At 43.1% G+C, this 144,179-nt stretch overlaps 2 protein-coding genes across 2 annotated transcripts; one reads left to right on the top strand and one right to left on the bottom strand.

The window, feature by feature from the left end:
* The first annotated feature begins 47,406 nt into the window (after positions 1-47,406).
* Positions 47,407-49,172, top strand: foxl2l (forkhead box L2-like). Its single transcript, XM_071347123.1, has one exon. It carries the CDS (start codon positions 47,693-47,695, stop codon positions 48,581-48,583), a length of 891 nt encoding a protein of 296 aa, XP_071203224.1. The 5' UTR covers positions 47,407-47,692; the 3' UTR covers positions 48,584-49,172.
* A 6,814-nt stretch (positions 49,173-55,986) lies between these two features.
* Positions 55,987-134,577, bottom strand: LOC139542092 (multiple epidermal growth factor-like domains protein 6). The gene is made up of 34 exons (XM_071347124.1): positions 134,136-134,577; positions 121,570-121,692; positions 106,487-106,612; positions 101,526-101,648; positions 101,314-101,436; positions 100,871-101,008; positions 100,589-100,711; positions 100,012-100,134; positions 99,580-99,753; positions 99,224-99,355; positions 97,361-97,489; positions 97,039-97,167; positions 96,507-96,641; positions 96,220-96,354; positions 88,007-88,132; positions 85,027-85,158; positions 81,272-81,400; positions 77,659-77,790; positions 72,729-72,857; positions 72,444-72,572; positions 70,124-70,252; positions 67,852-67,980; positions 64,336-64,464; positions 61,026-61,154; positions 60,671-60,799; positions 60,153-60,284; positions 59,788-59,916; positions 59,476-59,604; positions 59,188-59,316; positions 58,702-58,830; positions 58,249-58,377; positions 57,963-58,091; positions 57,587-57,715; positions 55,987-57,007 (listed from the first exon to the last, which is right to left on the bottom strand). The coding sequence occupies exons 1-34, from the start codon at positions 134,302-134,304 to the stop codon at positions 56,934-56,936; spliced, it is 4,413 nt and encodes a 1,470-aa protein (XP_071203225.1). The 5' UTR covers positions 134,305-134,577; the 3' UTR covers positions 55,987-56,933.
* Positions 134,578-144,179: the final 9,602 nt, after the last annotated feature.

Here is a 144,179-nt window from a genome sequence, read left to right as displayed (position 1 = left end):
GCTTAAGCAGGGGGACACGTCTGGCACTGCAGGATTTGAGTCCCTGGCGGCGTAGTGTGTTACTGATGGTAGGCTTTGTTACTTTGGTCCCAGCTCTCTGCAGGTCATTCACTAGGTCCCCCCGTGTGGTTCTGGGATTTTTGCTCACCGTTCTTGTGATCATTTTGACCCCACGGGGTGAGATCTTGCGTGGAGCCCCAGATCGAGGGAGATTATCAGTGGTCTTGTATGTCTTCCATTTCCTAATAATTGCTCCCACAGTTGATTTCTTCAAACCAAGCTGCTTACCTATGGCAGATTCAGTCTTCCCAGCCTGGTGCAGGTCTAGAATTTTGTTTCTGGTGTCCTTTGACAGCTCTTTGGTCTTGGCAATAGTGGAGTTTGGAGTGTGACTGTTTGAGGTTGTGGACAGGTGTCTTTTATACTGATAACAAGTTCAAACAGGTGCCATTAATACAGGTAACGAGTGGAGGACAGAGGAGCCTCTTAAAGAAGAAGTTACAGGTCTGTGAGAGCCAGAAATCTTGCTTGTTTGTAGGTGACCAAATACTTATTTTCCACCATAATTTGCAAATAAATTCATAAAAAATCCTACAATGTGATTTTCTGGATTTTTTTTCCTCATTTTGTCTGTCATAGTTGAAGTGTACCTATGATGAAAATTACAGGCCTCTCTCATATTTTTAAGTGGGAGAACTTGCACAATTGGTGGCTGACTAAATACTTTTTTGCCCCACTGTATATCATGTCCCAGGAAATCTGCTAGCTGGTCCATGTCAGTGTCATTTAAGTTGAGCACTGTGTACATCGTGGTGATGTGTTTACGCAACTTGGTGGATGAGAGGGATTCATTTGGCCCCACACTTCTTGGCAAAGAGACGCAGGCAGTCTGATCTGCAGAATGATGTTGGACAGCCTAGAATGGCGAACATGTAGATATGTTCTCCTTCAGAACGCCACAACGTTCGCACCTCTCCACAAGCACCTCCATTGATGTGATCATTGTCGGTGCTAGAAGCACTGCAACATTTCACGGTCGCTTTCCATGTATTTTATGCGTCTAAAATGTCAGCATAGTGTCCGTTCAACATCTGAGAGTGAGTTCCCGACATCATGGTGTAAATCAGTTTTGTCTCGAGACATGAATGAGGCCACTGTCGTCAGGGAGGCTTCACCTTGTCTTTTGTCGGTTAAAGACCACACCGTGACTTTAGCCAGCTGTGCCCACGTCTTCCTGTTCGGTTCTTTGGAAAGTTGTCTGTAGCGTGTTTTCAGTTTTTGTTGAAGGTGGATATGCAGTTTCTTGACATCTTCAGCAAATGTCAACATCAGTGGAGCATTGTACTTATTCTTCTTCCAGTGTTTTGTGTGCATGAGATGCGCTCTTCCCAGCATGTCTTATAGATATGTCTGAAGTCCTCCACCTTCTGAGCTGTTTTCTTGTTACTGGAGACTCGAGCCTCACAACTAATTACATCTGTGACCTTCTGAAGGTTATGGCCAAGTTTTAAGGCTGGCGAAGGTGTCTTTAGTGTATTCTTATCAACGTCAAAGCCACAATCTGCTTCCACTGCACTGATTGTGTGGCTGGAAGTTGGATGGATCAGTACATTCCTCCAATCTCGAAAGATGTGACAGCTGCATTTTCTGCCGTATCAATTCATATTTGGCACGTCTGTCCCATGATGTTGTAATGTTCCTGCCCAAACTGGATGAGACATTTGTCTCCCTTTATGACATCTACCACCTCATCTTATCCCATCTGTCACAGGTTGTGCATGGGAACAAATAGCCTGCAGGTTTCAGTCGTACACCACTCAGTCTGCACCTTTTCATGTGTTTCCATAGGGATTGTCTTTGAAAGAGTCCTTGGCAGTTTGCACAGTGCAATAGATCTTTTGGGTTTCCATTTGGGGAACTGGTTTGTTTACAGGGAACTGTAACACCTTTGCCTTCTCTTATGACTTGCATGTTGTGTGCTCTGTCCCCTGTGTTTTCTCAGTATGGTCAGTTGGAGCTTTTGCTCTTTGGAGTTCTTCGGGAAAGAAAGGGCTTTTGCGACTTCAGCTTCACCTTGATGAATCATTTCCAGATGCCGGGCAATTTTTGATTGTGGTTTCTCACAAAAGAGACAGTAATGGTTTTTTTGTGTATATTCTTGAGCCATCTTTGGTCTTTGTAATGTGTATGACTTCAAGTGAACTTGTGGATTCTTGCACAGAGGTGTCAAACTCAGTATTTCTAGGTATCTATAGGTATTGTTTGGGCCATCTTTAGGAGCAGATCTTGCTTTGGTGGGGCCTGTGTTCTTCAATACAGTGCAGCGCTTTTTATTATTATTTTTTTTTATTTCACCTTTATTTAACCAGGTAGGCTAGTTGAGAACAAGTTCTCATTTACAACTGCGACCTGGCCAAGATAAAGCAAAGCAGTGCGACACAAACAACAACACAGAGTTACACATGGAATAAACAAACATACAGTTAATCAAACAATAGAGAAAGTCTATATACAGTGCGTGCAAATGAGGTAGGATAAGGGGGGTGAGGCAATAAATAGGCCATAGTGGCGAAATTATTACAGTATGGCAAATTAAACACTGGGGTGATATATGTGCAGAAGATGAGTGTGCAAGTAGCGGTACTGAGGTGCAAAGGTGCAAAATAAAATAAATAACAATATGGTGATGAGGTAGTTGGATGGGCTATTTACAGATTGGCTATGTACAGGTGCAGTAATCTGTGAGCTGCTCTGACATCTGGTGCTTAAAGTTAGTGAGGGAGATATGAGTCTCCAGCTTCAGTGATTTTTGCAATTCGTTCCAGTCATTGGCAGCAGAGAACTGGAAGGAAAGGCGGCCGAAGGAGGAATTGGCTTTGGGGATAACCAGTGAAATATACCTGCTGGAGCTCGTGCTGCAGGCGTGTGCTGCTATGGTGACCAGTGAGCTGAGATAAGGTGGGGCTTTACCTAGCAACGACTTATAGATGACCTGGAGCCAGTGGGTTTGGCGACGGATATGTAGCAAGGACCAGCCAACAAGAGCATACAGGTCGCAGTGGTAGGTAGTATATGGGGCTTTGGTAACAAAATGAATGGCACTGTTTAGACTGCGTCCAATTTGCCGAGTAGAGTGTTGGAGGCTATTTTGTAAATGACATCGCCGAAGTCAAGGATCGGTAGGATACTCAGTTTTACTAGGGTATGTTTGGCAGCATGAGTGAAGGATAATTTGTTGCGAAATAGGATTTTCTAGATTTAATTTTGGATTGGAGATGCTTAATGTGAGTATGGAAGGAGAGTTTACAGTCTAACCAGACACCTAGGTATTTATAGTTGTCCACATATTCTAAGTCAGAACCTTCCAGAGTAGTGATGCTGGACAGGTGGGTAGGTGTGGGCAGCAATCGGTTGAATAGCATGCATTTAGTTTTGCTTGCATTTAAGAGCATTTGGAGGTCACGGAAGGAGAGTTGTAGCATTGAAGCTCGTCTGGAGGTTAGTTAACACAGTGTCCAAAGAAGGGCCAGAAGTATACAGAATGGTGTTGTCTGCGTAGAGGTGGATCAGAGAATCACCAGCAGCAAGAGCGACATCATTGATGTATACAGAGAAAAAAGTCGGCCCGAGGATTGGACCCTGTGGCACTCCCATAGAGACTGCCAGAGGTCCGGACAACAGGCCCTCTGATTTGACACACTGAACTCTGTCAGAGAAGTAGTTGGTGAACCAGGCTAGGCAGACATTTGAGAAACCAAGACTGCTGAGTCTGCCGATAAGAATATGGTGATTGACAGAGTCGAAAGCCTTGGCCAGGTCGATGAATACAGCTGCACAGTATTGTCTCTTATTGATGGTGGTTATGACATCGTTTAGGACCTTGAGCGTGGCTGAGGTGCACCCGTGACCAGCTCGGAAACCAGATTGCATAGCGGAGAAAGTACAGTGGGATTCGAAATGGTTGGTGATCTGTTTGTTAACTTGGCTTTCGAAGACCTTAGAAAGGCAGGGTAGGATATATATAGGTCCGTAGCAGTTTGCGTCTAGTGTCTCCCCCTTTGAAGAGGGGGAGACACAAGCCCTGATCTAGGTTAATACACTAGGGCTATAATAACAGGGGGTTGGGCTGATGGACAATTTAAAGGGGGATCAACGATGGACTGTGGCCATCATTCAAGTTCACTTATAGTGGGTTTGGGGCTGGAAGACACAGGCACTGTCTTTGCACTTTCTTTCAAGCTGGAATCTGATCCATCCATGTCCATGGCGTTCTGAAAGGGTTTGGAGTTTTCACTCTGCAAAACTTCAATGAGCTGAAATCTGTCAAACAAGACAAACAAAATAAACATAAGGAGGCACAGAAATAATTATACTAGTTTCTACTAGAAATACTTATACTACTAGTAAAAAATGTACAATCCAACAGAAATGACCATAAAACACATTAAGTAACCAAACACTGACACACTAATCGCCAAAAACATTCACACATTTTAAATGCAACAATACACAAACAGTACAACTAAATAATAATGTGTGTGTAGAGTGTGTGTGTGTGTGTGTGTGCACATGTTTTGTGTGTGTGTGTGTGTGAGTGCGTGCATGCGTGGCATATGGTGACACAAACTAAAGTTTGGTGAATGAATGTGAAAACGGCTACGTGTGTGAGTGAGACAGAGTGTGTGACATGCTTCTTATTGTAAAAAAGGCAAACAACTTCCTGTAACTTGCATGTTGATCATTTGCATAGGGAAATGTATTTCCCATTTGTGGCAGTTTGTATTGTCTTTAGGACACCGGTTCACCATCATATGTCTCACATACAAATACATAGGTATGGAAAAATACATAGAATTTGTCACAAACAATTGGAGATCATTTGCAAGTCAAAAGTCATGTCTTAAAGACATGAGCAAAGTTGTGGCCCTTTCCTGCAGTCAATGACCAAAAGCGCCCTCTTTGGCCTCGTGTGGAATGTTATTAATATTTTTCATAATGAATAAAGATCATAATTTTTTTACCGACCATGGTGTTTCCGGTGTTTCTGTGTCAAACAATTTTGTTTTATTTCAGTCTTCTGTGACGTATAAAAAGTGTAATATTGGGATGCAAACTCAAAATTGAATACATTTCAACTCTATATCTGACATGGTACAAGTATTTACTTTTTTTTAAGCCCATAACCATGTATGTGAGGTGTGTACTTTTGTTTCAAAAATTGTAAAATTAAGACTACAAAGAATCACTCTGTGTGACCCTGATTTAGACCACTGCAGGTTAAGATGCACTGTGTTGGGCGTTTCTATAAGTAAATGTTTTATTCCCTTCCCAGTACTCTGTTGTCTTAAAGAGACAATCTGGGATTTAAAAAACAACAAAGCACCACTCCACCACTTGTTTTGGTAAATAGCTTAGGGATGGGGCTTGAGAAATGTAACTACTCACAAATTCATATCAGAGTCGTGTGTGCAAGTACCTACACCTTTAGGAAAAAAGGTGCTATCTAGAACCTAAAAGGGTTCTTCGGCTGTCCCCATAAGCGAGCCCTTTGAATAACCCTTTTGGTTCAAGGTAGAACCTTTTTGCGTTCCATGTAAAATCTTTTCCACAGAGGGTTCTACTTGGAACAAAAAAGATTCTACCTGGAACCAATAAGGGTTCTCTTATGGGGACAACCTTTTGGAACCTTGTTTTCTAAAAGTGTACTGAAAATGTAGTCAAACAATATGGGGTAAAAGACTAAGCCCATGAGTAGGGTTGCAAAGGGTCAGAAACTTTCCAGGAAATTTCCGGAATTTTTCTGGAAATCTTCTATGGGAAGTTAAGCCCGGGAATTTGGGGAATTTTGCTTAAATTCATCAAAAAGTTAGCTTATAACAGTGAACCTTTTTTGTGGGATGCACATAAGGCAATTCTAGGTATTGTGGCTTATTTTGGTTAAACTATCCCCAATTCAATGGAATTGCAACCCTCTGCATGCACAGTGCATTCTTCCATCACATGTACAGCTGATTCTCAAGATCTTGCACACTAATGAGATGCTATTGAGCCCACGGTACTACACTGTCTGAGCCAAGGACTACATGCTTTCTGGTAAGTTTTGATTACAACACTGGGTGGGGTGAATATATTTTATATGACATACATGATTTTTTGTTAACTAGTAAATAGTAGCCTACAGCAAAGTGTGTTTAAATGATTTCTAACTTGTTAACAATTTCTGCTAGTTAGCTACCATGTGGGCTTTAGCTTGTTTCATTTTAAAACATTTATCTTACGAAGGAGTTGTTTAATCTAACTGCTTAACTATTTATCTGTACATGGAATTGTATTGTTGTTGTTTTTTTAAACAATTTTTAAAATAATATTTACAGGAAAATGCCACAGGCACAATCTGATGTGTGAAGAAATTTCACTGCAGCTAATGTAGAAGGAAGAGCTGTGTACATTTGCAAATACTGTGCCAAATCATATGTGAAGAATGCAACAAAGATGCAGAATCATCTGGCCAAGTGCATAAAGTTCCCTCAGCACTCACAACAAGCAATCTCTGACAAAAGTCCCTCTACTTCTAATCGAGGTGAAAATGATGAATCAGACACCTTATTGATAACAACAGCTCATGGTCCTCCTAGAATCAGAAGTTTTTTTGACTCAATGAAGGAATGTAGTCAGAGAAATGCTGATGAATGTCTTGCTCGAGCTGTGCATGCACCTGGTTCACCTCTGATGCTCACAGGCAATGTGTATTGGAAGAGATTTCTGAATGTTTTTCGCACAGCATACACCCCTCCAACCAGACATGCTTCATCTACTCATTTGCTGGATGCAGAGTTCTACAGAGTTCCAGTGAAGGTCAAGAAAATCATAGAGAAAGCAGACTGTATTGCAATCATCTCTGAGTGGTCAAATGTTCGTCAGCAAGGAATAATTAACTACATCATCTCAACCCCTCAACCAGTATTCTACAAGAGCACAGACACAAGGGACAACAGACACACCGGTCTCTACATTTCAGATGAGCTGAATGCAGTCATCAATGACCTTGAATCACAGAAGGTATTTGTACTGGTGACAGACAATGCTGCGAACATGAAGGCTGCTTGGTCTAAAGTGGAGGAGTCCTGCCCTCACATCACAACCATTGGCTGTGATGCTCATGCATTGAATCTGCTCCTCAAGGACATCATGGCACTGAAAACAATGGATACACTCTACAAGAGAGCCAAGGAAATGTTTAGGTATGTGAAGGGTCATCAAGTTATAGCAACAATCTACCTCACCAAGCAAAGTGAGAAGAATAAGAGCACCACATTGAAGCTGCCCAGCAACATCTGTTGGGGTGGTGTTGTCATCATGTTTGACAGTCTCCTGGAGGGGAAGGAGTCAACAAGAAATGGCCATTTCACAGTCTGCCGATATGGACAGCCCCATCAAGAGGATCCTCCTGGATGATGTATTTTGGGAAAGAGTGGTAAGCAGCCTGAAACTCCTGAAACCTATAGCAGTAGCCATTGCACTGATTGAGGGAGATAATGCCATCCTGTCTGATGTTCAGACTCTGCTTGCAGATGTAAGAGAAGAAATCCGTACTGCCCTGCCCACTTCACTGTTGCTCCAAGCAGAGGAAAATGCAATTCTGAAATACATCAAAAGCATGAAGACTTCTGCCTGAAGCCCATACACGCCACAGCGTACATGTTAGACCTCAAGTATATAGGCAAGAGCATCATGTCTGGTGCAGAGATCAACAAGGCCTATGGTGTCATCACTACTATGTCTCTCCACCTTGGCCTGGATGAGGGCAAGGTTCTTGGCAGTCTGGCAAAGTACACTTCCAAGCAAGGGCTTTGGGATGGAGATGCAATATGGCAGTCGTGCCAACATATCTCATCAGCCACCTGGTAGAAGGGACTTTGTGAATCTGAGGCTCTTTCCCCGTTGCCTCCATCCTTCAAATCCCACCAACATCAGACGCCTCAGAGCACAACTGGTCCTTGTTTGGGAACACACACACCATAGCATGCAACAGGCTGACCAATACAAGGGTTGAAAAATTGGTGGCCATCTGGGCAAATTTGAGGCTTTTTGAGCCTGACAACGAGCCATCCTCAACAAGGTTGGAAAGTGACAGTGAAGATGAGGCCTCAGAGTCTGATGTTTAAGAGGTGGACATTGAGGAGGTCCAGGGAGAAGACATGGAGGCCTGGGAGGAAGACAACCAAAGCTTTAGTTTCTAGACTATCATTTTACAGATGTATGTTGAAAACATTTTTGGCAGATGCGATGGATCATTGGGGGTCATTCAATATTCCCTTTCTTTTGTTGTTCAGTGAAATCATCCCATGTGAAGAGTCAACTCACAGGTTAATTAAAGTTCAATTCGTAACTAAATGATGTATATATTTTTTCTATTGGAAGGATTTAAACATGTGCAATTATGTCTACTTATGATTAGGTAAAAGGTTTATGTTTCTGTCTCCATATGATATGGTAAATATATCCAATGAAAAAACATCTACATTTAAATGGTATTAATATTAATTTGCATATATTTCCGTAAATTCCCACATATTCCCGTTAATTCCCACGGAAAGTTTCCACCTCTGAATATTCACCAAAATGTGCAACCCTACCCAGGAAGCTTTTATAAGTTATATTTCTGTCACACCCTGATCAGTTTTACCTGTCCACGTTATTGTCTCCACCCCCTCCAGGTGTCGCTTGTTTTTCCCAGTGTATTTATCCCTGTTTCCTGTCTCTCTGTGCTCGTTCGTCTTGTATGTTTCCAAGTCAACCAGCTGTTTTCCGTTCTCCTGCATTCTCCTTTTTCTAGTCCTCCCGGTTTTAACCCTTGCCTGTTTCTGGACTTTGTACCCGCCTGCCTGACCTTTCTGCCTGCCTTGACCACGAGCCTGTCTGCCACTCTGTACCTCCTGGACTCTGATCTGGTTTTGACCCTTTTGCCTGTCCACGACCATTCTCTTGCCTACCCCTTTGGATTAATAAACATTGTAAGACTCCAACCTTCTGCCTCTGTAAGGGCTGTTGTCCTCCTCCTCCTCAGATGAGGAGAGGAGAGAAGGATCAGTGGACCAATACGCAGCAGTAGGGAAATAAGCCATCTCTTTATTTGAATACGACGGCAACACGAAAACAAAACACTTACAAAATTACAAAACAAGAAAACGACGTAGACGAAACCTGAACATGAACTTACATAACTAAACGTAGAACTCACGGACAGGAACAGACTATATCAAAACGAACGAACAGCCAAACAGTCCCGTATGGTACAGACATGGACGAAACAGGAGACAATCACCCACAAACAAACAGTGAGAACACCCTACCTAAATATGACTCTCAATTAGAGGAAAACGCAAAACACCTGCCTCTAATTAAGAGCCATACCAGGCAACCCAAAACCAACATAGAAACAGAAAACATAGACTGCCCACCCAAAACTCACGCCCTGACCATCATACACATACAAAAACAACAGAAAACAGGTCAGGAACGTGACAGAACCCCCCCCTCAAGGTGAGAACGCCGGGCGCACCAGCACAAAGTCCAGGGGAGGGTTTGGGTGGGCAGTTGACCACGGTGGTGGCTCAGGCTCCGGACGCTGTCCCCACACCACCATAGTCACTCCCCGCTTCTGTATACCCCTCCCAATGACCACCCTCCAACTAAAACCCCCTAAATGAACGGCCAGCACCGGGAGAAGGGGCAGCACCGGGACAAGGGGCAGCACCGGGACAAGGGGCAGCACCGGGACAAGGGGCAGCACCGGGACAAGGGGCAGCACCGGGACAAGGGGCAGCACCGGGACAAGGGGCAGCACCGGGATAAGGGGCAGCACCGGGATAAGGGGCAGCACCGGGATAAGGGGCAGCACCGGGACAAGGGGCAGCACCGGGATAAGGGGCGGCAGATCCCGGCTGAGGGACTCTGGCAGGTCCCGGCTGAGGGACTCTGGCAGGTCCCGGCTGAGGGACTCTGGCAGGTCCCGGCTGAGGGACTCTGGCAGGTCCCGGCTGAGGGACTCTGGCAGGTCCCGGCTGAGGGACTCTGGCAGGTCCCGGCTGAGGGACTCTGGCAGGTCCCGGCTGAGGGACTCTGGCAGGTCCTGGCTGGACGGCTCTGGCAGGTCCTGGCTGGACGGCTCTGGCAGGTCCTGGCTGGACGGCTCTGGCAGGTCCTGGCTGGACGGCTCTGGCAGGTCCTGGCTGGACGGCTCTGGCAGGTCATGGCAGGACGGCTCTGGCTGGTCATGGCAGGACGGCTCTGGCTGGTCATGGCAGGACGGCTCTGGCTGGTCATGGCAGGACGGCTCTGGCTGGTCATGGCAGGACGGCTCTGTAGGGAGGAGACGGAGAGACAGCCTGGTGCGTGGTATAGGCACTGGCTGCGCTGGAGAGGAGGAAACAGCTGGAGAGAGAACCCGGAGAGACAGCCTGGTACGGGGGGCTGCCACCGGAGGACTGGTACATGGGTGGCACCGGGTATACCGGGCCGTGAAGGAGGACACGTGCTCTTGAGCACCGAGCCTGCCCAACCTTACCAGGTTGAATGGTGCCCGTAGCCCTGCCAGTGCGGCGAGGTGGAATAGCCCGCACTGGGCTATACTGGCAAACCGGGGACACCATTCGTAAGGCTGGTGCCATGTATGCCGGCCCGAGGAGACGCACTGGTGGCCAGATGCGTTGGGCCGGCTTCATGACATCCAGCTCGATGCCCAACTTAGCCCTCCCAGTGCGGCAAGGTGGAATAGCCCGCACTGGGCTAAGCACGCGTACTGGGGACACCGTGCGCTTTACCGCATAACACGGTGTCTTACCAGTACGACGCCTTCTACCTCCACGGTAAGCACGGGGAGTTGGCTCAGGTATCCTACCCGGCTTTGCCACACTCCTCGTGTGCCTCCCCCCAAGAAATTTTTGGGTCTGACTCACGGGCTCCCAACCGCGTCGCCGCGCTGCCTCCTCATACCAGCGCCTCTCTGCCTTCGCTGCTTCCAACTCCGCCTTGGGACGGCGATATTCCCCTGGCTGAGCCCAGGGTCCTTTACCGTCCAGGATCTCCTCCCAAGTCCAGGAGTCCTGGTTGCTCTGTTGAGCTTTCCCTTGCCGCTTGGTCCTAGTTTGGTGGGTGATTCTGTAAGGGCTGTTGTCCTCCTCCTCCTCAGATGAGGAGAGGAGAGAAGGATCAGTGGACCAATACGCAGCAGTAGGGAAATAAGCCATCTCTTTATTTGAATACGACGGCAACACGAAAACAAAACACTTACAAAATTACAAAACAAGAAAACGACGTAGACGAAACCTGAACATGAACTTACATAACTAAACGTAGAACTCACGGACAGGAACAGACTACATCAAAACGAACGAACAGCCAAACAGTCCCGTATGGTACAGACATGGACGAAACAGGAGACAATCACCCACAAACAAACAGTGAGAACACCCTACCTAAATATGACTCTCAATTAGAGGAAAACGCAAAACACCTGCCTCTAATTAAGAGCCATACCAGGCAAACCAAAACCAACATAGAAACAGAAAACATAGACTGCCCACCCAAAACTCACGCCCTGACCATCATACACATACAAAAACAACAGAAAACAGGTCAGGAACGTGACAGCCTCCTGTGTCTGCATTTGGGTATCGCCTTGATAATTTCAGGATCAATGGCTATGTATCAGAGGATGGATGTTTTGACAATTGAGAAAGAGCCCTGGCCTGGTACTCATATGGGGGGGAATTCTGACGCGAGTTAAGCGTAAATGGAACATAATTCCCTTTTAAAGCACTTTTCTCTACCCGTATTCTGACCTTGAATTTAAGCATGAGAATAGCATGCTATTCACCCTATTTTTGGGGGGTGTAGATCAAAGAAAGGAAGGTGTGGCAGAGGTGTATTCTGACCTTCACCGTATTCTGACCTTCACTTAATTCCCTCATAATTTCACCACCTTTACGCTCAATGATAGTATTAATAAGGTTTAGCAACGTGTTGGTTCCAAGTGGAACAACATCTTTCTTTTTCCGATAGAAATAAAACCATTCTCCATGCACTGTAATATTTATTTTCAGAAGAGCTATTCATAAGAGCTAGTTAAATGAGCAAGCCGTTTGCATAGAATGTTTCAATTATATGCCCAGACTTTTTCCTGTTTATATTTTTTATTACAATTTGTATTGTGTTAATTATTACCCACTATTTCACTCACGTACATTTAAAACTGTCAGTGACTTCAGTGTTAGTTTCCTTACATTTTGCATCATACCATTAAATCGTTAGTTTCCCTTTCTTTCCTCTGTCACGTTCGTGTGGTTGTTCCTGCGGATCCCTAGAAATAGTGTATCATATTAGGCTAACGTATTACAAGTTGTGCAATAACTTGGGACAGGTAGCCTATTTGAATCATGATGGAACGCAGACCACACATAGCAGTTTAAACCTGGAGCCTGGCACACGGTTCACGACGTCTGGACCGTTATCACAGTTCCATGATTAGTGAACATTATTATGGTAGATTGATAGGACTACTGTTCTATTATACACTTTTCTCACATTCCTATATTTCATGGTTTGAACAATTGAATATGGCAACTTCCGGGTTGAATCAAACCACTGTATTTTCGATTCACCAATATATTTCGTGCGTAAAGGCTCTCCAAACCTGTTTTTGTGTCATTCATAAATTCTTTACTGACCGTAAAAACGGACAAGATCAGAGTATTTTAAAATCTACGAACTGAAAAGGAGACGAATATGTATGTATTTACATGGCTTTCTTTCATTGATCCCTAATATTCTGAACCGTTCTCCCCATAATATTTGAGTCTGTCAAGAACATTCTAACTAAAGGTACACCAAATTTAAAGGGATGGCTTTAGATAAATGTACTGAAAACCCTATTGAATGAAAAATGGCCAGCAAGTGGGAGGGTTTTCAGCAGTTGAATTACATTTATTCAGCACGCACAAGGGAACCATGCCTGCAAAGCTCGTTACCGACCTGCATAAGGTAAGTCTGAAAACCAACTACTGAGAAGTGCGTAGGAAAGGCGTACACTTCCTTAGTCTGAATCGGGCACAAAGACACTGCCATCTAGGGGTAAATTCTGGTGCTGCTATAACTTTCCTGATGAGAAATAGTTTCAATCTATTTAAACTATGCTAGCTATACCAGTTTACAACTTAAGGGAAACACTGGAGTTACTATTAGTAGTACAGCATTTAATCACATTTTATAGATTTATTTAATAAGTACAATGAACACATGGGATACAGTACACAACAGAATGGAAGCAGAAATAGAAAACTGCTGTCATTTAAAATGTATTATTTAACTGTAAAAACGTAAATGAAACTTAAAGGAAAACAGTATGACTTGTAAGTGATCTCCAATTGTTTGTTAACAAATATAGATATTTAGTGAGCCTATTACACCACAGTTCCACTCCCTGGGCCTGATGAACGGTGGACAAACTGTAGTCTCTTCAGACATCAACTACATACACTGAGTGTACAAAACATTAAGAACACTTTCCTAATATTGAGTTGCACCGCCTTTTGCCTTCAGAAGGGCTTAAATTCATTTGGGCCATGGACTCTACAAGGTGTCGAAAGCGTTGCACAGGAATGCTGGCCCATGTTAACTCCAGTGCTTCCCACAGTTGTGTCAAGTTGGCTGGATGTCCTTTGGGTGGTTTACCATTCTTGACACAAACTGTTGAGTGTGGGAAAAAAACTGCAGTGTTGCAGTTTTTGACACAAACCGGTGTGCCTGGCACCTACTACCATACCCTGTTCAAAGGCACTTAAATATTTTTGTCTGGCCCATTCACCCTCTGAATGGCACACGTACACAATCCATGTCTCAATGTCTCAAGGCTTAACAATCTTTATTTAACCTGTCTCCTACCCTTCATCTACACTGATTTGAAGTGGATTTAACAAGTGACATCAATAAGGGATCATAGCTTTCACCTGGATTCACCTGGTCAGTCTATGTCATGGAAAGAGGAGGCGTTATTGTTTTGTACACACAGTGTATTTAATACACACAGTGTATTTAATAGATTTACAAATAGAAACAAAAACAGCTTAAGCACAGGAATAACCAGGTAAACTCCACAAGTTAGGGACTTACAGAGTAGATATTATATTCAGTGGTGTAAAGTACTTAAGTAAAAATACTTTAAAGTACTACTTAAGTAGTTTTTTGGGGTGTCTGTACTTTACTTTACTATTTATATTTTTGACTACTTTTACTTTTACTTCACTACATTCCTAAAGAAAAGTATGTACTTTTTACTCCATACTTTTCCCTGACATCCAAAAGAGTAGTTACAATTTGAATGCTTAGCAGTACAGGAAAAATGTCAAATTCACACACTTATCAAGAGAACATCCCGGGTCATCCCTACTGCCTTTGATCTGGTGGACCAACTAAACATAAATGCACTATCACTCCTAGCTACGTGACACAAGTATGACAATTTTGTACTTTCTCCCTCACTGTACTTAAGTACATTTAAAATCTTATACTTTTAGACTTTTACTCAAGTAGTATTTTACTGGATTACTTTCACTTTGACTTGAGTCACTTTATATTAAGGTATCTCCACCTCTAGACGAGACAAAAAATTGTGTCATAGGAGAGACCAAAAAATGCCACCACCCCAAAACTAGAATAGTCCCAGTAAGCAAAATGACTTTGAAAAGACGCTCAAATAGTGTTAAATTCAGGTTCTGAATGAAAGGTGAAAATGTATTTTCTATATATTTAAAATACATATTTTCCAGAACGTTAAAAAGGCATCTTTTCTGGAGTTAAAAAAATATGTATTTTATGTATGCTCATTTATGTGGTAGGCCCACCGTTTGTAAAACAGGCCATTACATTGGCTTTATTAGTCCTGATTCCTGTGACTAATCAATTTGGCTATGTAAGCTCTAAATATCAGCTACCCAACTTTATCAGGAGTTATCTTTTTCACTATGAAAAAATAAGTATTTTCTTTTTCACTATGATCAACTTGTCAAAAATGTATGGATGCCAAATTGAAACCACTGATCATGACAATGGGGTGAAACTCCTCGACAACTGTTGTGATTGTCCATTCCATAATGTCAATTTTACTTTTACCTGTCCTGTTTTTAGGATGTGTTCTTTGTTATCTTGACAGTGCATTTCTTATTTGATTTAGCGAATTTAGGTTAGGCTATTTGATCTGAGAAAACTGCATGATGTAAAAAAGTGTCCGTCTCATTACATTGTCATACATTTTATCTCCTGCTGCAGAAAAGGCCACATACTCTTTCTACCATGTCCTATATCTGATACATGATTTATGTTATATTATTTTTTTGACATTGGTGGAGCGCTGCAGAGATGCGTCTCTCCAACAGCACGCTGGAGAGGCACGCTGGGAATGGACAAGCAAAATATTTTGCGCCCCTGCCTTTGACAAAGTCGGCACCGCTTATCAAAGAGCACCATCAGCGCTCACCTAAAATCACATATGCCACTGGTTGAGAGAAATTGTCATTGTTTTTGGGCAGAATTATGTATGGTTTAATGTGGTGTTGTTGGAGGTCCGTCTTGGTCAGTTCAGCTCAGAAAATGCCGCCTTTGTCAATCTGCCTAATGAGCGGGTCTGCCGCGGTGTGTGTGTGTGTGTGTGTGTGTTACATGAAGGTTGAGCAACAACTCCATCTCTTGGAGTGGGTTTAAAGGGTTTTACGTTGGCATATAATGTGCCATCAATGTCCGTGTTCATTTCATTAGGTTCGTCATCTTCATATCCATCTCAGTTTCCATAGATTCCCTCCGACATCTTGACACAGTTGTGCTCAAACTGTCTGTACCTCAGTATCTGTGTCTGCTCCCTGTGACTTACTGTAAGTGACACTGTTGAAACTGTCAAACCAATATGTCACTTGCCACCACGTGACTTCCACCAGCCTAATTCAGAGGGGTTGGGTTAAATGAGGAAGACACATTTCAGTTGAATGCATTCAGTTGTACAATCGACTAGGTATCCCCCTTTCCCTTTCCTTTCTTTAGTTGCTCATCTAAACATGTTTGTTAGTTCCACACAGTGCATATCAGTTAAACATAATTGAAAACATATGATTAAAGCATTGAAGTGATAATATATTTTAGAGGAGAAAAAAGGGACCTTGAGAAGTCGCACATACATGCATCATGTACAACTAAAGTCAAGGCCAGTCATCTGTCATCTCTAGTGTGTTGTTTTTACACCTTTTTTGGGGATACTGAGGTTTTGACACGTTTGGCTTGCACTCTGCCATTGCCACCTATACCTATCAAAAGTCCCAATGCAAAGTTACACCTCACTTTTCACATTTCTGAGATATTACATAAAACCGATCAGAATTCTGACAAATGTTTTGCCAGGGTGTGATGTAATATGGAGGACCCAGCAAGCCAGCCTATTGCCTATAATGCAAACTCCAACAGAAATAACTTCAAATGTATAACTTAAATATGGCATGTTTACAAAATGTGCAGTGTGACTATTGGGCAAGACAAGAAGCAGATCACAGAGAAAAATTGGGTTGAAGACTTTGTCGTGGACAAATACACAAAAATATCACAACAACAGGATACACACATTTTTACAAAACAGAAAACAAATACTCTGGAATTAGCCATACAGCTTCCTGTCTACAATGTACTCAATGTACGGCTCTATAACAACTTCAATATGATTTATTAAATTAGCAGAAAGTATACATTGTTTATGTATTTTGAATTCAGTCACTCCGTTCTTCCTTATGTCATGAAGCATTGCAACCAGTGGTGGCTAGATATATCGGAGGACAGGCTTTTTGTATTGACAGGAATGGAATGAATTGGACTGGTAATGTGTTTCATATCTTTCCATTCATTCCAATAAGCACGTGCTTGGATATATCTGCCCACCACACTCCTCTGATTGCATCGTCATGTGAACTGGGACTAGAAGCTAAACGATAAATTTGCTATTATGATTTCAGTCCAAGTTTTGCTAAGCAACTCATTTTTAGAATGGTTTATCTAGGTCTGTCGGTATCATCCATGTATCATACCGTAATACTTTATTGTTTTCCTTTGTCAGAGCCCATAAATGACAATCTTCACAATGTGCCATTAGAATAGTACATAATCAGTATCATTCTATTATTATTCACTCAATAAATACTACATAATGTCATCTGGCAGAGTTTCATAATATCATCTGGCAGAGGTACATAATGTCATCTGGCAGAGGTACAACAGATACCAAAAACAGGAAAGTTCACAGGTCCACAACTCTTATCTTTAGCCAGCAGGTGTCAGCATAAGAGCTGCTGTATGGAGAAAACAAATGAATGAATCAATCAATCAATAAATGAATAAATAAATCTATGAATAAATAAATAGATGTCACGCTCGTCATTAGGTGGAAGAGAGGAAGACCAAAGCGCAGCGTGGTATGTTTCCATATTTATTGGAAACACTTAACACAAACAAAACAATAAACAGAAAATGAAACTAACGACGCTACAGACCTGAACATGTGAACATGTGAACATACAGACAACGAAGAACGCAATGAACAGGAACAATCACCCACAAACAAACAGTGAAAACAGTCAACCTTAATATGGTTCCCAATCAGAGACAATGACAAACACCTGCCTCTGATTGAGAACCATATTAGGCCAAACAATAAACCCAACATAGAAACACATAACATAGAATGCCCACCCAGCTCATGTCCTGACCAACTAAACAAGACTGAACAAAGGTCTCATCCCGTCAGTAGAGGATGCCTGGATATTTTTTTTAAATGCCTTCCTCACCATCTTGAATAAGCATGCCCCATTCAAGAAATTTAGAACCAGGAACAGATATAGCCCTTGGTTCTCTCCTGACCTGAATGCCCTTAACCAACAGAAAAACACCCTATGGCGTTCTGCATTAGCATCGAACAGCCCCCGTGATATGCAACTTTTCAGGGAAGCTAGAAACCAATATACACAGGCAGTTAGAAAAGCCAAGGCTAGCTTTTTCAAGCAGAAATTTGCTTCCTGCAACACAAACTCAAAAAAGTTCTGGGACACTGTAAAGTTCATGGAGAATAAGAACACCTCCTCCCAGCTGCCCACTGCACTGAAGATAGGAAACACTGTCACCACCGACAAATCCACTATAATTGAGAATTTCAATAAGCATTTTTCTACGGCTGGCCATGCTTTCCACCTGGCTACCCCTACCCCGGTCAACAGCACTGCCCTCCCCTCTGCTACTCGCCCACGCCTTCCCCATTTCTCTTTCTCCCAAATACAGTCAGCTGATGTTCTGAAAGAGCTGCAAAATCTGGACCCTTACAAATCAGCCGGGCTAGATAATCTGGACCCTTTCTTTCTAAAACTATCTGCTGAAATTGTTGCCACCCCTATTACTAGCCTTTTCAACCTCTCTTTCGTGTCGTCTGAGATTCCCAAAGATTGGAAAGCAGCTGCGGTTATCCCCCTCTTCAAAGGGGGGGACACTCTTGACCCAAACAGCTACAGACCTATATCTATCCTACCCTGCCTTTCTAAGGTCTTCGAAAGCCAAGTCAACAAACAGATTACCGACCATTTCGAATCCCACCATACCTTCTCCGCTATGCAATCTGGTTTCAGAGCTGGTCATGGGTGCACCTCAGCCACGCTCAAGGTCATAAACGATATCTTAACCGCCATCGATAGGAAACAATACTGTGCAGCCGTATTCATTGACCTGGCCAAGGCTTTTGACTCTGTCAATCACCACATCCTCATCGGCAGACTCGACAGCCTTGGTTTCTCTAATGATTGTCTCGCCTGGTTCACCAACTACTTCTCTGATCGAGTTCAGTGTGTCAAATCGGAGGGTCTGTTGTCCAGACCTCTGGCAGTCTCTATGGGGGTGCCACAGGGTTCAATTCTTGGACCGACTCTCTTCTCTGTATACATCAATGATGTCGCTCTTGCTGCTGGTGAGTCTCTGATCCACCTCTACGCAGACGACACCATTCTGTATACTTCTGGGCCTTCTTTTGACACTGTGTTAACAACCCTCCAGGCGAGCTTCAATGCCATACAACTCTCCTTCCGTGGCCTCCAATTGCTCTTAAATACAAGTAAAACTAAATGCATGCTCTTCAACCGATCGCTGCCTGCTCCTGCCCGCCTGTCCAACATCACTACTCTGGACGGATCTGACTTAGAATATGTGGACAACTACAAATACCTAGGTGTCTGGTTAGACTGTAAACTCTCCTTCCAGACTCACATCAAACATCTCCAATCCAAAGTTAAATCTAGAATTGGCTTCCTATTCCGCAACAAAGCATCCTTCACTCATGCTGCCAAACATGCCCTTGTAAAACTGACCATCCTACCAATCCTCGACTTCGGTGATGTCATTTACAAAATAGCCTCCAAAACCCTACTCAATAAATTGGATGCAGTCTATCACAGTGCCATCCGTTTTGTCACCAAAGCCCCATATACTACCCGCCACTGCGACCTGTACACTCTCGTTGGCTGGCCCTCGCTTCATACTCGTCGCCAAACCCACTGGCTCCAGGTCATCTACAAAACCCTGCTAGGTAAAGTCCCCCCTTATCTCAGCTCGCTGGTCACCATAGCAGCACCTACCTGTAGCACGCGCTCCAGCAGGTATATCTCTCTGGTCACCCCCAAAACCAATTCTTCCTTTGGCCGCCTCTCCTTCCAGTTCTCTGCTGCCAATGACTGGAACGAACTACAAAAATCTCTGAAACTGGAAACACTTATCTCCCTCACTAGCTTTAAGCACCAGCTGTCAGAGCAGCTCATTGATTACTGCACCTGTACATAGCCCATCTATAATTTAGCCCAAACAACTACCTCTTTACCTACTGTATTTATTTATTTATTTTTCTCCTTTGCACCCCATTATTTCTATCTCTACTTTGCACTTTCTTCCACTGCAAACCAACCATTCCAGTGTTTTTTTACTTGCTATATTGTATTTACTTCGCCACCATGGCCTTTTTTATATTTTTATTTATTTATATATTTTGTTTGCCTTCACCTCCCTTATCTCACCTCACTTGCTCACATTGTATATAGACTTATTTTTCACTGTATTATTGACTGTATGTTTGTTTTACTCCATGTGTAACTATGTGTTGTTGTATGTGTCGAACTGCTTTGCTTTATCTTGGCCAGGTCGCAATTGTAAATGAGAACGTGTTCTCAATTTGCCTACCTGGTTAAATAAAGGTGAAATAAAAAAATTAAAAAATTAAAGAAATAATGTCAGGAACGTGACAATCGATGTGTTAATCAATAAATTTATCAATGATTGATTGATTTTTGTCATTCATCCAAAATAAATGTTTTGTTTATCAAAAAGGAAATAATTTCCACAGCTCACCACAGCCGTGTCTGTCACATAGTATTTTTGAAAAGTAGTTCTAAAGGTTTTTCTGCATTTCATAAAATGATAATTTGATATTTAAAGAGCAGAACCTAACTTGAGACATTACGCAACATTTCCATATGAATTATGCAGGTTAAAGCTGCAGTCTGTGATTGGCACATACATTCTTGTACTTTTAAATGCTAGAAGACTACATCTAAATTCCCCATGAGCTGAGTTCAACTGTCTAACCCCATCAGAACCCCAAAAGCTTGTTGTAAACAAACACTGTATAGCTTCAATCTCATGGATTGCATATTTTGCATTCAAAGCTCTGTCTATTCATTTCAATTACAATTTTGGTCATTTAGCAGACACTTATCCAGTGACTTACAGTCAGTGCGTTCAAATAAGGTAAGTCAGACAACCACATCACAGTCATTGCAAGTTAAACTTTCCTCAATAAAGCAGCTATAAGCTAAATCAGTGCTAGTAAGAAAAGACAAGTATGAGTGCAAAAAAAGTACAACAGTAAGCTGTTAGTATTTTTGTTTAGTTTTTTAGGGGTTGCTAGGCGGTGCTTAATTTGAGCCGGATCCTGCCGGAACAGGATCTGGCACCTCTCAGATTTTACTTTGTTTGTTCCGGCACCTATTTGCCCAGATCCGGTACATATCGCGGCATGATTTATAAATTATTTCACTGTTCGCACTGTAGACATTCTAATAAAAGCGAACAGCGTTAAATCAAATTGCCTCCTCGTTATTTCTCCCGCCTCCAGAAAGACCATTGTGTAAAAGCGCGGTGATCCTTCTGTGTAATCATCCTATCCTGCCACACTGACTCCTGACCTGCTCTCTTATTTGTACATAGAGGTTATGGAGAGGGCAAGTGGGGTAAGTAACTGATCTTTACACAGGTCTTGGTAGAGGTTGTCAGCTACTGAAGATGTCCCTACGTAATAATCTAGTCGTCTCCCTAGTGAATTTGAATCGTGGGAAAGCAAAATAAAATAAAATATTAGAAAATAAATTCATTTTTCAAGACCAAAAATCTAGAGAAAGATGGTGAATCAAACCCAAAACGAGCCAGAGAACTGCCAGAGCCGGAGGAGAGGAGTGAGGGGCAAACTATTCCTGATGGTGATGCTAATCCCGCCAGTTCAGCATCACAACAGGCACTAGCTAGGAGGGGAGGGGCAGTGCATCCACCAACAAGTGCTCGGAGAAGATGCAATTTGCTCTTCAAGAACAAACAAACGCATAACCCCTGGCTTCTCATGCAGAATTCAAAGTTGGGCTGTACAACATGCACAAATGTACGGAGCTTGGGTCTAGAAATTACTGGAGGTATTAAACTAGCAAAAGAGTGAGTGGAATGTACAGTAAATTAACATCCTATGCATCAGGCGTAAAAAAACAACAACAAAGAGCCCTCAGAAAAAAGGTTTTTGAACATGCCTGAACCAAGGCGCATTTGGTGGCAGCAAGCCTTGTAGATGAGGCTAAAGGGGACATCCAAGTTAACACTCAAAAGGAAGAAGAAAAAATGGACACTACAGCCAGTCTTCAGAACAGGCTTTGAGCAGGAGGTTGACTCGCAGGAGTTAAATGGATTTGACATGGGGAGAGTCATTGTGGGAGGTTTTGAAAACTAAGGTAGGACATTTTTTTCCCCTTTACCTTCACAGCACAGATCAAGTTTGTAATCTGAATATGTGCTTCATATTATCACATAGACAGGAGGCCTATATATTAGCATATGTGTGTTCTGCTGTAGCCTACATTGATTTATTTTATTCGAAGGTATATTCCGATATTGTGATATTTGTTCTACTGCTACATTGATGTCATTCAAATTATATGAAATTCTGGTCTTGTAAGCCCCACAGCTGAGTATGTGTGCATATGGCGTAGCTATACTCAAGTATGTGGCCATACTGGGGTGATGTCTAAAATTCTTAGAAAATAACTAGCACCTTGGAGTGTGGTGTCCGTTTCACCACCATAGGTAGTAGGCTACGTGGCTGCTACGTTATGTTTGACACTTTTTCTCGATGTGTTCCGGTGTTGTGCCGGAAATCTCCCCCCTGCCAGAATTCTCCTCCCCTTCGCGTTCTTCATTGCTGCGATCTGTTCGTTGAGAATTCTGCTCTTCACTCCGTTGTCAGTTTAGCCTACATTTCACTGATCTTAGTAGCAGAAGCATTTTTTGTCAGCAGTTTTCGGTTTGGCTATTTGTTTCAATATGACGCCCTGGGCGAACCCCCCTTTAGCGGTCGCTCGCACCCGGGTGCGCCCCGGTAAAACGCCGCCCTGGGCGGCTACCCATGTCGCCCGTACCTAAATCCGCTACTGATTTGTATTATTCTATAAATACATCTCTTTGCCAAAGTTCGTCATCTCTCCCATGTCTTATTCGACTAGTATTTTTTAAAGTGTAAGGATAACAATTCAGCCATAGTTGTTCTGAAATGTTTATTGCTTGCCAACATTTCACTCTCTCCTCTGTTTAATATAACACACATACATTAATTATTCATTTCGGTTGCCTATCCTGACGTGAAGTTTGTTCTATAGAAAGTATTTGACTCTGATGTGTGCCACAGAAAGTATCTGCCCTCAGGTGGATGGTCGAAGACGGCCCTGAAGCGACGGGTGAACTCCTCGAAGTGGTCTGGCATCACGTCTCCTTCTCTCCACACGGCGTTTGCCCACTCCAGCGCTCTTCCTGTGAGGCAGGAGACGAGGGCGGCCACTCTCTCCCCTCCTGAGGGAGCTGGGTGCACAGTGGCCAGGTAGAGGTCCAGTTATAACAGGAATCCCTGGCACTGTGCTGCTGTCCCATCATACTCCCTGGGAAGGGAGAGACGTGTCCCAATGGAACTCTCTCCGGATGGAACGGATGGAGACAACCCTGGTTGTGCTGGTCGAGGCACTGGAGAGACTTCCTGTCTCTCCCAGCGGTCCATGGTCTGGACAACACGATCCAACATGGCACCAAGATGTTGTAACATGGCCGAATGTTCCTGGACGCGCTCCTCGACTCCTCTAACCGGGGTACCTGAGAGTGAAACTGATCCTAATCTATTTAATCTATAGGCATTGCCTTATAAATAGTGGAATCATGATGCTTGTCTTGGGTCATGTTCATTAGGCACCAATGGAATAAAATGTACTTTAACTAGGAGTCACTACCTGGATTTGTCCAACAAGATGTGCTGATTTTAGTTTCTGGGATGGAAATAGTCATTTCCACCATACCATGCTGATCCATTGGAGTGTGATGGATAACTAAAGCTTATTTTATTAAACTCCGTTGTTGCATGCACTGCATTATGCATTAAATATGTGATTTTCACTGTCTATGAAGATATAGCTTTGAATCTCATAAACTGTATGCATTTTTTGTTTTTCTTCATGGGTTCGTGCAGGTGACTGTGTATCATAACCTCCCCAGACAAATTACTGGAGTGCTTAGAAAATGTGTTGGCGGTTGAAATGGGAGACAGTGCTGAGTTTCTTGGGAGGAGGCTGAGCCAGTGCTATGGCAGCCGGTCACGTGCAGGAACCCCATGCAATGAGCTATTGTTTTTATGCTTCTTGGTTCATGTGGAATATATGCATTTTTGAATGAATGTTCTTAAATCTTGTACTTTTCTTTTAAGTTGAGAGGACTCTCAAAATGGGGTAATTTGAGAGGAAAAATTGCAAGATTATGTTATAATACTTTTATTGCATCAAATGGTTGTTTTATTCAACAGAATAGAGTATTCTTATAGCTATTGTGTGTGTTTTCTACTGAGGATGGGCCTCTGGGAGATAACACTGACAGGAGATTTCCGATGTCTTTTGGGTTATAAAACCCAAAGAGCATTCCAGACCGTGAGTTAATGTTTCTGTTCTATATCATACCAGGGAGAGATGGTTCCAGTTTGGAGTCGGAGGGCCAGACACTGGTCTATACAATGACAACTGTTGACACAGCAGATACTGTCAGCTATGTGTTATAGGTATCTTTCATTCAAATCTTAACCATGTGACCCATTCTATATATCTGTTGTTCGTCACGTAGGTTGAAAGGGGTGTATCTTGACTATAAAAGACCTATGTACTTTTGTCTTGCCGCTTTCAATGAATCATCAGAGACGGTGATTCGTCGACCAGCCATTGCTATTGCAAAGCTCTCACTATTAAAGATTTAGTTTAAGTATAACTGGCTCGTGTGATACGTTTGTCTCTCCTCATTTGATAGTGAAGAAATGAACCACCACACCATCCAGGGCAAAAGAGACAGTGTGATCCGTGGCCTGGTCATATACCTCGGCAAGAGGGTTGAGGTAAAGGTCTTTATTTCTGTATCCATATTTACCTCTAAATGAGGTATCTTCCTTTGTTTCCCTCGCATCCTCAAGTTGCACAGTTAATGTAATAGCCTGGTCTGTTATTTCTTAATTTTTTCACTCACGACACCATGATCCGAGAGGACCTCGTTTAGCATGTGATGAAGGTGTTCACTGTGAAGGATCTGCACCAGAATATAGAGCATGGGATCTGCATCGAAGGAGCAGAGGTCCTGGCTGGTATTCGCAGTGTTACAGTCATGTACCTTGCTTTTGGGCCTCATCTATGGCTTAAATCTAAAGTACCCCAACGATCTGAAATATACCTTTTGAGGTGTTCCAAAAAGTATTCTTGGAACTTGATGATCTCAGGACCTCCCCACGCGTCCAAGCTCAAAAGATGAATTTACTTGTTTTCAGAGATATCTAAAGATATCTATGAGAACTCTCAAATGGCCACTCACAAATTGTGGTCTAACCCCTATTCAGTAAGCTGAAAAGCTAGTTGCTAGGTGGTATAGGAGCTACAGTTTACATGATGCTCTTTTTCAGGTGAAGTCATAAGAGACAATGTCAATTCCTGGTAAAAAAACAAAACAGCTTTGTTTTAAAACTTTCTCCATATGCACTCCATATGCACTAGTGGATTTCTGAGATTATTTGTAGTCAGGTGCAAGCTATCTGGATGTAACTTTACCTAAGGAGGCATGGTGGACTTATACCCAGAATGCTTATACCTGTCAAAATAATATTGGCATATTTTTGTAACAATATGTGCAATGTATGTTTTGAAAACCCATGTTTTGATGAATCTAAAACAGTTTGAATGAGGTTGTATTTGAGCTAAAATTCATATTGTGCTTTGTGTAAAGTCTATTAAGATAAATCCTTCATTAACGTTTCTGTTAAAATATCGCTTTGTTGTTAAGGGGCACACAGACCACCAGAGAATTCTTGCCAAACTGTACAAGATGTGAGGTCAAAGTGCTAATCCCAAACTATCACCTAAACTTTATGCAGTTGTGAAGATCTGAAATAATTTGTAGTCAGGTGCAAGCTATCTGAATGTAACTTTACCTAAGGAGGCAAGGTGGTGTTATACCCAGAATGCTTACACATTACAAAAAAATGAGCTCTCCATAAATGCTTAAGGAGTAGGGTTTAAGGGTCAATATGAGATTGAAGTTTGAAGAAAACCTTTATTCAAAATAAAGGTGTTGAAGTTTGAAGTTGAACACTGTTGTTTCTCTTTGCATATTCCCTTATAATAATAATTATTAGTAAATTATCCCAAGTATATTGTGTTACGCACGCCTCTGAGAAGAGGGAACGCAACTCCCTGCTACAACTCAACTCTCTGTGAAGTGCAAGAGGTATGGATTGTAGGTGCGAGAAAGGACGACAAAGGCAGAATTTACCGTTTACTAGGATTTATTTCCTACACGGTAATATGGGGAAAAGGGGCTGGACGGAACCAAAGCAAAGAAAGTAAATATCAAAGTTCCCCCTCCTATCTAACCTGCCTACCCACTTAACTTACCTAACTTAGCACCACCTGGTGCCCTAACCAAAATACAGGGGGTGGTCCGCCCAGGTCTTACCTAGTGTGCCTAGACAGTAAATATACTACGGGTATATGTATGCCCGCGGGCCTCTTGCCTAAGTACTCCCAAAGTGCCTTCTCCTTCCCCCCTGGGAACAAATGAAACAGAATGATTATTAACAATTTCACAAACACTCAGAAACACAGGACATCAATGAGGCTCTGTCTGACTGAGCAACAAACTCACAGAATATACCAACTACTCCCAGCAACAACGAACACAGTAAATTACTCCAAAGCCATCAGCCTCCTCTCTCAGCAAATATCTCTCTTTCAATCAAACTCTCTGCATTCCTCAGCCTTCAATGATCTCTCCCTGCCTATCCTCTCTCTCTAATAATTTCTCTTTCTCTTAAACAGAACACTGGCTTTTATATCTTCAGGTGGCTATTAGCTGATTAGAGTCAGCTGCTTCTTGACGAGGGGCGGGGTCAGCTCTCCAATCAGCTGGTTGGGGAGAACTCAGGAAGCTATCTCCTGAAACACACACACTCAAATACAAAAGCTACAACACAGAAACTGGGGAACGTAACATTGAGGTAACTATTTACATCAGCTTTTTAAGTATAAACTAAGCAAAAAAAGACATGTCCTCTCACTGTCAACTGCGTTTATTTTCAGCGAATTTAACATGTGTAAGTATTTGTATGAACATAAGATTCAACAACTGAGACATAAACTGAACAAGTTCAACAGACATGTGATTAACATAAATGTAGCAATGTGTCCCTGAACAAAGGGGGGGTCAAAATCAAAAGCAACAGTCAGTATTTGGTGTGGCCACCAGCTGCATTAAGTACTGCAGTGCATCTCCTCATGGACTGCACCAGATTTGCCAGTTCTTGCTGTGAGATGTTACCCCGCTCTTCCACCAAGGCACCTGCAAGTTCCCGGACATTTCTGGGGGGAATGGCCCTAGCCCTCACCCTCCGATCCAACAGGTCCCAGACGTGCTCAATGGGATTGAGATCCGGGCTTCACTGGCCATGGCAGAACACTGACATTCCTGTCTTGCAAGAAATAACTCACAGAACGAGCAGTATGGCTGGTGGCATTGTCATGCTGGAGGGTCATGTCAGGATGAGCCTGCAGGAAGGTTACCACGAGGGAGGAGGATGTCTTCCCTGTAACGCACAGCGTTGAGATTGCCTGCAATGACAACAAGCTCAGTCTGATGATGCTGTGACACACCGCCCTAGACCATGACGGACCCTCCAAATCGATCCCGCTCCAGAGTACAGGCCTCGGTGTAACGCTCATTCCTTCGACTATAAACGTGAATCCGACCATCACCCCTGGTGAGACAAAACCGCGACTCGTCAGTGAAGAGCACTTTTTGCCAGTCCTGACTGTACAGCGATGGTGGGTTTGTGCCCATAGGCGACGTTGTTGCCGGTGATGTCTGGTGAGGACCTGCCTTACAACAGGCCTACAAGCCCTCAGTCCAGCCTCTCTCAGCCTATTGCTGACAGTCTGAGCACTGATGGAGGGATTGTGCGTTTCTGGTGTAACTCAGGCAGTTGTTGTTGCCATCCTATACCTGTCCCGCAGGTGTGATGTTCGGATGTACCGATCCTGTGCAGGTGTTGTTCCATGTGATCTGCCACTGCGAGGACGATCAGCTGTCCGTCCTGTCTCCCTGTTGCGCAGTCTTAGGCGTCTCACAGTACGGACATTGCAATTTATTGCCTTGGCCACATCTGCAGTCCTCATGCCTCCTTGCAGCATGCCTAAGGCACGTTCACGCAGATGAGCAGGGACCCTGGGCATCTTTCTTTTGGTGTTTTTTAGAGTCGGTAGAAAGGCCTCTTTAGTGTCCTAAGTTTTCATAACGGTGATCTTAATTGCCTACCGTCTGTAAGCTGTTAGTGTCTTAACGACTGTTCCACAGGTGCATGTTCATTAATTGTTTAAAGTTCATTGAACAAACATGGGAAACAGTGTTTAAACCCTTTACAATGAAGATCTGTGAAGTTATTTGGATTTTTACGAATTATATTTGAAAGACAGGGTCCTGAAAAAGGGACATTTCTTTTTTTGCTGAGTTTAGTTGTGAGTATATATTTGAGTAGTAGGAACCCAATTTAAAAACATTTTGCTAACCTGAGTACCATAAGTAACTGAGCAAAATACATTTGTAGATTAAACATAGAATATCAGTTACGATACTGAATAAATTCAGCAAATTAAACTTACAACTTTAGTTCTGTAACTGATTACATTAAGTATATAAAACGTATAACTTTAGTTCTGGGACTTGAAGGACTTAAGCAGGTTAACAAAAAAAAAAATGTTCTGAACCTGATAAAATTAAGTTGAATGAAAGGAATTTGAGATCCTGTTAGTTGTTTGCACTTAATGTATTTGAGTTTGTAATGCACTAAAAGCAAAGTATATTATACTTAAAAGATCCTCCTTGTTGGATTTACTTAAAAGGCTGATGCAAATAGTTACCAAATTTCTTTTAAAAGTAAAAGGGGCATAATATTTTTGACAATGAACCAAGGTGCTCTTTGAAGAGAGTTTTCAGACGTTTTCGGTTCCCCTTGGGACCCCATAAGCCAGCGCCAGGGTATTGAACTGGATGCGAGCTTCTACTGCGAGTCAGTGGAGAGTGAAGGAGCTGGGTGACGTGGGAGAATTTGGGAAGGATGAACACCAGATGGGCTCTCAAGCAGAATTAGTGCCGGGGTGCCTGCTGTATTGTTTTTAGAATCCAACTTGAAATATGTATCAACCATATAAATCATGTTTGACAATGATTATAACCATGTATGTAAAATAATTCAAAACAGAGTGTCACGTTCCTGACCTATTGTTCCTTTTTCTTTTATTTATTTAGTTGGTCAGGGCGTGAGTTGGGGTGGGTTGTTTTTGTGTGTTTTGTCTAGTCTATGGGGTGTTGTATGTGTATGGGGCAGAGTAGAGTATAGTTGTCTAGTTATGTCTATGGCTGCCTGGATTGGTTCTCAATCAGAGACAGCTGTCATTCATTGTCTCTGATTGGGAGCCATATTTAAGGCAGCCATAGGCAGTAGGCTTGTGTGGGTAGTTGTCTATGTATGTTCTATGTTGCATGTGTGCACTTAGTTCAGTTTAGCTTCACGATCGTTTGTTTTGTTCATTTTGTAAGTGGTTGTTTTTCCCCTTCATTAAAGAAGATGTATTTTTCACGCCCTGCGCCTTGGTCCTCTCTCTCTCCCTTTGACGATCGTGACAGAACTACCCACCAACCATGGATCAAGCAGCGTGAGCGGAACCAACAACAGCGGCAAAGTAACCAGGACTCGTGGACATGGGAGGATGTATTGGACGGCAAGGGTTGCTACACATGGGAGGAGATCCGAGCTGGAAGAGATCGCCTTCCATGGGAACAGCTGGAGGCGATTAGGAGAGCAGAGGCAACCGGAGAGAGGAACCGAAGTTATGAGGGTACACGACTAGCAAGGAAGCCTGTGAGTAAACCCCAAAAATGTCTTGGGGGGTGGCTAAGAGGTAGTGGGCCGAGGGCAGGTAGGAGACCTGCTCCCACTTCCCAGGCTAACCGTGGAGAGCGGGAGTACGGGAAGACACCGTGTTACGCAGTAGAGCGCACGGTGTCTCCTGTACGTGTGCATAAACCGGTGCGGGTTATTCCACCTCCCCGCACTGGCAGGGCTAGATTGAGTATTGAGCCGGATGTCATGAAGCCGGCCCTACATATCTGGCCACCAGTGCGTCTCCTCGGGCCGGTTTACATGGCACCAGCCTTACGCATGGTGTCCCCGGTTCGCCTACATAGCCCGGTGCGGGTTATTCCACCTCCCCGCACTGGTCGGGCGACGGGGAGCATTCAACCAGGTAAGGTTGGGCAGGCGCAATGCTCAAGGGAGCCAGTACGCCTGCACGGTCCGGTATTTCCGGCACCACCTCCCCGCTCCAGGCCAGTACCACCAGTGCCTACACCACGCACCAGGCTTCCAGTGCATCTCCAGAGCCCTGTTCCTCCTCCACGCACTCTCCCTATGGTGCGTGTCTCCAGCCCAGTACCACCAGTTCCGGCACCACGCACTAAGCCTCCTGTGCGTCTCCAGAGCCCTGTACGCACTGTTCCTTCTCCCCGTACTCGCCCTGATGTGCGTGCCCTCAGCCCGGTACCACCAGTGCCGGTACCACGCACCAGGCCTATAGTACGCCTTCAGAGTCCAGTGTGCCCTGTTGTTGTTCCCCGCACTAGCCTGAAGGTGCATGTCCTTAGCCCGGTACCTCCAGTTCCGGCACCACGCACCAGGCCTACAGTGCGTCTCAGCCGGCCAGAGTCTGCCGTCTGCCCAGCGGCGCCTGAACTGCCCGTCTGCCCAACGGCGCCTGAACTGCCCGTCTGCCCAACGGCGCCTGAACTGCACGTCTGCCCAACGGCGCCTGAACTGCCCGTCTGCCCTGCGCCGTCTGAACTGTCCGTCTGCCAAGTGCCGCATGAACTGCCCGTCTGTATTGAGCCTTCAAAGCCGCCCGTCTGCCATGAGCCTGCAAAGCCGCCCGTCTGCCATGAGCCTACAGAGCCTTCCGCTAGACAGGAGCCGCTAGAGCCTTCCGCCAGACAGGATCAGCCAGAGCCTTCCGCCAGACCGGATCAGCCAAAGCCTTCCGCCAGACAGGATCAGCCAGAGCCTTCCGCCAGACCGGATCAGCCAGAGCCTTCCGCCAGACCGGATCAGCCAGAGCCTTCCGCCAGACCGGATCAGCCAGAGCCTTCCGCCAGACCGGATCAGCCAGAGCCGTCAGCGAGCCATGACCAGCCAGAGCCGTCAGCGAGCTATGACCAGCCAGAGCCGTCAGCGAGCCATGACCAGCCAGAGCCATCAGCGAGCCATGACCAGCCAGAGCCGTCAGCGAGGCATGACCAGCCAGAGCCGTCATCCAGCCATGACCAGCTAGAGCCGTCATCCAGCCATGACCAGCCAGAGCCGTCATCCAGCCAGGATCCGCCAGAGCCAGCCAGCCAGGATCCGCCAGAGCCAGCCAGCCAGGATCCGCCAGAGCCAGCCAGCCAGGATCCGCCAGAGCCAGCCAGCCAGGATCCGCCAGAGCCAGCCAGCCAGGATCCGCCAGAGCCAGCCAGCCAGGATCCGCCAGAGCCAGCCAGCCCGGATCCGCCAGCCAGCCAGGGTCAGCCAGCCAGTCCGGTGTTGTCCCTCAGTCCGGAGCTGCCGTCCCTCAGTCCGGAGCTGCCGTCCCTCAGTCCGGAGCTGCCGTCCCTCAGTCCGGAGCTGCCCCTTATCCTGGTGCTGACCCTTATCCTGGTGCTGTCCCTTATCCTGGTGCTGCCCCTTAGTCCGGTGCTGCCCCTTAGTCCGGTGCTGCCCCTTAGTCCGGTGCTGCCCCTTAGTCCGGTGCTGCCCCTTAGTCCGGTGCTGCCCCTTAGTCCGGTGCTGCCCCTTAGTCCGGTGCTGCCCCTTAATCCAGTGGGGTTAATTTGGAGGGTGGCCATTTGGAGGAGGCTACGAAAGCGGGTAGTGACTATGGTGGGGTGGGGACCACGACCAGCGCCAGAGCCGCCACCGTGGACAGACGCCCACCCAGACCCTCCCCTAGACTTTATGCTGGTGCACCCGGAGTTCGCACCTTAAGGGGGGGGTTATGTCACGTTCCTGACCTATTGTTCCTTTTTCTTTTATTTATTTAGTTGGTCAGGGCGTGAGTTGGGGTGGGTTGTTTTTGTGTGTTTTGTCTAGTCTATGGGGTGTTGTATGTGTATGGGGCAGAGTAGAGTATAGTTGTCTAGTTATGTCTATGGCTGCCTGGATTGGTTCTCAATCAGAGACAGCTGTCATTCATTGTCTCTGATTGGGAGCCATATTTAAGGCAGCCATAGGCAGTAGGCTTGTGTGGGTAGTTGTCTATGTATGTTCTATGTTGCATGTGTGCACTTAGTTCAGTTTAGCTTCACGATCGTTTGTTTTGTTCATTTTGTAAGTGGTTGTTTTTCCCCTTCATTAAAGAAGATGTATTTTTCACGCGCTGCGCCTTGGTCCTCTCTCTCTCCCTTTGACGATCGTGACACAGAGCCTTCGGAAAGTATTCAGACCCCTTGACTTTTTCCACATTTTGTTATGTTACAGCCTTATTCTAAAATTGATTAAATAAAGTTTCCCAGCAATCTGCACACAATACCCCGTAATGGCAGTCAAACGTTTGGACACACCTACTCATTCAAGGGTTTTCTTTATTTTCTACATTTACAATAATAGTCAAGACATCAAAACTATGAAATAACACAAATGAAATCATGTAGTAACCAAAAATATATTTTAGATTCTTCAAAGTAGCCACCCTTTGCCTTAATGAAAGCTCTGCACACTCTTGGCATTCTCTCAACCAGCTTCATGAGGAAAGCTTTCCCAAATGTCTTGAAGGAGTTCCCACATATGCTGAGCACTAGTTGGCTGCTTTGCCTTCACTCTGCGGTCCAACTCATCCCAAACCATATCAATTGGGTTGAGGTCGGGTGATTGTGGAGGCCAGGTCATCTGATGGAGCACTCCATCACTATCCTTCTTGGTCAAATAGCCCTTACACAGCCTGGAGGTGTGTTGGGTCATTGTCCTGTTGAAAAACAAATGATAGTCCCACTAAGCCCAAACCAGATGGGATGGTGTATCGCTGCAGAATGCTGTGATAGCCATGCTGGTTAAGTGTGCCTTGAATTCTAAATAAACCACTGACAATGTCACCAGCAAAGCACCCCCACACCATCACACACCCTCCTTCCTCCATGCTTCACGAGAGAACCACACATGCGGAGATCATCCGTTCATCTACTCTGCGTCTCAGAAAGCCACAGCGGTTGGAACCAAAAATCTCAAATTTGGACTCATCAGACCAAAGGACAGATTTCCACCTTTCTATTGCTCGTGTTTCTTGGCCCAAGCAAGTCTCTTCTTCTTATTGGTGTCCTTTTGTAGCGGTTTCTTTGCAGCAATTCGACCATGAAGGCCTGATTCACGCAGTCTCCTCTGAACATTTTATGTTGAGATGTGTCTGTTACTTGAACTCTGTAAAGCATTTATTTGGGCTGTAGTTAACTCTAATAAACGTATCCTCTGCAGCAGAGGTAACTCTGGGTCTTCCATTCCTGTGGTGGTCCTCATGAGAGCCAGTTTCATCATAGCGCTTAGTCATTTTTGCGACTGCACTTGAAGAAACTTTCAAAGTTCTTGAAATGTTCCATATTGACTGACCTTCATGTTTTAAAGTAATGATGGACTGTCATTTATCTTTGCTTATTTGATCTGTTTTTGCCATAATATGGACTTCGTCTTTTACCAAATAGGGCTATTTTCTGTATACCACCCCACCTTGTCACAACACAACTGATTGGCTCAAACACATTAAGAAGGAAAGAAATTCCACAAAATAACTTTTAACAAGGAACACCTGTCAATTGAAATGCATTCCAGGTGACTACTTCATGAAACTGGTTGAGGGAATGGTGCTCCGAAGGCACTGTATCTCAGAGAAAGAGGTGTCACTACAGACCCTGGTTCGATTCCAGGCTGTATCACAACTGGCCGTGATTGGGAGTCCCATAGGGTGGCTCACAATTGGCCCAGCGTTGTCCGGGTTAGGGTCTGGCCGGGGTAGGCCGTCATTGTAAATAAGAATTTGTTCAGTTGGTGAGAATGAGTGGACAATGGTGAAGAGTGGAGTAAAAAAAGAGTGGAGTAAAAAGGGCTAAAGTTGGAAATGAACAGCAGTTTATGGTTGGAGTGCAATTCACGAGCAAGGATGGTTTTTTGGGTGACCCGGTTGCTGTCTCGAAGATCGTGAAGGACAAATTGGGTAAAGTGGAATCGGTCAGAGTGACCAGGAGCGGTATGATGCTGATTTTGTGTGTGTCAAAAGCACAAAAGGAGAAAGCTCTGTGGCTCAACAAGATGTCATTGTATGATGTGGAAAGCTATGATTTTCAAAGTAGGGCACCGGTTAAAGGTGTCATCTCCGGTGTCTTGTTGGACATAGAGGCTGTGTGGTTTAGGGATAGCATTCCAGGAGTGGTAGATGCACGTCACTTGAATCGAATGATAGACGGAAAAAGAAGGAACAAAACCTATTGGTTTTACTGTCGTTTGAGGAAGTGGCTCTCCCAACTTATGCAAAACTTGGGTATGTGAGATATGAGGTGAGATTGTATGTACAGAAACCGCTGCAGTGTTACAATTGTAAAAAGTTTGGACACGTGGCAAGTGTTTGATGAAGGAATACATATGTAGTAGTTGAAGAGTCAGATGGAGCATCTTGTTATAATTGTGATGGGAATCACGTTCCCGGAGTGCCCTGTACGGATGAAGGAGGTCGCGGTAGCTAGGATCAGGGCAACACAGGAGGTCTTCTATGTGGAGCCAGGGTTAATAGCTGAAGGAGTGAGTAGAGAGGAGATGGTCGTGGATGTCCCACAGTCTGAAGTGAATGCCATGCAGGAGAAGGATCCCGACACACTTATAGTGAAGAAGGTGGACTTTGTTGCATTTATAGTGCAAGTGATAAATTGCGTTAGTCAAACGAATAAAAAAGAAATCTAAAAAGCTAGACAACACTGTGAAGACGGCAAATAGATTCCTGGATCTCCAGGACTTTACAGCCGAAATGTTACAGGGAATACTGAATGAAGAGGTTCCCCCCTTCCTGGTTCCTGAGCCTGTGTAGGGATTTGAATAGTACAGCTTTTGTTTTTGTTTGAAATTCAGGATAATGGAGTGAATTTGGTTAGTGTTTTGGTAATTAGCATGAATTTGTTCATCCAAAACATATTTAGTTTTGGGGGTATTTTTTTACTACACTGTACAGTAGGTGGCGGCAACACACTTTATGAGTGTAGTCTGCCAATAAACCTCAAAGAAGAAGAAAGAGGCCACCACTAACAAGATGAAAGCAGGCAGACACACCAGAGAGAGACCAGACCAACTCAACAGGTTTATATTTTTCTAGTGGGGTTCTCGAAACTGATTTATCAATCAAAGTTGAGATTAATTAACTTTCATCTTGAACTTTAACATGACGTTTTTTAGCTAACTGATGTGTCTTAACGATATTAAAAAAAGGAGAGATTTGACCTCTATATGCAGCGAATGGCTAAAGGCAGATTTCCAAACTGTAAACACAATCTTAATTGTTTTCTTACCTTAATAGGAGATGAGTCTTTGTGAGAATTTTAATACAAGCTCTATGGAAAGCTCTGTGAAGTAAACAAAAACAGTAACAAATCTTTAATTCTAAGTCAAACACAGATTTTGTAAAATTATGTTGGCGCAATATAAGTTGAATTGAAGTGCATTAGCTATTTTGTTTTCATACTTGCGTTCAATGCATTGCTTACTTTAAATGGCTTTTCATAAAGCTTGTATTAAAATTCAAAGAAAGACTCAATAACCCTCTTGAGGTAAGAACAAAAATCAAGATTGTGTTAACATTTCAGAAAACTATCCCTTTAAGGTAAACATTTTAGAATTATAATTCTTCACATTTACTTGTTATGACAAAGCGAGAGCTCTATATCTCGGAAATAATATTTTATTTGTGGAAAGCTTTCCTTGTATATTTGTTTTAGGAGATTTAGCATGTTTGTGTGTGTTCTAATAATTTTGACATTTGCTAATTGTAAAATTAATCATTGTTACTATCCTTAAGTATAGAAGTTCAGGTCATTATTTTGTGAATATATATTTGGTAGTGTGTATAACATTATATGCTGTCATACTCATTAAGAATTTGGTCTACTTGTGTGGTTGTTAAATTGTATTATCTATACAGTGTATCTGTCTTTGTATATTCCAATGAATTTGTACACTATAGGGCACACTATATGTTGGGTCATGTGTGACTGGTCACACGTATACATCCCATAGAGATAGAGATCCCTACTGCCACCTGCAGTTTTGGAATGTTTGCTCACACGTGTAATTCAATGGCTGGGAGGTCAAACCCAGTTGACTACTTTAAAATGGTGGAAGTCCTCAATGGCACTGCTCATGCGTTCACAGACACAAAGATATGTTGTCTAAGTCTATGATACAGGCACACAGGTGACCAGGAAGTGGGGATGCACAGGTATGGACAGCATCATAGAGATGGAAAGAGGTATCATCTTTGTATCTGTGCTGTTATGGCATCTGTGGTAGCATGGGCAGCACCATTGAGGCTATCTCCATTTTAAAGTAGTACATTTTCTTCTTCTGTTATGTTTGAATAAAGTGCCAAGCTAATATTGGTGATTTACCGCCACCTGCAGTGCTGGAGTCCTGATCCAAATGTTGTGTGTGATTCATTTATTGTGGCCACTAGATGGCTGTGATATAGCTTAAAGCCATTTACAAACCATAGCACCCAATTTGAAAAAGAAGACAATACTCTGATCATTGGCTGATTGCTCCAAACCCATAGGAATCCTCACCCATTTTGAATACTTTAAAATGGTGGAAGCACTCAACGGCAGTGCCCATGCTAAAATGGGTTATATCCAAGTTGAGTCCTCTAACTACCACTATGGACAGCATACCGTTTTGACCATGCTCACTATGGAACTAAGATAAGGTAATTACATCAGCCTGTATGGAATTATTGGTATGTTTTAACTTTGCTGCTTATAAATGGACAAAAGACCCAACTGAAGATCCACTTCTGGAAAGCAGTTATGTGTTCAATATTTACAGGTGTACTATATTCATTTCATCACTCTCTTGTCACAGGGAATTTTCCTAAGGAGCAGGAAATGCAAATTGTAGTGTATTTGGGGTTTAAAAAGGCTTCTCAAGTTTGTAATTTCCACTAGTCAAATTAAGAGAGTACATGAACATTTACAGTCCCATCTGTGCTAGAGTGGCTATTAGGACATTTTGACGAGGTTAGCCACTATAATAACAGTGAAAAGTGAGGCTCGCCAGCGTAATCCAAAATGTCAAATTTTAAATTTGAAAAGCTAACAAGCCTATTTTCTCTGCTGTTTAGTTGTGGCCTTCACATGTGTTCCATCACAAACAACAATGCACTCTGTAAGGTGCTTTCATGAGATTTGGGATCAAACTAGAGTGGCTAGTGACACAACAACGGGTAAACAATTCCAAACGGCTCTGTTTGTAACCCTTTTCAGAAATGAATATGACCTTCGCAATAATTGCAACAGTCAGTCAACAAGAAATAATACACAGTCAGTCAAATCTAGCGTAACATCTAGTGAAGTCATTGCCTAGAAACAAAATGGTGGAAGGATCTGTTTCCCAATCATGTCATTTGACCTCAATATGACAAAGCTAGTAAAGTTCCAGGGAAAGCCACACGGTTGATTTGCATCATTTGTCACTGAACTTGACGTGATATAAAACCTGCCTGTTATCTCTGATCTGCTCCTGCATTGTATTTACCAAGTGTTGTGTAGAAGGGGAAGACTTTTGCATTGTGCAAAATAACATTTGAATGAGGACCAACGAGCAAATTAACATTATGTAGTCCACGACATTGTACATTAAAAAAAAAGTCATTTAGCACATGCTCTTATTCAGAGCAACTTACAGGAGCAATTCGGGTTACGTGTCTTGCTCAAGGGCACATCGGCAGATTTTTTGACCTGTGGGATTCAAACCAGCAACCTTTTAGTTTCTGGTCTAACTGCTAGGCTACCTGCCACCCTAATACGTGGATGACAAATGAGGGATTTCTGCCACTCCTGCATCACTATCCATTAAGATGAGAAGACAACCAGTTGTCTCTGAACAACTTTAAATGTGACAGAAACATATTTGTTAACTTTATCTTGGCAGGGCTGAGTTCTACATTTGACAGTTGCTGAGTACACACTTGTTGTTGACCATCTTACCACAGAAGTGATCCAGACAGTGTCTCCACTCAATGGTAATGATCAGCCACTGATTATTGATGAAAATTACAGGGAAGGCAGTAACTAATAAAAATGTATTTATTTCATTTACGCAATTTATTTGACGTTGACAGTTCACATTAATCAACATGTCCATTTACACATCAATGTAAATGTGCCAGAGTAAGCTATAAAGCTAATTTACATCCTTACTACCCGGGCATACAACAACACACAACATACTGAGTGTCATTTTCAGATAATGGTTAGCATGTGAATATACTTTATCTGTTTAAGTTTAAGAAAACACTGTGTCTAAGTGTTGGCGAAATTACTACAATGGCACACAGTAACCTAATAGTACACCCACAATTTTGCAAGAGTCAACAATAGAGTGAGAGGCTTGTCTTGGGAGTGGATCAGCTGGCTGCTCTGCTGTGAGTTGCAGCGCTGTGGGCTGCGGGCCAGACTGGCAGAGAACAGGCCCAAGTGCTGTCATGTAGAACCTGCCAAGCGGTGCATTGTGGGAAAAAGGCACGGTTCACTGGCTTTGTGAACTGAACAGGGAACTCTAGTCTCTCATCACTTGAGACAGGCAGAGCTGCACCTCGCATGAGAATTCAGCCAAGGCAAACTGACTCAAAGAGAAGTCGTTAGGTCCTCTATTTAAACAAATGATCGTACTCTCTTTGTTTGGTTTTATGCTGTTCCATTTCTGAATGCTCGAACTAACCCAGAGAAGTCATCATCACGTTGATAGTTCTCCACTTAAATGTGTAGGTAGGGGGACACTACTGATGGAATTGCTATCCTGCAATCCTCTCCAGGTCATAGTTGAGAAATACTGTGGGTATTGTTTTATATATCTTCTGATAATGATATCGGTGTGTTGTATTTCTCTTGCATTGAGGTAAAGTACTGGTATGTACTCTACCTCAATGCAAGAGAAATACAACACACAGTAACAGAGGGGATGTGGAGTCCTGTAATCTCTAGATTAGGGGGATTTGGGAGTGGTGCCTAAATGACTGCTGTATTGTATGGCTGGGAGAGGGCCGTGGTTTGCTCCATGCACTTGTATTTAGATAAAAGCCACAACACACCATCGTTTCCTTTCATCCCTTATGCCAGCTTGACAGGTGCCTCAGTTGAGTCACAGTGGTTTATGTATCACTCTTTTGCACAAAAATATAGGTATCTCGATCTTCCACAACTCAGAAAAAAAAAAAAAAAAAAAAAATAACAATAATCATCATAATTAAAATGGATTATGAAATAGGTTTACCATGCACAATTCCTCACGGTATTTAGGGTATTCAAATAATACTGAATGGTGGAATTGTTGGTGATGATTGCAGTGCATGGTTGACAATTGCACATGCTTGATAAAAAGCTGCTTAGCATGTTCTTGGTTCCTCTGGTTGATGTGTGTGCTTGCACTGTAATCCATGCATGCGGGTGTGCTGTTCAGTGACATTCTCAAATGGTCTGGAGGACTGAAACCATTGTGTTCAAACAGTAGCAGCAGCTGGACATCACTCATCTCACTTCCAAACGTCATGGAATCATATTACCCTCATTGAGCTTAAGCAGATCTGCCTGTTTGCAGCCATTTAACACACTCTCCACAACTTTCACACTCATACCACCTCTAAAGGAGGGGAATAGGATATAAGGCGTTGAGCCACCTGAGCTGTTGAGAAGGGGATGGGCATTTTATAATAGTCCAGTTTAGTTGCCACAATCTGCAACCGGAAGGTATTCTTGGAATGGTTGCTTCAGAATCTCGGAAGTTTGTCATTGTTAATCATCATCTTTACATAAATCTGAGACGTTCAATTTAGTGATATGTTACGAATTAAAATTCATATTACATGTTCCGAATTTGCAAAATGTACAATATTTTACGAATTGGCAAAATGTACAATATGTTACGAATTTGCATAACATACAATATATTATAAATTGGTAAAACGTACGATATGTTACGAATTCTAGCTAGGTGGTTAACGTTAGCTAGCTCGCTTAGGGTTAAGGTTAACTTTAGGAGTTAGGTTAAAGGGCTAAGGGGTAAGGTTATGTGAAGGGTTAGCTAAAACGGTTAGGGTTAGGGGAAGGGTAGCTAACATGCTAAGTATAAAGTTGCAAAGTAACAAAAAAATGTGTCGGTAGTTGAAAAGTTGCTAAATAGCTAAAGTTGAGATTCGAACTCGCAACCTTTGACTTCTACACGTTTGCATTATACGCTGATTTTGGTGAAGATCTCTGGATATAGTTTTCAGTTTAGGCAGAATAGAAACAGTTCTGCATATTCAATGGCATCATCTGTCAACAGGTTAGTGTGGGGGAAATGTTCTAGCATTTCGAGTGAACACAGGCCAATCTGTACTGTTTTAAACTTTTGTCAATGCATGATGGACAGGGAATATATACACTGCTCAAAAAAATAAAGGGAACACTTAAACAACACAATGTAACTCCAAGTCAATCACACTTCTGTGAAATCAAACGGTCCACTTAGGAAGCAACACTGATTGACAATAAATTTCACATGCTGTTGTGCAAATGGAATAGACAAAAGGTGGAAATTATAGGCAATTAGCAAGACACCCCCAATAAAGGAGTGGTTCTGCAGGTGGTGACCACAGACCACTTCTCAGTTCCTATGCTTCCTGGCTGATGTTTTGGTCACTTTTGAATGCTGGCGGTGCTTTCACTCTAGTGGTAGCATGAGACGGAGTCTACAACCCACACAAGTGGCTCAGGTAGTGCAGCTCATCCAGGATGGCACATCAATGCGAGCTGTGGCAAGAAGGTTTGCTGTGTCTGTCAGCGTAGTGTCCAGAGCATGGAGGCGCTACCAGGAGACAGCCCAGTACATCAGGAGACGTGGAGGAGGCCGTAGGAGGGCAACAACCCAGCAGCAGGACCGCTACCTCCGCCTTTGTGCAAGGAGGAGCACTGCCAGAGCCCTGCAAAATGACCTCCAGCAGGCCACAAATGTGCATGTGTCTGCTCAAACGGTCAGAAACAGACTCCATGAGGGTGGTATGAGGGCCCGACGTCCACAGGTGGGGGTTGTGCTTACAGCCCAACACCGTGCAGGACTTTTGGCATTTGCCAGAGAACACCAAGATTGGCAAATTCGCCACTGGCGCCCTGTGCTCTACACAGATGAAAGCAGGTTCACACTGAGCACATGAGCACATGTGACAGACGTGACAGAGTCTGGAGACGCCGTGGAGAACGTTCTGCTGCCTGCAACATCCTACAGCATGACCGGTTTGGCGGTGGGTCAGTCATGGTGTGGGGTGGCATTTCTTTGTGGGGCCGCACAGCCCTCCATGTGCTCGCCAGAGGTAGCCTGACTGCCATTAGGTACCGAGATGAGATCCTCAGACCCCTTGTGAGACCATATGCTGACACATGCACATTTGTGGCCTGCTGGAGGTCATTTTGCAGGGCTCTGGCAGTGCTCCTCCTTGCACAAAGGCGGAGGTAGCGGTCCTGCTGCTGGGTTGTTGCCCTCCTACGGCCTCCTCCACGTCTCCTGATGTACTGGCCTGTTTCCTGGTAGCGCCTCCATGCTCTGGACACTACGCTGACAGACACAGCAAACCTTCTTGCCACAACTCGCATTGATGTGCCATCCTGGATGAGCTGCACTACCTGAGCCACTTGTGTGGGTTGTAGACTCCGTCTCATGCTACCACTAGAGTGAAAGCACCGCCAGCATTCAAAAGTGACCAAAACATCAGCCAGGAAGCATAGGAACTGAGAAGTGGTCTGTGGTCACCACCTGCAGAACCACTCCTTTATTGGGGGTGTCTTGCTAATTGCCTATAATTTCCACCTTTTGTCTATTCCATTTGCACAACAGCATGTGAAATTTATTGTCAATCAGTGTTGCTTACTAAGTGGACAGTTTGATTTCACAGAAGTGTGATTGACTTGGAGTTACATTGTGTTGTTTAAGTGTTCCCTTTATTTTTTTGAGCAGTGTATATTTATTTTTTTCGCTTTCATAAGTTTATTGATATCACTTTGTTGATAAAGTTATTTGTATTGAATGTATATGTCCTGAACTACTGTATAATACATTAAAAGTCTTTCTATGGAAATAACAGGGTCGTTCCACAAAGAGTACCTTTTCGTCCCTCTGATATTTTAAATAGAAATTGTGAACCAATATTGCATTTTAGAAGCCTGCTATATTAAATGAAGTACCCTTTAATATAGACCACATACAGAATTCAATACATCAGATTTTTAATATGAATAAAGACTTGAAGTGCCAAAATTCTGCATTTTCTCCAAGTTTTCACCATCATTGTAAGCCATGGTTATTTTGTTGCTTTGACAAAGTATTTTATGTCTGATTAATATTTATTTTATGTGATTAGTGATTCGTTTATGTCTGGCCCTCATTTTAAGGTCAATCCTGTTAATTGAACTGAACTCTCATTTTAATATGGTGAAACTATTCCTTTAAAAAATGTTTTTAAGAAACATTGAACATCTAATAGTCAAATCATAGTGTAAAAGCAAGTGAAGTGGTTATACTCTTTTTGGCCATTTTCTGGTGCTTTGTGATGGAAAACTATGCGGATCGAGCATAAAACATGTTAACCCTGTTACCCGTAGACTAGAAGTGTTTTAACAATTTAGAAAAATGTAAGCTTGCATTTTATTGCCACTCCCTGTTGGCAGAAAAAGCTTCTATTCCTCTTGTCAAAAGGGGATTCATGGCATATTTAAGATGATATCGTCAACCCTGTTACAGTCCACCCTGCTATTTTATTTGGCACTTATAGTCATTTTTGAGATTGGAAAACAATTTTTTTTATTATGTTGAACATGTGTTCTTTATGTCAGAATGTAAACATTTGATGAAATCCCCCCCCCCCAGAAAATTAAAACCATATTCATAAATATTTTGTAATGAATGGCAAATATTTTTATGCTCACTGGATCATATTACAAAAAGAAATGGCACTGCTGTGCTAGTTTGTGCATTTGTTCTAATGTAATGTACATAATGCCATCCAGCATGCAGATAGCCAATGCAGGTGGTAGAGGTAGCTACTGTACCGAGCACCTTTGTGATCCATTACACCTTCAGATTCCCACATCTTTAAAGGCGTTCACCCTCCGTCTCACAACTATTCCATGCATCTTAAGAATCCGTGAACACCTGAGCCCGTATTCATAAAGAGTATCAGAGTAGAAATGCTGATCTAGAATCTGGTCCCCCCCGTCCATGTGATCTTGTTCATTATGATCTAAAAGGTCAAACTGATCCTAGATCATCTCTCCTAATCTGAGATGCTTGATACATATGGCCCCAGATCTGACTCTATGTACCAGCAGTGTTAATTATATATATTTTTTATTGTTTTGGATTAAACTTTTAGCAGAAAAGTTATGTATGAATTGTTTTCTCCAGAATGAAATGTGTTATTTTTGTATTAATCCTATGTGATGCAATTCCCACAATTCCCACAATTCCCACAGGCAAAGACCTTCACAGCTACTGAACTATGGCAACATTGTTACAATGTACATTCTCTACAACTGGAACTGTCTCTCCTCAAATGTAACAAACTGGAGAGGATCAAATACAAACGTTTGATCTGATAATCCTTTCAAGCTGGGCTGTGAAAGGTGCTTAATTGGCCCGGGAATCTAGGATGGGAGACCAGAGTTGCCTACAGTGGAAATTTAAATAATAGATCTCCTCAGAATTATCATGGAAAAACAGCCAATTTGGAGGGACAGTTCCATGTAGAGTATTAATAAAGGTAGCCCTAGTAAACACACAACAAATATCCTTTACATAACTCGTTGTTTACATATAAGAGAACAGGAGCATTTGTAAATCCAAATCATGTTACATGCACTAAGCCTGGTCTTTCTTTTGGTTTTGGCACTATCCTGTGCTGCATTCTTGTTTGGTCTCAAATGGCTTAGGCTGCTGCATGGTTGTTCTGTAGAGATATTGTATTTTATCTGGCGCCTTGCTTTGCTCTCATGACATCAGTCAGTAAATCTAGCACGGGGAGACTTTCTGAGCTCCCTTTTAATAACATTATCTCTTATAGAATGTAAGAATGTAGAGATTGCAGTCTGAGGGCATGGGTGATTTTACAGAATTGTACCTTATTTCACTTCCTTCTGTTAAGCAAGTAGATGTACCCAGTAGAATTATGAGGTAGCCTACATATTTTTGAGATACTGTAAAACTTTCTTCAGTTTGGGTTCGTTGTTAAATGTATCAATGTACCACTAGCTATTACATCTGTATCAACTGTCCAAATGGTCATCCTGCTACAATGCCTTGAGTCAGCTAGTTTGAGCTGAAACGAAGCGTCACACAGGTGCCTTTATACAGTGAGCTAGTTCACTCAGAGATCTGTCTCTTTCCCTATCAGTCACTCAGGGGAGACAGTCTGTCTCCTGAGAGCAGGTGATCATTATCACCTGTCTCCCACAGGTCCGCTGGTCATGCCTCACTGTATGTGGGTGGTGGCATAAAAATAAAATGACTAGAACGAGTGAGCCCTTCACACCACAGCAACTTGACTGTAGGTGCACTCAATATGGCTGAAGGTCCACCCATCACGGAACATCGACTTGAATGGGAATGTTTGTTCTGGTCATTCTATTTCTATGGGTAGCAGTGATTACGGTGTCTACGATGTCTATGGTGTCTACGCCTGGCCATGTTGTATTACTCAGCATTTCTCCCCCGTGTCTCTCCACCACCGAGGGCATTAGCCTATTATAGAAGCATTTATGCACAAACCTCAAATTCAAAGAGTTACTGTCAATGACAATTTCATTTCTAACCTAAGTGGGATGGTATTTTAGATCAAGGCCTATTCAAATTATAGTTATTTTTATCGCTTTGGTGCTGTTTTCACAAGTATGTGGAAACTCTTAGTACAAAACTCAAAGCAGATCATCAAAAAGGCTGTTTTTTCTTTAACTTTAAGCACCATTTCAATTGATATACACAATCACAAAGTCATTTTTTCACCAAGCCTAATCCGTGTTTCATCTATATAGAAATACCTATCATATAAAGCAATTGCCTTTCACAATGCAATGCTCACAATACTTTTCATATGATTCTCTTCTCATTTGTTTAAATACATTTGACCATTACTTAATCCAACTGTGCTTAATGGTTGATCACTTAACCGTTTAGTAAACCTAGAGATTTTAAACTGGTTTGTCTACTATATATGGATTTTGAGAACTACAGAAATCAAATGTGTGTTTGTAAAGTATAAACACCTAAATGACATGTATGATACATGATAACCATACATAAGGACTACTCATTATTCCTAATTGATTTCACATGATTTCACCACAATTGGTCACCATATAAAAGGGTGTGTGTGAACAATTTCTTTCAACATGGAGCAGGATAGACAGCAAGGGAGAGGAAGAAACCAAAGAGCTCATAGACAAGGGACCCGTCAGAGAGGTGGGCATGGGCCCCATCACTACTTGTATTTGTGAGAGGTGTTGACATGTTGAATGCACCGAGCTGCCTGTTTGAACTACTGGCACACAGCTCGGACACCCATGGATACCCCACAATACATGCCACCAAAGGTCTCTTTACAGTCCCCAAGTCCAGAACAGACTATGGGATGCACACAGTACTACATAGAGCCATGACTACATGGAACTCTATTCCACATCAAGAAACTCATACCAGCAGTACAATTAGATTTAAATCCGATACAAATACACCTTATGGAACAGCGGGGACTGTGAAGCAACACAAACATAGACACATGCATAAAAACACACAATAACATACGCACTATACACAAGTGGTAGTAGAGTAGAGGCTTGAGGGCACACACTTAATATGTTGTGAAATCTGTTATTTAAAATGTATAAACTGTCTTAATTTTGCTGGACCCCAGGAAGAGTAGCTGCTGCCTTGGCAGCACCCAATGGGGATCCATAATAAATACAAATACAAAGAGGTGGACATCAAAGAGAGGGAGACAGATGGCAGTGAACTGTTGTGTCTAATGAAGTCCGGGCCATCGTCAATGACCATGTGGTAAACGGAGGCCTTACCATGGCAGACGCTGCCAGATTAGTTCACCCCAATGTGAAAAGGTCAGAGGTGGTTCAGGCATGGTTTCCGGCCCATCCTCGATCCGTGACCCTATACCTGCCCCCCTACTCTCCTTTTCCCCCCCAGCATGTGAGCAGATATGGTATCACGTCACCTGTGGATTTACAATGTTCTGCCATGAAATAGTCCAGAAAATAGTTCTATTTACAGGTCTGGATGGAATAGAAACGTCTATGTATGAATGAATACAGAAAGGTAATACAGGTAAAGGTGTGTGTGTGTGTGTGTGTGTGTGTGTGTGTGTGTGTGTGTGTGTGTGTGTGTGTGTGTGTGTGTGTGTGTGTGTGTGTGTGTGTGTGTGTGTGTGTGTGTGTGTGTGTGTGTGTGTGTGTGTGTGTGTGTGTGTGTGTGTGTGTGTGTGTGCGTGCGTGCATAAGTCAGTGTGTGTTTCAAAATGTGTATGTGCTATTCATGATGAACTGTAGATTGCACTGTGTGGATAAAAGGGAATTTCCATGTTGCAACACTAGTGTCAGGCCATTAGGACTAATCTGTCGTTCAATCCATTTACTGAAAAGAATCGTGTCGCATTTCGTGTTGATAATATAATATTATATAGCTATAAAGTTGGTCTTAATTGTGCTTGAAACATGTATTTTTATTTTTGAATGTCTTATTTTTCCCGAATTAAATTGGTGACAAAACCTGAAAAGCAAAAACTAAATGTATGATGTGAAATGTTAATGGACTATTCGTATTTATGCCGTTGACTTATATAAAGGACATTTATAAAAGGATTAATATAATTTATAAAATGAGAGTGTAAATATTTTAAATAAGGCTGTCTGGCCTGCATCATGTAGCCGGTTGGTAGTCTATGTGTCTCTATGTTGGGGTAAAAGTGCGCGTGTCATTGTACGTCAAATAGTTCATATAATAGCTTGCAGTAAGAGAAAAGTCAGATCACTCATCCATGCTTACAAACATCGCTTGACAGATCAGTTGAACGCACTCACACAATCTATAGTTCACCTTGTTCTATGCGTTTCAAAGGGCTTAATAGTATTGTAAAACTTCACGAACATCGATAAACAGACAGACAACATGTCTGTGACCTCATTTTCAACCTAAACAAATAACTGTTGACCCTAAAGAACCCAGCAACAGTGTGGGAAAAGCGGCTATATGAAAGGGTGTCCCAGCCAGGGCAGACATCCATATGGGAGGGTTTTAAAACAGTAGCGGAATGCGCGTCTCACCTGTGAACACTATTGTCAAAAACTTTTCCCGTGTGGTTGGACACTGCAGCTCCTAAACTGAGGAAGATTTAAACTACGTGATAAGATGGACGAAGAGGACTTTCACGATGAGCAGCAATTGGACATTTTGGATCTAACCGACTTGTCCTCGGGCATGGCCAAGGGCAAGGGCTCCGCAGACAGCACAGACAGCGCAGCGGAGGTTGTGGACGAGGCTGACAAGGCCAGAGTGGGTCAAACGGAGAAGCCCCCATACTCTTACGTCGCCCTCATTGCCATGGCCATCAAGGAGAGCCGAGAAAAGAGGTTGACCCTGAGCGGGATTTATCAGTTCATCATCTCAAAATTTCCCTACTACGAGAAAAATAAGAAGGGGTGGCAGAACAGCATTCGGCACAACCTCAGTCTCAACGAGTGCTTTCTCAAAGTACCCAGGGAGGGCGGAGGTGACAGAAAAGGGAATTTCTGGACTTTGGATCCTGCATTTGAGAACATGTTTGAGAAAGGGAACTACAGACGCAGAAGAAGGGTGAGGAGACCCTACAGACCTGCCATCGTTCCTTACATAGCGGGGACCACCTGCATGGACTATCCGGAGCACTTCTACCTGCAACAGAAACCTGTCTATGTACAGGCGCCTTTTGTCAGTAACCCCTGGACCCTCTCCCAGCCAAACTCACCTCAGGCCACCTCATACAGCTACCCCCAGTCGCAGCCCATCAACGGACAAGTGCACTCAGTGTCCCCAAATGGATACGCCAGCTCCCCTGTAACCTACTACCACAACCATCAGTTCCACGCCACCTACAGTGCTTACCACCGACATGCGTCCGTCCTGATGCCACATAACGGATGCCCCTGTGGTTGTGCGACCCAGCCTTTGAGCCCCAGCGGTGGCTCGACTTCCCAAGCGTGCTACCCCCAGTTCTCCTTTGCCAGACAACCAGAAATGCCACTCGCGCACTCGTTTGAGTAGAAATGTTGGACTCGAGCACTTGAACGCCTGTTTTTCAGCTGTCATTCATAAAATAGCCAGTTAGTGTAAATATAGACAGCTTGTTGTTTTGATATGTGCTATTATATTTTATAGCTTATCAACGAAATACGTTTTTTGGCTAAATAAATATGTCAATTTGCTGAATTGTGTTAAGATGTTCATGCTATTCAAATATTCATTTACAGTGTTCGTTAGGTGGGAACATTGTACATTAACTGTGGACATTCATGTATTCTGCTGTCCCGGGGGTGACACGTAGTACTATGTAGATAGACCTGTTCTTCCCCAAATAATTGAGTCAATTTCAAAGAAAATGTATCATGCTTCTTTGTTACAGGTAGGCTATTAGGCCTGTAGGTGTTTGTTGTAAATGTTATATATTTTCCGTTTTCTAGTGTAGGCCTATACACCTTTATATGCCCGGTATAAAAGTTTAATAAATTATTATTGAAGTTTTCCTCTGGATTTTCAACTCGAGGCATTTGGATTCGTTATAAGTTCATTGAATGTGGAATGTGTGGTATCCAACATCTTCGTTTATTTCAATAAAATGATATTTTTGAATCAATATTGCCTCATCTATTTTGGGTTGCACAAACAATCTTCATGTCCTGTATGTAGGCCTATGATCCGATGTTTTTCAAACATGGCTGGGATAAGTTTGATCAAGTTATTACAATGGGGAAAGAGGCCAATGTTTTGATTAGCTAAAACATATTGTAGCCTACTGTTTAAAAGTAATATTTGAGGTGCATGTGTCCTTCTTGCCAAATTGCAGGCATATTATTTTAATTCATGGAGATTTTTTGATTAACCTGTAGGCCTATTGACTAACCATGGTTTCAAATAAACTAATCTTTCACGTGCATTGAATGTGTGTTTAATCTATCCAAATACCAGAGGTCTGGCTATGCATTGGCCTAAATGCTACTGTTTCAATTCTTGGAACCGAAATGTTGTATGTTGAGTCACCATCAAATAAATATATTTATTTCAAAATGTATAATTTAACTGTTCATTGGCCTATAAGTGCTTAGATTGTATTGGTTGATAACCAATAGGAATTGATCATCTTGACTAGTGACACCCAAATCCTGATATCATGCAAGAATGGTGGAATTGCGAATACTCGACCTACCCGATGTTATAATTCTGCCGATTGATCTGATTACTATGAAACTGTGTGTGTGTGCGTGCGCACTTGGCCCACCTGTGCCATAAAACTCGGGCCTCTTGGCAAAAGACAGGCTACAATGGCATGGAATAGAATTATACTCATTGTGAATGGAGATTACCACATTTGTGCATATAGTGCCACCATGTGGTCAAATTTGAAACATTTATTGTGAGGATAAGGCATGTGTACTGTACAGTCTCCAGTACTTCACAGTATTCCAGTATTCCGCCTTCAAATACTCCTTGGAATCTATATTCCTGTTGGTAAAGTCGTCATAGACAAGCTACAGCTAGGCTTACATTTTAGCCAATATGTAGTATAGTTCAAGTAAAAAAAACGTGTCCTTCCCCCTACCGGGAACAAACATTTTCTTCTGGAATACATAGCTTCAACATCTTTTATGAACATAGTCCCTCTGACTAAAAAAAATAATTTACTAGAAGTTCTAACAGTTCAAAATCTGTTCAATGGCCATTATTTATACTGTATATATAGGCCTACCCATTTATTCGCACATTTTCCCGGCCCAATCCCCATACACCAAAACAGTGGCGGGGCCTAAACCATTATTTTTACCAGTCCCAGGTAGCTTTAATCAACCAAATGAAGCTTTCCCATATAGATCTTTGTGTCTTCACATTTGCAATTTACAAATACAGTTATTTATTAGGCCTACATTAATTATGGCTTTTGTTCATTAGACCATGCAGGGTTTCCCAAACTCAGTCCCAGGGCACCCCTGGGTTCAGGTTTTGTTTTTTGCCCTAGCACTACACAGCTGATTGAAATAATCAAAGCTGGATGATGAGTTGGTTATTTGAATCTAAATGAACAACAGAGACTACATTTCAATATCAAAGTTTATTGAAAGAGTTTGGGGAATGGCCTCCTCTCCAACATCATATTTGATGGAAGTCCTATGCAGGGGAAAGGGTGTTCCAATGACGGTCCTTATAACCCAACGGGCACACGACATTCTGGTCGCGACATCATATGACCAGTTTAAGACGTATTTTTTTTGACACAAAATATGACCAGAAAATATGTATTTTGCCTAACGTCTTCCTAACTGACTCAAACCAGACGTAATAACAGGTCTCACGCCGTCATTATGTAAAACAAATCTTAAAATATTGAATATTCTCAGGTACATGAACAAATTGGGCTCTATCTGTGCAGCGCACATGCCCCTTAAGCCCTTCCAGTCTCCAAAGTTTCCTTTTCGGTGGTGGTGTCATTTCTCCCCAAATATTTACATTTTTTTTGTCGTTGTTGTTCTGAACCCGCTGCCATAAAATCGTCATTGCATTCTAATCTACGCGTTAGAACCACAAATTGCACCGCGCGTCTTGATATCTGGTCAATGTCAATGACCAGTTATCAGTATTGGCGCGCAAAGGCTGGCGTGTTTATCCAGATTAGGGATTATAAAGATCCTGTTTCATTTCTTCCAGTTTTGCCTGGCAAAAACAGATTAGGCCTACGTTTATCATCCATCTAAAATACAATTTATCAATCGACTACTGACTCATGATTGCCAAAACAATAGGCTACCTGACGATTTCATTGAACATTTTCATATCTCAGATAGCCCTTTGGGTGGCGACTGGCTATATGTCTAAAGATAATCAGCTTTAACATCGCACTGTCTTCAATATTATGAATAATATTCTGGCGAATTTATTACGATAAATTCGTAATAAATTTGTGAGCAACGAGCACTCCGCAGACAGGCTGCCCTCCAACGTGATGTCGCCGTGCAGACAGAACATGCTTTCCACCTGATCCTGCAACCTCTGCTACAAGTATAGGGCGTATGGTTGTATGATTTAGCTTGCTCCGGATTCCAGAGATACGACATGATGTACACCTAATTCATATTGGCTGCTAACATGAATGACTTTCAACTCCAAATGCAGGTGTAAAAATACGTTTATTTCTGTAGCCTATCTTGAGTTTTGAAAATGCATCACCTTTATGGCTGTAATAACAGGAGTTGGGTTGGATATAGTAGCCTAATGGTAGGCTACAGCATTTCTTACAATCTTATTTTTTGACTGGAATTGTGTTTTAATAAGTGCATAATTTATTCAATTTAAAAATAATTTTGATAAATACTTTACTGTAAGATGCTGCTTTCCCCTTTTTTTGTAATTGCTCAACTAGTCTGCGTTCACTGTTGCAGGACATTTGATTTTCGCGGTGCCATTTTTTTGGGTTCAAGCACATGCCACCCAAAAGGTCTATGCATGGCCCTGACTCTTCTCATCAAGCTTCTAAACAAAAAAATGTGGAACAATTGTGCATTTTGTGAAAAAAGTACCAAATAAGGCACAAATATAAATTAATGTAAAATCTTAACATTTTAGTATACACTCTTATCCAGAGCAATTAGGGTTAAGTACCTTGCTCAAGGGCTCATAGATGTTTCAGCTAGTCTGCTCTGGGATTCAAACCAGCGACCTCTGGCCCAACGCTTTTAACCGCTAGGCTACTGACCCACCTGAAAGAGGAGGACCCACCTGAAAAGGTTTAGATATAGAGTCACCCCAGATTTGGACCCTGAGGGGAGTGGCAGCCAATTTTCAAAATGTGACCCGTTTCAGGAAGCTAGGTGTATGTCGCACGTCACTAAATCAAACGTCTTAATTTAAAAAAATCAAAATAGATTTTTTTGCCAGAAATACCTTCTGGAACATGTTCATTTTCATGTGCTTTGATAACAAACTTATATTCCATCTGAAAATATGAATAAAATGGTTAAATTACGAGCCTAGTTGGTTTAGCCACGGAAAAAGTCAGGAACCTTCCCGCTAGCCATGATTGGCTGAGATAATGGATGGGCTGGACATGCTGGGAGATTCGTTTGGATTGGTTTGCCAAGTAGCATGCTTCTGTCTATAATGTGAGCTACTCAGTATGTGTTGACAATCCTTTCTAACATGTCTTTTTTGAAAGATATAAAGTTAGCCATCAAGAACTACAAAAGTTTTGCTACTTTTCTCAACAACATTGATGCCCTGAATTTAGCAGGCACTATAGACAGATCATTTACTTTCTGCACACGCCATGGTCAATGCGAACCAGAGTGACTTGACACAACGCTGGCAGAACAAGATGTAGCTACAAACACAATGCAATTAAATGGTTCCAGTCTGCCGTGAAGCGTTCATCCATGTATACAGGTATCCATGTATACAGAGTCTAGCTACATTTTCTGATATAATACGTTCCTAATTTTGTCGGAAAGTCCTTTTCATTGCAAGTTAAAGCGTACTGTTCGCTAGCTAATATTAGGTGTATAATCTGTGTAGTAATATTATTAGAATCAGAAGCCATTTGCATTGCTAGTTATGCACAATGCACCATCACATGGCCGCTCAGCATCACAGAGTCGGCCGTAGATCGTGTAGACATCGAAATTGGGACGAGTGTCACAATGCTTGAATAGCTACCTTCTCTCAATGCATAATCATTCCTCACCTGCAGGGGGCACGTTTCACATCATCAGAAAATATGTAGAAAGCCAACAGCTTAAAAAAATAGTTTTTAACCTCACTAGGGTAGGGGGCACTATTTTCCAAAACTGTTAAAATAAGGTCTGTGAGTACAACAGAACTGTATAACAGGCAGGAAGTGGGATTTTGTTATGTTTGTAGTTTTCCATTGACTGCCTATACAGTATCCCATGACTTAGGACTCAAATTGCTTCCACTACATGTCAACAGTGTTTAGAAATTGTTTCAGGCTTGTATTCTGAAAAATGAGGGAGTAAGACCACTTTGAGTGAGTGGACCCTGGGAAGTCGCCAGACCTGTTTTCTGCGCCCGACCGAGAGCGCGCCTTTCTTGTTTTTCTTTTATATTGACGACGCTATTGTCCGGTTGAAATATTATTGATTATTTAGGCCAAAAACAACCTGAGGATTGATTATAAACATCGTTTGACATGTTTCTATGAACTGGCCTGCTGGAGGTCATTTTGCAGGGCTCTGGCAGTGCTCTTCCTTGCACAAAGGCGGAGGTAGCGGTCCTGCTGCTGGGTTGTTGCCCTCCTACGGCCTCCTCCACGTCTCCTGATGTACTGGCCTGTTTCCTGGTAGCGCCTCCATGCTCTGGACACTACGCTGACAGACACAGCAAACCTTCTTGCCACAACTCGCATTGATGTGCCATCCTGGATGAGCTGCACTACCTGAGCCACTTGTGTGGGTTGTAGACTCCGTCTCATGCTACCACTAGAGTGAAAGCACCGCCAGCATTCAAAAGTGACCAAAACATCAGCCAGGAAGCATAGGAACTGAGAAGTGGTCTGTGGTCACCACCTGCAGAACCACTCCTTTATTGGGGGTGTCTTGCTAATTGCCTATAATTTCCACCTTTTGTCTTCCATTTGCACAACAGCCTGTGAAATTTATTGTCAATCAGTGTTGCTTCCTAAGTGGACAGTTTGATTTCACAGAAGTGTGATTGACTTGGAGTTACATTGTGTTGTTTAAGTGTTCCCTTTATTTTTTTGAGCAGTGTATAACGCTTTCCATTCAACTAAAATCAATCTCATTTCAAATCAAATGTTATTTGTCACATGCGCCGAATACAACAGGTGTGAAGTGAAATGTTTTCTTATTAGCCCTTAACCAACAATGCAGTTCAATAAATAGTTAATATATCTTCTTATGGCTGGGGGCAGTATTGAGTAGCTTGGATGAATAAGGTGCCCAGAGTAAACTGCCTGCTACTCAGTCCCAGAAGCTAAAATATGCATATTATTAGTGGATTTGGATAGAAAACACTCTGAAGTTTCTAAAACTGTTTGAATGATGTCTGTGAGTATAACAGAACTCATATGGCAGGCAAAAACCTGAGAAAAAAATCCAACCAAGAAGTGGGAAATCTGAGGTTTGTAGGTTTGCCTATCCAATATACAGTGTCTTTGGGGTCATATTGCACTTCCTAAGGCTTCCACTAGATGTCAACAGTCTTTAGAACCTTGTTTGATGCTTCTACTGTGAAGAATGAGGGAAGGAAAGCTCTTTGAGTCAGGTGTCTGGCATGAGCTGGTCATGCGCGCTCCCGTGAGAGCGACCTGCGTTCCATCGCATTTCTGAAGACAAAGGAATTCTCAAAGGTTGAAACATTATTTAAGATTTATGTTAAAAACATCCTAAAGATTGATTCTATACATCGTTTGACATGTTTCTACGAACTGTAATGGAATTTTTTGACTTTTCGTCTGACCTGCCCGTCATCAATTTGGATTTTGGAACTAAACGCGCGAACAAAAAGGAGGTATTTGGACATAAATTATGGACGTTATCGAACAAAACAAACATTTATTGTGGAACTGGGATTCCTGGGAGTGAATTCTGATGAAGATCATCAAAGGTAAGTGAATATTTGTAATACTATTTCTGACTTCTGTTGACTCCACAACATGGCAGATATCTGTATGGCTTGTTTGGGCTCTGAGCGCTGTACTCAGATTATAGCATGGTGTGCTTTTTCCATAAAGTTTTTTTTAAATCTGACACAGTGGTTGCATTAATATGGCTGCAATCCCGGTAACGGGATGATATGACAACAGCCAGTGAAAGTGCAGGGCGCCAAATTCAAAACAACAGAAATCTCATAATTAAAATTCCTCAGACAAACATGTTTCTTATACCATTTTAAAGGTAATCTTGTTGTTAATCCCACCAAAGTGTCAGATTTCAAATATGCTTTGAAATAAAACTTTTTACCAGTAGTGTATATCCACCTAGAGTCCTCTAACTATGGCTACAACTAACTGCCCTCATATATGAAGCTGGGCAGATCACAATATGTAATGTGGAGAGCCACCAGAAGATGGTGACAGAGGCTTATGCAGGGAAGAATGTAGAATATCTTGACTTCATACATGAGTTGACTATGCAGTTTGATGACACAAGCTGGCGATGACCAAGTTAACACTTTTAAATATGTTCTATACAGATGGTCAATGTGATACCTGTATATGCTTTAGCAAACCATTAAAAATGACTCTTACACCATACAGTCAGAGGAGTCTTCTAATGTACATAAAGATCTGGGATCAGGTAAATCTATAGCATCTGTAGGGTTTGACATACGACTGGCCCCTTTACTCTTTGCTAACATTTGCTTGATATGTAGCAAATGCGGTCTAGACCACATTTAGTAATTAACGTTGTGTTTTGCAGTACACATATAATCAATATTTTTTTATTGAAAACTGAAACAGTTTTCCCTCCATTTCTCAGAGAAGCTGTCACTTCATATAGTATCTACATACATGTAAAATAAGGTGTGTAGACTAAGGCATATTGACCTGTGTGCAAGTCATCATCACCTGGTGCAGGTTTTCCAAATACTGTAGAGCATTTCATTCAGATGAAAATGATCCTGAATTGTTTCTTATTTATAAATCAACTGTGCCATAAGAGTCTGTATAGTGCATTGGTGGCTGCAAAGATAGAAATAAAATGGACCATGGTGTGAGTAGCCTATTGTTTTTGGAGAAGCCAGTCAGGATGACTACAACTACAATCATTTTTAAAAATGGTATGAGCGTAAAACAAATCTCCTCAGTGTTCAAACAAATAACTACTTCCAATGAGGTACTACCATATCGTGAGTATACGTACAACATGATTGAGTTGTAGACATGAACACATTTACATACACACAACATACACACAAATACACAACTGTTAAGCATGGTACATGATATTCAACAACTGTATTTTACAGTAAATAATTCTGTAAACCTCGCATGACTTTATCCTTTTTGACATTTGACCCGGAAATGTCCTCTTATCCAGGGCCTGCAAAATAAATTTGCCCTGTCTGTTAACTCTTGAGTACATTTAAGAGTCCACCCTGTAAGATGAAATATAGGACAGTCATCCCTGTGATGTCAAGTGTAGTGTGTTATTTGAACTCCAATGTCTGCGATTAGACAACTCTGCAAAATGGCATCTCCAGCTCAGAAGTCCCTTTAGTTCATCAAGGCCCTGCCATAGCACTCCCTTCTCTGTACAAAACAGTCCGTTGTTGTTTTGAGAGTGCTTCAGTTCAGTTTTGAGCTCTGTGATCTCTAGAAGTGACCAGTAGGCCGCAGTGTATGAGGCTGGGGGTCAGTCAGTAGGGGGTGCTATACTGGGACAGTGTGTGAGTGATTCCTTTCTTGATTTCTGTTGCCCAGCTGTGGAGACGTGAGGGACCCTCCTGCAGACGAGAAGACAGAGAGAGAAGAGAGAGCACTCTTAGCTTTAGACTGAATTCCTATAAAACAGCTTTCACTCTGTTTTGTTTTAGTATCTATTTCGCCTATTACATCTTGCTTGTTTTTTATCTAACATTTCATTGCTTTATTGTAAAGTGTGTTGGAAGTTTGCTTTGATATTATCTTAAATGTCTCTTTACATGTTATTGTGTTTGTATAGCACTTGTGTAAGGGTGCGTGCTGGTGGCAGGGAAGTCAGGCACAGGAGCTCGAACTTGGTATAAAACGGAGCAGTTTAATAAGTGCTCAAAAAACTCTGAAAACCAAAACATACAAAATAATACACGTGGGTACAAAACCCGTCGCACACCAGAACATAACTTGCACATAGCAGATCAATTATTCAAATTCATTATTTTACTCTGTCTTATCACAGCACTGTCAAACCATGGTTGACTAACTACATGGCCAATATGTCTGACCTTTATCCCATCATAGAAAGGTTCATGTCCATTCTAGTATTCTACTTCCTCATTCTTTTGGTCCATGCTCTGTCCCTTCTTCCTTATCAATACACGTACCATCCTGACAGGTGGGTCCTATCCAGCCATGTAGACAGGTGCAACGGCCGTTCCGTGGGTCACACCGCGCCCCGTTCCTGCACTCACAGCTCTCAGAACAGTCCGGGCCGTAGCGGTTCACTGGACAATCTGGACAAAGCCCAGACAGGGAAACAAGAACCGTGAGAACACTTTTAGACTATGGTGCTGTTTGGCCTGTAGGGGTGAATCCTTACTTTGACTTAAGTCTAACTGCATTGATGTTAGTGGGAGACGAAGTGAAAATTGGACTTACACTAAGTGGAAGTTAGGACTCGCCCCATAGTCGTTGAGGAAACAGATGTTGATGAACCATATTACTTAGATATTAGATAAATAAAAAGAAGCAAACAACTACCTGTGTCGCAATGCGTGCCCATCTTCCCTGGGGGGCACAGACAACGGCCGGTCATGGGGTCACATGGGGTGTCCCCTTCGCAGTCACATGACTGGATGCAGCCCACCCCGAAACGACGCTGCTCACACTCTGTGACAGGGAATGAGCGGGAGGGGAGCACATGACACAGGAGACAACATCTTAGCCTTAATTATGACTGGGGCATGTAACAGTCACACTTTATCAGCAGTTACAACCATATTATTAGGCAATTGTATCTACTAAATCTCAACTTAATCCTTCTCACCTTTCTCACAGCGGTATCCATGGTAACCAGGAGGGCAAAGACAGTGCCCTGTGCTGGGGTCACAGGGGGAGTGGCCTCGACACTTACACTGGAACTGACAGCGGTGGCCATGGAAACCAGCAGGGCAGGCTAGACAGAACATAGAACAGAAAGTTAGGATAGTAAAACATTAGAACATCAGAAAGAGCATTCAAAAAACGCCTTGAATAGCTTTCTTATATCGTTTCTCACTCTCCGAACCTAACCCTTCAAACCTAAACTCTGATACTAACAGTGGTATCTACATTCAAATCAAATTGTATTGGTCACATACACATATTTCAGCAGATGTTACTGCGGGTGTAGCGAAATACATTGATTCATTGATTTCTTAAAATGGAGTTATGTCACATGATCAATTTGATGATTCATTGATCCACTCAAAGCAGCAGGCACTGAATGGACCCGACTTACCGTGTTCACACAGGTGACCGTAGTATCCCGGGTCACACCGGCACTCTCCCGTCACTCTATTGCACGTCCCATTGTTATTGCAATCACACCGCAGTTTGCAGTTGGCCCCGTAACTCCCTAGGGGGCACTCTGAATGACAGAGCAACAGAAACACACACCGTATAATGGGAAAGCAATGGAATCGTGTCGTGGGCTCATCATGATATCAGGGGCACTTAAATGGAGTCTTCACATCAATTCACAACACAATGAGGAGAATGGGAAATGTGAGGACCATGGTTGTCACGACCTGGGTTCAAATAATATTTGAGATCATTTCAAATAATGTGTCTGTGCTTGATTGAGGTTGCCTGTTGCAATGTAACCTATAGAATTGAAGCAAAACTGCAAACCATGCTCACCTGGCACTCCAGGCAGGCTAAAGCAAATGTTCAAAGTCATTTAAAGATTTAGAATAGTATTTATAGCCAGGTCTGGTCAGGTCACCTCTGTCACAGCTGGGTCCGGTCCAGCCTAGTCCGCAGGTGCAGCCTCCAGAGACTGGGTCACACACACCACTGTTACGGCAGTTACAGCGCTGGCCACAGTCCACCCCATACCAACCCTGGGCACAACCTGAGAAACACACACAGGCACAAACACACGCAGGCACCAGCACGCACACAAGCACACAAACACCATAGATTGTCAATAAAACATGACTGGATGGATTACTACATATGACACTCATTGTGGAGCAGGAATCAACTGTGTGTGTTACAGTGTGTGCATTACCCTGTCCACAGTCTTCTCCCCGCTGGCCGACCTTGCACACACACCTGCCCGTCTCTGGGTCACTCCGTGCCCCCTCCCCACACAACGCCACCCTGGCACAGTCCTGCCCATAACGCCCTGATGGGCAAGCTGGTAGAACCAGAGGAAAAGAGTAGGGAAAGAGAGACCATACAAAACGTTACTTGGTAGTGCTTGTGTTATAGGATGAAAAATGAATGACAATTACCATTTTAATGTTACAATAAGTACTTGGTAAATAACTAAATGTAGCCTATGGATATGCCCATGCCCCTGGCACACGATGGCACTCACTGATGTTGCAGTCTGCTCCGATGTAACCAGACAGGCACTGGCAGGTGCCTGTGATGGTCTGGCACACACCAGCATTCCTACACTGGCACAGCCGCTCGCAGTTTGGGCCGTACCGTCCTATGTCACACTCTGTCAAGCCAAACACACAGGACACACAGAGCTGTGTTTAAACATCAACGTTATTTTCTAATCCGGTGAGGTCATAACTAAGGTCAAGGGTGTTTGCTGATCCGGTCACATTGTGGAAAATCTCCTGGGCCTACCTATGACTATATTAAGTTAAACTTTCAACAGTGGACTTCCTTTGTGACATTGGTTCAGGAAGTGTGTGTCTGTGCGTTAATGTGTGTGATGGGGGTGCTTGCCTTGATCACAGTTGTAACCATGGTAACCAGGGGTGCAGTAGCAGAGGCCGGTGTCCGGGTGGCATAGCTGGTTGGTGCCAGAGCACTGGCACACCTGGTTACAGTTCAGCCCATATGTGCCAGGCTGGCATACTGGCAGAGAAACACATAACACACGTTGATTCCCATACAATATCCTGATATATGGACTTTGTCAGTAGGCTACACAAAAAGGTGTGCCTACATGTCGGGTAGTAGTAATAAGGGAACGGTACGTATATTTACTATAGTTTCATTCAGCAACCCCAATACATATACTGCATATCTACCTCAGGCCCTTTTTACTAATAGTTCAAAAACATATCCTTCCTTGGGGTTATCACAGATCTGAAAGGGTTGGATTGGTGAAAGTATCACAAGGACTCTTATAGATCGGTGCTAACCTCAAGGAAACAAGGGAGAGAGGAAGCATTCTGTGTTACTCTACTCTCCTGACCCTCTGGCTTCTAGGCTAGACTAGTCTGTTCCAAGTCACTCACTCTGCTCACAGCCGTTGCCAGTGAATCCAGGGGGACAGCCACACTCGCCGGAAACGTGGTTGCAGGAAGTGCCGTGGGGACAGTTACAACGTAGCACACAGTCCTCCCCATAGGAGCCAGGTAGACAGGCTGTGGTGAATGTGGAAATCACGTACATTCAATTAAGTCAATGCGTGCGGTCTGTTGCTTAAGATTTACAGTATGTACAGGCCCTTGTGATAAATAGGTTCAGTACATTTATAGTAGCCTCAGAGTGGGAGTGCTGATGTAGGATCAGGTCTCCCCATGTCCATGTAATCTCATTCATTATGATCTAAAAGGCTAATCTGATCCTAGGTCAACAATCTGACCGTACCTCTGTCACATAGAGGTCCCCTCCAGCCAGGAGGACACACACACACTCCGCTGACGTGGTCACACACGGGCCCATGTTTACATCGACACTGCTCCTCACACCCTGGGCCAAACAGGCCAGCCTCACATGCTGTGTAGGGCACAAAAAACATGAACATTTTTTAACCGCTGTCATCAAAGTGCTTATTCTCGTCTGCACTGCGGCTTCTCATATTCAAGTTACTAGCCCAACGCTCTAACCACTAGGCTACCCTCATTTTCCACAATGCACTCTCAAAGCTATTGAAAATTCTCTCCAAGGATCATTCAAACCTTTCTGAAGACCTAATAACCCTTCTGGAGACAGATTCAATTTAAACATCTTCTTTCCTGTATTATGTTGGAATATGACTATCTACATTGAGAGGAGAAACATGCCCATTTGTTCATGTAATCTGATTTGTTTTTCATTTAGTGCCATGGCAAAACCCAGCTCACATAATTGTATTAGTCCCAGTGTAATGTAGTAAAACCTGTTTATTTATTTTTATTTATTTATATTTTTTTCAGGGTAGAAATGCAAAGTATCTGTCTGGAAATGAGAAGACTGACTGAGGAAAACCTAAAGCTAAGGACCCAGCTTGTAGTAGGCAAGCAGCTAAGAACGTAACATCTTGCATATTTCTATTTGCTGTAGCCTTAAACATCATGGTCTGCAATTGTTTTCAGGAGTGTGACAATGACTGTTCTCCAGGCCAATGGGTCGGTTGGAGATTTGTCATTGCCTGAGGTCATCCATTTACTGCTGAAGGACCGGCAAGACCTGGAGCTACTAGAGACCATGCTGACGTCCAGGAGCAACTTGTAAGCACACACAGAACTTTAACACAAAAGGCATTTACATTAAATATCTGTCATCTGACATTGTCAAAGACGCCAGCCAACCCAGTCATAGACTGTTCTCTCTACTACCGCATGGCAAGTGGTACCGGAGTGCCAAGTCTAGGACAAAAAGGCTTCTCAACAGTTTTTACCCCCAAGCCATAAGACTCCTGAACAGGTAATCAAATGGCTACCCGGACTATTTGCATTGTGTGTCCCCCCCAACCCCTCTTTTTACGCTGCTGCTACTCTCTGTTTATCATATATGCATAGTCACTTTAACTATACATTCATGTACATACTACCTCAATTGGGCCGACCAACCAGTGCTCCCGCACATTGGCTAACCGGGCTATCTGCATTGTGTCCCACCCATCACCCGCCAACCCCTCTTACGCTACTGCTACTCTCTGTTCATCATATATGGATAGTCACTTTAACCATATCTACATGTACATACTACCTCAATCAGCCTGACTAACCGGTGTCTGTATGTAGCCTCGCTACTTTATAGCCTCGCTACTGTATATAGCCTGTCTTTTTACTGTTTTATTTCTTTACCTACCTATTGTTCACCTAATACCTTTTTGCAATATTGGTTAGAGCCTGTAAAAGTAAGCATTTCACTGTAATGTCTACACCTGTTGTATTCGGCGCACGTGACAAACTTTGATCTGTCTCACAGTTTCTTTACCAACTGTCACAATAAATGAATATAAAATATAGGGGGTGGGGGAGGGAAATATGTTAACAGTGTCATTTATCATACTTATCTCACTTTGTAGGTTAGGTTTCTGTCTGTAAAGGGGGCCAAGAAGGTGTGCAGGGGAGAACTGTACCGGAGCATCAAGTCTGACCATCAGGCTCAAAGCCAGCTTCTTCTCCCAAGCCAAAAGACTGTTCAACAGCTGAACCCCCGGGCTGACTACTACACTCTACCACACACTTAGCCTTATTCATATTCTGTACACACTGGAATTACTATAGTGTACCAGACCACTGCAATAGTCATGTTACCTTAACTCCTGTACATACTCATCATTTTAACTATGCTGCTACTAATGCACTGTACTGTATTTTCTCATTCTACCCCACTCACTATGCGCATGAATAAACCTTGTCTTTTTTGATCTTATTCTATTTTATTAGCATGTTTCTTTAGTGTTTTCTTTTTATTATTTGTTGTATTACTATATTTACTGTCACTTATTTGATTGTTCACTTTTGTCACCATTGCAGTGTGTGAGAAGCCTGCCAGTTGTGTATGACCAATACAATTTGATTTCATTTATTTGTTGTCACCTGTGGACCCAGATCCTGAAATAATTTTGCCCACAACTAATCATTTAAAGTACTTTTCCAAAAACATGTTTTCATGCTTTTGCCATGACATCCAATATATAGAAAATATAATAATCTGTGATGGGGAGCAGGCATGCCCCTGGCTTGACGCTGAGTAAAGCGGATTGCCCCAAGGGGCAGCTGTAGTGTGACAAATGTCTCACCAGCGGGATGAGAGCGGCTGCTCAATGAGTGAAAGCATCCTGTTGTGAACCCTCTATCTGTTTAGCTGACAGGCAGATCTGCTGTCACACCGCAGAGCCATTACTCTGCCCACCAAGTGCTCGTTGGTGGGAATATCACATCTGGCAATACCTGAGAAAGTAATTTGGCTGATAGTTAGCTGTGTAATTGATATCTAACCATACATTTTATGTACAGGTTTATGAACTCACTGTGGATGGCCGGCGTAAGTGTCCTTCCCTCAATAAGAGTTGACGAATAAAATATAGACCTACAGAAAGCTGAGACAGTAGCAACATTGGTTTGCTTGAAACAATGTTTTCCCACGTTTGCATTTTGAAATGTTGTGCAATCAGAAAGCATTTTTCTCTCCCACTACTCGAGCACACAAAGGAGAGAGAAAGTGAACTGTAAATAGGCTACAAAGCAGCAAGAAGGAACCCTGTGGAGTCCAGACAACTCTCTGATTGACCAGTGGGCCATGTAGAAATGTCTTGGAAGCCACCTATTCATTCAACCAGTCTGAATACAAAAGAAGCCATCCACCCTTGATGGGTGATTAGCAGGACAATGGAATCTTGCTGAGATGAGAACATGTGACAAGTATTGAGGGTGCGCTAAACAACTGAAATTCGGACTAGGTTTAGATTAAATCAGATGTTTTTAAGAATGTAACTGTAATCTGAGTACACATTTTTTTTAAAGTAATCTAGGTTGATTACAGTTACTTCATTTTTGTAATCGGATGATGTAATCCAGATTTATATATAATCTGTTACAACCCAACCCTGATCACACATATACATACACATGCAACAACATTGACACGACGTACTAAAACACACACATACACACTTAGTTAGTCAGGTCAGAGTACAAGAAAGTACAGGTCTTAGGGCAACATGTTTAAGATTCTTGTTCCTTACCTGTCTGACAGTGCTGTCCTACCCAGCCTGGGCCACAGCTGCACTCTCCACTGCGACGGTCACACACACCACTGTTCAGACACGCACAGGGCTGAGCACAGTCCGCCCCAAACCAGCCATGGGCACACTCTGGGGATAGAATCAGAATCACCTTTATTCACCAAGTACATTTACACATACTCAAAATGTCACTTTGTGATATGGTACTGCTAGACAACATTTAGAGACAGAATACAGACAGGAGTTTACACAGAGTTAACATACATTATATACAAATAGGTAGAGTGAACTAGAGAAAGGGAGACAGGAGGGAGGAAGACAAGAAGGAATCATAAAATAAGTCATAGTGTTTTCTCTGCTACTGCACAGCTGTTGCCTAGTCACTTTATCCCTACCTGTATGTACATATCTGTTACCTCGTGCCACAGCACATCAACTCGGTACAATGTATCTAACCAAGTTATCTTTACTCATTGTGTATTTATTCCTCATGTTGTTATGTTTCTATACTGTTGGGAAGTAAGCATTTCGTTGTTAGCTTATACCTGTTGTTTAAGAATGAGTGACAAATAACATTTGATTTGATTTGAGAGAAAGAGGGAGGAAGAGAGAGGAGGAAGGGAGGAGAGCTAAAGAGGAGGGAGAGAAAGATAGGTAGGGGAGAGAGGAATGATAAAACGAGAGAGAGAGAAAGGTGATCCAGTCGTCAGTTGATTATCTAAATAGATCGTTCAGAGACGTTGACATAAATGCTCCGATTATAAGAGCTGTGAGATGCGTTACATCTACCACAACCTTTCCTTCTGTGTGTGTGTAAGCCCCACAGCACTTATTGCAGACGTTGTTCGAAATGTGCTCATACATTACATACAGTTCAATGGGAGGGGGAGTGGCACACACAGGGGAGACCAGGAGGTTGAACTCTGACTTCTATTTAGGACTTATTCTATCTAGAGACTTTTTTATATCTAGCTCTAGCAAGCAGATAAAGAGAACTGAGTCACTGAGTCCTGATTGTGACAATGGGGCCCTTGGTGTAGGCTTACAGCAGGTCCCAGAGATGGCATCAGTGAACCTGGAAGACGAGTAAAACATTGGAGCTGAATGTCATCATTAAAAATTAAGACGAGGAGCAGCGTTCAGGAGGCCACAAAAGTAAACGCCAGGAGGACAAGGTCATTGATTCAGCTGCCTTGCAGGAGAACATGTTCGACGTACTAGACTTTTCAGAAAGAACGGAATTGCAGCAGAATTGTGACCATTTTGAACAACATGTCGTCTCTGTCTTGAAAAATTTGAGTGATGAAAGACGACGTTGTGCACAAGAGGCAATTATGAGAGCGCTACATCAGTACACATGTAAGCAACACACTGAAAGCAACCTCTGCAGTCACACAACGGGTTGGAATATTAACATTAAAGATGAAGTGGATGAGGAAAAGATCGGAGTATTGGACCATGGTAAGAGCAAGTTTCATCTAAAGTTGTTTGGTGTTCTCAAGTTTTCATCTCTCATTGTGTAACCCAGAACCATCATCTACTGGATTCTCCATGGCATAGTTTTAGGACAGACTAAAGGTTTAATTGTCAAGGTGACCAATTGTGTGAGATGTTATTTCACAGCATGGAGACCTGCATGGTTCGGCATCAACATTGTCAATGCTACTATTTGTATTATTCAGTGTATGGCTGTCTGGAGTTTACTCAGACAGTATCAAGTCTTGTGAAATTAGTGTTTAGCTAACTGAACATGGTAAGAAATGACAACATATGATTGGTTTTGTTCTCCCTTTTGTCATGTACAGCTTACTTAAAAGCATTGATTTGTACATAGCACCAACTGACTTGCTATTCTGATGTCATTCACAAAGGAGAGACATCTTCAGGTCCAGGATCCAGAGGTGGCATCAGTGAAGCTGGAAGAATGCAGTCCAACACTGGATTTGAACGTCAACATTAAAAGGGGGAGATGATGAAGAGAAGACTGAGTCTTTTGTTTTTTCATGGTAAGAGCACATTGTAAGAGGGGGTTAACATTTTCCACAAATTAGTCTCTCCCTTTTCAAATTGAGAGGTAGAATTCTCATGTTACACATATGACTTTATTCATTAAATCAGTGAAATAAGTTGATTCTTAGCCACTTGTTTCAGCTTATTCTTCTGTTTTAATTCCCACAGGAGAACAACCTTACGCCTCTGACAAAGTTCAGCCAGCTTCTGCATCCAAAGAGCAAAACCAGGAAATTCACAAACCTAAGAGGTCTCCCCACTGCCCACATTGTGAGAAGAGTTCTCATCACATCTTGAAAGACACATGAAAACACACTCTGGAGAGAAGCTTTATTCCTGCTCTGATTGTGGGAAGTGCTCTGATTGTGGGAAGTCTCAATTGAGCGTCTTAAAACATCCCAAGCAAATGCACAGAGGAGAGAAGCCTTACCACTGCTCTGACACCGTTAATAGTTTCTCTTATCGTAACAACGCAAAACTTCACAAGCAAATACACACATGAGATAAGCCTTACCACTGCTCTGATTTTGTAGCTAGATTTGCTGGACAATATCATTCAAAAGTACACCAGCGGATACAACCTGGATAGAAGCCTTACCACTGCTCTGACTGTGAGAAGTAGTTACCTAATACCAAAAGATTTACCGACAAATTAATCTTACTGATAAAAAGCCTTACCCTTTTTTCAATGTAAAGATTTGTTAAGTGTGTGTATGAAGACTTTATGTGCCATATAAAGCCTTTACACCTTGCAGTTTGTTAAATGTTTTTTTCTGCAAAGCTGCCTTTCATTTTTGTAGGTAGAGTTATTTACAAAACGGGCAAATGTCATTTTCATAATCAAATTAGTGTTGAGCTTTGTCCTCTCATATTACAAAACTATGAACAATAAGCCGTTTTTATCAAGATTATCCATTTTATGTGCCTACATAGTTTTTTTGTTATGCAGCTAATTGATGCGCTTGAGACAATGATAATAAAGTCCTTACCCTGAATCCAGGTTATTCAGTATCGATTTTTGTCCACTTTTCATCTAAGGAATATCTCAACAGAAGCTATTCAGTGTTGCCAGGCTCTCTTGACTCTTCCACACCAAATCATATTAACACCTGCCCAACACATTTTGTTCTGCCCCAAAGACATGAAAAGCCATGACGCTTGAAATTAATTAAATGAATCATAAAGACAGTGATTATGGTATATTATTACATGATCTGTTAAAGTTATTGTATAATTCATTAAAATGTTGTTACTCACCTGATATTGTCATAACCACTGGATAACTGCCAATAACGTGATAACTTATTACATTAATTTGTCAAACACCGGGGCTAAGTTCTCTGTCAAGTTCTCCGTCAAGTTATTACATTAACCAGTTTTATGACACTATACAGTAAAAATGTACCGCGTTACCGCATTAACCTTTGTTACAGGGCCTAAGTGCATTGCAAATCTCCTAACCCCCCTTATTTCCCTTTTGGTCCTGTTGGTTGATCCATCACTTACCCAGTTCGCAGGCCACCCCGGTCCACCCGTTGGGGCACGAGCATCCCCCAGAGAAACGATCACACACACCACTATTCTGACACAGGCAGTGATGCAGGCAGTCTGACCCATAGAAGCCTTCTAGACATTCTGAAAGAGAGATACACATCGCTGTGAGCAGGAGACAGATTTCACCATATTTCGTACAGTACATCAGTCAGTTTTATTTCAATCCATGAGGGGGAGTGAACAAGTCGAGTGCACACCTCAGGGGTAGGGTAGAGAATTAGAGTGTACCATCTGTTTTGTATGAAAAGTCTGTCCCTTTTCACTCCTTTAGGGGGAGGGTAGTGATTCAGAGTGCAGTGGTTAGAAAGGGGGGAAAATGCTACCATTACCTAGCATTAGGGATGCTCTTTCTTAATGGGGCTTGTTGCAGGGAAGGTAAGGGAATGAAGTGTACAGATGTGGAGTATTGAATAGCAGTTAAGCATAGTCCACTTTTCCAATGGACTTCCCAATTTTGCCTGTGGGTTACTGGAGGCAAAATAATACATTCTCTTTCACAAACATGCCTGGAAGTGTGTGCATGAATGCATGCATGCACACATAAGTGTTTCCACAAAAATGTATTTTATCAGTGGTAGAAAGGGTCGCGAAAGGGAAAGGTGAGGTGGGTTGTTCAGGTTACAGATCTTCCCCATTTTTTTCAGGTTTTTGCTCTCAAATCACACTTTTTTTAACACTTAAAATGCCGGGCCTCGATACCCCGGTTCTAAGCAAATGAAACATATTTTTGATGTTAACATTCTAGCAGTTTAATAAATACATTTAATCACAATAATAATGCTTTAGTTGGTTATGAAGGTAACATTAGAATATGAAAGGAAATGTATTTCAACACAATAGCATTTTATTAGTATACTTTTGTATACTATTTAGCCAGTAGTTCAGAAAGTAGTGCTCACGAGCCAAAAGTGGTCCCTGAAAATTGTGTACTCTGCGAGATATGTGCACTGTGCACCACATAATTTCTCTCTCTCTCTCTACTGTGGGTGGATCATGTGCATCTTGTTACTGTAGCTGTCACTCATATGGTGAGGTGCTGAAACTCATTGGTTGAACTCGAATTGCTAGGCTGGCCTACCTGGGGGAAAATGTAGGTAAAATGGCGCAGAATAGGTTCCAGAAAAACAGTTGCTTCAAACTAGGGATTTCATGGCTAATTGAGGTAAAATTCTGCTCAAATTCTGCTCATAGATTATGCATGCATGAACTACACATTCACACATCCAGCCCAAAGAGGGAGGTTTAAAAAATATGTTCCGGAACATGGACACCATCACAAAGATCATCCATTATTAATTTGTTTAGGCATGTCTTACGGAACATTATGAAACTAAGAAAATGCATTTCAAAAGATCAGAATGGTATATTGTGAATTTAAATAGACTACTGTGCTTTGAGTGTCGCGAGTGCTCACGTGTAGAGTGCATGGAATCGTGGAAGACGGCTCAGTTATCCTTGCAAGGTGAGGGACCTGGAGTATTGAAAACAGGGCATTCAATCATATGGACCTGTATCTTTTGGAGTTTTTATTTTATTTATTACTTGTCTTTTTCTCCAAGTAATTGTATTAGTATAAAATATATATAATTTTTTGCTCATCTTTATCAAGGGATCCAATCATTTGTCTCCACTGTACGTGTGTTAATATACTTATTTAGGAAAGGTGAAGGACTGGGGGACATGACTTCAAATACAGTAGATTAATAAAACATGCAAATTCATGAATTCAAAATGACGCTCTCTGTGCTTCTAGTTTGAATCTAAAAGTAAAAATGTATAGAAGTTCTAAGTCCACAACAATGCTTAAACGGCATCAGGAGACCACTTTTGAGACGTGGGAAAAAATCTAAGAATGTTTTAAATATTTTGGAGTGTAGTTACACTTTAACGCAAGTGAGCATGCACCTAGCACTGTTGTCTGGTTAGCAGCGGTTCTGTAGCACACGTGATGGAGTTCACAAAACTAATGCCCACTAAATTGATGCAGATAATCATGATATTATTCTGACAGGTAGGCATACGCTACTTTGTAGCTAGTTAACATTTAATGGAGAAAGTATTTGGGAAAGCCTTTCCATCTACGAGAAGACGGTTATCATTAGCATTGCTATATTTTATCCTGTTTCATTATTTAATAGTTCACTGCTGCTAAATGAATACAGGGAAAACCGCTGCGCATGCACTCACACGCACACTCACACTCACACACGCACACTGACAGTACCTTTCTCACAGCTGGCGCCGGTCCAGCCTGGCATACACTGGCACTGCCCGCTCACAGGGTCACAGCTGGCATTATTACAGCACTCACAGGTGTGTTGACACCCACTTCCAAACCACCCCGCCTGGCATGCTACAACAGGAGCAGGGTGCAGAATGTTAGGGGGAACAAAAACAGACATAAGATACAGTGCCTTCGGAAAGTTTTCAGACCCCTTGACTTTTAATACACATTTTGTTACGTTACAGCCTTAATCTAAAATGGATGAAATAAAAACAGTTCCTCAGCATTTCCTCAGCAATACACACAATACCCTACAATGACAAAGTGAAAACAGGTTTTTAGAAATGTATTACAAATTAAAAACAGAAATACCTTATTTACATAAGTATTCAGATCCTTTGCTACGAGACTCGAAATTTAGCTCAGGTGTATCCTGTCTCCACTGATCATCCTTGAGATGTTTCTACAACTTGATTGGAGTCCACCTGTGGTAAATTCAATTGATTGGATATGACTTAGAAAGGCTACAGTCTACATAAGGTCCAACAGTTGACAGTGCATGTCAGAGCAAAAACCAAGCCATGAGATCAAAGGAATTGTCCATAGAGCTCCGAGACAGGATTGTGCCGAGGCACAGATCTAGGTCCCCTAGAACACCATCATTCTTAAATGGAAGAAGTTTGGAATCACCAAGACTCTTCCTAGAGCTGGCCGCCCGGCCAAACTGAGCAATCAGGGGAGAAGGGGCTTGGTCAGGGAGGTGACCAAGAAACCGATGGTCAATCTGACAGAGCTCTAGAGTTCCTCTGTGGAGATGGGAGAACCTTCCAGGAGGAAAACCATCTCTGCAACACTCCACTAATCAGGCCTTTATGGTAGAGTGGCCAGACAGAAGCCACTCCTCTGTAAAAGGCACAAGACAGCTCTCTTGGAGTTTGCCAAAAAGCACCTAAAGACTATCAGACCATCAGAAACAAGATTCTCTGGTCTAATGAAACCAAGATTTATCTCTTTGGCCCAAATGCCAAGTGTCACGTCTGGCGGAAACCTGGCACCGTCCCTACGGTGAAGCATGGTGGTGGCAGCATCATGCTGTGGGATGTTTTTCAGCGGCAGGGACTAGGAGACAAGTTGGGATCAAGGGAAAGATGAACGGAGCAAAGTACAGAGAGATCCTTTATGAAAACCTGTTTCAGAGCGCTCAGGACCTCAAACTGGGGCGAAGTTTCTCCTTCCAACAGGACAACGACCCTAAGCACACAGCCAAGACAACGCAGAAGTGGCTTCGGGACAAGTCTCTGAATGTCCTTGAGTGGCCCAGCCAGAGTTCGAACTTTAAGCCAATCGAACATCTCTGGAGAGACCTGAAAAAAGCTGTGCAGAAACGCTCCCCATCCAACCTGACAGAGCTTGAGAGGATCTGCAGAGAAGAATGGGAGAAACTCCCCAAATGCAGGTGTGCCAGCTTGTAGCGTCATACCCAAGAAGACTCAAGGCTGTAATCGCTGCCAAAGATGCTTAAACAAAGTACTGAGTAAAGTGTCTGAACACTTCCGTAAATGTGATATTTCAGTTGTTTTATTTTTAATAAATTAGCAACATTTTCTAAAAACCTGTTTTTGCTTTGTCATTGTGGGGTATTGTGATGTCATTATGGGGTATTGTGATGTCATTATGGGGTATTGTGATGTCATTGTGGGGTATTGTGTGTAGATTGAGGAAGGAAAAAAACAATTTCATCAAGTTGAGAATAAAGCTGTAACGTAACAAAAATTGAAAAGTCAAGGGGTCTGAATACTTTCTGAAGGCACTGTACCGTAACTGTACACAGATATAAAGAGTGTCGTGACAGAGTTTTGGAAATGCTCAGCTCTCCACACAATACAGGCACTACTGCAGGAAACACACACATACGTATGCACACACACACACACACACACACACACACACACACACACACACACACACACACACACACACACACACACACACACACACACACACACACACACACACACACACACACACACACACACACACACAAAAACATACACACGCTTCTTTGGAATGGGCCCTGCTCCTGCCCCGTTACCAGTTGAACTGAAAAATGACTATGTTGATCCAGGGGAACATGCAATGCCACATACAAACGGGGAACATGGGTATTAATGCACCAGACACAGAGAGAAATAGCACAATGGGGTGTAGTCGCTTCATTAAATCTACTTCCACCTGTTTATCAGTTTCTCTTTTCTTTTTTTTGAGCGGCTACAGAAATTCTATGGATGGATGGATGGGTGAATAGGCCAATAGGACTCACTGGTGTTGCATTGTGATCCGACCCAGCCGTCTGGACAGTGGCAGGCCCCTGTCAGGTGATCACATCTCCCCCCATTAGAACACTGACACTGCAGCTGACACTCCAGCCCATGGAATCCTTCAGGGCACGCTGCACAAACACAAACGGCACATCGAAACGTATGTACGCGCGCGCGCGCGCACACACACACACACACAAAGACAGTCACATTCCAAACATATCATGTGTGCATTCTTCACATACATACACAACCATACTCTAATTGGTTATCCAACACACACTTACGTTTTTCACAGTAGGTGCCTGTCCAACCAGGCAGGCAGGTGCAGGCTCCACCCATATGCTCACAGGCCGCCTCATTGGCACACTGGCACCTGCGTCTGCAGCCAGCGCCAAAGGAGCCCTCTGGGCACTCTGTTTCAGCGCCAGGGTAGAGACAGAGAGAAAGAGCTTAGAGAGAAACTAAAACACTTTTCCCTGCTAGTGACTTTGTTATTAAACAGTGTCAGGCAGAGAAGGCCCCAACCCAGCTAGTCTATGTACAGTCACACACATTGATACACACAACTCACACAAGTCAGTGGAGGCTCCTCAGAGGAAGAAAGGGGAGGAATTTTAGAAAAATTATCCCTTTAGATAAAACTATACTAAATATGTCACCAAATACCTGATTAAAACACACTTTTGCAATGAATGTTTACAGTAGTCTCAACAGTACCCTCAAGGGTAGCACCATAGTGTAGCCGCAGCACAGCTATTTTCTAGCCTTCTATGGCTACATTGACTTCAATACAAAACCTAGGAGGATCGTGCTCCTCACCCCCTTCCATAGACCTACAGTACATGGTAAAGCTTCACTCCTTTCTATACTCAAGTCCAGCTCTCTCAGGTGTGAGCGGTTTAAGAGACCAGAGAGACCAGAGAAGCACAGCCTTCCTCTATGACCCTACTTCCAGAGGACGTCCTCCAACCAATCAAAGCTTTTGCAGTATGAACTAACATGTTGTCCATCCAATCAAAGGATCAGAGAATGAACCTAGCACTACGCATATGTGATTTTTGTGAGTTGGTGACATTGTTGGATAGATTGAGATTGAGATCGTTTTTAGGATATTATTCAATTCAAATTAGTTTGTTCACACTACAGGTGACGGAGGAGGTAGATGATATATTGTTTTCTTGGTTTTAGAACTTTATATTTGTGTCGCATTAGTGTAATTGATTTAAATTTGCCTTGCCAACTTCAGTAGCAAGTAGCTAGCTAGCAGAGTGCAGTTTTCTCTGCCAGAATGACGAACGCCAACTACAACGTAGTGGATTTTTTGTTGAAAAACCCCTTTCATTGCCCACATCAGATTCAAACTTCTGGGAAAAAGCCACATCGATCATGTCATGGATGAAGGTCTGCATATTCAAACTACGAGAAGGTGAAACAGGGATGTTCTCAAGCAGCTTATCGACAAAGCTGCATTTTTGGCTATGTAAGAGTTGGCACAATGAGAGGGAAACAAGGCCAACTACAAGGAGCTTGCAGAGGTAATTGCACGTTACGATGCTTTACATGCTGAGAATATGGACGTTTCTAATGTCTCCTCTGGGATGCAGAAATAAATTCAAAATGATTTCATAGCTTCCATCGCACAATCCATTAAAAGTTAGATTTAAAAAAGCCTACTGGGCACACATTGGTTGAATCAACATTGTGTCCACGTAATTTCAAGAAAATTACATTGAACCAACATGGAATAGACAATGTATTGACATCTGTGCCCAGTGGAGGTTGACGAAGAGGGCGCTTTCCACTTTGCTCCGATATTTATTTAGCAAACGGAATGACTCCCGACAGACACAAGAAAATACTCTTAACATAAATGCTATAGCAGCCTAGGCTGCACCTAAACATTAGTGATACTGACATGCTATATGAGATGAAAACAAGACAATTTCTCAGTCTAATCAACTGTAGGCTACTAACAGCAGCTGCATACAGCCTATACGTCCTGTCCATCTGGTAAATGAATTCATAACAATGTATTTAAAGTCCATTTGTTTGTGTGAGTAGAAAATGTGAATGTGATCAAATTTGGCTTATATTCCAACTCGGCCTGGCTCGGCTGCCTAGGATTAATCAATCAACACAACAGTGATGCCAAAGACTGTGAATGAATGAATTTTTAACTAGGCCAACAGTTGCATAGGCCTACACCAGTGGTTCCCAAACTTGTTATAGTCCCGTACCCCTTCAAACATTCAACCTCCAGCTGCGTACCCCCTCCAGCACCAGGGTCAGCGCACTCTCAAATGTTGTTTTTTGACATCATTGTAAGGCTGCCACACACACACTATACGATACATTTATTAAACATAAGAATGAGTGTGAGTTGTCACACCCGGCTCGTGGGAAGTGACAAAGAGCTCTTATAGGACAAGGGCACAAATAATAATATAATAATAATCAATAATTTTGCTCTTTATTTAGCCATCTTACATATAAAACTTTATTTGTTCATCAAAAATTGTGAATAACTCACCCCTGGTTAATGAGAAGGGTGTGCTTGAAAGGATGCGCATAACTCTGCAATGTTTGGTTGTGTTGGAGAGAGTCAGTCTTAAATCATTTTCCACACACAGTCTGTGCCTGTGTTTAGTTTTCATGCTAGTGAGGGCCGAGAATCCACTCTCACATAGGTACGTGGTTGCAAAGGTCATCAGTGTCTTAACAGCGCGATTTGCCAAGGCAGGATACTCTGAGTGCAGCCCAATCCAGAAATCTGGCAGTGGCTTCTGATTAAATAAAATTTTCATAGAACCGCTTGTTGCAATTTCGATGAGGATCTCTTGTTCAGATATCAGTAAATGGACTGGAGGCAGGGCATGAAAGGGATAAGGAATCCAGTTGTTTGTGTCATCCGCTTCGGGAAAGTACCTGCGAAACTGCACACAAACAATCATACAATGATGAAAAGACTTGTGTGTTGCCCTTGTTAATGCAGACAGAGAAGAGCTCCAACTTCTTAATCATAGCCTCAATTTTGTTCCGCACATTGAATCTAGTTGCGGAGAGTCCCTGTAATCTTAGATTCAGATCATTCAGGCGAGAAAAAACATCACCCAGATAGGCCAGTCATGTGAGAAACTCGCCATCATGCAAGCGGTCAGACAAGTGAAAATCATGGTCAGTAAAGAAAACTTTAAGCTTGTCTCTCAATTTAAAAAAGTGTCAATACTTTGCCCCTTGATAACCAGCACACTTCGGTATGTTGTAAAAGCATTACATGGTCGCTGCCCATTTCATTGCATAGTGCAGAAAATACACGAGAGTTCAGGGGCCTTGCTATAACAAAGTTAACCATTTTTACTGTAGAGTCCAAAACGTATTTCAAGCTGTCAGGCATTCCCTTGGCAGCAAGAGCCTCTCAGTGGATGCTGCGCTGCAGTGTACCCAAGTGGCGTCGGAAGCAACTGCTTGCACGCACGTTACCACTCCACTATGTCTCCCTGTCATTCTAGGCAGAGTTCCTCTGTCCAGTGTCTGTGTTCTTTTCCCCATCTTAATCTTTTTTTTTTATTGGCCAGTCTGAGATATGGCTTTTTCTTTGCAACTCTGCCTCGAAGGCCAGCATCCCGGAGTCGCCTCTTCACTGTTGACGTTGAGACTGGTGTTTTGCGGTTACTACTTAATGAAGCTGTCACTCTAATGTACTTGTCCTCCTGCTCAATGGTGCACCGAGGCCTCCCACTCCTCTTTCTGTTCTGGTTAGAGACAGTTTGCGCTGTTCTGTGAAGGGAGTTGTACACAGCGTTGTACAAGATTTTCAGTTTCTTGGAAATTTCTCACACGGAATAGCCTTCATTTCTCAGAACAAGAACAGACTGACGAGTTTCAGAAGAAAGTTCTTTGTTTCTGGCCATTTTGAGCCTGTAATCAAACCCACAAATGTTGATGTTCCAGATACTCAACTAGTCTAAAGAATGCCAGTTTTATTGCTTCTTTAATCAGGACAACAGTTTTCAGAGCTGTGCTAACATAATTGCAAAAGGGTTTTGTAATGATCAATTAGCCTTTTAAAATGATAAACCTGGATTAGCTAACACAATGTGCCATTGGAACGCAGGAGTGATGGTTGCTGATAATGGGCCTCTGTACACCTATGCAGATATTCAATTTTAAAAATCTGCCGTTTCCAGCTACAATAGTCATTTACAACATTAACAATGTCTACACTGTATTTCTGATCAATTTGATGTTATTTTAATGTACAAAAAATTAGCTTTTCTTTCAAAAACAAGGACATTTCTAAGTGACCCCAAACTTTTGAATGGTAGTGTAAGTGAACCCCAAATTAATGTAGTTCTCATCATATTTGCGCCTCTTCGATGGTCCAATGTCCATGTCTGTTGTTCGGTGCTTTCCCAGGTAAGGAGGCAGTAGCTCTTCGGCTGCATCAGATTCACAACTGTCTGTGTCCATGCTAACTGGGCTAACAACAAATGTAGAATTACTGATGCTAGCATTGGATGTGCTCGTGGAAGCAGAACAACTTGTGTCATCGACAGGTGCAGATGTAGAACTGTTGGTAGTAGCAGTACTACCAGTAGAGCTGTTATGTGTCTCTATGGACGTGGGCCTTACTTTATTTTTTACCATTTATCAATTTTCGAAAAAACGGAATGAGCAGCAGCTACGTTTGGCTACATACGGACCGTTAGTGGAATTCCCGCGAGAGAGTAACGGTTAATTTGGTTGGATGTTAATTATTTGACTAAGCTACCTGTATTTGACATTGTGTTGTTATTTCGCTAGACGGTATCATTTTATTTGTGGCAGTGAAACGAGGCTATTAAGAACAGGTAGGCTGCTTCTTTATATTCTGAAAGGAGTTGTTGTTGTTTGTAACTGTGTAGGACAAGAAAGCGCATGCAGTCTCCATTAGCCTAGCTAGCTAGCTCGCTTAACTAGCTTCTCACGTTTTTTACTTTTAAAGGTTTTTATTTAACCTTTATTTAACTAGGAAAGTTAAATACCGTCAATACAGGTATTACGCAATCATATTGGATGATAAATAACCTTGCTATTGCAACTATTAGTCTTGGTTGGTTGCTGTCCCTTGATTTTTGAAACACGCTTTGTCCCATTCTCCTAAATGTTCCAAGTCACCAGCCTCCTTTAACACACACACACTCACACTAGAAAGGAGATATTTTATGTTTGTACTCTGTTGGCAGCGTGGTCCTGTGTAGCCCGTCTCACAGCGACACTGTCCCGTGATGAGGTCGCAGCTGCCATCGTTGTCCGGGCACTCACACACGTTGGCACAGTCCACCCCCCAGCGCCCGGCGTCACACGCTACCATGGAGACAGAGGTCAGAGGTCAAAAGTCATGCCCTCCACAACTGGGTAGGGGGCTTAAAGGGAGAATAGAGTGCCATTTCACACACACAAGACCTTTCAGTATTTCAAATGTCTCTCCAAATCAAAGTGAACATGATCAAAAAAGTAACCAACTAATGAAGTACAGTGTTATCCCCTGAGGTCGATGTCTGCGCCACCGCAGAAAATTTATTAGCTAAATAAAAATTCCCATAAAAACCTGTCAGTTAAAGCTAGAGATATGTTTTTTTGCATTGGATGCGTCTCAATCCACGACACCCGCCTATGTCGCACTTCCACATCTGCGGTGAAAGGTGACAGAGCGAGAGCGCTGCTTGTCAGACCATGAGACAACTCAAATTGTAGCGTCCGAACGGTTTGGCCTAAAAAACTATTATGACCCCTCTATGGAAAGATTGGACTTTCACACACATTACAGTGTTCTCCGTTTTGTGTCTCGTCGTGGAGAGGTGAGACTCTCACGAACACGTACAGTACATGTCGGTTGGTTGGCTCTTGGACACGCCTACACAAGACTCGTCTGAAGGTCCCTGGGGACTAGTTCATTTTCTAAAATGGAATTACAGTGTACAGTTCATATAAGGTCCTAATCGATGGATTTCACATGACTATGGTAGGTCCGCCCACTTGGCAGTCAGGCCCACCCACTGGGGAACCAGGCCCAGGCAATCAGAATTAGGATTTCTCCACAAAAGGGCTTTATTCCAGACAGCGATAGTCATCAGCAACCCCCCACTCCCACTCAGACGATCCCCTAGGTGAAGAAGCCGGATGTGGAGGTCCTGGGCCGGCGTGATTACACGTGGTCTGTGGTTGTGAGGCCGGTTGGACGTACTGCCAAATTCTCTAAAACAACGTTAGAGGCAGCTTATTAAGGTAGATAAATGAACATTCAATTATCTGGCAACAACTCTGGTGGACATTCCTGCAGTCAGCTTGCCAATTGCACGCTCCCTCAAAACTTGAGACATCTGTGGCATGGTGTTGTGTGACTAAACTGCACATTTTAAAGTGGCCTTATATTGTCACCAACACAAGGTGCACCTGTCTAATGATCATGCGGTTTAATCAACTTCTTGATATGCCACACTTGTCAGGTGGACGGATTATCTTGGCAAAGGAGAAATGCTCACTAACAGGGATGTAAACACACAAACATTTGAGATAAATAATTTTTTTGTGCATGAACATTTCTAGGATTTTTTATTTCAGCTAATGTAACATGGGACCAACACTTTATATGTTGCATTTATATTTTTGTTCGGTGTACATATGGACACTTGTTAGTGCCAAAAATAAGGGGTTAAATACATGTAAAAAAAAAAAATAACTGCTGTTTCCTGGTCTTTCTTATTTCTCTCAGATACATGTATAGGACAGACACTTCAGAACAAACTTCCTTTAGATTTTTGGGGGGGACTATCTGTTGCTCAATGTAGTGAATCTGTTATTCAATGCATTTGCATTGGCTAATAGCACTAAGCCCAAATAAAATGTTTCATAAAAAAATGATAATAAAATAAATTATACTTCAAGGTGTCTTAAAATTCAAAAGCAAATAGCTAAATGATCCTTGGTATGACTTTCTTAAAATAATTCCACATATAATGCCTTCAGAAAGTATTCACACCCCTTAACATTTTCCACATTTTGTTACGTTACAGCCTCATTCTAAAATGTATTAAATTGTTTTTTTCCTCATCAATCTACACACAATATCCCATATTGACAAATACTCGGTATTGTTGTTGAATCACCTTTGGCAGTGATTACAGCATCCAATCTTTTAGGGTATGACGCTACAATCTTGGCACACCTGTATTTGGGGAGTTTCTCCCATTCTTCTTTGCAGATCCTCTCAAGCTCTGTCAGGTTGGATTAGGAGCGTTGCTGCACAGCTATTTTTAGGTCTCTCCAGAGATGTTCGATTGGGTTCAAGTCTGGACTCTGGCTGGGCAACTCAGGGAAATTCGGAGACTTATCCCGAAGCCACTGCTGTGCTGTCTTGGCTGTGTGCTTAGGGTCGTTGTCCTGTTGGAAGGTGAACCTTCACTCCAGTCCTGAGTGCTCTGGAACAGGTTTTCATCAAGGATCTCTCTGTACTTTGCTCCATTTGTCTTTGCCACGATCCTGACTAGTTTCCAAGTCCCTGCTGCTCAAAAACTTCCCCAAAGCATGATGCTCCCACCACCATGAGTCACCGTAGGGATGGTGCCAGGTTTCCTCCAGAAGTGACGCTTGGCATTCCAGCCAAAGAGTTCAATCTTGGTTTCATCAGACAAGATAATCTTGTTTCTCATGGTCTGAGAGTCTTCAGGTGCCTTTTGGCAAACTCAAAAAGGGCTGTTATGTGCCCTTTACTGAGGAGTGGCTTCCGTCTGGCCCCTCGACCGTAAATATCTGATTGTTGGAGAGCTGCAGAGATGGTTGTCCTTCTGGAAAGTTCTCCCATCTCCACAGAGGAACTCTAGCTCTGTCAGAGTGACCATCGGGTTCTTTGTCACCTCCCTGACCAAGGCCCTTCTCCCCCGATTGCTCAGTTTGGCCAGGTGGCCAGCTCTAGGAAGAGTCTTGGTGGTTCCAAACTTCTTCCATTTAAGAATGTGAGAGGGCACTGTGTTCTTGGGGACCTTCAATGCTGCAGACATTTTTTGGTACCCTTCCCCAGATCTGTGCCTCGACACAATCTTGTCTTGGAGCTCTATGGACAATTCCTTCGACCTCATGGCTTGGTTTTTCCTCTGACATGCACTGTCAACTGTGGGACTTTATATAAACAGGTGTGTGCCTTTCCAAATCATATCCAATCAATTGCATTTACCACAGATGGACTTCAAGTTGTAGAAACATCTCAAAGATGATCAATGGAAACAGGATGCACATGAGCTCAATTTTGAGTCTAATAGAAAAGGGTATGAATACTGATGTAAATAAGGTATTTCTGTTTTTTCTTTTATATAAATTTGTAAACATTTCTAAAACTGTTTTCGCTTCATTATGGGGTATTGTGTGTAGATTGCGGAGTTCTTTTCCCTCCTCATTTCATCCATTTTAGAATACGGCTGAAACGTAACAAAATGTGGAAAAAGTCAAGGGGCCTGAATACTTTCCAAAGGCACTGTAGCTTAGTAGAACGCCCTCCCCCGGATTAGACAGGGTTTAGACTCTTATGGGTTATTATCACTATAATTGCAAGCCGTAGTGGTAGCAGACCTGGATTCACTACTATATGAAGTCTTTCAAATACGTTTGCTTTAGCCAGATGTGCACGGTTTACAATTTTTCGACTCTTCTATTGGTTCCCTTGTGCCAGGGAAACTCAATTAAATCAATCAGATTGAAATAATATTTGATTTGAACCCAGGTCTGAGTTGTAAGGGGGGGGGATCATAAAGTACTACAGTATTGATTGTGGCTCACACACTGTCAGCCTTACCTCTACTGCAGCTGGGTCCAGTCCATCCTTCAGGACAGGCACAGCGGCCCGTCAACGGGTGGCAGCGCCCACCGTTATCGCACCGACAGCGTAGATGGCAACCCAGGCCAAATCTACCCAACAGGCAGACTAAGAGACAGAGATAGTATGGTAAAATATATAGGGCTGGGAATTACCAGGGACCTCACGATACGATATTATCACATTCCTTAGGTGCCGATAAGATATACATTGCGATTCTATACATATCACGTATTGAAATTCGATACTGCAATTTTATTGTGATTTGATGTTCCAAACATATTGCTCACTACTGTATATGTCTGCTGCAGAGGAACAAGAGAGACATGAGGAAACGAGTTTAGGAGATACAGTGCCTTCGGAAAGAATTCAGACACCTTGACTTGACACATTTTGTTTATTTACAGCCTTATTCTAAAATGGATTAAATTTGAGTTTTTTCCTCATCAATCTACACAGAGTACCCCATAATGACAAAGCAAAAACAGTTTTAATTTTTGTTTTGCTAATTTATAAAAAAAAAAAAAAATGAAATATCACAATTACATACATTTGAAGTCATAAGTTTACATACACCTTAGCCAAATACATTTAAACTCAGTTTCACAATTCCTGAAATTTAATCTTAGTAAAAAATCCCTGTCTTAGGTCAGTTAGGATCACCAATTGATTTTAAGAATGTGAAATGTCAGAATAATAGCGGAGAGAATGATTTATTTCAGCTTTTATTTCTTTCATCACATTCCCAGTGGGTCAGAAGTTTACATACACTCAAGTAGTATTTGGTAGCATTGCCTTTAAATTGTTTAACTTGGGTCAAACATTTCGGGTAGCCTTCCACAAGCTTCCCACAATGAGTTGGGTGAATTTTGGACCATTCCTCCTGTCAGAGCTGGTGTAACTGAGTCAGGTTAGTAGGCCTCCTTGCTCGCACACGCTTTTTCAGTTCTGCCCACAAATTTTCTATAGGTTTGAGGTCAGGGCTTTGTGATGGCCACTCCAATACCTTGACTTTGTTGTCCTTAAGCCATTTTGTCACAACTTTGGAAGTATGCTTGGGGTCATTGTCCATTTGGAAGACCCATTTGCGACCAAGCTTTAACTTCCTGACTGATGTCTTGAGATGTTGCTTCAATATATCCACATAATATTCCTACCTCATGATGCCATCTATTTTGTGAAGTGCACCAGTCCCTCCTGCAGCAAAGCACCCCCACAACCTGATGCTGCCACCCCCGTGCTTCACGGTTGGGATGGTAACCTTCGGGCTTGCAAGCCTCCCCCTTTTCCTCCAAACATAACGATGGTTATTATGGCCAAACAGTTCTATTTCTGTTTCATCAGACCAGATGAAATTTCTCCAAAAAGTACGATCTTTGTCACCATGTGCAGTTGCAAAACGTAGTATGGCTTTTTTATGGTGGTTTTGGAGCAGTGGCTTCTTCCTTGCTGAGCGGCCTTTCAGGTTATTTCGATATAGGACTCGTTTTACTGTAGATATAGATTATTTTGTCCCCGTTTCCTCCAGCATCTTCACAAGGTCCTTTGCTGTTACTCTGGGATTGATTTGCTCTTTTCGCACCAAAGTACGTTCATCTCTAGGAGACACAAGGCATCTCCATCCTGAGCGGTATGACGGCTGCGTGGTCCCATGGTGTTTATACTTGCGTACTATTGTACAGATGAACGTAGTACCTTCAGGCATTTGGAAATTGCTCCCAAGGATGAACCAGACTTGTGGAGGTCTACAATTATTTTTCTGAGGTCTTGGCGGATTTCTTTTGATTTTCCCATGATGTCAAGCAAAAAGGCACTGAGTTTGAAGGTAGGCCTTGAAATACATCCACAGGTACACCTCCAATTGACTCAAATTATGTCAATTAGCCTATCAGAAGCTTCTAAAGCCATGACATCATTTTCTGGAATTTTCCAAGCTGTTTAAAGGCACAGTCAAATTAGTGTATGTAAACTTCTGACCCACTGGAATTGTCATACAGTGAATTATAAGTGATATAATCTGTCTGTAAACAATTGTTGGAAAAATTACTTGTATCATGCACAAAGTAGATGTCCTAACCGACTTGCCAAAAGTATAGTTTGTTAACAAGACATTTCTGGAGTCGTTGAAAAACAGGTTTTAATGACTCCAACCTAAGCGTGTGAAAACTTCAACTGTAAGTATTCAGACCCCTTACTCAGTACTTTGTTGAAGCACCTTTGGCAGCGATTACAGCCTCGAGTCTTCTTGATTATGACACTACAAACTTGACACACCTGTATTTGGGAAATTTCTCCAATTCTTCTCTGCAGATCCTCTCGAGCTCTGTCAGATTGAATGGGGAGCGTTGCTGCACAGCTATTTTCAGGTCTCTCCAGAGATGTTCGATCGGGTTCAAGCCTGGGCTCTGGCTGTGCCACTCAAGGACATTCAGAGACTTGTCCCGAAGCCACTCCTGCGTTGTCTTGGCTGTGTCCTAGGGTCGTTTTCCTGTTAGAAGGTGAACCTTCGCCCCAGTCTGAGGTCCTGAGCGCTCTGTATCAGGTTTTCATTAAGGATCTCTGTACTTTGCTCCTTTCATCTTTGCCTCGATCTTGACTAGCCTCCCAGTCAATGCCATTGAAAAACATCCTCACAGCATGATACTGCCACTCTTGACTCTTGGCATTCAGGCCAAAGAGTTCAATCTTGGTTTCATCATACCAGAGATTATGTGCCTTTACTGAGTCTGGCTTCCGTCTGGCCACTCTACCATAAAGGCCTGATTTGGGGAGTGCTGCAGAGATGGCTGTCCTTCTGGAAGGTTCTCCCATCTCCACAGAGGAACTCTAGAGCTCTGTCAGAGTGACCATCGGGTTCTTGGTCACCTCCCTGACCAAGGCCCTTCTCCCCCGATTTCTCAGTTTGGCCGGGCGGCCAGCTCTAGGAAGAGTCTTGGTGGTTCCAAACTTCTTCCATTTAAGAATGATGGAGACCACTGTGTTCTTGGGGACCTTAAATGCTGCAGACATTTTTTGGTACCCTTCCCCAGATCTGTGCCTCGACACAATCATGTCTCAGAACTCTACGGACAATTCCTTCGACCTCATGGCTTGCTCTGACATGCATTGTCAACTGTGGGACCATATATAGACAGGTGTGTGGCATTCGAAATCATGTCCAACCAATTGAATTTACCACAGGTGGACTCCAATCAAGTTGCAGAAACATCTTAAGGATGATCAATGGAAACAGGATGCTCAATTTCGAGTCTCATTGCAAAGGGTCTGAATACTTATGTAAATAAGGTATTTCTGTTTTTTATTTTTTAATAAATTTGCTAACATTTCTAAAAACCTGTTTTCACTTTGTCATTATGGGGTGTTGTGTGTAGATTGCTGAGAATTTTTATTTATTTAATCCATTTTAGAATGAACAAAACGGGGAAAAATTCAAGGGATCAGAATACTTTTACTAAGTTCTCAAAACATGTTGGCACACCATTTAGAACATTGAGAACAAGCGATAGGCTGAGAAATACCTTGAGCACAGGTACAGCTGACTAACTTAACTACTTAGCAAAAAATATTAATATTTTTCTTATATTATTTATTTATTTTTACTAATTGATACTTGGTCAGTGTCAATATTAAATTATATTGCGATACTCCACTGTATACATATTTCCCCCCACCCCTACAATTATACTAAGTCTGAGGAGTGGAGACTAGAGTGTGTGTGCACGTGTGTCTCTCACCACTCTGACAAAGGGTGCCCATGTATCCAGGTTGGCAGCGGCACGTTCCATTGTGTTTGTCACACACTCCCCCGTTCTGACAGTGAGGACAGGAGCCTGAGCAGCCCACACCCCATCGACCCTCCTCACACTCTAACAAACAAACAGACAGAGAGAGAGCGAGAGAGAAAAAGTGAGAGAGAGAGAAAGACTCCAAAGACTACATGGTGAATTAATTGTTCTATTCTCCATCTCCTTAATACTATTAAGTATTATTATTCTGACCAGTGTTCCATGGTGAAAGAATGAACAGAGTAGTGTTTCTCATGTCTTCTATGAAAATCAAATTTGATAAAGTGCTGTTTTAAAATATGTATAACTCGCAGTGGCGATTCTAGCATCTAAATGTTGTTGGGGCAAAAAAAATGTTTTTGTGGGGAATGCATGCCAGCAAAGCCATTACACAACACTAAACAATACATTAATTGCACTATAATGGTGACAAATGGTGCCTACAAACTGTTAGGGCCTACATAAAGCTGTCCCAACAGAGTCCCAACACCTTACCACTGCTACACCTGGCTATCAGCGGAGCCTTGTCTGGCAGCGAAACAGTTCATTCAGCCTCATTTACTGTCTTTAAAAAAAACATAGCTGATATGGCTGACTTGCTTAAACAAATGTGGTTCCTACTGACAATTGAGATGTACAAAATATGGCATAAGGGGCGACAAGCGGACAAGAGTCAATGCGTAATTTTGATTAAGACATTAATGAGCGAGCTAGGACGGACGTACTGTAGTCAATGTAACTATTTGTTCAGCACTTTTGAAATGTACAGCGACAGAATTCAGAACATGGGCCGTTCATACAGTGTTCTCCCTGTACACCAAGTCAGAATTGTAGAATAAATAAAGGGGCATACAAGCAATGAAAGCTCTTACAATATTTTATAATTATATTTCTCTAAAACAGGTTGTAGGCTACATGTGCACCACCAAGTCAGAACAGTAGGCAAAATTAAGAGGGGATAATATACCAAATTATTAGGGTGAGGAACATGGGCTCCTAACAGCATACTATACAGCATACACTTAGTATTACTTTCTTAGCTACAGTTTACATATCTCCCTGGCATATTACATAATTTATGCAGCAGCGTACAATACATTTTTGGATTCACCTTGTTGTGCTGTGCTCACTTGAACAGGAAGGTGGCGCGACGGTCCTTCATGGGCAAATTTTGTCATCAAACTTTGTCATCAATCTGGCATTTTCTGGATTTATGGTGCTTTCAAGACAACTGGAAACTCAGAAAAAAAAAAAAAATCATGATGACGTCAGTGATCTTCAGGTTGTAGCTCTAGAAAGAGGCCCGAGTTCCCGACTTACAATTCAGAGTTGGTTGACCGTTCAAAACTTATTTTCCCAGTCGGAGCTCGTTTTCTTCCCCCCCGAGTTCCCAGTTGTCTTGAACTCACTGAAGTCAGATTTCCCAGTTCCGAGTTAAGTGGCTTTGAGCGGGGCAGAAATCATGCTGGATTGACAATGTTAAATGTTTATCATTTTAAGCTTGGAAAAACGACTCTTAAACCCAGACTTGGGACCACATTGCAAATCCACTGAATAGCAGGCTAGTGATTGCTTTGCAATGCTTGCAGTTAGCCACTAATTCCTTCCAAATCACTATTGTTGAATTTGCGATTTCCAACTTGTGTTATGTTTTGTCCAATGGCCGATGAGCACCGATACGTTTTATCTATAATTTCTCTTCATTATTTATCTTCATATGACAAGGATTAAAAAGCATTTGCCAGTAGATTGTCAACTTGATGATGATGACTGCTAGCTTGCTAGCTAAGAGTTGGAAAGTATGATGTTGACATGATCAGTCCAATCAAAGCTACTGTAGATATAACACGATTTGACGTCATTTTATCTGTGGCCAATGACTTCTAATGTAACTCTATGGCAGCACCCAAGGGGGCTTGCATTTTGGTGGGTTGCCGCTGATAACTCTCTACAGAGGGTTTTTCTGACGACAAATACTCTTGATCTGTCTCTCTCTCCATCTCTCACATGTGTACTGTAATGGGTGCACAAGCCTTTTTGTTAACATTGTTTTTATGGGTCCATATTGTGACACAACTCTTCCTGCGAAACAGTGAATGAGGAGAGGCTCCAATGCTTTAGCTGCCCCATCATTTTCCGTGCCGTTTTGGTTCATGTTGACCTTAGCCAGAGGTGAACAAGGTCGAGTAAAGACACTCGATGCATCCCAAATGGCAGAGCCCTGGTACAAAGTAGTGCACTAAGTAGGGAATAGGGTACCATTTGGGACACAGCAAGTGTGGTGTGGAACTTAAGGACTCACTTCTCTCTAAAACCGCCAGACTCAGTTCCATCTCGTCCTCCAAGGAGCTCGTATTCACAACAATGTCCAAGAGAAACTCAAACGGACCCGAATGAAAGACATCAGAGATGGAATCACAACATGTTTTTTTTGGATTGTTTTACTATGGTTAGCCGTTGGAGAGAGATGTGTGGTCACATTGTTGAATGTAACACACATACTGCTGCGTCTCTGGCCAGCCCATCCCATGTTGATTTGAAGAGGGCTTTTAAAGAGGGCCGACCATGGCCGATATTGCTGCACAGGGATATTTCCATGCCGGTATGCCAGGATATTCCTATTGGATTTGTCATTATGCCTGGGCCAGCCAGATGAGGATGGGCTCTGGTTCTAGGAGTACTGGTTCTTCTATCTAGTTTTCCAAACACCTCGGAGGTTAAGGTTTTCTGTGACAGCTCTATGTTGTGCACTGTTGATACTCTATATTCCTAGTGCCTGACAAATGTCCTTGGATGTTTGCGTAGTACACATAAGAGAAAAGGCAGCAATATAACAAATATTTTGGATTCAGTGATTGGAAACCACTCCACCAACCATCCCTGTTCCTCTTCCCCACTGCCCTATTAGCGTGTTGCCCCCCGTCCTTACCAGTCTCGCAGTGCTGTCCAGTCACACCGTCAAGACAGTGGCACTGTCCTGTCACCTTGTCACATGGCGCGCCAGAGCAGTGGCACAATTGGTTACATCCAGCCCCGTAGCGCCCCTTCAGGCAGTCTGTAAGAGAGGACACACACACAGACATTCATGATTCATTGACAGATTGTATGATGATATACAGATGAAAAATACACTAAAGTATTTATGCTTACACAGCTGTTTGGCTACCCTCAATTGATCTCATTTGGATGAATATGTTTCGATTGGATTGACATGTAGGAAATATGTGTGTATGTGTGTTGGACACCATCTACTTATCCTGCATCAGTTTCTCTTGAAAGGTGGACCTATCTAGCACAGCATGTCCAGAAACTCCCCATTTGCTACAGGTGTAGGATCTTAATTTGACCCGTTTCCCACAGCAGGAAATAATCCTGCCACAACAGGAAATGTGAATTAATTTGTGGATTATAACTACGGAGCAGCTGCTGTACCCAATTTGATGGAAACCCGTTTTGCCGTGGTTAAAGATACTGAGATTTCTGCACATTTTATTTTACATAGATACGAAGGCAGTGGAGTGGGCAGCAGCTCCTGCTCAGTGCTCCTCTGCCGCATCCCCCTCCTTGATCGGAAATGAATGCCTTTGTCTGGTGTCGCCTATAAACTCCATGTTGTACACAAAGGACATGTTGGACATGTTCAGACTATTGCATTCCATGCCTCAGTAGGATATGTCATGTTATTTTGATCAGGAGGGGAGTCAGGCTACATGCAGCTATGTGCATGATCAACATGTTCGTACAAACACGCAGATACTTTTTTGGCCCCAATGCAAAACTGAAGTGGGGAGTTACATGCAGCTATGTACGCAGCATATCAAACACAGGCAACACACACATACACTCAGTCTAATTAGCAATGTAATATTCTTTAGCGATGTAATGTTGAAAAACAGCCCATGGTTCAGTAAGGGTGAGTAAAGAAAGAAACGTGAAGGGAGGTGGTGTGTGAGCAGCAGCTAATTAGAAACAATTACAAACTTTAGAAGCCCTTTTAAACCTCAAAAGCAATTTAAGATCCTACATATGTAATGTTGATGTACATGGGAAAGCAGCAATGTGCACTCTCTAGTAAAATTAATTGATGAGAGAGAGAGAGAGAGAGAACGTGCACATTGCTCACCACCCAACAATCACCCCAGAGCATCTGCACGACCACTCCCACCTGAAGAAGCAGACAGTAGGGATGTTTGCCAAGTCTCTAAAGGACGTGGCACTTGGTAGACAAACACCCCATGCCACACTGGACAGAGGACCACCCAGAGACCGCTACCAGACCACTGCACCACCAAGGAGCCCCAGGCCCATTCAACACCACACCAGACCCAGCGCACCCCACAGGCCCCACCCACCACCAGAGCTTCACCACTTCCATCGGCTTATCCAGACTGGACCGGGCCCAGCCTACTACCCCGCACCAGACCACCACCAGACCAGAGAGGAAGCCCCACGGCCCAGACCTGGCCCCCCTCCACTCCACAGGGCCCAGCAGCAGGACCAGCACAGCTACGCAGAGGTCGTCAGAGGACAAGAGAACCCTGTAGGATTGAGTGAGATTAAACAGCTCCTCCAATACATCTGCACTAAACACACACGGACGCATACTTGTTCAATGAATAGGAATATTTATATATATAACATCATTTTTTTTATCTGTTATCCTGTTTCTCACTCTTAACAATTGAATAGTTAGTAGTTACTGTATTTTTGACTGCTATTCTTTCTCTTTGCAACATGAAATCACTATCACTTCGCATGTGAAACATTCAGGGCCTAAACTCACCAAGCTTTGGACTGAAGAGTTTAGCACTGGAGTTCAACAAAAATCTTAAAGATGTTGACGTCATCATTCTGCAGGAGACATAGTGTAAGGCTGACATTGTCACTCACTGTCCCCACAGGCTACAGAGAGGTAATTGTGCCATCACAGAAACACAGCTCTGTCAATGGAGGCAGAGACTCTGGAGGACTAATCATTTGGTACAAATCCGAACTACAAAATCTAATTGATCCCCTCAATTTTACATTTGGTTAAAACTGAAAAATAACTTGTACTGACAGAAAAATATGTGTTCCTTTGCGCAATATATATCCCCCCCTCAGAATCCCCATATTACTCAGAGGAGATCTTCCCCACACTTGAGGAGAGATGTGCCATTTCCAGGCCCAGGGAAATGTGCTCATCTGTGGGGACACAAATGCGCGCACAGGAACACTATCTGATCTAACGAGCACACGAGGGGACAGCTTTATCACGGGCCATACTGTTTCTAACTGCCTTAATCTCCCCCATAGAAACAACAGTGACAGCACCATCAACAAAAACAGAAGGGATCTGTTGCAGCTCTGTAGAAGCCTGGTTCTGTACTTTGTCAATGGTCGTTTACAGGGGGACTCTTTGGGGAGATTCACCTATTGGCCACAACACAGTAGACTATATGATTACAGACATTGACCCTTTCTCTCTCAGCTCATTCACTGTCAAGCCACTAACACCTCTATCTGATCACAGCCAAATTACGTTGTTCCTCAAAAGAACAGACATGGAAACAACCACACATTCACAGCCCAGTAAGCTATACAACATCAGCAATTCATACAGATGGGCCCAAAACAGCACAGAAGAATACCAGAAAGCAACCTGTAACCAAACTATCCAAACACACACTTAGATAACTTTCTGGATACCACATTCACTCATTGTCACGGCCGTGAAAAGAAGAGGACCAAGGTGCAGCGTGGTGAGCATACATTTTCTTTTATTAATAAAAATGACGCAGAACAAAACAATAAACACTACAAAATCAAACCATGAAGCTAAAGGCTATGTGCCCTAAACAAAGTCAACTTCCCACAAACACAGGTGGGGGAAAAGGGCAGCCTAAGTATGGTTCTCAATCAGAGACAACGATAGACAGCTGTCCCTGATTGAGAACCCTACCCGGCCAAAACATAGAACTACAAAACATAGAACATAGAATACCCACCCCAACTCACGTTGTGACGTGATACTCATAGTAAAGAAGGCATCAATCTAGCAGTAAAAAACATCAGGCAAACGGCAAAAGAAGCACAACTGAAATTGATAAAAAACAAAACAAAGACCACAGATGTCACGTTCTTGACCTTTATTTCCTTTGTTTAGTCTTTGTTTAGTTGGTCAGGACGTGAGCTGGGTGGGCATTCTATGTTTTGTGTTTCTATGTTGGGTTTGTTGTTTGGCCTAATATGGTTCTCAATCAGAGGCAGGTGTTTGTCATTGTCTCTGATTGGGAACCATATTAAGGTAGGCTGTTTTCACTGTTTGTTTGTGGGTGATTGTTCCTGGTTATTGTGTTCATTGTTTTTCCTATGTTCACATGTTCAGGACCGTAGTGTCGTTGGTTTCGTTCTGTTTATTGTTTTGTTCGTATTGAAGAGTATTCAAATAAATATGGATACATACCACGCTGCCATTTGGTCATCCTCTCTTCCACATTACGAAGATCGTTACAGAATCACCCACCAAATTCAGACCAAATCGCAGCGTGGCATTCTACGCCATTAAAAAACCAATTCAAATTGAAATACCTATTAACATTTGGCTAAAACTAATTGAATGTGTCATTGAACCAATTATACTTTATGGCAGCGAGGTGTGGGGTCCACTGGCAAAATAATATTTCACCAAATGGGACAAACACCCCATTGAAACTCTGCATGTAGAGTTCTGTAAGATTCTCCTACATGTCCAGAGGAAAACTACAAACAATGCATGCAGGGCAGAATTAGGCCAATATCCACTAATAATAAAAACAACAAAGAAGAGCAATTCAGTTTTGGAAACACCTAAAATACAGTGACCCCCTCTCATATCATTACCAAGCCCTGCAATGCCAAGAGCTGAGTAAAGAAAAGAGTCCCCTCATCCAGCTGGTCCTGGAGCTGAGTTCACAAACCTGTTCTACTAACACACTGAAGCCTCAGGACCAGAAAATCCAATCAATCAGAATAAAACAAATTACAACACAATCAAAACAAAACTGCATTGCTTATTGGGAAAACAAGCACAAGCAAAATGCAGTGCCATCTGGCCCTAAATCGACAGTACACCATGGCAAACTATTTGACCATGGTTACTGATCAAAACCTTAGAAAAACCTTGACAAAGTACAGGCTCAGTGAGCACAGCCTTGCCATTGAGAAGGGTAGACAGGAAAACCTGGCTCCCTGTAGAGGAAAGGCTGTGCAACCACTGCACAACAGCAGAACCTGAGACGGAGCTGCATTTCCTGACAAAATGTCAAAAATATAAAACCATTAGAGAGTGTAATTTCCCCATATTTGAAACCCTTATTCAAGGTTTCAAATACCTCTCTGATTAGGCTACCCATCCTGTTGGGGAAGGATGCAGAGAGCTGTGGGTTGGCAGCGCAATACATTGCTGCCTGCCATAAGATGAGGGACAGTGTCTGACAGACCAATCAACCTCTACTGTATGCTTATTGTTATTGTTCAATGTGTGGTTATTTTGACCCTTGGTTATTGTTGTCCCATTGACAATTTTGATTCTTATGATTTTCATATTGTAAATATCCAAAGTAAGCTTTGGCAATATGTACATTGTTACGTCATGCCAATAAAGCGAATTGAATTGGGGAGGGAGAGAAAAAAAGAAAAAATCCCGGCACGATTCATCAATGTTCCTAATTGAATGCAGATGCAAGGCTCTGGTCGCTTCATGGCTTCCAGATGACAAGCAACTCAACGCCAACTTTGTGTTTCAGTGAAACTATTCTGGTTATTTTCGTTGTATGGACACACACACAACCACACACATGCATAGCTATATACACACGCAGACACGAACAGTAATATAGTTACTTCGGCAGTAAGTTCACCTCCCCACACACACACCGTCATGGACGCAAGCATGCGTGTATGGAAATGCACAAACACACAAACACTTGCTAGGTCCAAAGACAGACACAAAAGATAGAGGGAGGCATGGATGGGGGAAGCAGACCCAAAGGATGGCTCCGGTTCCTAGAACATCACCCTCAGAGGTCAATAAGCCTCCCTCCCACACATTCACACAGCTGCCTGTCAGTGTGGCCAAAACACTGCTGTATAACACACACGCACAAATGTTTTACATTTTAGTCTTCTGTTTTTTTAAGATGATATTTGATAAACAAGACAGAACATACACATACAAACAACAACATAATACAAACATCACACCTGCCCAGACCCACTAGCACACAGCTTCATCTCCAGCATCCCCTTCCGCCACACGGTTTCTCTCTCTCTCTCTCTCTCTCTTGCACGCACGCACGCACGCACGCACGCACGCACGCACGCACGTTCCAGATACACCAATGCCATTGTAAGCGAATTATCAGATTTTTACAATGTCTGGAGAAGTGTTTTAACGTGTTTGGTATTATAGAATGATGCAGTAGGGGAGACCGGGCTGAGAATCACATGGTTTGCTCATAGCTAGGGTGCTGTCTGTTGATGCAGGGGTTGCAATGAGCTCTCCTTTTTTCCATGATCAAAATGTCACCCTTTAATGAACACTTCTGTTCTTACCTAATGGCTCCAATACAGTGGTCTCCAACTCTTGTCCTGGGGGACTACAGGGTGTACAGGCTTTTGTTCCAACCCCAGCACTTACACACCTGTTTCAAATAATCAAGGTCCTGATGTGCAGCTGACACCCTCCCCCCCAGCCTCCTGTTGATTATTGTGTAACTGCTCAGCACAAACAGCAAGAGAGAGGGACACAGAAGACCAGTGTTGAGTAACTTATCTAAAATAAGAATATGAACTCATAAAGAGCTGGAACTACCGTGTGCGTGGAAGACTGTGTGGGTCCATGAGAAAAAAAAGATGGATGCCCTAACTGTGCATGTGCGTGTTGTGCAAGGTTGGGGTCCCTTGGAATTTAAGTCACTAAATTCAGGAAGTGATTAGCTTCTCCTTTTCAGTTAATTGAGAAATCATTTAAAATGGATGCAATTTTTTCAATTATTGAATTGGAATTGCAGTTGATTTCTTAAATTGAATGACTTAAATTCGAATTGACCCAATTACAAAGATTGTTTGCACAGTTCATATAAAGAAATCAGTCAATTCAAATAAATTCATTAGGCGCTAACCTATGGATTTCACATGACTGGGAATACAGATATGGATCTGTTGGTTACAGATACCTTTAAAAAAAAAGTAGGGCGTGAATAAGAAAACCAGTGGCCACCAATTGCCTCATGCAGCGAGACACATCTCCTTCGCATAGAGTTGATCAGGCTGTTGATTGTGGCCTGTGGAATGTTGTCCCACTCCTCTTCAATGGCTGTGTGAAGTTAATGGATATTGGCGGGAACTGGAACACGCTGTTGTATGCGTCCATCCAGAGCATCCAAAATATGGATTTTTGCGCTGACAGAGATGGCCTCCTCGCTTCGCGTTCTTAGTAAACTATGCAATCTTTTTCTTCTTTATGTGTTATTTCTTACATTGTTACCCCAGGAAATCTTAGGTTTTATTACATACAGTCGGGAGGAACTATTGTATATAAGAGCAACGTCAACTCACCAACATTACGACCAGGAATACGACTTTCCCGAAGCGGATCCTCTGTTTGGTCCACCACCCAGGACAATGGATCGGATCCCAGCCGGCGACCCAAAACAACGGAGCCGCAGAAGGGGCGGAGCGGTCTTCTGGTCAGGCTCCGTAGACGGGCACATCGCCCACCGCTACCGAGTATACTACTAGCCAACGTCCAGTCTCTTGACAACAAGGTAGACGAAATCCGAGCAAGGGTTGCTTCCAGAGAGACATCAGAGATTATAACATTCTCTGTTTCACAGAAACATGGCTCACTCGGGATACTTTATCATAGTCGGTACAGCCACCTGGTTTCTTCACGCATCGCGCCGACAGAAACAAACATCTCTCTGGTAAGAAGAAGGGCGGGGGTGTATGCCTTATGATTAACGAGTCCTTTTGTTCACCTGACCTAGAATTCCTTACAATCAAATGCAGACCGCATTATCTACCAAGAGAATTCTCTTTGACTATAATCACAGTCGTGTACATCCTCCCCAAGCAGACACCTAGACGGCCCTGAAAGAACTTCATTGGACTATGTAAATTGGAAACCACATATCCTGAGGGTGCATTTATTGTAGCTGGGGATTTTAACAAGGCTAATCTGAAAAAAAGGCTCCCTAAATTTTATCAGCAAATCGAATGCGCGACCCGGGCTGGGAAAATTCTGGATCATTGTTACTCTAACTTCCGCGACGCATACAAAGCCATCCCTCGCCCTCCTTTCGGCAAATCTGACCACGACTCCATTTAGCTGCCCCCAGCCTATAGACAGAAACGGATTCCACGCTTCAAGATTGCTTCGATCACTTAGACTGGGATATGTTCCGGATAGCGTCGAACAACAACATTGATGTATACGCTGATTCGGTGAACGAGTTTATTAGCAAGTGCATCGGTGATGTTGTACCAACGACAACTATTAAAACCGTCCCCAACCAGAAACCGTGGATTGAAGAAGACGGATGTGGAGGTCATGGACTGGCGTGATTTCACGTGGTCTGCAGTTGTGAGGCCGGTTGTACGTACTGCCAAATTCTTGAAAACGATATTGGAGGCGGCTTATGGTAGAGAAATGAACATTGAATTATCTGGAAACAGCTCTGGTGGACATTCCTGCAGTCAGCATGCCAATTGCACGCTCCTTCAAAACTTGAGACATCTGTGGGATTGTGTTGTGTGACAATTTAGAGTGGCCTTTTATTGTCCCCAGCACAAGGTGGACCTGTGTAATGATCATGCTGTTTAAATCAGCTTCTTGATATGCCACACCTGTCAGGTAGATACATTATCTTGGCAAAGGAGAAATGCTTACTAACAGGGATGTAAACAAATGTCTTCACCACATTTTAGAGAAATATGTTTTTTGTGCATATGGAACATTTCTGGTATCTTTCATTTCAGCTCATGAAACATGGGACCAACACTTTACATGTTGAATTTATATTTTAGTTCAGTGTAAATACACATTTCTGTTCCCAATAAATGGACAATGAAGTACTATTCTGCGTTGGTCTGGGCTGGCACGCCATGCACTGTACCCACCTAGGTCACAGTTGTCCCCTTGGAAACCAGGCGGGCACTGGCGCAGACACTCCCCTGTCACATGATCACAGAGTACCCCTGATGGACACTCACATTTCCTCTTGCAGGCAAGGCCATAGTATCCTCTGTCACATTCTAGAGAAGAGGCGCAAAAGTGGGTTAAAAGTGCTGGTTACACATTTAGGGACAGTTTCCCAGACCCAGATTAAGCCAGATAGAACCATTCCTTGATGTGTGTGTGTGTGTGTGTGTGTGGGTGCATGCAGAACATCTCCTGAACCACTGACCCTCCTGGCAGTTCTTGCCCTGGTAGCCTGGTTTGCAGACACAGGAGCCATGGCGGCGGTGGCACTCCAGGGTGTTCTGTTGGAAACACTGGCACTCCTCCGAGCAGCCAGGTCCGTATGCCCACTTCGGACACGCTGGGTAGAGACGGCACACCAAAGGGTTAAACAGGACTGCAGGCCTGATAGGGCACACAGGAATACTGCCTGACTGTGTACATGGTTGTGCAGGGCAAGAGGTCCAGGGCCCGTATTGATAAAGAATCTCATTGTTGGGGTTATGATTTAGGATCAGTTTAGCCATTTAAATCACATTGAATAGCATTACATGGACAGAGGGGACCTGATCCTCGATCAGCAATCCTCTGAGATGCTTGACAGCCCCCAATCACAGTATGATCCTGACGTAGTAGGAATGAGTCTTTCCTTGATGTAATCACTGGGTCTGGCAATTTAAATAAATGGCTACAGGGAGTGAATGTATGACAGAAAGGAAACAGAAAGCAGAGAGTCGGTGAGATGTCACACCACTCACGTAGGTGACAGAAACGCCCATAGAGCCCAGGGTCACACAGGCAGGCTCCGTAGGTCCGATGGCAGCGCCCTTTATTGGCACAGTTACACTTCTTATTGCAAAGTTTCCCATACAGGCCGCTAGGACAGCCTATGGAGCACAGACACACATAGAAAAGAGTAGCGAGTACATTATAGCACATTATAATGTGCACCAATATTGGTATTTGCACTTTTGGGATAATTCAAATGCTAGGTAAGCTAAATCACATGTAACATTTAAAGAGAAAACAATGCTATTTTGATCCAGGTCTGCATCATAACATGAATGTGTGCCAACTCACCATCCTGGCACAGATCCCCACTGACTCCAGGTGGGCAGCGGCAGTGCCCGCTCACAGGGTCACAGGTGGCACCATTCTTACACTTACAGCTGAAGAGGCAGTTCCTGCCAAATGTGCCCTCTAGACAAGCTGAGCAGAGGGAAGGAGAGAGAGAGGGTGAGAGAAGCATAGACGTATGGCGTTAAGTCTCTCAATCAAAGCTGGATACGTCATCAAAATAGGCCATTTCTGTTGGATGATTATGTCTGACATAATGTGAAATTCCCTTCAAACACAAGGTAGGTCACTTTTATACAGATGTAGGATCTTAATTTGAGCCGCAGGAAATGCAGCTGAACCCACACTAACACGCGGTTATACTAACAGTATTGTACTTTTATGTGCCCTACTTTTGTCCAGCTAATAGCCTCACCACCGCTCAAGCCACATTATGGACTAAATGTTCAAATCCTGTTGCTGCAGGATTATGCTGCTATGGCAATACTGGTTGAATTATGGTCCTACATCTGTAGCTTCACCCAGGAATGGGTTAACCCCATATGGGTTTGTTGACTAAAAACACAGCAGGTTCTCAATAACACCTGTGACTTTGAGGATTAAACCCTTTTAATGTTTTGATACGCTACATGACCAAAAGTATGTGGACACCTGCTTGTCGAACATCTCATTACAAAATCATGGGCATTAATAAGGAGTTGGTCCCCCCTTTGCGGCTATAATAGCCTTCACTCTTCTGAGAAGGCTTTCCATTAGATATTGGAACATTGCTGCGGGGACATGCTTCCATTCAGCCACAAGAGCATTAGTGAGGTCGGGCACTGATGTTGGGCGATTAGGCCTGGCTCTTAGTCAGAGTTCCAATTCATCCCAAAGGTGTTCGATGGGGTTGAGGTCAGGGCTGTGTGCAGGCCAGTCAAGTTCTTCCACACCGATTTCGACAAACCATTTCTATATGGATCTCGCTTTGTGCATGGGGGCATTGTCATGCTGAAACAGGAAGGGACCTTCCCCAAACTGTTGCCACAAAGTTGGAAGCACAGAATTGTCTAGAATGTCATTTCCTAAGGGGCCTAGTCCGAACCACGAAAAACAGCCCCAGACCATTATTCTTTCTCCACCAAACTTTACAGTTGGCACTATGCATTCGGGCAGGTAGTGTTATCCTGGTATCCACCAAACCCTGATTCATCCGTCAACCTACGCCAGATGGTGAAGCGTGATTTATCACTCCAGAGAACGCATTTCCACTGCTACAGAATCCAATGGTGGCGAGCTTTACACCACTCCAGCCGAAGCTTGGCATTGTGCATGGTGATCTTAGGCTTGTGTGCGGCTGCTCGGCCATGGAAACCCATTTCATGAAGCTCCCGACGAGCAGTTCTTGTGCTGACGTTGCTTCCAGAGGCAGTTTGGAACTCGGTAGTAAGTGTTACAACAGAGGACATATGATTTTTATGTGCTACGCACTTTTACACTCGGCGGTCCCGTTCTGTGTGCTGGTGTGGCCTACCCACTTCGCGGCTGAGCTGTTGTTGCTCCTAGACATTTCCACTTCATAAAAACAGCACTTACAGTTGACCGTGGCAGCTGTAGCAGGGCAGAAATTTTACAAACTGACTTGTTGGAAAGGTGGCATCCTTTGACGGTGCCACGTTGAAAGTCACGGAGCTCTTCAGTAAGGCTATTCTACTACCAATGTCCTATAGAGATTGCATGGCTGTGTGCTTGATTTTATACACCTGTCAGCATCGGGTGTGGCTGAAATAGCCGAATTCACTCATTTGAAGGGCAGTCCACATACTTTTGTACATGTAGTGTATATTTTGTTCTCTCTGCAGGGCATCAGGTGCAGAAGAGACTCACTCTGGTTGCAGACAAGGCCTCGCCACCCATCAGGACAGTCACAACGTCCCTCCTCCAGGTCACACACACCACCGTTGGAACAGTCGTCACACGTCAGGCTGCAGTCATGGCCAAACGTTTCGTTTAGACACACTGGTGAGGAGGAGCAGGAAGAGGAAGATGAGGTACAATATACATATATAGTAAAGGAGTGAAGCCAATTTTGACATTGTTTGCTATCTAAAAAAACGTGTGCAAACAAGCTGTTTAGGATCTTTCTTATAAGCTGCTTACATCTGTGTTACGACTCCCTTATCTGGGTATTACAACAGTCTTATATGTGCCTTATGTGGGTGTTGCTACAGGTGTATGTATACCAAAGGTCTTGGTGAGGGTGCTCGGGGCCCGGAGCTCTCCCAGGCCGTCCTCCTCATAGTCGTCATAGCGCTCCAGCGGCTGGAAGTTGTCATTCAGCAGGGTGATCTGGGGTGGAGGGAGCTTCACTGCGATGCGGCCGCTCCACTCCAACAGCTCTACTGCCCCCTCCAGGGCTGGAGGGAGAAAGTAGAACCGTCATTGTCTCTGTCTCTGCACACTTAGTCTCCATTCTAATATCCACTTTAGCATGCCACTTAAATCAACTCTGAGCCCTAGTTACAGCCTATAACGTCTACTGCCTGGCATAGCCTACCACTAAGGCCCAGAGTTTTTCTCCGCCAGGTTATGGTCAAGTCAGGATAAACTTCTGGCCCTAAGTATTATTTCGACCTGACTAACGCCCAGACAGGATTCATTTTCAATCCACTTACGAATACAGGAGAGACGGTTCTCGTTTAACCGGTGTCCGAGGCGACAGTAGCACTGGAAGGAGCCGGCTGTGTTCTGGCAGGTATGGTCACAGCCTCCGTTGTCTACCAGACACTCATCCACATCTGCAACGTCAACAACCAAAACTAGAAAAGGTACATTTCCTGAAGAAAACCTATGTGCTTGCCGCGACTGTAGAGTTCAAGCTGCAGCAAACACACTAATACGGAAAACCCCATTAAAAAGCTGTTTAGGTTCAGCGAGATTACATCGTTGTGAGCAAAGGGTGTCTTTGTGCTTACAGACATCAACAACAGAACTTAAATCAGCCAAGACTACAATTATTGTCTTCCAATTTACCCAGTCCCTTGAGGCATGCCTTGCCTACCTGGTTAAATAAAGGTGAAATATATATATATATATTTTTTAAAGGCATGCCTACATCAGGGAGAGCAAGCTGACTTTTATTCTGTTGTTTATGTCTGTAAACAGGAAGTCGACCCATTGTGTAGATAGATCATTTAAGAAAAATGTTGATAGCATTTGATCAAGGAGGTTATCCTGCTAAATGGACCATACCATCACAGCCACACCCATCCGAGTTGAGACGGTAGCCAGCCCCGCAGTAGCATTCGTAACCCCCGGGAGAGTTCGTACAGTCCTGCTCGCAGCACGAGCTTCCCGTCTCGCACTCATCCAAGTCTAAAACACACACGGCCATTGATGACAAGTCTGTCTACGAAGGGACTTTAGTGCCAATAATTTGTCAATTTAATTCAATCGTTTTGAATTCATGGCACTAAAATCACTCCATATCGATCAAAACTGATTATATTATTCTCCAAACTGCTCTTTGCTCACCCACACATGTCCTGAGGTCATCGTCCAGATGGAAACCATGGTTACAGCTGCAGACAGGTCCGAGGGCGGAGTGTTGGCACTTTTGGGAACAGCCTCCATTGGCAGTCTCACAACCGCTCACAATCTCCATCTCGATACCTAAGGAGAGACAAATGTGGAAACCTGTTGTTCCAAAACAAACATACACACAATATTTTCTTGCAAATAATCCCTTTTTCTTGTGGCGCTAATGTTTTACTCTGACCAAAACATCTGTAATAGCCTTTGTTGTATTTTACTCTAAACTCCAACATGCCTACAGGAGAATATGGATGATGATTCATGCCAGTAAAAATGCTATAATAAAAGTGTAAATGTGTAATGCTATTTTGACATCACTGATAATTGGTAATGTCTCAATGAGTAAATGGGAGTTGACTGAGAGTGAATGAAAGTTGACTTACGATAGCATTTCCTGCCGTCGGCACCCAACTTGTATGCTGGGTTACAGACACAGGTAAAGGAACTCTGGGTGTTATGGCAACCGTGGGCACAGGCAGTTTGGCCTGTCTCACACTCATCGATGTCTGAGACACACACACACACCTTAATCATTGTAATCACCATTACCACCAATAGAATAATCCCTGGAAGCATAGTCAATTCGGAAGTTTACCTTCACAGTTTTTGCCATCCTGTGCCAATGTATATCCAGGATGACAGTCACACTGAGATCTTCCTCCTTCATTTCTACAGGTGTGCACACAGCCTCCATTTCCATCTGCACAGGGGTTTCTCACTGGAACACAGTAACACCGAATGAGTACAATAATGTACGTACACATACACACACAGACTGACAGAAACACACACACAAACACATTCTCCATGCTCTTGCCGGCACTCTCCCTTGTGGATTTGTGGGAGTAAGAGGGTAATGGGGTTAAATGGGAGTCTTTCTCCCTTCAGATACGGCCATAATTACTTCCATGTCTGGACCCCCGAGAGGTGAATTTCTAAGTGGCTACATGTATTAGGAATCAAGTGCTTTTTCGTTTTTTTCTTCGTAGCTACTTGTTGTCGATGTATGGAAGACAGTGCACATCTAGCTAAGCAGGAAACAGAGAATTAATTGTAAACGAACAGAAAGTCAGAAAAGGTACAAGATTTACACATCTGCCCAAAGATAGAATTGATACAACAGTAACAATGTAACTTTTCCACAATGCCGGTTTGTTTGAAATCCACCCTAGGTATAACTATTTCATGCATTGCGCTCTTGGATGGTGCTTTGGTAACCAAGGCAACAGTGAGCCTCTGGTAAGACTCAGTTAATGTGTATTGGCCAGTCAGACCAATGGTCAGAGGTCGCCAAGCCAATGACAAGTCTCGCCAAGCCGACCGGTCTCTGTCTCAGACCTCGCAGTCGGATACAAGACTAGAGGAATTTCAAAGCTCGCCAAAGTGAACAGTAATTTACACTTCCCAACACACTTCCCAACAGCTGCAAGCTCTGCTTTATAACCTCATAAATTACTATAATTGTATTTTCCCCTCTATTTTATCAAAACCATTTAAATATCACTTCAATCCAATTGGATTGTAAACATCATTGACATTTCTCCGAGGGCTTTTTTGTCTTTTGATGTTTAAAAGTAAAATTCCAACAATAGTACATATGTCTTGATATATAAAATACGACATGATGTATCTGAGATCTACGTGTCGACCACAATAAGAACCATCTGAAGTATAATTCAGAAGTAAGGATCCAGGCTGCCAATGGCCTTTGGGTAAGGACTGAGGACTGCCAGCCACGATATCTAAAGCCAACCACTCCAGCACAGCTGTGTAGTTCAGCTAAGCTCACAGTGCAGGGGATTTGTGAAAATTCTGTTTACTTTTTCATAAAAGCTTAAAACTTGGTAAACTTGTACAGTTTGGGGCCCTGCACATTTAGATATGGAGGCATCGGAAAAACGCCTGCCATTTTCCATTCCGCCATAACCAAATAAGGTATTTATTTCTCCTATCTCCTGAACCAAGCATGTTATTACAGAGAAGGTGATGTTTACCCCTATGTTTTGATGGTCAAGGATTACAATGGTACTATGCACAACATCAAATCGCAACCTAGTGGCAGTGGCGGTCATTTTGCTATTCCGCCATAGCCAGCCAATGTAATTTGTCATATCTACTGAATGATATCATGATATCACAGAAGGTGATGTTTACACCTATGTGTTGATGGTCAAGGATTAAAATGATACCCTGTAAAACATCAAAACAGTTCAGATTATTATATAATGGTGGACTGCTATGGTAAACAATGGGAAAAAATCCAATGAAATCTCAGTTTCTGACAATGGGGAAGGGAGATGCCTAGTCAGTTGTACAACTGAATGCCTTCAACTGAAATGTGTCTTCTGCATTTAACCCTCTGAATCAGAGAGGTGTGGGAGGCTGTCATAATCAACATCCACTCCGTCAGCATCCGGGGAACAGTGGGTTAACTGCCTTGCTCAGGAGCAGAATGACAGATTTTTACCTTGTCAGCTCAGGGATTTGATCCAGCAACCTTTTGGTTACTGACCCAATGCTCTAACCACTAGGCTACCTGCTCAATGTCAATGTACACCATATAATAATATAATAACTATTTTTTGAGGAACATTATACTTTAGGTTAAGCTTAGTTTGGGGGCAATGTGGAATCAATCATTTTTTATTCTGCTTTACTGAAAATGTATCGTCATTGACACCATGCTAAAGTACGAGCAAGAAAGATTCTGCACGGGACAAGGATGGATGTCTGGTCCCCCACAGTTTATTAGGTACACCCATCTAGTACAGGGTCGTACGTCCCTTTGCCTCCAGAACAGCCTGAATTCTTCAGGGCATGGAAACAGTATCAAGGGACCCAACATGTACCAGGAAAACATTCCCCACACCATTACACCACTGGATGGGGCCATGGACTCACGCTACTTACGCCAAATCCTTACGCCAACAGAAACCGGGATTTGTCAGACCAGGCAATGTTTTTCCACTCCTCAATTGTCCAGTGTTGGTGATCGCGTGCCCACTGGAGCCGCTTCTTCTTGTTTTTAGCTGATAGGAGTGGAACCCGGTGTGGTCGTCTGCTGCAATAGCCCATCCGTGACAAAGACCGACGAGTTGTGCATTCCGAGATTCCGTTCTGCACACCACTGTTGTACTGCGCCGTTATTTGCCTGTTTGTGGCCCGCCTGATTCTTGCCATTCTCCTTCGACCTCTCATCAACAAGCTGTTTTCACCCACAGGACTGTCACCGACTGGATGTTTTTTGTTTGTCGCACCATTCTTGGTAAACCCTAGACACTGTCGCGCATGAAAATCCCAGGAGGCCGGCCGTTTCTGAGATACTGGAACCAGCGCTCCTGGCACCGATGATCATAACACGTTCAGAGTCGCTTAGGTCACTCATTTTGCTCATTTTGCCCATTCTAACGTTCAATCTAACAGTAACTGAATGCCTCCATGCCCGTCTGCTTGCTTTATATAGCAAGCCACGGCCATGTGACTCACTTTCTGTAGGAGCGAACCATTTTCATGAACGGGGTGATGTACCTACTAAACTGTACGTCTAAAAGACACATCTGGATTTAGAATTTGTCAGGATATAGTGTATATCCACAAAACTCCAAATTTGCATTGGAAATGGTCTGTATTTTTTAGAATATTAAAAACGTGTAAAGATATCCCCTGATATGGATGCTTTTTCGCCCAGTGGCAGTCCACCATTTTATAATAGTCGTAACTCTTTATGATGTTGTACATGGCACAATTGTAATCCTTGACCATCAAAACATTGGTGCAGACATCACCTCTTCTGTGTTATTGTGTATGGTTCAGCAGATATGACGGGGAAAATACATTGTCTGCTTGTAGCAGAATAGCAAAATGGCCACCATGGATGCCAGGGGGCATTTTTTTATGTTGTGCATGGCATTATTGTAATCCTTGACCATCAACATAGAGAGGTAGACATCACATTTTCTGTGTTAACATGTTTGGTTCATAAGATATGACGCAGAATACATTGTTTGTTAATGGCGGAATGGAAAATGTCCACCACATCCGCCGGGAGGTGTTTTTGCGATGCCTCCATGCCTCCGTCTGAACATTTTCAGGGCCCCAAACTGTACAAGTGTACCAAGTTTCAAGCTTTTATGAAAAAGTGAACATATCTCCAAAGATTTGGCACATATTGCTTGGACTATAAGTTGTATACTCCATCTACTGTATCTGTAGCAGGAGGAAATCTGGGCGCTAGAGCTTGGGCAAGTGGTCATTAACACAAGTTAGCAAGTTACAATGGACAGAATCGGTGCAGTCTGCAGCCTTTAAGGAGACATAATTGTGTTTTATTGCATTTCAAATTCACCACAGGCCAAGGCTGCCAAACTCCTTTAGGGTGGTCATACCAAATGGGCATGGGAAACAACAATGGCCACAAGTGCAATTGAGTTTGTTTAATGTGCTACTTTTATTAGGCTGCGGTATTGGTTCATGGTTTTCATGGGCTTTGTTGGAGAAAACATAGTGGCGTTGGTAAGTTAAACACCAGGCTGGATTTATAGTCATAGAATGACATTAGATTTCTTTGGCCCCACGACACATCAGACAGGCAGAAAATGAACTGTCCAAGCATAGCCAATACAGCGAATGCAGCCAACACAGCACAGTAAGCATTTTGTTATTCCCTGTCATGAAAAACAAAGAAAAATAGGTTTGTGCCGCATGGCTCAGCATCAGTTGGCATCAGCTAGCATCACCAGCGTTGTTGTAGGGCAGCCCCCTAAGTGACTCTTCTTATCAACTGTATGCAATAATTTCCTTTGTGTCATTTTAGGAATTCAGCACTCTCTGTATTATCTCTCCAACCCCCATTGTCTCACCTCTGAGAAGCAGAGGTGACATTCATGTAAGTCTGATATCTGATTGGAGGTTAACTCGACAGTAATACTATTGGTCAACACCGCAGATTTTTTATCCAAACAACTCAGATGCTTATAAAAGGGTTTTAGATTCCTTGTTCTTTCTCTTTTTGGTGCCTGAACTGCTGTGGTGAGATACAATCTGTCTCTGTCTCTGTCTCTGTCTCTGTCTTTCTTTCTTTCTTTCTTTCTTTCTTTCTCCACCCCATGGACTTTTAGGGCATGGCCTTTCAGGGCATGATGTCTTGTATAATGTTATCATTCTTTTTTTCAAAGTAATTAAATAATACATGTATTTAGAATTCCATTCTCAGACATGTCTCAATTGCCTATTACTGTAACTCAACTATAGTGTGCTTGCATATTGCCAAATAATCTTTATGGAGTCGGATAATTCATTAGATGTGCTAATTGCTTCGTCTTATTATGAGTCACATGTGAGGTATTTATAATATAATATATGCTGTATATTCACATATACACAATATTAGTGCCCACAACATTGTGGGTTTCGATTCCCACTGGGAACATATAGGCTGCTACTCACTGTCGCTTTGGATAAAAGTGTCTGCCAAAATGGCATGAAGAGGACGGACTGAGAAGTTTGCACACAAGCACACACAGGTTTTTTTTTTTTTAAATGGCCGACTACACTTACACTTGCAGTGTTTGCTGTCCTCTGCAAGATGATAGTTGGGTCTGCAGCGACACTGGTAGTGAGCCGGGGACAGCTGCACACAGTCCTGCTCACAGCCTCCATTTCTGACAGCACAGGAGTGGACGGCTGGGGAGAAACACACAGAGTGAGACAGGATAGATCAACAATTAAAGGCGATGTACAGTACACAAATGTAATTGATTGATCATCATGTGAAGAAAGAGTACCTGTTTAGAAACTCTCAAAGTTACATTTTTGACCACCATTGTGTTTTTTAAATTCAGATGATCTACAATGACACAGACAAATAGTTGTTCATGCGAGCAGGATAAACTTGCGGAAATGACATGTACAGTAGGTCTGCTCGCTCTGACAGCACAAGCACGTGTTTGTCTACATGTTCTCACAAAGTGCAAGACACCACCCGATCGTTTCAAACATTCGATTTATGCTAACGCATAACCCAAGGTGAACTGCATCTCAAAGATGAGATGAAGCTCCTGCATTTTCATTTGGAGGAACTCAGAAAAAAGGAGTTCCAGTTTCAAAACAAAAACAAACATGAACCCTATCTACACTCCGATCTTGGAAATCTTGGAAATCCGCTCCACTCTGTTTTCTCTTCAATTGCCATCTCAGAACAGAGGCCCAATAATAACAGCGCTTTTTTTTTGCTGCTCCATTAGCGAGACATCTGATTTGGGCCGATAAGCCTGCGGACAGCAGGGGGTACTTACAATACGTGGCTCATTGCAGTGGACCTTGACTAGAAGCAACCCTTGCTGCTCACCCCTAGATCCCTCAAACTCAACTCCGGACCTTCGGAGCCAGTTCCACTGCTTGGTTTCATTGTTCCCTTCTAATCAGGAACAGATTTAGACTTGGCACACCAGGTGCGTGCAATGAATGATGAGGTAGAACATCAAAGCAGCAGGCTCCAGACCTCGTAGGGTAAGAGTTGAATACCCCTGCTCTAGAGCCTAGGAACGTTATGCATATCTGAAAGGACTGGATAGGTATAAGCAATATGATAGTTGCTCAACCTTGCCCACTAGGTGGAACTTGCAATATTTCCCACACCTATCTTATCCTGTCAGATCTAGTGCCTAGAGTGGTATTGTAACGGGTGTCTAGATCTTCCTCCTCCTCGGACGAGGAGAGGAGAGAAGGATCGGAGGACCAAAATGCAGCGGGTTGTGAATACATAATGAATTTATTAAAGCAAACGACGAAACACGAAAACAAACACTTGGAAGGATTACAAAATAACAAAAACGAACGTAGACTGACCTAAACCATGAGAACTTACATATAACACGAAGAACGTAGGAACAGGTACAGACTATAACAAACGAACGAACAAACGCTACAGTCCCGTGTGGTGCGCAGACACGGAAGACAATCACCCACAAACAAACAGTGTGAACAGCCAACCTATATATGGTTCTCAATCAGAGGAAAACGTCAAACACCTGTCCCTGATTGAGAACCATATAAGGCTAATTACAAGTGACCTAAACATAGAAACACAAAACATAGAATGCCCACCCCAACTCACGCCCTGACCAACTAAACACATACAAAAATAACATAAAACAGGTCAGGAACGTGACAGAACCCCCCCCCTCAAGGTGCGAACTCCGGACGCACCACCAAAAGTCTAGGGGAGGGTCTGGGTGGGCATCTGTCCACGGTGGTGGCTCAGGCTCTGGGCGTGGTTCCCATCCCACCATAATAAATCCCCGCTTCTTTATCCCCCTCACAATGACCACCCTCTTACTCCACCCACCTAATTTAAGGGGCAACACCAAGATAAAGGACAGCTCCGGGACAAGGTAGCTCAGGACAGAGAGGTAGCTCAGGACAGAGGGATAGCTCAGGATAGAGAGGTAGCTCAGGATAGAGAGGTAGCTGAGGATAGAGGGGCAACTCCGGACTGAAGGGCAGCTCCGGACAGAGAGACAGCTCTGGACTGAGGGGCAGTTCTGGATAAATGGCAGCTCTAAGCTAAGGGTCAGCTCATGGCTGGCTGACGGCTCTGGACGCTCATGGCTGGCTGACGGCTCTGGACGCTCATGGCTGGCTGACGGCTCTGGACGCTCATGGCTGGCTGACGGCTCTGGCTGCTCATGGCTCATGGCTCGCTGGCGGCTCTGGCAGATCCTGTCTGGTTGGCGGCTCTGGCAGATCCTGTCTGGTTGGCGGCTCTGGCAGATCCTGTCTGGTTGGCGGCTCTGGCAGATCCTGTCTGGTTGGCGGCTCTGGCAGATCCTGTCTGGTTGGCGGCTCTGGCAGATCCTGTCTGGTTGGCGGCTCTGGCAGATCCTGTCTGGTTGGCGGCTCTGGCAGATCCTGTATGGTTGGCGGCTCTGGCAGATCCTGTCTGGTTGGCGGCTCTGGCAGATCCTGTCTGGTTGGCGGCTCTGGCAGATCCTGACTGACGAATGGCTCTAGCGGCTCCTGACTGACGAACGGCTCTGACGGCTCGGGACAGACGGGCGGCTCTAATGGCTCGGGACAGACGGATTGCTCAGATGGCGCTGGGGAGACGGATGGCTCAGATGGCGCTGGGGAGACGGATGGCTCAGATGGCGCTGGGGAGACGGATGGCTCAGATGGCGCTGGGGAGACGGATGGCTCAGATGGCGCTGGGGAGACGGACAGTAGGCCTGGTGCGTGGTACCGGAACTGGAGGTACCGGGCTAAAGACACGCACCTTCAGGCTAGTGCGGGGAACAACAACAGGGCACACTGGACTCTAAAGGCGTACTATAGGCCTGGTGCGTGGTACCGGAACTGGAGGTACCGGGCTGAGGGCACGCACCTCAGGGCGAGTGCGGGGAGGAGGAACAGGGCTCTGGAGACGCACTGGAAGCCTGGTGCGTGGTGCCGGAACTGGAGGTACTGGGTTGGAGACACGCACCATAGTGAGAGTGCGTGGAGGAGAAACAGGGCTCTGGAGACGCACTGGAAGCCTGGTGCGTGGTGTAGGCACTGGTGGTACTGGCATGGAGCGGGGAGGTGGCGCCGGAAATACCGGACCGTGCAGGCGTACTGGCTCCCTTGAGCATTGAGCCTGCCCAACCTTACCTGGCTGAATGCTCCCCGTCGCCCGACCAGTGCGGGGAGGTGGAATAACCCGCACCGGGCTATGTAGGCGAACCGGGGACACCATGCGTAAGGCTGGTGCCATGTAAGCCGGCCCGAGGAGACGCACTGGTGGCCAGATATGTAGGGCCGGCTTCATGACATCCGGCTCAATACTCAATCTAGCCCTGCCAGTGCGGGGAGGTGGAATAACCCGCACCGGGCTATGCACACGTACAGGAGACACCGTGCGCTCTACTGCGTAACACGGTGTCTGCCCGTACTCTCGCTCTCCACGGTAAGTACAGGGAGTAGGCGCAGGTTTCCTACCTGACTTCGCCACTCTCCCTTTAAGCCCCCCCCCAAGACATTTTTGGGGTTTACTCACAGGCTTCCTACCGCGTCGTCGTGCTGCCTCCATTCGCCGGTATCCCTCCTCGCACTGCGCCAGAGAATCCCAGGCGGGCTCCGGCACTCGCCCTGGGTCGATCGACCACCTGTCGATCTCCTCCCACGTAGTGTAGCCCAGATCCTTTTCCTGCTTCCACGCTAGCTCCTCATATCGCCACCTCTCTGCTTTCGCTGCCTCCAACTCAGCTTTGGGGCGGCGATATTCTCCTGGTTGAGCCCAGGGTCCTTCTCCGTCCAATATTTGCTCCCAAGTCCACGAGTCCTGGTTTCGCTGTTGAGCTCTCCCCCGCCGCTTGGTCCTAGGTTGGTGGGTGATTCTGTAACGGGTGTCTAGATCTTCCTCCTCCTCGGACGAGGAGAGGAGAGAAGGATCGGAGGACCAAAATGCAGCGGGTTGTGAATACATAATGAATTTATTAAAGCAAACGACGAAACACGAAAACAAACACTTGGAAGGATTACAAAATAACAAAAACGAACGTAGACTGACCTAAACCATGAGAACTTACATATAACACGAAGAACGTAGGAACAGGTACAGACTATAACAAACGAACGAACAAACGCTACAGTCCCGTGTGGTGTGCAGACACAGACACGGAAGACAATCACCCACAAACAAACAGTGTGAACAGCCAACCTATATATGGTTCTCAATCAGAGGAAAACGTCAAACACCTGTCCCTGATTGAGAACCATATAAGGCTAATTACAAGTGACCTAAACATAGAAACACAAAACATAGAATGCCCACCCCAATTCACGCCCTGACCAACTAAACACATACAAAAATAACATAAAACAGGTCAGGAACGTGACAGGTATAGGGGCAGGGGGTTGTGTTTGGCATTTGTTTATTCAGGAAAGCTGTGAGATCTTCAGTGGAAAGTATCAGGTCTTCCCCTGACTGACAACGTGCCCCGGGAAGCCATAATGACTCACTTGACAGGGTTGCTTTGGCAAGTAAATTGCCTGTATGCTCTCGATCGATAGTAAATCACCCAAAACGTCACATGACCAATATATGAGCCAAGTAGGTCTAATTTTGGTCCACATTTCATACTAGTTCTCAAATAGCAATGTTCATTTTCCCAATGATGGATGAGTTGGCTCTTTTGGCTGTGCTAAGCCTGAACCCAGATGAGATGTGAGTGAAAGAATGACATGGGGAAGAAAGAGCAAGGATTATGGATATACTGACAAGATACATGTCTCTCCACCATAACACATGGGAGTTGTTGTCCACAAAGTGGCACGGCGGGCTGTCTACACAACTCATTATTGTAATCCTTTTTTAAATATTCGATGAGGGTTGTTGACGCCAACCACCTGTATTCAATGGAGAGAGCAGCTATGCTACTAGCCTCATGCCATGAATATGCATAGCCATCTCGAGACAACTCCGGTGTAAAGAGTTTTTTGGGAAGCTCTGTGCTAGGGAACAGTTGAGACTACTTAGGGCTCATAAACAATCCAAAAGGCCAGACACATATACGTGGGTTGTCGTGCAAGTTCTTACACAGGGACATTCTAAATCAATCTTAAATGAATCATTATTTATTATCAGCCTGCTGGAGAGGTTCCAACAAACTTGATGCACCATAGTGAACATCTGTTAGGAGCTCTAACGGGGCAGTCCCGTTAATTCCCTTATATAATGCAGACAAGTCCTATTTGCATGATTTAGCTTGTTCATCATTCATAAATAATTAATGTTTGCTTCATTCATGTGACCGATCAATAGCTTACGAGGCTTCTTCTCTCTAAGCTGAGACCTTGAAACTGGGATATCTTTCGTTCTCAAATAAGGTCTGGGCGTACTGCCAAATTGCAGATACTGATAAGTGAGGATTCGTTCAATATGGTCACTTGTATGAACACAGAAAACTGTTATTAGAAAAGCACATGAATAGAACACAGAAATTTGTTATTAGAAAATCACAAACATTAAACATTTCCAGCACAGGGTTTATACTTTTTTTCAGGGAAATAGAGAAATTCATTTAAAATAAATCGAGCTCAGAGTCTTTGATAAAAAAAACTTTGTGACGTAGGAACACACCAATGTCAGGTCAGTCAGTCATATGTTTCTCATTAAAGCATATGTCACAGAGTTTATGTATGGTGTCTTATTTTGCTTCACTGTTTGGAACATCCTTGAGTTGGTAAGCTGCCTTTAATTTAAAGGAGGAAAACAAGGCCTGGCAAAAAAACAACAGCATGAGAAGAATGAGATGGTTTGTATGACACATCATGCCATCAGAGCGTACCGTGACATCAAAGTAGCCTGATTAAAATCTAAATAAATAACTAAATTGAATATGCGCTTCTGGACTGCACGCAGTTGCTGTGCAGACGCCAAGAGGGAATCTAAGATTAGTGCGTGTGTCGGAGCACATGTTCTACCTCTCAGTGGTGAATAGGAACAGTAAATGGGGTTAAAAGTATTTGTAGATCAACTGACATGACGGCTTTGGGGGTGGCCAACACTCGAGAGCTACGGGGGTGCACATTTTTGTCCCAGCCCAGCTCTAACACACCTGATTTGACTAATTCATTGTTTGCCAGGACCTTTAGCTGAATCGGTTGTGTTAGTGCAGGGCTGGAACAAAAGCTTGCACACTCGTAGCTCTCCAGGAAAAGGATGAATCAATGAATTAATAATTATAATCACAAACTGAGGTAGTGTAATTTGGGGCCCATTTCTATAAAAACGTTAATAATATGAATGGGTTCCCATCTCTGTGGTAATTACTCATAAAAAAAACACAAATCAGGCTTTTTGTAGGCAAGTTAGGCAAGTTATAACATTTCCTTCAAACTGGCCCTGGTCAAAGCCAACAATGTTTCGACAGGCCTTGGGCGCTTCCCATGGCCCGCTGCGAGGCAACGGTCCTAAATCAATCAGAGAGACAAGAGAACGGTAACAACTTTGCTATATAGTGACTTTTATCATGTTTCTTTACTTTTTTGATACAGAAAGTTCATACTATTATCACATATGACCTCCAGCCACTTCTGGGCATCAGATCGACAGTTACTAACCTCAATTTGGACTTAAAATACGACTTCAACTCCGACTGAGCTATTCCACTGTTCATACCGGATCCCATTCCTTTGTTCCATGGGCTAACAAAACGCTGCAGGTGTAGACACGGGAGACAAGGTGGATTCCTGGTGAAATTGAGGCAAAGACAAAACCAAACGGTGCTCTCCTCCGTTCTATTGGAAAATTTACAGTCACTCGAGAATAAGATGGATGATCTTCGTTCGAGTCTCTCTGTTACAGAATTTTTTTATTTTGAGGTATCACGTTAGCACGTAGGGCACACCAATTGGTGTCACCTTGTTAGTAAGTATGTGTTACACCTGTGCTGGCTTGTCCATTTCGTTAGTCGGAAAGTGTTTCACCTGTGCTAGCCCAGGTGATATTTAAGAGTGGCTGGCTCAGTGCTCCAGTTGAGCTTGAGAGATGTTGGGAGAGCTACATTTCATGTCAGCTGAGGTGCGATTTTGAGCTCAACCTCTTACGTTTGAAAGAAGACTCTTTTTACGCCCTATCCGAAGTTGTTGTGGGTTTTTCATTTAGTTTGTCTTTTTGGAGGCAAACCTAGTGGGAATCCATGGTGGGTGTCTTACTAGTGGCTTTGCCAACTTTCAGTGGGAACCCACAAGGGTGCCTTTCAGAACCCTTTTTGAACCCCTTTCTGTTTCGTTTTGGTTGTCAAAGTGATTTTCTTTGTTAGTCCCCGTTCCGTGAGCGATATATTGAGATTGTCTTGTGGGAATGTAACATCTCCCATCAGAGAGACTTGGAAAGCTGGATGTTATATGTATGTCTTACTGAAACGTGGCTGGATGAGGACGCTATGCACGTAGTACTCGGTGGATTCTCCATGCAGAGGCAGGATCGTACAGAGGCTTTGTAGAAGTCGCAAGGAGGTGTAGTGTTTCTTTAAAGAAAAAACAACTGGTGTGCTACTTCAAGTGTGAAGGAAATCTCTCGCTCTTTCTCACCTGATAAAGAATAACTCATGGTAAACTGCAGACCCTTTAATCTACCAAGAGATTTCTCCTCCGTAATTATCAAAGCTGTCTACATCCCACCCCAAGCCAACAACAAACACTCTGGCACTCAACAAACTGTATGGGGCTATAAACAAACAAGAAAAGGCTCACCCAGAGGCAGCGTTTCTGGTGTGTGGAGACTATAGCACGGGGTGACTTAAAACCATTCCACCTCACTTCTAGCAACATGTCTCCTACGCCACTAGGGGTGCTAAAACTCTCAACCACTTTTATTCTAACCACAGAAACGCATACGCATAAGGCCCTCCATCATCTTCCCTTAGGCAAATCTGACCATGACTCCATTTTCCTGCTTCCTGTTTAAAGCTCAAACAGAAAGAATCCCCACAGTGACTCTAAGATTATATCCAAACCCTAAAAAACAAGGATTACAGGTAATGTCCACTGGGCTAAAGGCTAGAGCTACCGCTTACAAGGAACAGGACACGGACATGGGCGCATACAAGAAAGTCCACTTTGACCTCTGACAAGACATCAAACGTGCTTAAGGGCAATTTAGGAGGAAGGTGGAATCCTATTACGCCGGCGCCGACGCTCATCGTATGTGGCAGGGCTTGCAGACGATAACGGATTATAATGGGAAACCCAGCCATGCGATGCAGAACTCCCAAATTAGCTAACTGTATTTTATGCTCTCTTCGAGGAATATAACACTGTGCCTTGCATGAAAGCACCTGTTTTTTGGATGACTACTGTATGTGATCTCGCTCTCCGTGGCCCACACGAGCAAAACATTTAAACGGGTTAACAACCACAAGGCGGAATACCAGGAGGTGTTCTCAAAGAATGCGCAGACCAGCTGACATTTTCAATCTCTCTTTGTCTCAGTCTGTAATCCCAACATGTTTCAAGCTGACCACCCTTGTCCCTTTTCCCAAGAGCTCCAAGGTAACCTGCATAAACAACTATCGTCCTGTAGCACTCACATCTGTAATTATGAACTGCTTTGAAAGGCTGGTCATGACACACATCAACACCATCATCCCAGACACCCTAGACCCACTCCAATTCGCATACCGCCACAACAGACCCACAGATGACACAATCACTTCACACTGCCCTCTCCCACCTGGACAAGAGGGGAAATAACTAAGTGAGAATGCTGTTCATAGACTACAGCTCAGCGTTCAACACCATAGTCCCCTCCAAGTTCATCCCCAAGTGAGGGACCCTGGGAATGAACCCCTCCCCCTGCAACTGGATCCTGGATTTCCTGACGGGCCGGCTCCAAGTCGTGAGGGTAGGCAACAACACCTCCGCCACGCTGACCCTCAGCACAGGGGCCCCTCAGGTGTGTGTGCTTAGTCCTCTCCTGTACTCCCTGTTCACCCACGACTGCATGGCCACGCACAAGTCCAACATCATCATCAAGTTTGCCGATAACACGACGGTGGTAGACCTGATCACCAACAGCGATGAGTCCGCCTACAGGGAGGAGGTCAGAAACTTAGCAGTGTGGTGCCAGGACCTCTCCCTCAACGTCAGTAAGACCAGGGAGCTTATTGTGAACTATAGGAGAAAGAGGGGCTGTTGTGGAGCGGGGGGGGGGGGGCTGTTTTGGAGCGGGTTGAGAGCGTCAAGTTCCTTTGCATTCACATCACTAAGGACCTAATCTGGTCCACACACCCACACAGTCGTGAAGGGGGCACGGCAGCGCTTCTTCCCCCTCAGAAGGCTGAAAAGATTTGACATGTGCCCTTGTATTCCCTGTATATACTGTAGCTCCATTCTTGTGTATTTTATTTTATTCCACTTGTGTTACCATTTATTTTTAATTCTTAATTATAAGCGGACATTTGGAATTGTTTTACTATGGTCATACTACGGATCATTTAGCTAGTTGATTTTGAGTTGTAGGACCTCTTTAGGTATAAAAAATAAAACCATTATTTGATAAATTATTAAATTTGGCCTTTACTACTACTGTATAGCCCAGAGAAACGCACTGAATAACACATTCATAAAGAGCGAAAAAGACAGTCAAAAAACGTATCATAAGAAACGTGGTTTTTAAGTGTTTGTCCGATATCTAGGAGATACAAGAAAGTTCGGGAAATACAGTGTAACGGTTGTCCTCCTCCTCTTCTTCCGAAGAGGAGGAGTAGTGATCAGACCAAAATGCAGCGGGTTTTGAAAACATAATGAATTTATTAACTGCCGAAAACGAACACGAAAACAAACACTTGGAATGATTACAAAATAACAAAACGAACGTAGACTGACCTAAACCATGAGAACTTACATATAACACGAAGAACGCAGGAACAGGTACAGACTACAACAAACGAACGAACAAACGCTACAGTCCCGTGTGGTACGAACAAACATACAGACACGGAAGACAACCACCCACAAACAAACAGTGTGAACAGCCTACCTTTATATGGTTCTCAATCAGAGGTAACGTCAAACACCTGTCCCTGATTGAGAACCATATAAGGCTAATTACCAACGACCTAAACATAGAAACACAAAACATAGAATGCCCACCCCAACTCACGCCCTGACCAACTAAACACATACAAAAACAACAGAAAACAGGTCAGGAACGTGACATACAGTTGAAGTCAGAAGTTTACATACACCTTAGCCAAATACATTTAAACTCAGTTTTTCACAATTCCTGACTTTTAATCCTAGTAAAAATGCCCTGTCTTAGGTCAGTTTGTAATGGGTCCTATGTGTAGCTGGTGTAGAGAGTCAGGCGCAGGACAGCAGATATGAGTAATCAACGTACTTTTACTCAAAATGTAAAATATACAAAGTAGCAAAATACACACCATGACAGACCGAAAATACAATAAACAATCACTCACAAAAAAACATGGGGGAACAGAGGGTTAAATAATGAACAAGTAATTATGGGATTGAAATCAGATGTGTAAAACAAAGACAAAACAAATGGAAAAATGAAAAGTGGATCGGCGGTGGCTAGAAGGCCGGTGACGTCGACCGCCGAACGCCGCCCGAACAAGGAGAGGGACCGACTTCGGCGGAAGTCGTGACACAGTTAGGATCACCACTTTATTTTAAGAAATTGAAATGTCAGAATAATAGAAGAGAGAATGATTTATTTTAGTTTGTATTTCTTTCATCACATTCCCAGTGGGTCAGAAGTTTACATACACTCAATTAGTATTTAGTAGCATTGTCTTTAAATTGTTTAACTTGGGTCAAACATTTCGGGTAGCCTTCCACAAGCTTCCCACAATAAGTTGGGTGAATTTTGGACCATTCCTCCTGACAGTGCTGGTGTAACTGAGTCAGGTTTGTAGGCCTCCTTGCTCGCACACGCTTTTTAAGTTCTGCCCACAAATATTCCATAGGATTGAGGTCAGGGCTTTGTGATGGCCACTCCAATACCTTGACTTTGTTGTCCTTAAGCCATTTTGTATGCTTGGGGTCATTGTCCATTTGGAAGACCCATTTTCGACAAATCTTTAACTTCCTGACTGATGTCTTGAGATATTGCTTCAATATATCTACATCATTTTCCTTCCTCATGATGCCATCTATTTTGTGAAGTGCACCAGTCCCTCCTGCAGCAAAGCACCACCACAACATGATGCTGCCACCCCGTGCTTTGTGATTGGGATGGTGTTCTTCGGCTTGCAAGGCTCCCCCTTTTTCCTCCAAACACAACGATGGTCATTATGGACAAACAGTTATATTTTTGTTTCATCAGATCAGAGAACATTTCTCCATAAAGTACGATCTTTGTCACCATGTGCAGTTGCAAAACGTAGTATGTTTTTTTATGGCGGTTTTGGAGCAGGGGCTTCTTCCTTGCTGAGGGGCCTTTCAGGTTATGTCAATGTAGGACTTGTTTTACTGTGGATATAGATACTTTTGCACCTGTTTCCTCCAGCATCTTCACAAGGTCCTTTGCTGTTGTTCTGGGATTGATTTGCACTTTTTGCAGCAAAGTATGAAGTTTGTTAACAAGAAATTTGTGGAGTGGTTGAAAAACACGTTTTAATGACTCCAACCTAAGTGTATGTAAACTCCCGACTTCAACTGTATATATATACACTACTGTTCAAAATTTGGGGTCACTTAGAAATGTCATTTTCTTCCCCATTAAAGTAACATCAAATTGATCAGAAAAACAGTGTAGACATTGTTAATGTTGTAAATGACTATTGTAGCTGGAAATGGTAGATTTTTTTATGGAATATCTACAGTTGAAGTCGGACGTTTACATACACTTAGGTTGGAGTCATTAAAACTAGTTTTCCACCCACTCAACAAATCACTCCACAAATCGAACCCACAAATGCTGATGCTCCGGATACTCAACTAGTCTAAAGAAGGCCAGTTTTATTGCTTCTTTAATCAGGACAACAGTTTTCAGGGCTGTGCAAACATAATTGCAAAAGGGTTTTCTAATGTTCAATTATCCTTTTAAAATGATAAACTTGGATTAGCTAACACAACATGCCATTGGAACACAGGAGTGATTGTTGCTGATAATGGGCCTCTGTACGCCTATGTTGATATTCAATTTACAAAATCAGCCGTTTCCAGCTACAATAGTCATTTACAACATTATCAATGTCTACACTGTATTTCTGATTAATTTGATGTTATTTTAATGTACAAAAAATTGCTTTTCTTTCAAAAACAAGGAAATGTGTAATTGACCCCAAACCTTTGAACGGTAGTGAATATATTTATTTTTACTCATAATTTGGGTAGGCACAAAACTACCTTCATACTTCAATTTAGTTTCTTTTCACGGGTCCTAGATACCTTCAGACGAGTCCCTTGACACTTGTGGGGGCTATAGAGAAAAACGTAGAAGATCATCGTATTCGTGAGAATCTCCCTTTTCCACAGTGAGGTCACATTAGTTTGTAGCCCAAACGGTTCGGAAGCTACAAATAGAAGTTAGCACATCAACGGTACCGACTTCAGACGAGTCCCTTGCCACTTGTGGTGGTCGTAGAGCAAAACGGAGAACGCCTTCATGTACCTGAGAGTCTCCCCTTTCCATCGTAGTTTGTATGTCAAACTGTTCGGACTCTACAGATGTTTTAGTGACAAGACAGATTTTCAGGATGTCACTTTTCACTGCAGATGCGGAAGTGCAACATTGGCAGATGCAGTGGATTGAGACGCATCCAAAGCAAACAAATATATTTCTACCTTAAACTGACGGATTTTAAATGGGGATTTTTTTATTATGTTACTTAGATTGACACACCGGTGCGTCAATTGACTGAAATGGGTTAAACTCTTTATTGTTGGGAAGGGCTCATAAGCAAGCATTTCATGGTAAAGTCTACACCAGTTGTTTTCGGAGCATATGACAAATACAATTTGATTTGATTTGAGTTAACCTGACATCCTGTTGTTGTGTGCCATAGCCATGATACAGTGCAATGTGAGAGAGAGAAAAAGAGAGAGAGTGTGTGTGTGTTCGTGTCTGTGTGCATGTGTGTGAGAGAAAGAGACAAGAGAGAGGCAGACACTGCACTACTACAGTATATACGCCCAGACACAAACCTGCTCTGTAAGGGCTGCTGGAGAACAGCAGGAAAGCACCTCTTTTGCCAGCACAAAAGACTCTTTGATTCCCCCTTTTGACACAAGCAGAAGGTGAAGACCCCTTTCCCTGCTTTGATGTGAGTCCCAGCCTCTCCCATAGCGTAGTTTCCAGATGGTGAGGGCAACAATGGGATACAGCCAGCACATTGGACCAGATCCACCTCTTTCATCCCAAACCCCTATCACTCCCAAACCCCCCACCCCTGACCTTGGTTGACCTTAGGTGCCCTTCCACAGCGCCACCCTCCCTTTAGGTCTCACTGATGGCTCCAGGGTGAAGTTCCCCTAGGTACAGTAGAGACCTAGAATCAGCTTCCCCTCCTCCAAGCCTAACCTTAACCATTAGTGGGGAAATGCAAAACTGACCCAAGGTCAGCGTCTAGGGCAGGTGTTCCAACTTTTTTCGTCCACGATCCCGTTTTGATATCTGAAAGTTCTCATGACCCCAACCACAAAAAAAGTTGTAATTAACAGCCAATGTTTACTTTTTTATTTGGGGCTATGGCAGGCAATTGCAAAACATTCTAACAGTATTTCTGATTGTTTTCTCAACTCCCGATCACATACTTTTAATGTGGAGCTATACAGTCAATTGCAAATTTGTTATGGGATTTTTGTGTTTAATGACTAAAATATGTATACATTTGACTTAGAATTAGAACTAAACAGAATACTACTATAATACTGTAAGAATGAATCTTATTATAATCATAATGTTGAATGTTATGTGTTCCTTGTTAGAAAGAATGGGTTTATCTTCAGACAGGCTAGAATGATGTCTCTACCCAGGGAGGGGAAAGACCTTGGGTTGGTTGCAGATAGTTGAACAGGTGGCAGACAGTAATGAGAATGCTAACTGTACTGCCATTGTATCCGAGAGGAGGATGGACATTAAAACCTATGACATCATCTTTATTATATAACCTGATGTAAAATGTATTATGATCAGTACTCTCGAGAATAAACGCTATTGATTGATTGATTTTAAGACTGGTTTCTGTCCATTTAATGCTGATAATTATCTTACAAATTCTTATGTATGGGCAGAGTGTTTTAATTGAATTGGTTGATAAACATAGGAATTAAAATTCCTTTAACAAAATTACTCTGACATTATCTCTTATCTCACCACCACTGATGAGATGGGTGTGCTCGGTGCATGTCACTTGGTGCATGTCACTTCTCAAAGTCAGGGGGCGTGGTCAACAGTGCGCTCCTCATCACTGCTGTCACATCCAACCTGGATCAATATTTGGTTTTAATGCAGACGAGAGCACTGCTGAATCCAGCTTCACACAGATATGAGCTGACGAAGGGTACCATGGGCTCTCAAGTGGTGCAGCGATCTAAGGCACTGCATCTCAGTGCAAGAGGTGTCACTACAGTCACTGTTTCGAATCCAGACTGTATCACAACCAGCCGTGATTGGGAGTCCCAAAGGGCGGCGCACAATTGGCCCAGTGTCGTCCGGGTTTGGCCGGGGTAGGCCGTCATTGTAAATAAGAATTTGATCTTAGCTGACTTGCCTAGTTAAATAATAAAAACGTTTTAATGCTCTGAAGGAGACAACAGGGTATTCCCTTTGAGTCAGTAACCAAAACTCCTCCGTCATGACCCGTGAATGCTTAGACTGCAGCATTCAGTCACATGACAGCACGAAAGGCTGCACTTGACTGTTGCACTTGAATCATTCCGATTCAAGCGCATCAGTCAAGTGCGGCCTTTTCCCACGATCTAAGTGCACTCTGATTGAACTTTATCGTTTAGATTTCAACAATCATCATTTTGATTTTAAGGGTAACCACATTACAATGATTTTGAGATACAACGATAAAAAAAAACATTTTGGGGGGATTTTGGAAATGTTCCTGCGACCCCATTTTCATATCAGGTCTCCCATCGTTTTGGAACCACTGGTCTAAGGGCAACTTCACACTACTCCTTACCGATGCATGTCCGGCCATCTGTGTGCAGGCGGGTGCCTGGGTTGCATTCGCAGTAGAACGAGCTTCTGGTGTTGACGCATCGGTGCTGGCAGCCTCCGTTGTGGACTTGACACTCGTCAACATCTGTGGCCAAGAAATGACAAAGAGCAGAGAGTGAGAAACATACTGCAAATAATATACAAATCAGTGTGATCGCTGTACAGTGTATTGTAGTGGAAGAGCTCTCGCTGCACAGTGTATTGTAGTGGAAGAGCTCTGCTGTACAGTGTACTGTAGTGGAAGAGCTCTGCTGTACAGTGTATTGTAGTGGAAGAGCTCTCGCTGCACAGTGTATTGTAGTGGAAGATCTCTGCTGTACAGTGTATTGTAGTGGAAGAGCTCTCGCTGCACAGTGTATTGTAGTGGAAGATCTCTGCTGTACAGTGTATTGTAGTGGAAGAGCTCTGCTGTACAGTGTATTGTAGTGGAAGAGCTCTGCTGTACAGTGTTATGTAGTGGAAGAGCTCTGCTGTACAGTGTATTGTAGTGGAAGAGCTCTGCTGTACAGTGTATTGTAGTGGAAGAGCTCTGCTGTACAGTGTTATGTAGTGGAAGAGCTCTGCTGTACAGTGTATTGTGGTGGAAGAGCTCTCACTGTACAGTGTATTGTAGTGGAAGAGCTCTCGCTGCACAGTGTATTGTAGTGGAAGAGCTCTGCTGTACAGTGTATTGTAGTGGAAGAGCTCTCGCTGCACAGTGTATTGTAGTGGAAGAGCTCTGCTGTACAGTGTATTGTAGTGGAAGAGCTCTCGCTGCACAGTGTATTGTAGTGGAAGAGCTCTGCTGTACAGTGTATTGTAGTGAAAGAGCTCTCGCTGCACAGTGTATTGTAGTGGAAGATCTCTTGCAGTACAGTGTACTGTAGTGGAAGAGCTCTCACTGTACAGTGTACTGTAGTGGAAGAGCTCTCGCTGCACAGTGTACTGTAGTGGAAGAGCTCTCACTGTAGGGTGTACCACAGAAGCCCTGCTCTCGCTGTACAGTGTATTGTAGTGGAAGAGCTCTCGCTGTACAGTGTACCACAGAAGCCCTGCTCTCGCTGTACAGTGTACTGCAGTGGAAGAGTTCTGCTGTACAGTGTACTGTAGTGGAAGAGCTCTCGCTGCACAGTGTATTGTATTGGAAGAGCTCTCACTGTAGGGTGTACCACAGAAGCCCTGCTCTCGCTGTACAGTGTACTGCAGTGGAAGAGCTCTCGCTGTACAGTGTACTGCAGTGGAAGAGCTCTCACTGTAGGGTGTACCACAGAAGCCCTGCTCTCGCTGTACAGTGTACTGCAGTGGAAGAGCTCTCGCTGTACAGTGTACTGCAGTGGAAGAGCTCTCACTGTAGGGTGTACCACAGAAGCCCTGCTCTCGCTGTACAGTGTACTGCAGTGGAAGAGCTCTCACTGTAGGGTGTACCACAGAAGCCCTGCTCTCGCTGTACAGTGTACTGCAGTGGAAGAGCTCTCGCTGTAGGGTGTACCACAGAAGCCCTGCTCTCGCTGTACAGTGTACTGCAGTGGAAGAGCTCTCACTGTAGGGTGTACCACAGAAGCCCTGCTCTCGCTCTACAGTGTACTGTAGTGGAAGAGCTCTCGCTGCACAGTGTATTGTATTGGAAGAGCTCTCACTGTAGGGTGTACCACAGAAGCCCTGCTCTCGCTGCACAGTGTATTGTATTGGAAGAGCTCTCGCTGCACAGTGTATTGTATTGGAAAAGCTCTCACTGTAGGGTGTACCACAGAAGCCCTGCTCTCGCTCTACAGTGTACTGTAGTGGAAGAGCTCTCGCTGCACAGTGTATTGTATTGGAAGAGCTCTCACTGTAGGGTGTACCACAGAAGCCCTGCTCTCGCTGCACAGTGTATTGTATTGGAAGAGCTCTCACTGTAGGGTGTACCACAGAAGCCCTGCTCTCGCTGCACAGTGTACTGCAGTGGAAGAGCTCTCGCTGTACAGTGTACTGCAGTGGAAGAGCTCTCGCTCTACAGTGTACTGCAGTGGAAGAGCTCTCGCTGTACAGTGTACCACAGAAGCCCTGCTCTCGCTGTACAGTGTACTGCAGTGGAAGAGCTCTCGCTGTACAGTGTACCACAGAAGCCCTGCTCTCGCTGTACAGTGTACTGCAGTGGAAGAGCTCTCGCTGTACAGTGTACCACAGAAGCCCTGCTCTCGCTGTACAGTGTACTGCAGTGGAAGAGCTCTCGCTGTACAGTGTACCACAGAAGCCCTGCTCTCGCTGTACAGTGTACTGCAGTGGAAGAACTCTCGCTGTACAGTGTATTGTATTGGAAGAGCTCTCACTGTAGGGTGTACCACAGAAGCCCTGCTCTCGCTGTACAGTGTACTGCAGTGGAAGAGCTCTCGCTGCACAGTGTATTGTATTGGAAGAGCTCTCACTGTAGGGTGTACCACAGAAGCCCTGCTCTCGCTGCACAGTGTACTGCAGTGGAAGAGCTCTCGCTGTACAGTGTACTGCAGTGGAAGAGCTCTCGCTCTACAGTGTACTGCAGTGGAAGAGCTCTCGCTGTACAGTGTACCACAGAAGCCCTGCTCTCGCTGTACAGTGTACTGCAGTGGAAGAGCTCTCGCTGTACAGTGTACCACAGAAGCCTTGCTCTCGCTGTACAGTGTACTGCAGTGGAAGAGCTCTCGCTGTACAGTGTACCACAGAAGCCCTGCTCTCGCTGTACAGTGTACTGCAGTGGAAGAGCTCTCGCTGTACAGTGTACCACAGAAGCCCTGCTCTCGCTGTACAGTGTACTGCAGTGGAAGAGCTCTCGCTGTACAGTGTACCACAGAAGCCCTGCTCTCGCTGTACAGTGTATTGTATTGGAAGAGCTCTCGCTGTACAGTGTATTGTATTGGAAGAGCTCTCGCTGTACAGTGTATTGTATTGGAAGAGCTCTCGCTGTACAGTGTATTGTATTGGAAGAGCTCTCGCTGTACAGTGTAGTGTAGTGGAAGAGCTCTCACTGTACGGTGTACCACAGAAGCCCTGCTCTCGCTGTACAGTGTACTGCAGTGGAAGAGCTCTCGCTGTACAGTGTACCACAGAAGCCCTGCTCTCGCTGTACAGTGTATTGTATTGGAAGAGCTCTCGCTGTACAGTGTATTGTATTGGAAGAGCTCTCGCTGTACAGTGTATTGTATTGGAAGAGCTCTCGCTGTACAGTGTAGTGTAGTGGAAGAGCTCTGCCTAAGCCCCAGAAGCCCTGCAAGCCTCTTATAGAGAAGCCTTAGACACACAGCGCAATCAGCAAGAAATACAGGCACATGCCAATCTCATCAGGGCCAGGTGGTAACTGGAGACAGACGGACAAAGGCCAGCACAATTAGCAAAGCAAGCACTGGAGGGCCAGTAAACACACACGCACACATGTACGCACGCACACACATTCACAAAATCAGCCAGTCTAACCACAGACGCCCTGCGAAAATGGAAAGCCTACTGCATCTTGACAACCAACCACTACAATGGAGTATATCTATCCCATTTATTTCAACAAAAGTTAGCGTTACTCCCTGGATCAGGAATGGCAATGGAAAATGAACATGGGGCCCAGCCAAGCCTCCTCAAAGGCTGTAAACATGTCATCCAGTTCCTCTCCATAAGTTGTATCTGTCCATAACAGGTCAAAGGTCAATGATTCTCTATGCCTCTATTAAAACTTTATCCAGGGTCCTCTATGACATTAGGTGTTCGTCAGGGACCCGTTTGAAGGTCCTCTCTTCTGGATAATACTTCTTCAAAGAGCACTACCATGGGACAATACATGCTCAGCACAAACCTGTGCCTATCAAAAACATAACAGTTTCTTTCCAGCACAATGGATATTGCTCTATAAGCTAACATTTTGTTATCCTAAGGAGCCACATCAATACAATCAACAAGACACATGTGGCAGCAAACAGCAGTCACGACAAGTACAGTATGTCTCTATTGTTGACTTTATCAAAGCCATCAAGTGACATTTTCTAAGTAAGACGAAAGCTTATTCTCCATTTGGGGTTTATGAAGAACAAACATGTTTTCCTTCTTCCTTTTCCTCCACAATGTCAAGCAGCATTCCACAACAACACTGACACGCATTACTGTTATCATTTCAAGACACTGTGGTCATGAGGCTTGCCTTTCAAGCCTATGAGAAACCATCTGACACGCAGACATCCACTAAACTTCCAACTTCAACAAGACCAGAGAGCACCAAAACAAAACCATGAAAGCCAGAACAAGAAATAAGGTATTTGGCTTTTGACACAAACGCTGTTAAACTCAGACAACTCTGATGTCCTCTGTTGTTTTTGCGGCTGGTGCTATATTAGGGTCCACTTGGGGGCATGTGCCTGAATGAGCCACCAGAGGACGTTATAAAAGGCGAAAGGAAGGATCTGGCTTTGGCCCAGTAGTGGAGAGTGGCCGAGTGGCCATTAAAACTGGGCAGTGTGATAAGCAGTAAATGCCTGGTAATCAGCCGGGGATTTAGTGTGTCAGGCATTGTTGATCGTACCAGTGGATTTATCTCGGTAGCATGAGGGGTTTGGAGAGTTACAGCAACGCTCAGTCTATTTATCGAGAGTAGGGAAACACTTGAACATTTTGTTTGTGTGTCAGAGCAGTGTTGGCCAGCGGCAAAGTTTTTGTCCGGTTTGGTATTTATATAATGTACATATGCGGGAATAACTGCACTTCATGAGGTATTGGGCCAAATAGCCTAATCAAGTGTTGTGTCTGGGTGAGGTCAAGGTCGTCAGTTCAAATGATCTGAAAGTCCATTAACAGACAAAACAAAGCTGTCTCTTTCATCTTCAAATTGTATTTACAGCCATTTGAACCCCAGACACAATCCCTGTTCCCAGATGCAGCTGCTCCCAGACGCAGCATGTAAATGCTATAAGGATTGGAAAATGTTGCTACTTCTCACAGCCAAGGGACAATTTACTGCTGGAGGTTCTTGAGACTGAGACTGGATGGAGAGAGTCTAAATAAAAACACAGAAATTAGTGGAGACGACAAGAGACGTACGCAGAAGGACGCCACGATGAAGCTAAGAAATGAAGGGTGCAGGGATCTTCGTTTCGTTGCTTTAACATTCAGGAGCCAAACAAGGAGTTATGCTGCGTTTAGATGCAAAAAACGTCCTACCAGTCGGCATAGCGGGACAAGAAAGCAAGAAAGACAATGATGGCAAAAGCAAGCCAGCACTACAGTATGCGTTGCTATGGTGATTTCAGTAAACACACATCCGGTAGAGAACAACACTATGGCAGATGGCAAAAGTTGAAATATTTTAACTCTGGCGGCAAGTCCCATCTACCGTGGCGGCTGATGGCATTCACCGCCAGCCTCAATGGCATTTACAATCGTTCTCTCATTGAAAACAATGACATCTGGTTTGCCGTCTACCTCGTACCATGTAAAAGCAGCATTACTCAAAGTGAAACACTCATATTTCAAGTTAATGACACATTACTAACTGTACATGTATACAGACACCAATTATGGTTAAGAAGAAAAACAAAAAACTGAAAAGAGCTCATCTGAACTTCGTGGTTCCTCCATGCTCTCCCAAATGGCTGTTTTCACATATGTAGACACTGCTATGGTGCTGGAGATCATGAATATGAGGTTGAAAAGTGGTGAAATATTGCCCTTCAACAGTGATGGAATGGGTGGCCTTTCTTGATAAACACAAAGCAGTGCCAGACCACCCCACGGGGTGCTGTAAGGTAGAGGGTAAGGTAGGGTAGAAGAGTACAGTCAAGTGCACTTGACTGCAGCATTGATTAGAGGTCAGTCTCTCTCTGAAGAAGGAAGGCAGACTTGTCCAGACAGCTCATCAGACAGTCTGGCACACTCTCCGAGGCTGCCCATGATAAAAGGGCCTGGTTGCACTCAGGACTTGGTAGTACTCCTGTGATTATGATTAAAGGCCTGCCTATTCTCCTCCATGAGATAAATAATTATGTCTGACCCCTGGGGGCCACCACACGTAAATGGCCAGCAGCCTCTCTGTGATGATAGGGACTTCTAAGATTATACACTGTACAATAGGCGCTACTAATGTATTTCTCACTGCGCTGGCAACCATATTAACGTTCTGTTGGCAAGATATCGGAGTTGCAAATCATTGTCTTAAGGTTGTAGGCACTTTGACATACGATATGTTTCTTACCCCAATGGGCAAAGGCATCAGTAATTCTTTTAAGAGGGATGCTAACAGCGTTAACCTTTTCTTCACATTACAACTGAACAGAATCTGGTCTAAGCATCAGCTCCATAACCTTATATCCTCTTGATAATTACAGGGTGAAACATGAAGGGGAAGATTACTCTCATATGAAACGATGGCAGACAAAATGGCCATTCACGGCTCGTGAACGTTGACTCCACAACAAAGTGGGGAGTACGCATTTCAATTTGAAAAGTAACCATTCTTTCATCAATCATGCTGCTTCGAGGCATTTTATTAAGGCTGTTGGTGTATGCAAGACGTGGCATGTTTTCATAGGACACTGCCAACAAGGAGATAAAATCCAAAGCCACATCAACACTGATGGAAAGCAGGGATTCATGAAACATGCCACGCAGACTTCACACACTGGCAAACACACACTGGCAAGCTCTCACAAGCAGGTGTACACACACACACACACACACACACACACACACACACACACACACACACACACACACACACACACACACACACACACACACCACACACCACACACCACACACCACACACCACACACCACACACCACACACACACACAATCCGACCTCAGAATTGTTAATAAAGCAGGAGAATAAGGAACAACAGAAAACAACCCATTTCCATCCAAATCTGTTCTCTCTGGGCGCCACAGTAACATACTGTGTATTTGCTTATCTGTGTCTGTGCAGAATAGCCTCCAGTTTCAGTACATTATATTACACTGTATACAGTACATAGTCTACACATTTACATATACCGTGTATACAAAGTGAGCCTCCCAAACAGTGTACTAATCGAACACATGCAAGCACTACAGGCTAATGAGGACCCCCTCTGACAGATCTGCAAAGAATCTTATTGCTGTGGCCCGGAGCGCTGACAGGAGGCTCAATTGACACACTGTGTGTCTGTGTGTGCGAAAAGAGCCAGTGAGTTCTACAACCACCTAAAAGGAAGAGATTCCCAAACCTTCCATAACAAAGCCCTCACCTACAGAGAGATTAACATAGAGAAGAGTCCCCAAACAGATCCAACAGAGTCCCAGGACAGCAACACAATTAGACCTAACCAAATCATGAAAAAACAAAAAGACAATTACTTGACACCAGAGCAGCCAGACAACATGTGGTGAGACAGCATTTGCCCCAATACTTTTTAATCTGGTGTGGCGCCGTCACACTACTTTCAAAACACTGAACACATTTACCAGACATATTCATTAGTTCACGTCATAGAAAAACGTTGAAAAACATTTTGCAATGGAAAAGAAAGCAGGTTTTTCTTACTGGACAAGTTACATACAGTATATCTCCCAATTTTAGCCTGTTAGCCTCAGTTTTGTCTAGTGACTGCAACCCTGTCCCTGTCATTTCACGCGGTAACCCCCCCGCTCACTGCGACAGGTGAATTCCCCTGTCAGTCACAGTGGCCTCCTAGCTACAGCCTACAGAGCCTCACCAACCACACCTCTTAACAACTAGTTGAGCTGCACAAACACCTTGTTGGTTGACTCTGCACTTGGTTTCTTTCTTCGCTCACACTCCTCTCCCGTCTGTAGAATCTGACTTTGTGGCTGTTATTTAGTGGAAACCCTCCTCTCCTGTCCGCTTGTTTGCCTGCCTCATGAGAGAGTGAACACACATTTTCATGGAAAACAAGGTGTGTTAATAAAAGCAGTTAATAAAAGCAGTCATCCTCTAAAGCTAGCTAGAATGATCCAATCTATAGCTAGCTAAGAAAACTAGCTACTAACGTTAGCTTGAGAGTAGCCTAGCTAAATAGCTAGCTAGCGCGCTAACATTAGCTAACTAGGTTGCTGCAACCATGCAGCCAGCAGCTAACGTTAACAATTTAGACTCCTTGAATGAATGTGTTTGGCACAGGATAAAGAAGATGAAATGATCTCCTGCTGCTACCCAAGGTCAAGGGAGACTGAAGTTCCTGAAAAGGTTAGGTGAATTGAGAAAGAACAACTGCAGCAAGAGAGCAATCAGTCAAGGGTATCAGCCTCTGGCCCCTGTTGCCCTGACCAACTTCTCTCCCTGACCTCACAGTCATTCACTGCTCATTGACCTCTCATTAACAGGCATGAAATTCACACAGACTAGCACAACAAAACAGTTGTAATGTCCTAAACAGCTGCCCTAGGGTCGATCTCACACTTCCAGCCAGCATCAACATGATTGGAACTGGAACCATGAACACACTTGGCTGAGATGACAGAGTATGTATCTTGGTGGTTACAAGACGGTGTTCTTCTGTGGTCCAATCACTCAGTGATTAAAGATTAGGAGTATGGAGTGCAGCAGAAGCTTGGTTTTGGGAAGTAACATTGCCATATGTGTGTGTGTATGTATGTGAGCGTGTGTGCATGTGTTTGTGTGTGTGTGTACGTTTGCACATAAATGTGTGTGCATGTGTGTTCTTGTCTGTGTCCATGCATCGGCATGTGTGATCTGATGCCAGGATCCCCCTGTGCTCGCCATGCTCTTACTGGACAATGATAAGACGCATCAAAAAGCAACAGAAGCCCAACTGTCATAAATCAGGAGGATCCCATGAATTCATCAAGAAACAACAGAGAAACTGCTGCATCTGCAGATTGACTACGCCAGGTAGTTTATCATCTCTAATCTAAGACATACATCTCACACTCTCATATCACCCTCCCCTGATGCTGACGCGGGTTACACCATCTAGAGTTAGGGTGCCGACACTGGGATTTGGAGTCTGAGAATTTCGGATGGAGTCAATGCTTTTTCATGTAAGTCATACGATTTCCTCTGTGTTCACGCGGCCACGTCTGAGTGTGGCCGTAGCAAAAACACACCATACTGGATGCTTAAAGCATCAAAGGACATGATGGTTTTTCCTTTGCTTTTTTCCATGACGGCTATCCCATCACCTTCCCAAAATGTATCTGTTTACAGCTGTAAAACATTGTTATAAAGGCAATATGTAATGAAATTCAAAACTTGCCTTGAGGCTACAGGTATGTGATGCCACAGTCAGACCCGCTTCCAAAGCAACCAAAAAAAGACTCAAGCCTTGATTGTATAAAAACAAAACAAAAAATCTCCAAACAAAGGTTTCACGTTTCCAAACAACGGTAATTTCAAAGGCTATAGTCGATCCATGATCAAAGCAAAAGCGATCGGATTTTAAAATGTAGTAGTAGTCAAAAACTGTATGGCACCCCTCCATAACTGAGGCCTAGCTGAGCCATAATACCATACCACTAAATAGGTATAGGGAAGGGGAACAAGGGAAAAAGGGGTGAGTCCAGGTGAGGCTCCATACTGCTTTCAAATACCCATGATAACATAATAGAAAACTCAAAACATGATTCCACCAATCATACACCATAATTCATAATGCAATATTCATGATTATATTCAATAAGTCAATATTTCATGATTCTAATTAACATTTATCATGAGACTGAAAGTAAGGAAATTTCGCTCCAACAATTCAGTTCCTTGTTTGATCGTTATATAAAATATTGAGTTGAGTGACTCATTTCAGTGACTTGAGTGACTCATTTCAGGAAACTAGGCATATGTCGAGCGTCACTACTTCACAGGAGAGGCATTTGAATGAACAATTTTTTTAAATCAAAATGCGTTATTTGGTAGAAATGCCTTCTGGAACATGTGAACTTCAATGTGCAGTAATAACAAACTTGTATGCCATCTGTAAATCCGAATAAAATGGTTAAATTACGAGCCTAGATGGTTTAGCAGAAAAAGACAGGAACTTTCCCGCTAGCCATGATTGGCTGAGATAATGGATGGGGGATGGGTTGGACATGCCAAGAGATGAGTTCGAATTGGTGCGCTATATAGCACGCTTCTGTCTATAACATGAGCTGCTCAGTATATGTAGGTAATTCTTTCTAAAGCAGCTTTTTTAACAATATCATGAAGAACTGCAAAAGTGTTGCTAATGCTCTCCACTTTCTGGAGGACCGAGTTTTGAAATCAGTGGAATGCCCGGTGGAAGCAGAGTATGATAGCTAAGGAGATGGAGAAAATTCAGGCGTTTGATTGCAGATATGTGGAGGGAGTCGAAAATAGAACACACAGAAGGCTGTTGTATAAAACTCCTATCTCCGGATTACATCTTCAAACTAAGGGCAACCATGGCATCCGTGACAGAGAGGGAGAAGCGTTTATCCATGTATACGGGTAAGAGAGTCTAGCTAGCTATATTTTCAGATATCAAACGTTTCTAATTTTGTCAGGAAGTTGTTTTCATTTCAAGTTAAAGCATACTGTTAGCTAGCTAGCTAACGTTAGCTGGCTGGCTGGCTCGCTAGCTAAAGTTATGTGTATGATCTGTGTAGTAATATTATTTGTATCTCAGAACCATTTGCATTGCTAGTTATAGCCTAATGTTAGCTAGCTAGCTAACATTAAACCTAGTTGGTTAGCTTTAGCTACCTGTAGATTCAAGCAGGGTAGAAAATAGTTAGGATTATTGTTCATTGTTTAGCTAGCTAGTTAGCTACATGTCTAAACAAAAGACTCCACTATGCAAGTAACCATTTCACTGTACCATTTACACCTTCTGTATCCTGACAATAAACATAGACTTTATTTGATATAGTGTGTGTTTACCAGAGAAGTGAAGAACAACATGACCTGCACCAAAGTCAAATTAGGATATAACGTTAGGCCAATATCCAAGTATTTTCTGTAATTGGCTCGCCATTATCTTGTAAATAATTATCTGAATTGAGTTTATTTTCCTGTAATAATGAATACAAATTAGCTAAAGTTAAGACGTTGTCAGCTATATGATATGGTCATTATTTGAACTGGCTAGCTGGCTGGCTAGTTAGCTAACTAACAAGCTAGACACAAACCAAAACATTAAAAAGAAAGGAGGACCAGGGCACTCTTCATATAATGAATTAAAATTACTTTATTTGTATGGCATGTTCAATGGAAACAAAGTTGAAAAACTCTGAAGTGTTTCGGCTGCATGGCCTTTTGTCAGGGAGTACAAAACATTGTTTATAAAGTTGCTTTTAGTTGCCTGGTTTGCTAGATTGACATATACTAAATTCATTGTTAAACGGATGGGTTTATTGGTGTTAAAATACACCAGTTATGCTATTTTGGACCACCAGGCTGCTGATGTCATGCAGCCTGTCGTTTTGTGTTTATCCTTTTTCGTTACAACAACGACAAGTTTGATGTCGGACGCCAATAGAATGTTCATGATGTAACTATGGCAACTGTAAACAGACATGTCGATAGACAGTATAAAACAGCCTTTAGTCTTGAAATCTTTGGTTATTTAGTACACTACTGTAGTCACTCTGATTAGCACATGGCCTCACGTGAATGCTTAACAAAATGGGTGGGGCTAAGGCTTAAGAGGGTGTGAAGATGCTGAATGGGTGTAGACAAAGAAGAGCTCTCCAGTAGGTGTACGTAAACATTCAAGGGCAATTTCCTCAAAAGTGGTGTTACAAGTTTATCAACTTTCAAAGCAGAATTACTTTCCCATTGCTCCTGAACTGTAGTGTAAGATATACAATTTTCTAGCTCTGAGTCTCTAATTGTATCCAACATAAAAAAATAAAATAAAAACACAACTTCAAGTTTTGCTACATATGATCAAATCAAGCCAGTCGGTCACATATTTGTTATTTTGTCATTCTCTCTGTAATCAAGAAGGACAACCTCGATATAGACTTGCATGGTCTCTCTCACTTTCATTTCTACACAGGGCTCATAGAGCTCATCTTCCAGTATATTCCCCTTAACTGCAGCAGCTGCAGTGTATCCTGATCCCTACCTGCTTTCAAAGTACTTTATACGTGTCCCATTACTCCACTCGCACCATTACAATTTTAAACACGCAAATAAATGCAGGTTAAGCCATTAATGTAGGTTCACAGCCCTATATGGGACAATGAAGTTGCATTGTATTTGAAACAAACAAACAAACACACACACACACACACACACACACACACACACACACACACACACACACACACACACACACACACACACACACACACACACACACACACACACACACACACACACACACACACACAGATAATGTGTCTACATGTCAGATGTCAGTACACACAGAAGCCTTGATTCAGAATTATAATCTCTTAGAAATAATCAATAAAAAACGACAGGTTCTCTTGCATTCCAGGAGGTTCAGGTGACAAAGTCTAACGTCATACAGTACACACGATGACAGATATGACATGATCTTGCTCACAACGGGGACTGATATACTGTTAAACTATGTACTATGGTAGAGCACTGTGCACACAGCACATACTTCTCACTCACCTGCACCTTTCATGTGTCCCGTGTTGTAGCCATTGTATCCATAGAAGCAGGTGTAGCAGTTCCTGCGCTGGTAGCGGTATCTGCCAGGCCCATTATTAGCTCCCCGACCTGGGCTTAGCTGGCTCCAAACGCCCACTAGAACCACCACGAACCATCCTAGGGATGCCATGGTCCTAACAGCACTGAAAGTGTGAGATGTATCTACAGAGAACTTAGCTCGGAAGTTAGAAGATGTGTAGATAGAATAGTAGAGCTTGTACCAAGCTGTCGATAGTATCCCAGAGGAGGTATGATCACCGCACCAGTTGACTCTCTGGGTTTAAGTAGAGTGAGTCACTTTCTTTGTTATTTCAGGCAGCATTTCCTCTCTCTCTCTCTCTCTCTCTAACTCTCTCAGCTTTTGACAGACATGCTGCATGTTTCTCTCTTTGACTTGGGAGACCCTCCCTCATCCCTCCTCCTCTCTTTCTCATTCTCCCTTCCTCTCTCTCCATTTACCGAACGCAGGTCCACATTCCTCCTCCATGTCGCTCCCTCCTCCTTCCATCCTCAGATACAATGACAGAAGCGCAGTTCTACAGAAGCGGAGAAACACGAAACAACTGCACCACACAGGAACATTCACAAGATGTTGAATTACACCACAATAAAAGCATTTCAACACATTAAACTACATTCAACACATGAAACTGTTAAAAACTCATATTTATTCACATGATGGAGTCTATCAACAATCCAAAGTATATTGCTATAAGCCCGACATAAATCAACACGTTAATGCCATTTTGGACATTAAAGGCTTTGTGGGATTTGCAAGGGCTGTTCTTGATGTATTCAATCATCTACTGCTGTGCATGGATGGGAGCAGCGAGGGAATGGCCAACTTCAGCTGAGTGAGGGAAATAGCATGGTAATAGTGTGCTCAAGTGATGAAGCAAGCCATATGTGAGCTCATCTATAGAATGACAAAGCCTGAAGTAAAACTATTTTAAAGTTGAAGCTCATTTACTGCATTTCTATACATTTAAAACACTTTAAAATGTCATGTGGAGAACAGAAAAAACAAGCAAAAATGACACCAGCATTAGCTGCTGTAAGTTCATAGCATCAGTGACTGTATATTGTTGTGTATTATAAGGTATTACTGCACTGTTGGAGCTAGAAACACAAGCATTTCGCTACACCCACAATAACATCTGCAAAATATGAGTATGCAACCAATTAAATTAGATTTTTGTTCAGTCAGTTGTAATGATGAATTGAATAAAATCATAAAATCTTTACATAGATATCTCTTTTCTTCAAATTCCATACCATTCAAATTTGTATTCCTAGGCATTAATAATGAAGCTTCTCTATCGGTCTCCTCTGCATCCTCCTATATGCTTCTTCCTACATTCCTCCTGCATTGTTTGTTTGGGGGATGTCTGTAGACAAAGCAGGAGTTGCGGGACTGTTCTAAAATTGCCTTTTGTCCGGGATCTCGCAAACACACTGCAGCGTCTCTAGTCTCAAACTGGGGGAATTCGGGGGTAGTTCATTTCACGTATCAGGCCCTCGGCATGTACTGCAAGAGGGCGGACTATGCTGTTTGGGTGAGTGGTGAATGTGCTGCTAAAAAGGAAAATCTGTGAGGCAAATCCGGGGATACAGGCAAACATTACGAATAAACCACCGTTGATGATTCCACTCATTCACAAAGAGTCACATGCGATGAAAACTGTCAGATCAAGAATATAAGCGTTCTGAGCTTTCGTTAACACTGGGAGAAATATTTAGATGTTGACCCGTAATAGATTTTCTTTATTGTGTACAAAATATATATTTTTATTAGCCTATTATAACCTCTGTATCCTCATATGTAGTGACGGCCCTTACTAGTGTAAAAAGACAATCCAGGCACACAAGCCTCTAACGTTGCCGTGTTGATGACGCTGTGTATGTAGCATGCAGGCAGCATTCACCACATGAGTCATGTCTCACATCCTGAGGCTGTCCTAATATGGATACCGCACTGTCCCACAAATAAATACTTGGCTCGTGTACCTGTGCCATAAGTCTATGATACAAACCAGATACTCTGCGACACCTTAGACATTGTTCAGCAGCCAGTCGGACATGATTAGAAAGAGATTGGGCTGTTCACATCACAGTGGTTCATACTTTCCTGAACGCACCCCCATTGACTAGGCTAAAGGCCTGCTTTGAAGTGAGAGCATTTTATGTTGGCTTTGACTCAGGGATCCTCTGTCTTTTTCATGGCAGTGAGACTCTTGGGATGAATTGTTCCTGTCTTTTATAGGTGCTGTCCTCAGGCCAAAAGGTCTGGACTTAAATAGGACACACATGAGTACCAAGCACAAACACACACATGGACATGCAAACACACACAAACATGCACGCAAACACACACATACACACACAGAATCATTGTAGCACCACTACATTTCTGCGGCTCAGTATAGATTGTTCCCAACATGCGCGTGCACACGTGACACATCTACACACCTACACTCCTGCTTACTGTAATACAGCACGGCATGGACACAGCTCCTGAAAGCTTCTTATGAATAATGAGGCCAAGGAAAGAAAACATAACAGTTCTTTCAACCCGGGAAAAGCCAAGACTTTATGTAAACCGGACAGGACATTCTTCATTCTTAATGACTTTCCAAACATCTGCCTCTTCCTTTCATTTCAATAGGCGGCTGTTGGGATTCCTAGTGTCATAGAGAAAATAGCTATCATTGCCATGACCGAAGAATAAGTAGCTCCCAAGGGGACCGACGCTTTTGGACAAGGAGTGAATTCTTTGTGTCAAGAAGTTGTGCGATAAACATTCAAAGGATTAAGAGAGCCATTCGTTTATTACCGATGGATATGAGAGAGGTTGAAAATATGCTTCATTAAATTACAAACAAACTCGAGGACTCTCTCCAAGACATTCATTAAATGTCCTCGGGAATGTTGTTTCTATTAGCGTGTCAAGCCCCTCTGGATTTGACACTGAAGAAGAAGAAGAAATATTTGGAGGGTAAAATGACACAAACAAAATGTGTTGCATCAGACAGTGTACATGTGTGATCCTCAGCTCCAGCCCGACTCACTGTGGGGCTCTGTGTGTAGGTGAGTTAATGAGTGTGCTTTGACGGTAGCTAGCTAGACACTAAACTACCATGTAGCTAGATACGCTAACGGACTAAAGGATATTCTCCATAGATTTTACCTGGCAAATGTTTTTTGAGAGTCAAAAACTCTCAGTATCCCTGAAAAGATTCAACAACATCAACTTTGCGTCCTTTTTAGTATATGCAATGAATCAGGGCACAAAGACAACCATGCATGTATGGCAGATGTCTACATTAGCGTTACAATTTGACATCAAATCGCCTTTCTGAAACTTTGAGACATATCGGCCTGGATTCAGAGGCCTCAACTATTCAAAACCAAGTTCAAATCCCAGGCCGGACCATGTTATGCTGGGTAGAATGACATGGCTGGTCTTGAGGGCAACGGAACCCATCTTTAAAGCTAAAATGCGCGAAAGGTGAAAGCACCACGGGCTGCCCCAGGCACATTTGTTATTGTTTGTGTTGTGTTTTTGAAAAGGAGGAGATGAGCATCCAGCAACGTAATAAAACGAATCATAGTACACACTCTGTAGTTCTGTCACGGGAGCAGTGATGTGCAATGATGTCCGAGGGAATAAAACAGTGTTCATTAGTTGAAGTAACGTCTTTGTTGTTGTAATGTCACAAACAGACGGGCGTGGCAGTTTCAACGCGACAGATTCCAACTTAAACAGAGGCAACTGATTGTATTCTAGTCTACATCCAGGAAGTAAAATATCAGGTAGAGAGAGGCACCTTTGAAGCCGTGTCCGTGTAAGGACACACTAATTACAGAGATCCCCTTGTAATAACACTGCTTTGTGCAATCACTTCCTATTCGTCAAAAGGTTGGCTGAGATCAGACAGACCACCACAACTAAGCACTAATGACGTGGCTTAAGCTATGGTGAGGAGAACCTTTCATCTCATAATGTAGATGGTCATCAATGTAATCAAAGTATCAAATAATTGTTATTTTGGGGTTTAGTGGTGAACAAATGATTATAATTACATTCCGGCCCCCCGATCATCCGCTCCGACAAATATCGGCCTGCGGCTAAATTTAGTTGCCTACCCTTGCTATACAGCATTATTTGTTAATTCTGTGAACCCATACCATTCTGTTTTAAAGGGAAAGATCACCCAAATTACAAAATTACAAACTGCTTACAGGGTGAGGAAATCAATATGTAATTTTGCAATTTGGGTGAACTATTCCTTTAAGTCATTCTGCAGGCTTGTATTCACAGATGCTTCTGGGAACAGTGTGAGGTGATAGGTGACATCACCGGGTGACAGCACTCACCTTGGCAGGTCTTGCCGTCCTCCCTGAGCTCCTGGCCGAGTGGACACTTGCAGTAGAAGCTGCCGAGGGTGTTGCAGCACAAAGCCTCACAGCCACCGTTGGTCTCCTCACACTCATTCATATCTGAGAGAGAAAGAGGGAAAGAGGGGTTTAGGGGTTTGTAAGTAGGGCCCAGAGCTTTTCTAACCATGTGACCTGACTAGGAAAATGGATACAGTATATATACTGTATATGGGCCATAAGACGTCTGACAAAATGTTTTATTTTTATGCTGAGTCATGTGGTCATGGTGCATCAGGTCAACTCCTCTGCCTTCAACCTTGTTCACTGGCTTTCCTACCGCAGATTTCACAGGGAAATTTGCTACATCCCTGGAGGCCATTTTGAAAACGGATTAGTTCAAACAGAAACATCTTGGTACTGTAACGACGAACAGCCCAATGCCAGAAAATAATGGATGAAACTCAACAGTAAATATCTTCCATAAGCAACTTCCAAACATGGCAAATTACTTCAACCTTTTTTTCATTTATATTTCAAGAATCGCATCACTGCCAATGGAAACCACAAACAGCGATTTGAAAAACCACCACCTCCAGTCTCGCTGGCTCCAACTCCTGACCTTTTCAAAGTAGATGACAGCGAAATGGCTGCACGGTGCACATCCAACTTTCCAACATTAGGAGCAAACATTTTCCAGCTCGTCTTTTTGAACCGTTAGTTAAAACATTAGTGCAGCTGTTTGCTTCGATCAGTGGATTCTGCCGCTCGTCTAAGCTGCCTAATCAAAAGGGATCACATCAATAGCTCTGGTATTAAATATTGATGTCTGTAATACAGGTTGAATGGGTTCAATGGTCTGCAAAGTTTGGACATCCAATGAAGAAAATACAAATAAGCTTAAGGGAGAAAATTGTCTTCTAGTGTCATGAAGTCCAACAAACTCTGATGTACAATCTCAAAGTTGTCCAGGTGGTTAAGTTGGTTTAAACATGGTGCTGGCAACATTTAGGTCAAGGGTTCAGTCCCAACACTGGTCACATATCCCTGTGCAGTGTGTTAGTCCCATTACTGTACAGTTAGCTATGTTTTTAATGACTGTAAAGCTTTCTAAGCATATGGGTGGAAGCATATATAGTGCCTTCAGAAAGTATTCACACCCATTTACTTTTTTAACATTGTATTGTGTTACAGCCTGAATTTAAAATGGATTAAATCTAGATTTTGTGTCACTGATCTAAACATAATACCTCATAATGTCAAAGTGGAATTTTGTTTGTAGCCATTTTTTTAGATAAATTAAAACTGAAAAGCTGAAATGTCTTGAGTCAATAAGTATTCAACTCTTTGTTATGGCAAGCCTAAATGAGTTTTGGATTTGAAATTATACAATGACTATGATGTAAAAGTGCAGACTGGCATTTGAGGGTATTTTCATCCATATCAGGTAAACTGTGTAGAAATTACAGCACTTTTGTACATACAGTTGAAGTCGGAAGTTTACATACACTTAGGTTGGAGTCATTAAAACTTGTTTTTCAACCACTCCACAAATTTCTATAGTTTTGACAAGTTAGGACATCTACTTTGTGCATAACAAGTCATTTTTCCAACAATTGTTAACAGACAGATTAATTCACTTATAATTCACTGTATCACAATTCCAGTGGGTCAGAAGTTTACATACACTTAAGTTGAATGTGATAGGCCTAATTGACATCATTTGAGTCAATTGGAGGTGTACCTGTGGATGTATTTCAAGGCCTACCTTCAAACTCAGTACCTCTTTGCTTGACATCATGGGAAAATAAAAAGAAATAAAGAAATAAAAAGATCAGCCATGACCTCCACAATTCACGTTCATCTATACAAACAATAATATGCAAGTATAAACACCATGGGACCACGCAGCCGTCATACCGCTCAGGAAGGAGACGCGTTCTGTCTCCTAGAGATGAACATACTTTGGGGCAAAAAGTGCAAATTCGATCCCAGAACAACAGCAACGGACCTTGTGAAGATGCTGGAGGAAACAGGTACAAAAGTATCTATATCCAGAGTAAAACGAGTCCTATATCGACATAACCTGAAAGGCCACTTAGCAAGGCCACTGTTCCAAAACCGCCATAAAAAAGACAGACTACGTTTTGCAACTGCATATGGGGACAAAGATCGTACTTTTTGGAGAAATGTCCTCTGGTCTGATGAAACAAAAATAGAACTGTTTGGCCATAATGACCATCGTTATGTTTGGAGAGAAAATGGGGAGGCTTGCAAGCCGAAGAACACCCTCTCAACCATGAAGCACGGGGGTGGCAGCATCATGTTGTGGGAGTGCTTTGCTGCAGGAGGGACTGGTGCACTTCGCAAAATAGATGGCATCATGAGTTAGGAATATTATATGGATATATTGAAGCAACATCTCAAGACATCAGTCAGGAAGTTAAAGCTTGGTTGCAAATGGGTCTACCAAATGGACAATGACCCCAAGCATACTTCCAAAGTTGTGGCAAAATGGCTTAAGGACAACAAAGTCAAGGTATTGGAGTGGCCTTCACAAAGCCCTGACCTCAATCCCATAGAAAATATGTGGGCAGAACTGAAAAAGCGTGTGCGAGCAAGGAGGCCTACAAACCTGACTCAGTTACACCAGCTCTGTCAGGAGGAATGGGCCAAAATTCACACAACTTATTGTGGGATGCTTGTGGGAGGCTACCCAAAACATTTGACCCAAGTTAAACAATTTAAAGGCAATGCTACCAAATACTAATTGAGTGTATGTAAACTTCTGACCCACTGGGAATGTGATGAAAGAAATAAAAGCTGAAATAAATCATTCTCTCTACTATTATTCTGACATTTCACATTCTTAAAATAAAGTGGTGATCCTAACTGATCTAAGACAGGGCATTTTTACTTGGATTAAATGTCAGGAATTGAATTGAGTTTAAATGTATTTGGCTAAGGTGTATGTAAACTTCCGACTTCAACTGTAGTCTCCCCATTTTATGGGACCAAAAGTGTTGGGACAAATGCACTTATGTGTATTAAAGTAGTCAAAAGTTTAGATAATTGAGTAAGTTACAGATGCACAAATAACATAGCCCGAAAAATGCTAACCTGCCCAGTTATTGCAATGGTTAGAGGTTAGCATATCTTGGGGGTATGATATTTGTGCGTTTGTTAATTTCTCACTCATCATTATTCACGATTCATACAGCACTATCCGCAATCATGGTACATTCACATGCTACCATACTCTATTCTTATTTACAATAAAAGTGACTCCAAAATGACACAATACATTATTTACCATTCATTTCTATTGGGGGAAAAAATTCTGAAATACAACCAAAACAAACAGCAAATGCATCCAACACGTTTGTAGTGTCACAAGTTTGATGTAATCATTGCCTGCTAGGAATATGGGACCAAATACAAAACCGTTGACTACTTAAACACACACAAGTGAATTTGTCCCAATACATTTGGTCCCCTAAAATGGGGGGACTATGTACAAAAATGGCTAAACGATTCACCAAATATGAATGAATATACCCTCAAATTAAAGCTGACAGTCTGCACTTTAACCTCATAGTCATTGTATTATTTCAATTCCAAAGTGTTGGAATACAGAGCCAAAACAACAAAACGTGTCACTGTCCCAATCCTTTTGGAGCTCACTGTAAGTTGTATGGACTCATTAGTGGTTAACATGGTTCTTGAATGTCTAGCCCATCTCTGTACCCCACACATACAGATAATTGTATGGCCCCTTAGTCAGGTAGTGAATTTCAAGCACACATTCAACCACAAAGACAAGGAAGGGTTTTCAATGCTTCACAAAGAAAGGGCACCAATTGGTAGATGTGTAAAGCATGGTGAAGTTATTAATTAGGCTTTGGATGGTGTATTGGTGTGTATTGGTGTATGGTGCAATACACCCAGTCACTACAAAAATACAGGCTCAGTTGCCGGAGAGGAAGGAAACTGCTCAGGGATTTCACCATGAGGCCAATGGTGATTTTAAACAGAGTGTTGAACGGTTGTGATAAAAATGTGGATGGATCAACAACATTGTAGTTACTCCAGAATACTAACCTAAATGATAGCGTGAAAAGAAGGAATTCTGTTCAGAATAAAAATATTCCAGAACATTTCGAACATCCGGTTTGCAACAATACAAAGCGTTATGTTTGGAGCAAATCCAACACAACACATCACTGAGTACAACTCTTCATATTTTCAAGCATGGTGGTGGCTGCATCATGTTATGGGTATGCTTGTCATTGCCAAGGACTAGGGAGTTTTTTAGGATAAAGATAAATGGAATACAGCTAAGCACATGCAAAATTCCAGAGGAAAACCTGGTTCAGTCTTCTTTCCAACAGACACTGGGAGACCAATTCACCTTTCAGCAGGACAATAACCTAAAACACAAGGCCACATCTACACTGGAGTTGCTTACCAAGAAAATATTGAATGTTCCTGACTTAAATGTTTTGACTTAAATCAGCTTGAAAATCTATGGCAAGACTTGAAAATGGCTTTCTAGCAATGATCAACAACCAACTTGACAGAACTTTAAGAATTTTTTAAAGAATAATGGCCAAATATTGTACAATCCAGGTGTGCAAAGCTCTTAAAGACTCACAACTGTAATCGCTACAAAAGGTATTTCTAACATGTATTGTCTCAGGGGGTGAATACTTACCTAATCAAGATATATTAGTGTTTTCCTTTTCATAACTCTTTCATAATTTTCAAATGTTTCATTACATTAGAGTATTTTGGTAGATTGTTGACCAACAATGACAATTAAACCCATTTTAATCCCACTTTGTAACCACAAAATATGGAAAAAGTCAAGGGATGTGAATACTTTCTGAAGGCATTGTATATCCCTGCTTCTAGCGAAGGTCCCTTTGGTATCACTATAGACAGTCAATAAGGAACGAGGTCCATCAACACTCACTGGATTAAAGCGTAAACTGTTCACAGATAATTCAGGCCAAATCATTTGAATGGTCAACATTCCATTTCTGTTAGTCAGTCTGCTGCTTCTTCATTGAACTATAAAAGATTCCACAATGCCATAGTAGAAGGGAACAAGGGAATCTTACAGCCAGTTCTCCAGGACCCAGACCTATAGTGGTGGACACATGTAATGAGACAGGGTTGTGTTGGTATGCTATCTTTACAGGTCTTCAAGTCCTGGCATGCAAACACACGTACACACAGCCACATATGCGCATGTGTTCGACACACACACAAATCAAATGGAACAGAATGTACCTTGGCCGACAAAAATATATTCCTCCAGTCCAGTGGGGAAAGCAGTGTGTGCTTCACCTCACCAACAGGTCACAGTATCAGGCCGGTGCAAGGCAAAGCACACGCCAAAATATTGACTGAAATACATACATGCAAACACACAAAGCAGGCTAACACAGTTTTGCTGTGTGCAGACAACCTGTGTTCAATTCAAAGTTTCAACCTATCAGTCGGTCACATTTATCAAGATTGTTGTCTCGCTCTAAAATCATATTAAAGGGGCTTTCAAAGGTGCTAATTTGACGACAAAAAAGTCTGAACTAATCCTAGATACAAAATAGTTTTACAATATAT

The sequence above is a fragment of the Salvelinus alpinus genome, chromosome 17 (assembly GCF_045679555.1).
Source record: "Salvelinus alpinus chromosome 17, SLU_Salpinus.1, whole genome shotgun sequence".
Classification (NCBI taxonomy): domain Eukaryota; kingdom Metazoa; phylum Chordata; class Actinopteri; order Salmoniformes; family Salmonidae; genus Salvelinus; species Salvelinus alpinus.
Note: the sequence above shows the minus strand (reverse complement) of the source record. Positions and strands in the feature narration are given on the sequence as shown.

Coding starts and splice junctions, on each gene's coding strand:
- LOC139542092 (XM_071347124.1), bottom strand. CDS start 134,304: ATGGCATCCCTAGGATGGTTCGTGGTGGTTCTAGTGGGCGTTTGGAGC. Junction 101,649..106,486: donor GGACAGCAAACACTGCAAGT/GTAAGTGTAGTC, acceptor ACTGTGTTCCAG/TGAGAAACCCCTGTGCAGAT. Junction 97,168..97,360: donor TGGGGATCTGTGCCAGGATG/GTGAGTTGGCAC, acceptor TGTGCTCCATAG/GCTGTCCTAGCGGCCTGTAT.
- foxl2l (XM_071347123.1), top strand. CDS start 47,693: ATGGACGAAGAGGACTTTCACGATGAGCAGCAATTGGACATTTTGGAT.